This window comes from Sitophilus oryzae, unplaced genomic scaffold (assembly GCF_002938485.1).
Source record: "Sitophilus oryzae breed Bouriz unplaced genomic scaffold, Soryzae_2.0 scaffold_488_pilon_pilon, whole genome shotgun sequence".
Taxonomy (NCBI): domain Eukaryota; kingdom Metazoa; phylum Arthropoda; class Insecta; order Coleoptera; family Curculionidae; genus Sitophilus; species Sitophilus oryzae.
The window spans coordinates 427422-533184 of NW_022147071.1; the positions used below are offsets into that span (position 1 = coordinate 427422).

At 34.1% G+C, this 105763-nt stretch overlaps 2 protein-coding genes across 2 annotated transcripts; one reads left to right on the forward strand and one right to left on the reverse strand.

The window, feature by feature from the left end:
• The first annotated feature begins 31945 nt into the window (after positions 1–31945).
• LOC115886424 (protein Wnt-6) lies at positions 31946–79111 on the forward strand. Its single transcript, XM_030905559.1, has 5 exons — positions 31946–32091; positions 72524–72744; positions 76112–76226; positions 77492–77675; positions 78530–79111. The coding sequence occupies exons 1-5, from the start codon at positions 32030–32032 to the stop codon at positions 78989–78991; spliced, it is 1044 nt and encodes a 347-aa protein (XP_030761419.1). The 5' UTR covers positions 31946–32029; the 3' UTR covers positions 78992–79111.
• Positions 79112–102076: 22965 nt separating this feature from the next.
• Positions 102077–104302, reverse strand: LOC115886423 (phosphatidate cytidylyltransferase, photoreceptor-specific-like). Its single transcript, XM_030905558.1, has 2 exons — positions 103981–104302; positions 102077–103750 (listed from the first exon to the last, which is right to left on the reverse strand). Exon 2 carries the CDS (start codon positions 103728–103730, stop codon positions 102594–102596), a length of 1137 nt encoding a protein of 378 aa, XP_030761418.1. The 5' UTR covers positions 103731–103750; positions 103981–104302; the 3' UTR covers positions 102077–102593.
• Between the last annotated feature and the right edge of the window lie 1461 nt (positions 104303–105763).

Sequence of the window (105763 nt, forward strand, 5' to 3'; positions counted from 1 at the left end):
CTAATGTGGAACCGGTATTCCCATCACTAGTATCAATAGACCCGCACAAAAAACCTAAACAAACATTATCGATATAAAAAGCTACAAATATCGATCTTAAAACACCCATCCCTATCTCACCGACCGTGTGGTAGAAAACTAAAGAAGCCTTTAATTACGTATGTATTAATTCCGCTTTTAAACATAATTAATGTCCGATATTTAATTAAATATTGTTCGAAGGTTTTTAAAATTTATGTTGGCGCAACTTAATAACAAATTAGTTTTATTTCTTTTGTAAGCGTTGCCCGCATTAATTTATAGTGGTCTTTTGTAAATATTTTGTATGTTTTAACGCGGCTCTTGTGCAACGTCGAGCGTTGTTAAACATTATGGCATTTATCCAATTACGGAATACTTCAAATATAATTTCTTTGTATTTTGCTGCAAGTCAATAAATTTAATGTGTTTATGATCACCGGTGAACAAGATAAATACTGTTTTTTATGAATGTGTGAGAGAAGGAATGTTTGCATTGTACTATTCAATAAAAAAAGTTGCAGGTGTATTGTAAATGTTAAAATAATTCACACTTATGCACTATCATTAAGAAAAAAACGTGTCAGATGAAGAATGATGCAGATCATATCACATGGTAGTGGACATAATATGTTTTTTTAAACATTTTCAAGCATTGTAGTCAGCTTCGAAGCCTCCATTGATGCAAGTGATGCTCCTTTTCCAGCTAGATCGTTTACATTTTCATTACCTTCTATTATATATAATAAGTATCTAATAATGACTGATTAATACCTTTCTCACCTGGTAAATGATGATGATGATGATACAGAAAATGTGTTTCTTATAATTCTATTAATTTTTTATATAAGAATAACCAATTAATTTCTATTAATATAACTTTTTTTTAATTTTAATGGATCATTGTTTTGACTCCCTCTATACACCCATTCCCCTTCAATGTTCTATACACCGTCTGTTCCATCATCCCCTGGAGGTGCGAATGAACAGATCGGCACGGCAATTAGACGGTCCAGGACCGGACCACCCACACGATGGGCCCCTGGGGGGAGACTGCCACGATATAGATATCAGCCCATGAAGCGCGGACATCCTGCGGTGCGCCAATGACTCGCAGAATGAAACGATTTTGTTTTGTGGAACAGGAAGAAAATGACTTTATAATATCACAAAATAAACTCGCGCAAATAGTTACTGTTTGAATTAGTGTTTTATTATACGTTGACAGTAGATCAATATATGTTAATAATTTTTATTATAATTATAATTAACTAAAATTGTCTAAAAATATATTTCTAATAAAAATTAATTAATCATTTATGAAAAAGTAGTATTTCACCAGTAATGACAGATAAAAAGAGACACCTGGCAAGAAGGACGGACAGCATGGTACCTACGAGGAATTAAGAGACCTAGAGGAAACCAAGAGCTGATTCTACAAGGAAAAATAGAGGGACGGCGAGGTCCAGGAAGAAAACAACTTTCCTGGCTAAGAAACATACGTGATTGGTGTAACATCAGCGACGCAGCCACCATATTTCGAAGAGCCGAAAACGGCACGTATGAAGTACACACACTGTATGAAGAGTACAGACAATCGCCAACGTGCGGCTAAGCACAAGGCACAGGAAGAAGAACAAGAAGAAGAGATGATGTTAGGAAATTACGCATAGCCAAGAATAAACAACAATGAAAGAAAAAAATTCTTGAGTTCCGCTAAAGGTTGATTTTCACTATATCTTCCATATCAGCTCCTTTCTGTTTCCCTTCTGTTTACATAAAATATTATATCATGTAAATGAATAGGACAATGCACACTATCCGTTCCGTTTCCCTTCCGTTCCATATCCTTTCCTTCAATACATTTTTTTAGCAGACGGACTGAAGCGTATCGGAAACAGCGTTGTCAAGTTTTTATATTTGTACCAGCTCTATTAACATTTTGCTGATATTTATTTATTCTTTCACCTCGTAATTAAATCTATTACCTTTTTCAAAAGATACAAATTTTTAAAATAAAACTTTCGTAATGATGTGAATTGTATAATAAAAAGTATGAAACTGATACGGAACGGATATGGCATGGATATGGAATGGAAATGGAAGGTACAGTGAGAATCAACCTTTAAGTTGGTTTCTACTTGGGAAGCAGAACGGTCCTGGTCCAGTTAGTAGAGTGTTCGCTCCTTTTCTAGCTAGATCGTTTGCTAGGAAAAGAACCAACTAACCAACGTACTATAAACGGAGTAAACCTAACCAAGTTGCACAACGACGCAGTTAATCATAAAGCGTCAGCTTCAGGTTAGAACGTGCCTATTATTATTACGAATTTATTACAGCCAGTCAGTCCTTCGGCCGATCAATTTATTAAGCAAATGACTCTAACAAATCGATATAATTTCGCGTGAAATCGAAAATTGTCTATCGAGGTCACCTTAACGGATCGTACCTTCGTGGCAGTACCAGGTGATTACCTAGTCATTAGTTACTGGGTACTGTGTCATCTGGGATTTCTTCGAATGACATTATACATCGAAAAGTTAGTGTAGCCTTTAGGGTGTTAGGACATACTAATTAATGGAATTCATGGTGTTTATTTATTTTGCATGATTCCAGAATTTTACAAAATAATTTAAGGATGATTCACTGACCGTTATCAAGTGTGCGCTTGATGTTACAGTTCTCATTTATTCTTACTGATATTTTCATGCAAAGAACTTGAAATAATATCAACGAAATTCAAAAACGTAATGACTAACAACTCCTCAGACAAAATATTTTTTTTCTAAAGTAAACCGTGCCTGTCCATTTCAAGACGATTTTTCCTAGACTCTGTTTATTGATCTAGGATCTTTGATTATAATTTTTTAAATCGTGATTGATTCTCGGTATATAATGTGCCAAAGGAAAAAATATTTCATAATAAATCCAGGTGGCGCCGTATTAGTATGAACCACGTATAAACATTTTGATAGGTTGATGAGAAATCGATATTTGTTATAAACATCGAGACTGATATGGACGTGATTAATGTACGAAATGTTTTAATGTAATGATTCTAGTGCTGATTGATACAAGAATATAATCTAGAATAACCTTTAAGCACCGTTTACACATAGAGTTTTCATACGTCCGGAATTAGAAAAAAATTCCGGATTCAAAAAAAAAGATATCTAATTAAAACAGTTAACTTAACAACTTAGAGACTATGGACGTATACATACAGTCCTCTATTCCGGTCCTCTATTAAATTTGTTCTCTGAAACACACTCTCAAAGAATAAATAATACCTACTTAAAGATAATATCTCTATAACATATTATGTTATAGAGAGATTATGGAACAATTATGTTTGCATTAAAAAATCGCTAAAATTGAGATACAAATAATTATTATAATAAATGGAGATTGTATTTTCTAAGAGAGTTGGCTTTATATTTACAGAAACTACATATATATAATTAATATATGTAATACACTTACCATTAAATTATAAAAATGCACTGAGACTACGACCTCTTCAAAAAATTGCTTAAATTAAAATGTACTTCGTCGTTCATTGTTTCCTCTATGTCGATTACTTAATACGCATCAGCTTCACAAGACGTCACGTGATATGGCCTCATTTTTTACTAATTATTGCATTATGGTAAATTCACACAAGTTTTGTGAATACGCCTAGAAACATGGAATGTTACTACAAGATTGTAATAATGCTTTAAATTTAATTTTTAAACTCACAAAACTCAATGTGAAAATAATATCGTTTAGTAATAATCATTTAATATTAATAAACTGTTTTGCAGAATTACATTTTTTTGTGAAACTATACAAAAATATCTATTTTTACAAGTTTCTTTTTAAAAATGCTCTAATGTATCATGATTTAGTTAACATCCTTTTTCTATAGCAAAATGTTGATATTAAAATATATAAAAATTAAAAAAAAACGAGTTTCTAGAGGTATAAAAACGTCAAACATAATACGTAATTTATTTGACATTTAATTTGTGTGATGACGATATAATTTTATATCGACTATTAACGAAATTTACAATTTTTTGTCGTGCAAACGCTCGGCGATCGGAAATCATTCGCATTTTTCAAAAACGCAACTCCAGCTGGGTTATACAGGGTGTCCAAAATTCGGGGACGTCCACTGGGATCTCGGAAACAATAAAAAATACAAGATTTTAAATTTTATGACCAATAGAATGCCGTTGTGCAAATTATAAATATCCGAATAGTTCCCAAGTTAGTCGAAAAAAAAATACAAATATTGTGTAACTTAGACCGTTGGAGAATTCCCATTCCAGGTTACAGATGGTGTCTTCCAGATTCTTGAGTTCCGCTTTAAGTTGGTTTCCACTTGGGAAGCAGAACGATTCTGGTCCAGTTAGTTGAGTGTTCGCTCCTTTCCTAGGTAGATCGTTTGCTTTTCCATTGCCTTCTATCCCTTGGTGAGCTGGCGATCTATTCGAATAGAATATTAAAAAATTATAATAAAATAGCAAATAATCTTTTTTTTTACAAAAATCTTCGAAAGTATTCAGAATTTATAAACTATTCATGTGGCATTTTGATCAGCATCAAATTCTGACACTCCCCTATATCATCTAGTTTCGGAGATCTAAGTGATGAAACTCGAATTCGGGACACCCTGTACAGCAATAATTATCCTTCGATGTGAAATATTTGCGGTTTTAGAAGTCGACCAGACCAGGTGGCTTTCTACTAAGGTAGAATGCGAGGTATTCCGAAGATATCGCCGAGAAAGAGACACTATAAATATCGTTCCGTGTCATTGAAGTTGAACTGAATTAACGATAACGCAACGGCAGCAGCGAGAAAGAACCGAAAGCAAATATATGCGGCGAATAAATTGTTTTATACTTTAAACAGCCAATTACCCAAAGGAAAATAAAGTGTATATTTGAGCCGTTGGGATGCACACGCAAAAACGAACATAAATAAAGAAAAAGGCTGAAGAAATACCCTCAATCTAATCAGCCGGTGCGGCCCAAAAAATGATCCTATCTAAAACATCTAATGTAAAAAAAAATATTGTTATAAACTACTGTTATCTAATCAATTATCTATATCCACATTTATTGAAAAACTTTTGAGTGCCGCTTGTTTAGCTTTCGGGAAATTTGTTTATAGTGCTTTGAGAGAATGCAATGTTGCCACCTCCTACGTTTCCCCACTACGCTCTGTAGGTTTATAAGTTATAAGTTCACATTTTTATATTTCTACAAAGAAAATACTTAAATTAATTTTATTCATTGTAGATTTTTTAATCGTTGATTACTATTAGGTAACTAATATGTTAACTATTAGGTATAGTGCAACGTATTTATTTATTTTTATTATTTCGTATATAATACGAAATCGGACAGCAGTAAGAGATGCTGTGATATCTGTCTTACATCTTAAATGGAATTGGACAAGACATGTGGATAGGATGACAGATGGAGGGTGGACAAAGAGACTGGAATGGAGAGGCCTATAGAAGCAGAGGACGACCTCCTAGTCGATGGGCAGATGATATTAAGGGGCTGGTTGGAAACTGGATTCAAGTGGCACAAAATAGAAAGGAATGGTTAGAGTTAAGGGAGGCTTTTGTTCAGCAGTGAACGGTATAAGCTAAATGATGATGATGAAGAGGATGATAGTGCAACGTGTACTATATTTTACTTACTTTTTTACAGTTAATAATGAAACATCCAATTCATTTGAGATTTTAGTCAAAACAGCAAATCTCTGACAAAACTTTAAAAATACAAATTCATTATGTATTTTTAAATTTTTGTTGAATTCAAATGGAAATATCCATTATATTCACAAAAACAAAAGTGTTAGATAGAAAAACAAAGGAGTTGAAAATTCTCAAAAAATAATCATAAATAATTCAGATGGCGGTTTTAAGTAGAGTGATAAACGACTCTCTAACCTAATTACATCGATCTGCTATCTATCGGAGTCTCGGTTCCTAATTTTAAGTAAGTTTTTTACTTTTAATCCGAAATCAAGTCATTTTTAAATCATTCTAGTCGATGTGTCAACACTGGGCGTCGAACAAGCTGGGATTCTGCTAATTGCTTGGTATCTGTGGCTGATTATCGATTGCTGCCGGCGGCTCTCAAAATGTGGTCGGTATTTTTAAATTTTCAAAGTTAAATAAATCGGTTATTACCATATTATTTTAAAAATAATAAAGAGAAAATATGATTATTTTGGCTAATATGTTCAAGGTCAAATATATAGGTTAAAAATTGGAATGAATTTGCTCTAAATAATAAGAATATTATTGAAAATATCTTATTGTTTTTTCTGTGTAGGTACTGTTTTTTTTTCACGTTTGTTTTCGATAACGAATGACCAATAAGTATGATTAATTGCGACTGGTGGAAATCATCGCTATCTAAGAAATCGATTAATGCCACTTAGGCCACGAGACGCGCGCCATAAATAAAAACGGCCCGGAAAATAAACAGACCCAGTAGGATATATTTATTTTGCAAACGGCCGCTCTGTTTAACTCCCTAATGATTTGTATATGGATTTTGATGAAAATTCGCCTAGGTTATGTCGCATAAATTCTCCATTTTATATTAGACGGCGTGTTATTGTTTGAACATCGGGCCGCTCGTTAGCGAAACGGTATAGCGTCGTAGCTGATGCTGAATAAATAAGCACGGAGAGATTTGGTATAATGTGAGGTAAGTACAGGGTGTCCCATTTTAGTTGAAATCATACCGTATCTCCGTTATTCGTGAAGATAGAAGAGTGCGGTTTGTACAAACCTGGCCACTTTTTTGTCAAACAAAGGATGCCGTAAACAAAATTTTCATAGCCCTCTTCATTTCTGAGCTACAGGGTCTTTTTGAAAATGTTGCAATTGAGGTGAACGCACTTGAACCAATTTCGCCATGCTCTTGATATATACCAAATGCATGGGTCAATTGGGGTAATTTCAAGATGCATTTGGGATAAACGCTTTAGAATCGCTGGTTACAAAGACTACAGCCTTATCTTGAAAGCATTGTGATTTGCATGACTTCATACCAAAGTCTTCAAAGATCATTATCAAAACTCTGCGAATTTACGGCAGAAGCACTTTAACTTTGTTAGAAAGTACTGCAAATTTGCTATAAAAGCACTTCGAATTTGTTATAAACTGTGTATAAGTTTATTTCCAGAAATTTAAGCAAAACCTTTTACCACAATATCTTTGTTCATTCTACCCATTGTTTAGTTGTTTTTATATAAATCCTCTTAGGAAATCATGCATAAACAAAATCAAACAACGCCTTATTGTTTCTACGTACGTTGAAATGTTGATAGCAAATGTTCTAGGCCGCCACTTGGCTAAAAATTCTTCCACGCTGCTCATATTCCTCAACAAAACACGCACCACTTGCTGGTTGTTCTTATTTTCTTCAACAGTCAAACATAATAAAACAAAAGTAAATCACGATTTAAATAACCTAATAATGGTTACCTTTAAAAATCAATAATTAAAAACGATAAACATCTCGAAAATAAACGATACAGCAAAGGCGAACCAATATAATAATATTCCAGCAAATATTTTCTCTGTGGCGATATGCGATGGGACGCGGGGCCGGCCCCCATATCTCTTAATTGATACGTTCGGTATCGGATTTCAGCAAATTGCCCGTGCGTTCATAATAACAACCGGGCTGCGGTAAATTATGTAATTTAGTAATTAAAGGTGGGATAATGGTGGTGCAAAGGTGCCGTCGAAATTCTAGCCCTGCTCGCCGGAGCCGGTCTCGCGCTGCACGGGCGAGGACAAACAGCACCGACATTACAAGACATATAGAAACACTCAGTATCATAAAATATTACACAGGTCTACAATGATTTTGGTGCCGCCAAAACTAAAACTGATTTTAAGTATATTAGATAGAGGTGGTAGATACGAAATACTGCGTCTCATAATAGAGGGCAAAGTGCAGGGGAAAAGATCAGTAGGAAGACGCCAGAACTCATGGCTAAAAAATTTAAGGAGATCGTTTGAACCAGGCGGATGAAACTGCCATTTGAATTTTGGAAACACGGCGGAGTTTCTGCCAGTAGAGGGATAGATGGCGCTGCGTAGAAATTTTATCTAAAGTCCCTAGATATTCATCTAGGGACTTTAATTTCATCATGATTTTATCAAGTTATCCACAGAGTATTGTTTAATAAACGAATTCGTTTGATTCGCTGTGGAGTAATTGGAGTAGTTGGAGTAGTTGAAAAATAGAAATATTTATATAAAATGTTGATAATTTAATAGTGATGTGCTTTGTTACCTTATCAACAAATATTGGTATGAAGTTGCTTTCGCCAGAAACAATTATAATTTAGACTTAGTAGATTGAATTAGAATTTGAGAGCTCAGCATCTTGTTCCGGTTTTAAAAGCGACGTATATCAAAATAATTAAAATGCTAAATATTAAAAGAACATTCATAGATAAAAGACTTATACTATTAAATAGATAGGCAACTTATAATACATTTCAATTTTATTATACAAGGGCGCCTCTGGTAGACGGAGGAAGAAATACTAATGGAAGAGAGGGGAGCGGGGAAGGGGGTTGTTTTAGTTAATTATAATAAATTTAGACATACATGTAAGAACACTTTGTGTGCTTTTAATTAGGTCGAACATATTATAAACGATAAATCAACTGAATTAAAAGCATACAAAGTGTTCTTATATATCGGATATTAATTAAAAAATATATTAAAAATACTAGAAATAGTATAATATTAAGTTGTTACAGTTATAATTTAATCTTTGGCGGTTTTCAGCAAATAGCAGGCAGTTTTACAGAATTTTCCTCCCTTTGAAGTGAATTGGAAACGGCTATATAATTTTGGTGTAGGCAAGATTCCCAGTTTGTTTCCGTTTGGGACCTGAAATAATAAAAACAAATTAAATTAGATGTAATTATCTGCTGATCATGCTAATATAAAACGCGCGTCCTTAATTCCTTACATGCACCGTAAAAAAAATTAAATAACTGCTCTGCAAGTAGCATTTATTAGCAGTACTAATTTAAAAAATCTATAACTGTAAGTAGATATGTTTAATTTACTTACCATTGTATCCTTCCGGAAACCAGGTGTACAACAATTAAACTCCATGATAAAAAATAATTAAGAGTTATTACAAAACACAAATTGTCTCGCCATTTTTAAAAAACATTGTCTAAAACAGAATACTGGCAAAAAATCTGAAGGAATTTAATTTTACAATAATTCGACAAATCAAAACGAAATCAAACCGTAAAATCACAACAAAAGCGTCTCTGGAGTGACAGTTAAAAATCAAATTTTATTATTGTCAGATATTGACAGTTGCATTGTTAATATTGACAGTTTTAATATTTTGCGCCTCTGCATCTTGGAGGAAAAACTATTTTTAATGAACTGTCATTTCCATTTAAGTTTCCCAGCCATGAGAACATTGGAATTTAGAGTTATAGACGACTCATATCATTATTAGTTTGGAATATTAGTTATAGACGACTCATATCATATTTGGAGTAAAAATATGTATGTTTCGTGCAGACGGCCACTGTCAGTCCTAGTGTTTCTGCCCGAACTTGTCGGATTTTGTAGGACCTCACACGATCAGCCGGTAAATTGGCTTTTTTGGGGCCCGCCCGTCCCCCCAGCGCCTTTCATATTTATTTTAAATATTCCCCATTATACCTCTACCGAAACCGTATTAATTAATTCGGTTTTTATTAATTTTTTCAACATATTTATTACGCGACGACGCTTTTACAGGTTCGAAATTTTAAGAAGCCGCCGGCACGTAGGTAGAGAAGAATGTTAATTTTTCTCCAGTTTTATGCGTTCTCTTCTTGATTTGATGCCATAGTTGGGAGTCGTCGATGTCTCAATATCAGCCTGACGACGAGGCTAATAGAAATTAATGAGTTTGGGGTTTAATATCTCTTAAAATTTATATATTTGTCGAGTTACGATCTTCTGAAAAAATATTTTTTTATTAGACATGTAACTTATAATATGTATAATTAAAGTCTCTCCAAGAGATATCAAAAAAAAATTGTGTGCACAATGTGTTTCTTTTTCATAATCAAAATTGTCACTCTAAGTTTTACATAACCAAATTGTCACTCTAAATCGCTATCTTTTTTAGACAGATGTCACTTGTCTTGTCATTTGTCATTATTCAAGTCATTATTCGAATTCTCCTTTGAATAAGAAGACTAAAGCCGGAGTTTCATGCATCCGAAATCCGATGGTACGACATCCGAAATTTGAAGTTATCGTGTGAAATAAAAAAGGCCTGTCACATACATCCGAAAGTTCGTTCCGAAATTTGACAGTTTTAACATTTTTCTGCTGCGCTGAATAGAGATTCATGTCATGTTTTATTGGAGAAACACTTATAAAAATAACTTCCTCGCCAAATATCCCGAAATTGCCCACTTCCCACTAAACTTGTTTTTAAAAACCAATGTTTTCAAAAAAAGTGAGGTTAAAAAACACACGATATCGTACAAAAGTTAAACAAAATTTAACTTTATACGACGTCGGATGATTAGTTAAAATTATCGGATAAAAATTGTTGTCAAAATATTTCGACCAATAGGAGCACCGTCGGATCGTCGTGTCATCGGATTTCGGATGCATGAGACTCCGGCTTAAGGAAGGAGCATAATGCTATCCATGTATTCATGCATGGTGGGCGGAAAAGCCACCATAAAAGCTCTCTAGGGTGGGGATCCTTGACAGTTCTGTTTGACGATTCATTTGACACATTTGAATTTGATTTGAAATTTTGTGGATTTGTCAGTCTTTACGGAGCTTATTTTATGTTATTTATTATTTATTCTACTACTGATAGTTGTATAAAGGTAGTAAATCTAGATGGAAATTGTGGCAGAACTTAAATTAACAGTGACACTATCGCGATTTATCGAAAAAGACTCTAAAATAGTTGGTTGTGTAGCGTGGGGTAGATCTCGGCAAAAATTGAGTGAAATAATGGAACAACTTTTCGCTAGTAAGTAACTATATAATATACATACGTGTAGTAAACCGATCATTTATGAAATTCACTTAAATTAACTATATTATATATTTTTCTTGCATTTTAGCTTTTATTTATTACTTGTCAAAGATTAGATGTCAAAGAATTTAGATACGTTAATTTGACTTACCTGCTTCAGTAGCGTATCGGATGTTTGTGTTAATAAATACTTATTATAACTTATCTATTTTTATTAGAATTATATATTTTTATAACAATTTTAATAACTACCAACATTTATTCACAACGTAAAATAAAACAACAAATTATTGAGTCTACCCCACGTCTACCCTACATCATAGTTTTACATTTTTTAAATAAAATTAGAACGACACTGATAAACCGGAATTTAAGTCGGCCATATTTGAGGCCCATCGCGGTGTACCTAAGATTTTTGATATGCTCCTTCCTTAATCTTCTTATTCAAAGGAATTCTCAGAATGTTGTTACCAAAGTTTCAAATCAAATAAAATTTTAATCAATCACAATAATTGTTTTTCTCCAACATTTACCGGATTAATAATACAGAAATTACAGTTCAACAAACAATTCATTATTTATAATTTTATTAAACTATACGAATAGTCTAGATCAATATCAGAAGAGTTATATAAATAAAATATCTAGATACATTCGATTTTAATATTTTTCCACATTTTTTATGTTCAGACACAATATAGTAATTTAAAACAATATTTTTCCATATTCTATTGTTTTATTTTACCACACAGTAATATGCCTTAAATTAGACTATAGCGTTAAAAAAATGAGCGCTAATTATTCTTTAATCAGTACAAAATAATTAGCAAAATATTTGGAAAATTTTTGGTGGTATATAAGAACAGAGCCCCTGTTTGTTCGATATTCTATTTCTAGAAAAAATATTATTTAGTATATATTATGTTGCTTAAATGATTTCTATTTTAGTAACAAGAAAAGTTACTTAATTACATTAAAAGTACAAGTTTGACAGACTTTTTTTAAAGAATTATAGAGTTTTATCTATTGATATACCTATTTGTTTCTATTATATACAGGGTTGGTCTTAAATAAATGCAAATATTTTTTTTTCGGGGACAGAAACATGCCTATAAGGTTTTTTTCCAAACATTTTTTTTCGAAAATTTAGCTTCTTAGAAATTTTTATTAAAAAAAAATAATATCTACATAATATGGCAACATATAGATAGTAGATTAAATTTACAAGAAAGAAAACCCAGAAAAGGTCCAGTGGTTTTTAAAATTTAAGCAAAAAATCGTGTTATTTTTTTAGAGATCTACCAGCACTGAAAATATCTGCACTTATTTAACACTCACCCTATATACTGGTATAGGCGTAATTAAAACATTAATCAAAAATATAAATATCTCTTCAAGCAGCTAAGTTAAGAAAAATATGTCCCACGGCACTGTTTGGTGGTATGGTAACAGTTTGATCTCGCGTGTTATTAGTCCTTGTAGGTTGAAAAATACTTGAACATATATTCGCACTTATTTAGGACTCACCCTGTATATATTTTTCTTTTTTTTTGTAAATAACTGAAACATATTTAAAAAAAAAGAGATAATTATACTAATAAATATAATAAGCTTTGAATGTAAAACATATTTTTATAGAAGCAAGTCTAAATATCTTAATAATATCATTAAATCTGACTGGTCTTCGGCCATATCTGCTTCTCTCTTTTATAAAAAATTATGATTATGTGTTCAAGAATTCATTTCGATGCCGATACTATCTCTCGAGGAGTTATTACCACATTAACTGGTAGAGAGAAGAGTTGAAGAAGAAGAAACCAAGCCACAAAGAGAAGAACAACAACCGAATAAAAAAAGCAACGCTTTAGCGTAAATATCACTGGGATAAATGTAAGATTTGTAGGCGGATTTCGGAAGGTGAATACGGGTTTTAATCAAGTAAACCGGGGTTAGGTGTACAGGTATCTCTTTTTTTGTCGGAGGAGAAGCTAATTTAATCAGAAATTATTATCTGGGATCAGATAGAATTTCGGATTTTTTTGTTTAATCGATATATTAATATTTTTTCTGTCGTTTCTTGTTCAATTTTTTTAATTAATCTTTTTTTCTGTTTTCTTTTGGTTTGTGTCAGTAATGCCGGGTCCAGACCAAGGCGACATTTCGGTCTTGTCGTTGTTTTATCTGCTTGGTCTGGACCCGGCATCGGCATAAGGTTGAATATTATATTTCTTATTTTTAAACAAAACATGTACTTGTTATTAGTGATCAAGCCTGATAGAAATTTGCTGAAGAATTTATGTACTAGTAATGAGTGAGACTGGTCTTGGTCTTGGTCTTGCCCAAAAAGCTAGATCAACACTAGCATTTCATTTGCAAGACCAAGCACATCAGCATTCAAGATTCTTGCGGTCTTGCGTTGTTTTGTTCCATGTTTAAGAGTGTATTATGATAGTAGAGATAACAATAGGCTATATTTAGATAACAATAGGCGGTTGAAGCGTAGTGCTAGCCACATTAGCATCCTTGTAGGTATACTGAACGGTTCTAGCATGGCTAGCTGTACCTTGCTACTCCCAAGGCGTTAACGCTATATACGGGAGCTATTATTATTTATTATGTATATACATTGAAAAATAAAACATATTGTCAGACAAAATTACTGAAAATGCTATTTATTTAAAGGGTTTTTTATATAGAAAATGCTTCTAGTATAAATTTATTAAAAAAAATGTAAGACTTGCAAGAATGCAAGATTCTTAGGGCCAGAGATCAAGACCAAGACTACTTATTAACTGCAAGACCAAGACCAAGGGAGTCTTGGTCTTGATCTTGCTTTTGCTCATCACTATTGTTTATTAATTTCAAGTCTATGACCAATCGTTTTTGGAATATCTAGAGTTACTGAAAAATTGATAAAATATATTTTTGTTTCCTACAAAGAGGCATTAAATTTGGGTGAATTAATAAATTAACTTATTTTTAAGCTTCATTCAGAACCTCGCAAGAGATCCTGAACGTAGCTTTAAAGTTTATAAAATTTTTTAAGGTTCAGGAAAAAAAAAATAATTCAGGATACAACACTCTCTCTACATTGCAAAGAAAAAATAAGCGAAAGTTCTTTTTTGACGTACGTCTAGACGATTTTTCTTTTCCGTCCCAAACACATCACTTTAATTAGTCCCACGCACATCCATCGGAAGGACGAACGAACAGTCTAAAAGACAAAAAAGGAATTTCCTCGACAATGACTGAGCTTTTGACACCTTCCACGCCTCGACTATATGGCCTTATAAATCCATTAACACCGATCGAGAAAAAAAGATCCTTATCTCTTGTAATAACAAAGATTCTTGCAATTTCATTCCCCCGGCCTCGTGGGAACGCTGACCGAGCCCGGTCAAGTTCAGTGTCATTAGAACAGCCAAGAAGGACGATATAGGTGTATAGGAAATTGATTTTTGACAGTATAAGTATAAGGTGCGTTTTGAATATTTCCTCTCTTTGGACGATGGGCAACGTAGGATAGGCTAAAAGTATGAGGATTACTAATGTGGGAATATTTAGAGAGATTCTTTAATTTGTGTAATCTTTTAATCGTCATAGTTTTAATTCTGCGTGACCAATCATGACTTCAACGCTCTTGCAGCTACCTTTTTCAAGGACCGATATTATTCGTCTGATCTTTTCTGATGTTCCTTTCATAGTAACTGTCAAGAGAGACAAAGAGCCTCTTCATCAGGCTGACTTATACAATTATTATTCTATATAAACATGTTCGTATTCTTAAACTGTTCATGGAATATAAATTTTAATGCATTCAAATAGTATCCAGTTGAAACCGGATATTTTGTATATTTTGAATAGAATCGTTGCAAGAGCCACGTAAATTCGAAGTATCTCCAGGCGAAATTTTACCTGCTTATTTATCTAATAATTCGCGAGCTGGAAAAAAAACTATCGGTAATGACCGCACATCTGCACGGTGAATATTCCGATGGCTATTTTCAGAAACAGAATCGATCCACTAAAACACATCCCGTGTATTTATATACCAAACTGTGATTAAAATCTCTACCGAGTAAACACTATTTATTAGTTTAAGATTTACTAAGTGTTAACTATGGCGCGCCGGTAATTGTGTCTTGCAATTCTAGCTGTTTTCTATAAACTCTATCTAATAATATTTTATAAATTATTAAATATTGAGGATAGCTAATATATCTATTTACAATACTTCTTTTGAACCCATATGATCCAGTATTCCGATGAGCAAGCTCATCAATCTCATTCTTGAGGCTTATGTCTTTCCTATTAAGAGGTACGTTTTTTAATCTTCAATATACGACTCATCGTATTCACAAGGTACCTGTTAAGGTGCGTACTCACTAGAGCATTTTGCTCGGAACGAACCAAGAGCCGAGCGCGCAGAGCCGAATTCGGCAAGTGAATACGTGTTCGCGAGCAAAATTTCACCGAACTGAGCGCGCCAAACATTTTCGCCGGCTTCGTTACATTCAACTTGGAGGAACAAACTTCTACGTTAATTGAAACCATTAACGTATTCCACTAATTGCAAGGTTCCGAATGAAGCTTTAACATTTTCCACTAATTGAAAATTACTACCACTAATTTTAAATACGTTCTGAATGCTTTCATTGAAATTAGAAGAACAAACTTCTACCCTAATTGAAACCACTAATTTATTTCACTAATTTCGAGGTTCTTAATAAAACTTTCTTTACTACAACCACTAAGTGGCCTATTACAATATTGAGAACAGCGAGATCTTGCTTTTGTTCTTCTGCAACACCCGTACACCACGTCCGTGACTCAGGCTTACATTATTTCTATATAAATCACTCTCCTGCATCGACCAGTGAGTGGCATTCTTCTCCTATCCGTTGGCGATTTCCATACGCATTCCGGCCTATTCGCCCCGCACTTTGGCCCAACTGACACCATCGCGCGGCCACTTTATCCGCCAGATTTAATACCGTTTAACTTTTGTCTCGCCGCAAGATTTATCTTGTGAGAACAGTGCGGATACAATGCGGCCACATCGGCTTTTCACCGATGGTTGCTTTTTAAAGTGCGTGCAAAATGTAGCTTTGAACGTTTGTTGTGTGTGTTTTTTAGTGCTGTGAATCGAAAGGAGGGAAAATGTTTCGTACGTGTCGAACGCGGAACATGGATATTTTCGTTGGGTTGTTAAGCTTTTCGAGTTCTTTTTTAAGTTGATGATATTTTAATATAGGTGCATGGAGAAGTAATAAGCTGTTGGGGTCTTAAAAAATAATGAAATTGTTGATATATAGAGTGGTATTAGAGAGGGTGAAGTTAATCACCGCGACCTTATAGATCTATTGTGCCCCATTTTCTTGAGTTATAGCTCATCATACAGTCTCAGGGCTTCGATAAAAGCCAGTATATGAGACGGTTTTACAAAGGTTAGTTCTCCATCTCCGATATCAGTCGTACTAAAGTTTATGGCATGAATGGTTGTCGTCTCGGCGCACTAATTGATGAAGTGTCCTGGTATTTCCCCATTTTCCCCACAGAATCTGCATTCGCCGTTGTTTCTTAGCTTCAGTCCACTTAGTCGGTAACGATTACGGATGTTCGATTAGTGGAGTGTTCGCTCCATTTCTTTCTAGATCGTTTGCTATTTCACAGATCACCAGAGCAACGTATGTATTTTACCAGAAATATTTCTCTCTACTGTAGGAAACCGTCAGAGATTTATAAAACAAAAACAAATTGTATAAAATATTGAAAAAAAAACTTGCGGAAAATAAAATTAGAACCAACCTTTACTTTATAAAAATCAACAACAAAAAGCAGAACCATGAAACGTACAGAGGAATCTAGAATTCAGCGTCGTACCGCAACTTAAATATTCAAATTGTCCGCGATTTGCATTATCCCCGAGATCGGGCATATATCTTTCTCGCGACTGCCGGTCTTGTCTCGTTCTTGTCTCATGTGACATCTCCGAAGCCCAGTGACCTTTATAGAAGATGGGTGCTGCTGGTACCCAACGGGTGCCACTGGTTGCAGAGCTGGACGATTGAAATGCAGAGATCCTGCGAGATTCTTTTCATGAATGCGCTCATTTATTATTCTGGTGTACTGTTTTTGTAAATGAATCAGAATATATTGTAATAAGATCAAGAACAGTTATATTTAATGAAAAAATTGCTGTGATTACATGCAGTAGCAACACGTATTCAAAACTTTGGGTATGCAATATCTCACAAAAAATTGATTCTCAAAAGGCCACTGATTCTCAAAATTTAAGCAAAAAATCATTTTTTTAATATTCAAAGTATAATAACTCGGTTATTTTAGACTTATTTAGAAAAATGGTAAAGAGAAAATATGCCTTCTTTCATTGAGATCTACCAGCCCTAAAAATATTTGCACTTACTTAAGACTCACTCTGTATAGTTACATTTTTATATTTTACAAGATTAGATTAATCTTATTTTTTTTCATAGCAAATTAATTCAAACGAGCATTTCATTTAATGTAAGAATAAATTTTAATCAACCTTTTATTTTCTACAATTCTGTACTACAGCTCGTTACTGTTTGTTGATTAACATTTACATGTTAATTTCATGTTTTAGTGTGTAGTAATTATAAAACTGGTTTAAAAAACAACAACAAAGGTATAGTGAACTTTAAATTGTATAACAGGATTAAGTCTTTATGGAAATTATAGTGCAACAAATATTAAAATTATGAAATAAAGATAATAGTAAGTATTAAAATTATGTAATGAAGATAATACTTAGAGCAGCTACTCCGACATAGGCAGATCACAAGTTATTTAATAATTAATTTTTACCCCCCCCCAATCCAAGAATCGTACTTCTTCAGCTAATGGTAAACTGCTGATGGACACATGCCATCGAGTTCGAAAGGAGTCACTCCAGGAAAGTTTTCTCGTTATAATTCAGTTTTAATATATTCTTTTGGTGGTAATAATGTTATTTAATAATTAATTTTTAACCCCCAATCTAAGAATCGTACTTCTTCGGCTAATGGTAAACTGCTGATGGACACATGCCATCGAGTTCGAAAGGACCCACTCCAGGAAAGTTTTCTCGTTAGAATTCGGTTTTAATATATTCTTTTGGTGGTAATAATGTTATTTAATAATTAATTTTTAACCCCCAATCTAAGAATCGTACTTCTTCGGCTAATGGTAAACTGCTGATGGACACATGCCATCGAGTTCAAAAGGAGCCACTCCAGGAAAGTTTTCTCGTTATAATTCAGTTTTAATATATTCTGTTGGTGATAATAACGATACTTAATAATTAATTTTTACCCCCCAATCCAAGAATCGTACTTCTTCAGCTAATGGTAAACTGCTGATGGACACATGCCATCGAGTTCGAAACGACCCACTCCAGGAAAGTTTTCTCGTTATAATTCGGTTTTAATATATTCTTTTGGTGGTAATAATGTTATTTAATAATTAATTTTTAACCCCCAATCTAAGAATCGTACTTCTTCGGCTAATGGTAAACTGCTGATGGACACATGCCATCGAGTTCGAAAGGACCCACTCCAGGAAAGTTTTCTCGTTAGAATTCGGTTTTAATATATTCTTTTGGTGGTAATAATGTTATTTAATAATTAATTTTAACCCCAATCTAAGAATCGTACTTCTTCGGCTAATGGTAAACTGCTGATGGACACATGCCATCGAGTTCGAAAGGACCCACTCCAGGAAAGTTTTCTCGTTAGAATTCGGTTTTAATATATTCTTTTGGTGGTAATAATGTTATTTAATAATTAATTTTTAACCCCCAATCTAAGAATCGTACTTCTTCGGCTAATGGTAAACTGCTGATGGACACATGCCATCGAGTTCAAAAGGAGCCACTCCAGGAAAGTTTTCTCGTTATAATTCAGTTTTAATATATTCTGTTGGTGATAATAACGATACTTAATAATTAATTTTTACCCCCCAATCCAAGAATCGTACTTCTTCAGCTAATGGTAAACTGCTGATGGACACATGCCATCGAGTTCGAAACGACCCACTCCAGGAAAGTTTTCTCGTTATAATTCGGTTTTAATATATTCTTTTGGTGGTAATAATGTTATTTAATAATTAAATTTTACCCCCCAATCCAAGAATCGTACTTCTTCAGCTAATGGTAAACTGCTGATGGACACATGCCATCGAGTTCGAAAAGAGCCACTCCAGGAAAGTTTTCTCGTTATAATTCAGTTTTAATATATTCTGTTGGTGATAATAATGATATTTAATAATTAATTTTTACCCCCCAATCCAAGAATCGTACTTCTTCGGCTAATGGTAAACTGCTGATGGACACATGCCATCGAGTTCGAAAGGAGCCACTCCAGGAAAGTATTCTCGTTATAATTCAGTTTTAATATATTCTGTTGGTGATAATAATGATATTTAATAATTAATTTTTACCCCCCAATCCAAGAATCGTACTTCTTCAGCTAATGGTAAACTGCTGATGGACACATGCCATCGAGTTCGAAACGACCCACTCCAGGAACGTTTTCTCGTTATAATTCGGTTTTAATATATTCTTTTGGTGGTAATAATGTTATTTAATAATTAATTTTACCCCCAATCCAAGAATCGTACTTCTTCAGCTAATGGTAAACTGCTGATGGACACATGCCATCGAGTTCGAAAGGACCCACTCCAGGAAAGTTTTCTCGTTATAATTCGGTTTTAATATATTCTTTTGGTGGTAATAATGTTATTTAATAATTAATTTTACCCCCAATCCAAGAATCGTACTTCTTCAGCTAATGGTAAACTGCTGATGGACACATGCCATCGAGTTCGAAAGGACCCACTCCAGGAAAGTTTTCTCGTTATAATTCGGTTTTAATATATTCTTTTGGTGGTAATAATGTTATTTAATAATTAATTTTACCCCCAATCCAAGAATCGTACTTCTTCAGCTAATGGTAAACTGCTGATGGACACATGCCATCGAGTTCGAAAGGACCCACTCCAGGAAAGTTTTCTCGTTATAATTCGGTTTTAATATATTCTTTTGGTGGTAATAATGTTACTTAATAATTAATTTTTACCCCCCAATCCAAGAATCGTACTTCTTCAGCTAATGGTAAACTGCTGATGGACACATGCCATCGAGTTCGAAACGACCCACTCCAGGAACGTTTTCTCGTTATAATTCGGTTTTAATATATTCTTTTGGTGGTAATAATGTTATTTAATAATTAATTTTTACCCCCCAATCCAAGAATCGTACTTCTTCAGCTAATGGTAAACTGCTGATGGACACATGCCATCCAGTTCGAAAGGACCCACTCCAGGAAAGTTTTCTCGTTATAATTCGGTTTTAATATATTCTTTTGGTGGTAATAATGTTATTTAATAATTAATTTTACCCCCAATCCAAGAATCGTACTTCTTCAGCTAATGGTAAACTGCTGATGGACACATGCCATCGAGTTCGAAAGGACCCCCTCCAGGAAAGTTTTCTCGTTATAATTCGGTTTTAATATATTCTTTTGGTGATAATAATGTTATTGAATAATTAATTTTTACCCCCAATCCAAGAATCGTACTTCTTCAGCTAATGGTAAACTGCTGATGGACACATGCCATCGAGTTCGAAAGGACCCACTCCAGGAAAGTTTTCTCGTTATAATTCGGTTTTAATATATTCTTTTGGTGATAATAATGTTATTTAATAATTAATTTTTACCCCCCAATCCAAGAATCGTACTTCTTCAGCTAATGGTAAACTGCTGATGGACACATGCCATCGAGTTCGAAAGGAGCCACTCCAGGAAAGTTTTCTCGTTATAATTCAGTTTTAATATATTCTGTTGGTGATAATAATGATATTTAATAATTAATTTTTACCCCCCAATCCAAGAATCGTACTTCTTCAGCTAATGGTAAACTGCTGATGGACACATGCCATCGAGTTCGAAAGGACCCACTCCAGGAAAGTTTTCTCGTTATAATTCGGTTTTAATATATTCTTTTGGTGGTAATAATGTTATTTAATAATTAATTTTACCCCCAATCCAAGAATCGTACTTCTTCAGCTAATGGTAAACTGCTGATGGACACATGCCATCGAGTTCGAAAGGACCCACTCCAGGAAAGTTTTCTCGTTATAATTCGGTTTTAATATATTCTTTTGGTGGTAATAATGATATTTAATAATTAATTTTTACCCCCCAATCCAAGAATCGTACTTCTTCAGCTAATGGTAAACTGCCGATGAACACATGCCATCGAGTTCGAAAGATGCCACTCCAGGAAAGTTTTCTCGTTATAATTCAGTTTTAATATATTCTGTTGGTGATAATAATGATATTTAATAATTAATTTTTACCCCCCAATCCAAGAATCGTACTTCTTCAGCTAATGGTAAACTGCTGATGGACACATGCCATCGCGTTCGAAAGGACCCACTCCAGGAAAGTTTTCTCGTTATAATTCGGTTTTAATATATTCTTTTGGTGGTAATAATGTTATTTAATAATTAATTTTTACCCCCAATCCAAGAATCGTACTTCTTCAGCTAATGGTAAACTGCTGATGCACACATGCCATCGAGTTCGAAAGGGGTCACTCCAGGAAAGTTTTCTCGTTATAATTCAGTTTTAATATATTCTTTTGGTGATAATAATGTTATTTAATAATTAATTTTACCCCCAATCCAAGAATCGTACTTCTTCAGCTAATGGTAAACTGCTGATGGACACATGCCATCGAGTTCGAAAGGACCCACTCCAGGAAAGTTTTCTCGTTATAATTCGGTTTTACTATATTCTTTTGGTGGTAATAATGTTATTTAATAATTAATTTTTACCCCCCAATCCAAGAATCGTACTTCTTCAGCTAATGGTAAACTGCTGATGGACACATGCCATCTAGTTCAAAAGGACCCACTCCAGGAAAGTTTTCTCGTTAAAATTCAGTTTTAATATATTCTGTTGGTGATAATAATGATATTTAATAATTAATTTTTACCCCCCAATCCAAGAATCGTACTTCTTCAGCTAATGGTAAACTGCTGATGGACACATGCCATCGAGTTCGAAAGGAGCCACTCCAGGAAAGTTTTTCGTTATAATTTAGTTTTAATATATTCTTTTGGTGGTAATAATTTTATTTAATAATTAATTTTTAACCCCCAATCCAAGAATCGTACTTCTTCGGCTAATGGTGAATTGCTGATGGACACATGCCATCGAGTTCGAAAGGACCCACTCCAGGAAAGTTTTCTCGTTATAATTCGGTTTTAATTTATTCTTTTGGCGATAATAATGCTATTTAATAATGAATTTATACCCCCAACTCAAGATTTATACTTCTTCAGCTAATGGTAAACTGCTGATGGACACATGCCATCTAGTTCAAAAGGACCCACTCCAGGAAAGTTTTCTCGTTAAAATTCAGTTTTAATATATTCTGTTGGTGATAATAATGATATTTAATAATTAATTTTTACCCCCAATCCAAGAATCGTACTTCTTCAGCTAATGGTAAACTGCTGATGGACACATGCCATCGAGTTCGAAAGGAGCCACTCCAGGAAAGTTTTTTCGTTATAATTTAGTTTTAATATATTCTTTTGGTGGTAATAATTTTATTTAATAATTAATTTTTAACCCCCAATCCAAGAATCGTACTTCTTCGGCTAATGGTGAATTGCTGATGGACACATGCCATCGAGTTCGAAAGGACCCACTCCAGGAAAGTTTTCTCGTTATAATTCGGTTTTAATTTATTCTTTTGGCGATAATAATGCTATTTAATAATGAATTTATACCCCCCAACTCAAGATTTATACTTCTTCAGCTAATGGTAAACTGCTGATGGACACATGCCATCTAGTTCAAAAGGACCCACTCCAGGAAAGTTTTCTCGTTAAAATTCAGTTTTAATATATTCTGTTGGTGATAATAATGATATTTAATAATTAATTTTTACCCCCCAATCCAAGAATCGTACTTCTTCAGCTAATGGTAAACTGCTGATGGACACATGCCATCGAGTTCGAAAGGAGCCACTCCAGGAAAGTTTTTTCGTTATAATTTAGTTTTAATATATTCTTTTGGTGGTAATAATTTTATTTAATAATTAATTTTTAACCCCTAATCCAAGAATCGTACTTCTTCGGCTAATGGTGAATTGCTGATGGACACATGCCATCGAGTTCGAAAGGACCCACTCCAGGAAAGTTTTCTCGTTATAATTCGGTTTTAATTTATTCTTTTGGCGATAATAATGCTATTTAATAATGAATTTATACCCCCCAACTCAAGATTTATACTTCTTCAGCTAATGGTAAACTGCTGATGGACACATGCCATCCAGTTCAAAAGGACCCAGTCCAGGAAAGTTTTCTCGTTATAATTCGCTTTTAATATATTCCTTTCGTGATAATAATGTTATTTAATTATTAATTTTTAACCCCCAATCCAAGAAACGTACTTCTTCAGCTAATGGTAAACTGCTGATGGACACATGCCATCGAGTTCGAAAAGAGCCACTCCAGGAAAGTTTTCTCGTTATAATTCAGTTTTAATATATTCTGTTGGTGATAATAATGATATTTAATAATTAATTTTTACCCCCCAATCCAAGAATCGTACTTCTTCAGCTAATGGTAAACTGCTGATGGACACATGCCATCGAGTTCGAAAGGACCCACTCCAGGAAAGTTTTCTCGTTATAATTCGGTTTTAATATATTCTTTTGGTGGTAATAATGTTATTTAATAATTAATTTTTACCCCCCAATCCAAGAATCGTACTTCTTCAGCTAATGGTAAACTGCTGATGGACACATGCCATCGAGTTCGAAAGGACCCACTCCAGGAAAGTTTTCTCGTTATAATTCGGTTTTAATATATTCTTTTGGTGGTAGTAATGTTATTTAATAATTAATTTTTAGCCCCCAATCCAAGAATCGTACTTCTTCAGCTAATCGTAAACTGCTGACACATGCCATCGAGTTCAAAAGGACCAAGTTTTTTGCCCTTTACCAATCTCGACAGCGAAATGTGCTCTCGCTTCAACTCCTGTCGTACGAATTCCTGAGGCCGTTGCCTGCGAAACGTCCTGGGAACGGGGTATCGACGGGCGGTGGACTCACTGGGACGATCCGACGACCAACCCGGAAAAAAACCGAAAAGATTCGGGCTTTTTTTCGGCTTTTTTCGAGAGAGGTAATTGGTACCAGGGAGATATCTCCGGTACTGTCAGATAAATCGCCAGTCGTTGGTTGTGGTTGGGTTAATAGGCATTCCGAGCTGATGACGTTGTAGAGAAAGAAAATATGTATCGCCTTCTTTAGGGTTTCCATGCAAATTTTGGAAAGTTTGAACCTGTGAGATTTAAAATCCGGACCTTGTCGAAAATGAAGTATAATTAGTGGAAATGTGCAGTTTGTTAACTTTTTCTACTAATTGAAACATTTTGTTTAACATTTTCCACTAATTGAAAATTACAACCACTAATTTTTTTGTTCTGAATACTTACATTGAAATTAAAGGAACAAACTTCTACTTCTACTTCAAAGGTTCTGAATGAATCTTGAAGCTGCAGGCACAATCGCAAATTCAACCACTTGTATTAATATGTCCTTATATTACTATTGTTTCATTAGATGTCACAAATGTTAATTACAATTCGTTGCTGCTTTAAACCTACCGTAAAGAGAAGGACATTCCGACAAAATCCATGTGTTTCCAAGGTAAAACCTGTAAAAATAAACCGTTCTGATTGGTTGAAAAGTGCCGGTGTGAAATTTTCTCACGAATATAACAATCTACCCGGGGAAAAATCAGAACAGCTAGAGGTCTTACCGTTTCTTTTTAAGACGGACAGACATTCGAAAATGAACGGCCAATAAAAATACTCGCTTTCGAAAAACGTAGCGAAAATATTCGGACAAGCGTCCGCGATTCGGTCGCTCCGTCGTTCCCACAACACGTGAAAATGCCTCTCTCGCTCGAGAAAGCCATGGGAGAAGAGGGAAAAAATGCCTCGGGACGACGATTATCAGCGATTTCTTTTGTTTTACACTTAATTAAGAATTTTAATCGCGGGTTAAGCGACCAAGGTACCGATCTCGTATTAATTAAACGTTGTCGAGCTCGGATTGAGTCCTGGATACCTGGCAAGCTTCGCGCTTTTCTCTTCGATGTGAAAAAGTTGCTTTATTAGAGAAACAGGTTGAAATATTTCAGTGGGATTGTGTTGAGATTGTGACGGTATACTTAGGTAAAATAGTATTCTGTAAGTATTTATTTACTTTTGAACTAAAATTTTAATAAAGGTTTATATGAGACACAAGGTGGAGTGACCTCCCCCCTACTGTGGAGCTTGGTAGTGGATGAACTACTGGAAGAATTAACTCTAGCGGGAATACACTGCATAGGGTACGCAGATGACATAGTCATCATTGCACAGGGGAAACATGAAGGCACCCTGTGTGATATTATCCAAAGAGGATTCCGCATCGCTGAGAGATGGTGCAGGACTGTCGGGCTGAGTATTAACTCAGATAAAACCGCAGTAGTGCCATTCAACAGAAAGCGAAGTTTGAAAAACTTGAAAAGAATCCATCTAGATGGAAAGGAAATACTGCCATCACAGGAAGTGAAATATCTGGGAATAACCCCGGATAGTAAACTTCTCTGGAACAGGCATATTAAGAACATTACCAGCAAAGCCACAAAGGCTCTTATGATATGCACAATACTGGCGGGAAATAGGTGGGGCTGCGCCCCTAACATTTTGCGCTGGATGTATACCATGATAGTAAGACCCATGATTACTTATGGAGCAGTTGCTTGGTATACAAAACTAGAGCAACGTACAGCAAGGCCAGTCTTCCCTTCCTGGTTTGGTTATACCAGGAAGAACAAAAAGCAAAAATACAACATGTCAAAGTTTCTTAGTATTGAAAAAAAAAAGAAATACATCTAACTATTAATAAAAAAAATCGAAATTTCGACGGGTAATATTTAATCCTCACTTCACGACATCTAGGAAAATCAGAGCTTTCGGCGCCTATGCCTCCGCTCTCTATATTGCTCTGTGGCTGCCGCCGATGTTAATTCAGGGCAACGGTGAAATAGGGCTGGCAGCGATCGAATCCCCGCGATCTCGAACGGGTGCGATTTACGATTGACGACGGATATACCCCGTATCTTCTTCTTCCTTCTTCTTCTTCTTCTCCGCGATCTGATTTAATTATCGTCGTTTTATGCGGTTTTATGGGTGCCATGTCCGTTGCTCCGCTCCGGCTTTCAGATCTCGGCCTCTATATCTCGTTCTCGAGGATTTCTTTTCGGATGTCAATTATTTATCGGAAAGCGCACAAGGCAGAAAGGATTTTTTTACGAAAAACGGAAATACCGTAGTAAAAAAATGAACTGCTTACACACAAAGAGTTTTTTTTTATTGAGTGATAAAGATAATTTTAAAATAAGAGTTGTAAAAAATTTTAAAACTTATTCGCCTTATTATAGTTTTTGTAGAACAATCTTCAATAGTTTCTAAATAAACAACGGACGTGTTGAAACATATCCTAGATCTACAGCAGCCTCCATATAGGTATCAAAATTTAAACACTTTTTGTGCAGTTCTTGAAAGACCGCAGTATCAGATTTTACTCATTTTTTTGTTATGCTTAGTTACTTCATTTCTTTAATTTTAAGGCCCATTAGTATTTTTCAAAGTAGAAACAATACATTTATCAATAAAGTTGTTTGCGTTTAACTTTTTTGCCTTGGGTAACGAGTTACAGAGTTGGTTAAAGTGTTTCAATAATTATGATCTCCAAACATCCTCCACACTTAAATACTTTTGTTTTGTTTTCCTTTACTGCCATCTGGCATATCTAACTTCTTCTTCTTCCTGTGCCTTGTGCTTAGCCGCACGTTGGCGATTGTCTGTACTCTTCATACAATGTGTAGAGTGCCGTTTTCGGCTCTTCGAAATATGGTGGCTGCGTCGCTGATGTTACACCAATCCCGTATGTTTCTTAGCCAGGAATGTTGTTTTCTTCCTGGGCCTCGCCGTCCCTCTATTTTTCCTGGTATGAGACTTTCCTTTCTTTAACTATGTTAAGCATTTCTCGTTCATAGCCTGCAGTTCTTAAAACTTCTTCGTTGGTTGCATGTGCGGTCCATGGCACACGTAAGAGTCTCCGGAGAGTCCACATTTCGAAAGCCTCGATGCGGTTCAGGGTTCTAGCCTTGAGTGACCAGGTTTCTGCGCCGTATAGTAAGATGGGCCATATGTAGCATTTCACTACCCGCCGTAGTCTAAGTGTTAGTGGGAGACTGCGTGCTAATAGGAAGTTTTTAAGTTTAAAAAATGTTGACTTTGCATAATTCGTTTCATAAGTTTAACTTCCTCATCGCAGTCCCATCGTTCATTGATCATGGCACCCAGATATTTAAATCGTGGAACTCGCTCTATAATATTTCCATCCACGGTCAATGCGGTGTTGATTGTAGGCTGGCGTCCTATTACCATAAGTTTGGTCTTGGCAGCGTTGATTTTAAAACTGATAAGCTGGTTTCTGTTTGGATTTTAACGGAGAAACTTTCTGCAGTAAATATAAATTTATTTTCTGGATTTCTGTTACTGTTGAGGAGAAATATCCAGGGTATATCCATCAAAATCTTAAAAATAAAAAAGTTGTCTACAAATGTGCTACAATACGGATATAGTATAATCTTTTATCTTTAATTTCCTTCTTTATTTGTGTAAAAATACCTAGTCAGTTTTACATAAAACTTTAAATAAGCGTTAGGCTTATTTTGCTACTTTTTCGGACTAGTGAAATGTACTCTAAAATTGGTTGATTTGCACTAAGAAACGAAACTGTATTGAACAGTACCCAAGCAGCATTTGGACGTCGGGACAACGTTGTGTTACGCGACCAAACGTCGGGGCGCAACGTCGGCACAACCTCGTGCCAACCCTAGTCTGCACTAGTTTGGAGAATAATTTTTGGGTCGAAACGACGTTGGATACCGACGTTGGCTAGAAGCCTAATTTAGTACAAACTGCAACGTTGTTTAAAATCCTAATTCACAGAAATACAAAACTAATATGGCGTCTAAGTCGCGTTTTATCCTAAATTGGGATAATTATAGTAAACATATTATTTTTATGATTTAGTTAGATAATTTAGGATAAAACGCGACTTAGACGCCACATTATTATAGTTTTGTATTTCTGTGAATTAGGATTTTAAACAACGTTGCAGTTTGTACTAAATTAGGCTGCTAGCCAACGTAGGTATCCAAAGTCGTTTCGACCCAAAAATTATTCTCCAAACTAGTGTAGACTAGAGTTGGTACGAGGTTGTCCCGACGTTGCGCCCCGACGTCCGGAGTGCTGAAGAGAGATAACATCACGTATCGGGCTTTTTAGTTACAGAAAACCTCATGAAAGAAAACGCCTTGCGTGACCATCTTCTGATGCGTGTCAAATACTCCTCAGCGAGTAATGGCAGTATGTATGTAAAATGAGACTTACTTAAATATGCGTCCGTTAAAGAAGAATAAGGCTACGAGGTAATGTATTTAAAATGTATTCTTAACGTCGTGGAAACAAAATCGAAAGTCAATCGAGACCAAGCGAGCCCTCAACAAATCTGCGCATAAAGCGCCCGTCTCGCGGCCGCCGCTCGCATTATTCGCATCGTTCCCGCGACTGGTTTACGTCCGGCGCGCAGCATTGTCCCTTCAGGCCGCCATTTGCGTATCGTACTTTATTCCAAGTGGCAGGACAAAGTGCCACGAGCAATTGACGTCCGCCGTCGGAAAAAACGACGACGAAGAGGTAAGTCTTCGGTGTACTGCCTAATGGATGAGAACGCCACGCAGAACAGTAGAGCTGGCCGGCTCCGTCTGCCGTCTCCCGCCTGTCTCTTAAATCAGTCCGGCTGCCCATTAGGAGCGCTATCGAGATAGATTATCGGGGCCGAGTGGGAGCTAGCAGTCCGTCGTCGTCCTGCTGGCGTGTATGTAAAATTCCTTAGATCGTTTGGTGCTCTTGGACACCTTTCCTCGATCGATTTCGTGTAACCGGTATAAATTCCGGTGGATGAAGATCATGTAAGATCATCTTCATTAGAGGGAAATGTAATAATGAACATATAGAATGAAAGAAATATACGTTAGTCCTTCGCTTTACGCGGTGCGTTCCTTGAAAACATCGCGTATTAGTTAATTTAATAGTGTTGATTGAAGAAATAAGAAGATGCGCAATTTTATAGGCGATTTCGTGGCACAAAACCTGTCCGAGATGTAGCTGGCATTACCGTCAGCCTGTCCGAGATTTCCGAGATTTAGTTTAGCTTTGCACCGCTGCACGCTGATATATTATTTCGTATATTTTTCATTTTATTGATTTTATGAAAAGCACTGTTCATTAAAATGTTGTATCCTATGTTATAGGGCTTGTTTCTCTCTACAATTTCCTATCTCACAATATACCGTTTATGTCCAGGAAGGGTTCGTAGTTTCATAGATGTCGATTTTCGAAAGAAATCAGAACATGTATATTATTTCATATATTTTTCATTTTATTGATTTTATGGAAAGCACTGTTCATTAAAATGTTGTATCCTATGTTATAGGGCTTGTTTCTCTCTACAATTTCCTATCTCACAATGTACCGTTTGTGTCCAGGAAGGGTTCATAGTTTCATAGATGTCGATTTTCGAAAGAAATCAGAACATGTATATTATTTCGTATATTTTTCATTTTATTGATTTTATGGAATTATATTATTCAAATGGAAGGAGGGTGGCTCATTAGCATATTTGAAAAAAGTATTTTTTTACAAATAATTTGATACCACGCACTTGGTATTTCGAGTAAAATTTTTGTTACGTCAAGCCAATCGTTCTGTGCCGGTCAAGCTCAATCACGTGACTAAAAGTGTATTTGATATGAACTACTTGCTGCTTTTGCTTGCCTGCTTTTCTTGACGTCATTTTTAGAAAAATCTCGACTTCACACAGCTTCAAGATAACCTTACTAAAAAGCGCATCCACTTAGTAAACATATATGTATATGGCCTAAGGTAAATCCTTGGGCTGTTGCAGCCAGCGCTATTGATGCCCCTGTCTTCGGCGCCGTTGGCGAATTTGTCAGCGGTGTGACGCGGGCCGCATGCAGATTTCCGATGGAAGAGGACGATTGATCGATCGGATCGGTCGATAGGCAGATCGATGGACGGATTGACGGATGGATGAATGGACGGGAGCTGGTGAGGATGGTGACTGAAGGCCGTCGCTATTGTTAGATACAGGCGCGAGGTTGAGGAAGTGCAGGCAGATTCAGGCCACGTCGATTTTGTTATAGATTGTTGTTAAATTCAGCTGGCTAAAACGACTAAAGCCTCATTCAGAACCTCGAAATTAGTGGAATAAATTAGTGGTTTCAATTATGCTTTATACTTATGAGTTTACGATCATTCACAATGTCTAAAAAATACTATAATTAAAATTAATATAATATCCTAGGAACAGCTTGCGATAGATAGTAGAGAAATAATCATATACTCTTTTTTTTTCAGGTAAGATTTCGACAGACGATGACAGAAGAAATGCAGATGCCGTCCCATACCAATCTATTTATTTTATTAAAAAAAAGTTTCTAATATTTTTTAACTATGGATGGGTTTAAATATCAATCCGTCATGCTTCCTGTCTTGTTGTTTTTAACCAGTTTTATTGGTTTATTTCAAAATTGACAGATCGTATTTCAATTTTATTGGTTTGACGGAACGATGAACGACAAACGGACGCCGATGCGTATGAACTCGCCTTTAGATTTTTGAGGCTTGTCAAAGTCTTGCCAAATTATAGGTTATAATTTTGTGTCAACTTATGTCAAATACCCTGCGTTTTTGGAAGATGATGCATTTTGATTCCTGTTATTACGTGTATTTTATGTCTTTTAGAGTCAAGTGGAGGAAAAATCGAGTGAAAATTAACTCTAGACCCAGAGCACAGTTTATGGTTAATATTCGCTGCCCAGGCAGAAAGTCTTATACACCAATAAAGTTACCATCAATCAAGTTTGTATACCATCTCGTCGTAGATAAGTGCATCTCGTATATTGTAGAAGGATCATACTTAACACATACTAAAAACTGGAGTGGCTGTGAAATATCGACATCACACGATAGGTAAATAATGGATTTTAGTACTGCAGAAAAATAATGTTAATGGTTCAAAAAAATTAAGACTAAAGTTAATTAATCAGCTTTTTAAAGTTTAAAATTTGGTAAGTGTTATTATTAATAAAATAGTTTGTTTTATTTATTCCTGTGGAATATTACAAATTTGTATTTGTACAGAATTTATATTGATAAATATAATCATAAATGCGGGAAGTTTCATGAAGCTTGAAAGTAAGAAATAGTTCTTTTTTATATTTTTTGGTACGTGGTGTTTTGTTCTTGTTTGTTTTGTATTAACACATACCGTTTTTTGTTAAATACAATAACTCGATTACATTTTTTCAGTTTTATACATTTGATCACAATATTTTGAAGTAATCAGTTGTCAGTCAAATTTTAAATTTATTAATTAATTAATTTTTTTAATTAGGATCTCGTCGTTGGACACACGGTAGCTTATATGAAAGGTATAGTGAGAATCAACCTAAATTGTTACTCCCCAAACTTGAGGGTAGCCTTTAGTGCCACCAGAGCGTTCGCCTGCCAGCCCCCAAGCTTTCCCACCCTCTCCTGTCTCTATGTCCCCCCGCGGGCGCAGCGACGCACGCTTCGGCCGGCCGGCCCCGTCGGGTACTCCTCCGTCGGCGGCGGCACCGCCGCTATCTGTCTCTCGCGCCGTCGGTCGTACTACCGGTGCCGTAGCAGTGATGGGGCGCGCGGCCCAGTGATGCGATGCGCGCGGTGCTCGTGCCCGTCTGTCTCCTGCTCGTCTCGCCGATCTCCACGTTGTCCTGGTGAGTACCACTAGTCCTTAACGAAAAACTTGCTTAAACTACCCCTTAACCACCCTTTAGAGATATGTAGTTTTGAGTTTATATGTACTTAGAACCTCTCCAATAGGGAAGTTGGCCTTAAAAGAATACTGTAAAGTTCAAAAAATGTATAATCGTTCTTTAGTGATTCAAACAAGCCTACTGGTCCTAATCCTGAAAAACAAACATTTACTCAAAATAGAGCCCTTTAGATATATATGTTCAATATGAGAGCCTCTCCAAAAGAGAAGCTTAATACTCAATATCACGGGCTGTAGCTTTTTTAGAAATAATTTTATGCCATACATTTATAGGAACTTTTTCTTTTATTTTGATCTAGTAATATCATCCACGAAAGTTTGGTACAATATTTTATTTACAGTCTTTATAGAAAGTAAGTTTTTAAATCATATCTGGTATGTAACTTTATTGTTTACTGGCTCCATCCAAATTCCTACTGGTTACTTAACCTTTAAACGCAATTTTTTTTCTTGAAAACCGTTCATCGTTTTGAACTTAAAGTGAAAAAGTTCTAACTTTTTATGTCATCTGTTAAAATTACTGTATCTAATAGGATAAAAAGAGAACCAGCAGTAGTAATCTCTACCCTAATGGAAAGTACCATTCAGGTCTGTTACGGATTTTTACACTATAGTCTTTCGCTTTGTCATTAAAATGTGTGTAAGAGTAACCAAATTTCAAGAAAAATGGTTCACCAATGTTCTTAAAAATAAACAAAATATATTATTTTTATTTACCATTTCGGGGGCTTTAACTTTCTTTTATTTTTATTTATAGCATCATCCAGGGAACTATGCCATCCTGTATGCATTATAATTTAGTCTAGGCATATATGTGTGATACTAAAAGACTTAAAAGAATCATTCAATTTATGAAATTAATATTTCATTTACTAAAAGAATTATTCCTTGGATTCTTTCAATATTTCTCTTTTATAATAATCCTATAATAAAATACCTAATATGGCCACTGTTTTCTCAAACCAGCCAAGTCGAGCATAGCCGTACTTTTCTCGAAGCAACACAGAGCACATTTGACTCTTATGTAACTTGCTTGTGGATCAAGAAATAATCTTAACTTTTAGTGACCAAGGGGTTCATACTATAACTAGCTCTAATGTCAATATATCTAATAATTAACCCTTATAGTTTATGAATTATCGCTAGTCAAAGTTCTTTAATTTTAACACTGCATTAACATTATTATTATTATTATTATTTATGCATTAACATTTTTTCGGCAATTTTATTAACATTTGAAAATGTCACAACATAACACGCCCTCTAGTTCGGATTCTTTTTCACTTATTTTTTACTACACGAAACAGCGTTACATCACACCGAGGGGTGTCTCACTTGGGTAAAAAATGTACATGTACAGGGTGGGTCAAATTCGACGCTTTTAAATGAAAATATCCTTTTCTATAGGAAATGGACGAAAACTAATATCGGTGTCTGGAGCGCAATTTTCATCAAAAACATGATGGTGGAAACTGCACATCAATATCTGTTACCGTTTCGGAGTTACGGTGTGTTTTTCAAAAATGTGCAGTTTTAACAAATTGCTGTAACTTTTTTGCTATGGAAAATTTTGTATTCCTCTGAAAACACTTCCAAAGCACCTTTTTACGTAGAATTTAATGGTTTAAGTATAAGTTTTTTTAAATTAATAATTTGAGAGTTATCAGGTACAGAGAAATTGATTTATTTTTATTTTAATTTACCTTTCCAAAAATATAGCACACTTTATATTTTGTTATAATCCCCTTCGAAATACAGAATTTTTAAAAGTTCGCCACTTTTAACTAGTAAGCTTTGGACCCCTTATTGATGATATGCCCTTAATGGAACTCGAAAACATATTTTTCCAGCAAGACGACGCACCGCCTCTGAACAGCAAATTTTGCAGCCAATTTCAAAAATAATAATTGTATAGCTAACCAAGATCCCAGCCGTTGGCCGTCGAGGCCGCCTGACTTAGTGCCCATGGATCTAATCCTATGGATATATTTGCGGAAGAATAAAGATTCCTTATTCTTCCGTATAATCTAGACAAGAATTAGAAATACTTAGCAGTTATGAGAGGGTACCTTTCACCCCCACTGAGTTAATGAATTCCGCGATGAATGTTCAAAAACTGCCCCGTCTGTCCATAACAGAAAACGGTCGATATGTCGAACATCTGTAGCAAAATCTCATGTCTTGGTTTGCTATTTATTTTTATTGTTATTAGATATAGTTTAAATGTGTTGATGTTGGTTAAATATATTTTAAATTGTTATAAAATTCTGCATCTCTCATTGCAAATATTATTTTCGTTTTAATTGATGCTCACAGCTAGGATTTTTTTGCATTACAGCCGGTGCCGTTCAAAGCCTACTTATTTAAAGCCGGGCGAATTTTTATATACTCATATCTCAAAGAGGAATCGAGCAAAATGTCTAGTGTGTTATATTTTTGGAAAGGTAATTTTAAATTCTTTTCAATAAATTAAAAATATATCTGGTGTCCCATATAAAAAATCAAATTTTCTGTTGATAATTCTTAAATTATTAATTTTTAAAAAATTATATTTAAACCATTAAATTCTACGTAAAAAGATGCTTTGGAAATGTTTTCATAAAAATACAAAATTTTCCATAGCAAAAAAGTTACAGCGATTTGTTAAAAATGCATATTTTTCAAAAACACCCCGTAACTCCGATACGGTAACAGATATCGATATGCGGTTTTCATCATCATGTTTTTGACAAAAATTGAGCTCCAGACACCGATATTAGTTTTTGTCTATCTCCTATAGAAAAGGCTCTTTCAATTTAAAAGAATTTGATCCACCCTGTATTTTGTCGAATTTGACCCACCCTGTACTGCAAAAATATCGTTTTATTGCCTATGACTGCCATATATTTATTACAGGCGACTGCCATAAGACTGTTATTGACTGCCAGCGACTGCCAAGAAAATATACATGCAGTTCCAATAGTGAGACACCCCTTGCATCACAGAAACCGCATGCCTGTGTTTTATAGTTTCAATAACTTCCAATTTTGAATTTGATTTAGAGTTTAATCTACAAAGGAGGGGCAAAATGAGAAATCCTGAAATAATCTATGATTATTATTAAATCAAGCATCGGTAATTGACAAATTTTTGTATTTAGTAGAAGAACTTGACGAGCGTTAAAAACTTGACATTTATTTTAGGTTTTAAGAGTTCTTTTAGAATGAACGACAGTACTTTTAGAATGACTTTGAGTAAAGCATAAGCGTTTATAGGTGCAATTACAGCAAAGAAAAAATATGTTCGTGCGAAGCCTTCAATACCTTCTTCTCTTGCGATACGTAATAGGTGTGGAAATATGTAGTTTCACACTTTCGTCGTGTTTTTTAGTTAAGTCGTTAACTTCAACTTGATAACTATATTCTTCAAATCCAGCCTGTCAGGTTAATAATAACCTAAAATTAATGCGGAACATGCAACACTTATTTTGCAATATTGTTTCATCTTCGCAAAGAGAATTTACTTGCAGTTAGGAGCATGAGTGTCTTGAAAACAACTTAAGAGAAATATACTACGACATAGTAAAAAGTTAATTTATTTAGCAAATGATAATTACTAATAATTTGTTTGGTTGCTCATTCCTGTCACATTTATGTTTTTGTATTAAAGTCGTATAATGAATTTCAATCACATCCAGACAGAATTTTTTGCAATAAAAATGAAAAATTCTTTACGAGCGCCATACACGTTAAATATTTATAACAATGATAATTTTCAGATAAATTTATGTTTTTTTAAGATGCACACTTGATTACATACATATTGATGGTATTGATTCATTATAGATATATCATTATGATTCATACAAACAAAATTATAGTTTTTTCAATAGCAACTGTTAAAATTGCCTTATATCTATCAAAAATAGTAGATAAAATAGTACTTTAACCATAAGGGTAGATTAAATGATACTTTAACAGCGAGGATAGGTTAAAAACTTTATTTCTTCTCGCACGTTTTTTAATTGCTTCCATTTTTGAAAATGTTTGTATTCCTTTTCATAAGTTATTCGGGATTTAAATAAGAAGTAGAATAGGAATTTATTTTTTTATTTAAATAAGAAGTAGAATAGGAAGTAGTTTGGATATGGCGTTTGTCGCCTCAGCCTGAATATCTGTTGGCAATTTACTTATTTCCTTTTGAGCCATTTCTGCCTCCAATTCAATCAGCAATCGACACGAAAGAGAATTAAAAAATATTGACTCAAAACCTTAGACAAACAAAAAAAAATAGACTGACAAATATCATAGTAAAGAGTGGGAGCGCGTTCCAGAATAACAATTTTGAAACCAATTAGCAGGACCATGGCAACACGTACGCCTTTATTGCTATCTTTCTTTATTATGTGTGCTTTATATGAAAAAGAAAGAGATAGGTATAAAACGTATCGTAAGACATTACCGCACATTCTGGCTGGTGGGAAATTTGAATTAGCAATTATTAGTAGTATCCACAGTAGTATCGTAGTATTCTCTCATTCTGAAACTGAAAATTTTCACTTAAACTGATTTATTCCCTACACCACGTTCCCTTTACGTGGTATAGGGAATAAATCAGTTTAAGTGAAAATTTGCAGTTTCTTTCAGAACGAAATAATACTACTATTATAAGGGAAATTATAAAAAAAAACTAAAATTGTACTGTTTTATAAACATATTTATTTATACATAAAAATAAATAAAGTTTTTATAATATAATAACAAAAAATAACAGGGTTTATTCCACCCACCTACCAATTTTAAATGCAGAAGAACTGACTGTTGCAGGAAACGATCGGCCAATTTTTTTAAAGGGCATTAAAAATCTAATTTTCGAAAAAAACTGCCTAATTGCAATAACAAAGTGAATATCCAAGCAAAGAAGACTTTACGAGAATCATGATCTTGAACCATTTTCAAGTCCAGTTTTTATCCTAAAACAAAAGTAAAATAGGTATATTAATAAAGTTTCTGGTTACTATAAACCAGCTATAAACTACCTACCCAAAAAATGAAAAAAATTAATTGTATTAATTTGTTATGTTAAGAAAGGTTCGAAATATTTTTGACACTACTACTTCTACTTTTTTCTTAGTAAGATGATAAATATAACTACTTACTTTTATTTTACCGGGTGTCTTTAACATATCTATCAGAGAAAGGGGGTACCAATACATATAAAAAATAGATGATACTGCCTCCTGCAGGAAATAAAATAACAAATAGTAAAACCTAAAATTATAAGTAACAAAATATAAATACCTATCTGGAACAAAGGAATTTGTTCCCTATCCATATTCATAAGTCAATAAAATGGAGAGTTTAGAAAAAAAGGTAAATCATCAAAAAAAAAATCATAAAAAAATTAAAAAACATGACGAATTGTCATGATGTTGTCATCGTGGTTGTCATGATGACGAAAACGAAAGGCGATTGTTCTAATTTCTATTTAGAAATTACGTTTTATATGGCTGCTTCTTTCTCTCTTGTTATATTAGAATGAGATAGTGGGCCCAATAGACGCAATGCGCAGATCAACATAAATAGAACGAAATTTTGCGTTCTGAGTTGCGCCACGGGAACGTTGTCCCACTCTTTGCCATTTAATTTGCCAGTGTCTTTTTATTTGTTTGTCTATGCTCAAAACTGACAACTAAAGAGACAGCTTTATTTATTTGTCAAATTACATAGAAACCAACGCCAGCCCAGCACAATCTTTTTTCTACTCGTAATAAATTCCTTGAAATAATAATTTCTGAATATTTTTTAAAACGTAACTGGCTATGGAAAAAAATATTGTTTCATACACGACGATAAAATACCATTTTATCGTCTTGTATAAAAAATAACTATTATTTTTTTTTAATTGAAAATTTACTTCTTTTTTTGTATTAAATGACAGTTAAAACATTATATTGTTATTTTCCTTTTAGTGAGAGTTTCTTTTCGAGCCTATATACTGTGAAAAATTTTAGTTATTTCCTGTTGTAGGCATTTTCTATTTGAATATGATCCAATTACAGGTAAACAGGTACGGCTAAAATTACACTTAATTATTATTTATTGTCAACTTTAATTAATATGGGTTTTACGATAGAAGGAACTGCAATATGTCAGCATAATATGATTTATGAAACGAATCTATGTAATTTGAGCTACTGCACCACTCAGAGCATGAAAAAAATTATGGGAATATTTTTATATACTTTTATTTTTCTTTGCCATGTCGAGAACAGCCGTGCCATACTTTTTTCGAAACAACTTACAGCAATTCTGACCCTTTAATATATACCGTTTAAAAAAAACGGTATGTGTTAATACAAAACAAACAGATCTTCCTGGGTCTGAGTAAGAACAATCTTCGGATTGTCACGGGGTTTTTAACAGGACACTGTCTCCTCAATGAACACCTCAGTAGATTGAAACTAAGAAGAAACGGCGAATGCAGATTCTGTGGGGAAGATGGTGAAACACCAGTACACCTCATCACTGAGTGCGCCGAGACGACAACCATTCGTGCCATGAATTTTGGTACGACTGATATTGGAGATGGAGAACTACCCTCTATAAAACCGTCCCAGATACTGGCTTTTGTCAAAGCCCTGGGACTGTATGATGAGTTATGATTCAAGAAAGGGGGACACAATGGATCTGTAAGATCGAAGTGATTAACCCCCCTCCCACTCATTCTAAATTCTAAATTCTAATACAAAACAAACAAGAACAAAACGCCACATACCAAAAAAATATAAAAAAGAACTATTTCTTACTTTCAAGTTTCAAGAAACTTCCAACATATTTATCAATATAACTTATGTACAAATACAAATTTGTAATATTCCACAGGAATAAATAAAACAACATAAATAAAACAAACTATTTTATTAATAATAACACTTACCAAATTTTTTACCTTAAAGGTTGATTAATTAACTTTAATGTTAATTTTTTTAAACCAGTACCTTTTGATATTATTTTTCTGCAGTACTAAAATCCATTATTTACCTAGCGTGTGATGTCGATATTTTAGTGTATGTTTAGTACGATCCTTGTACCATATACGAGAGAAGATTTTTCCTCTACTTGACTTCAAAAGACACAAAACACACGTAATAACACGAATCAAAATGCATCATCTTCCAAAACGCAGATATTTGACATAAGGTGACACAACATTATAACCTATAATTTGGCCAGACTTTGACAAGCCTCAAAAATCTAAAGGCGAGTTCATACGCATCGGCGTCCGTTTGTCATTCATCGTTCCGTCAAACCAATAAAATTGAAATATGATCGGTCATTTTTGAAATAAACCAATAAAACTGGTTAAAAACAACAAGAGACGACGCCGACGCATGACGGATTTTTATTTAAACCCATCCATAGTTAACCTAAAAAATATTAGAAACTTTTTTTAGTAAATTAAATAGATTGGTATGGGACGTCATCTGCTTTTCTTCATTCTTATAGTCATGGCAAATAAATACAGTTGTCACTCTGAGTCATATTATATTTCATATAAAAAAAATTAAAATACACTTTTTTCTGCACCAAGCTGTTATGAAACGATATATGTAAAAACCTCGAAAGCGAATTATGTGGCTAATAAGAAATTAGATTTAATTGAAATAAAATAGATAGTGACTGAGTGACTTTGAGTCGGGCGCTGCAGGCCATAAATAAAAACTAGACAAACGGCCACCAGATGCAGAATTGAAACCGCAATAAATTATTCGATAATTCTCAAGCAGAAACACGTACAATTAATTACCATAAACAAACGTTTAATTAAATGATAATTAAATGTCGTTTTTATGGCCGGAATAAACGATTGTCAATCATTGGGAACTACATAAATTAGTCGCTTTACGGTCGCGGCTACGTTGTTAAGGAAACTTTGAAAAATGGCGAAACACGGCGGACTTTTCGCGTTTAGTTTTATGCACTAGATTGAAAAGTATTTAATTTTTTTCTCAATATTTGAAGGCGTCTTGTGCAGGAAACATTGCGTGGCATTAGGGAATTCCCGGTTCTTTGGAGACTCCAAAGAACCGGAACTCGAAATTATTAATTCCCTGTTCTTTCGGTACTTTCGGGACTCGGTAATAATAATTAAATCTCTTCTTAATAAGTAGTGATACTATCTTTTACTGTTCTGACTTCTGAAGTTATTGTAACGTTTTTAGTTCGTTACATGTTTTTTTTATATATAATATATGATGTCTGGCCTATCATCACCGGATTCCCTCTCGTTCAGGCCTGATAGTTTATTTGACGCGTAATTTTTACGTTCCCTAGTCGCCAACCCTGTTATCGTTCGACACAACCCTGTTACTATTCTGTGGAGGCGCGCGCTGTCAACGTCGCTTATGTCAACTCTCTCCGTGCTTAACCGCACTTTGTTTTGACGCTCTGTTGTATCCCAGCTTTTAGAAATGATGATTATTTAAATCTTGCTGTATAATTTGAATCAGCTGCTATTTCGAAGCAACAGGTAAAGATGAAATATTATCCTTTTAGATTCGATATTATTATTGAATATTTTTAGGGTAGAGTTACGGATGTCCCAACTTGTATTTGTATTTTACTGGCACGGTGGTGTCCCTTTTCTTTTGTCCTCCAGAATGTCACATGGAAGAAAGGACAGTTGTTTATTATTTATTGAGCCCTCGGAAGTATTTCGAGGTAGGTTTATTTTGTTTATTAGACCTTGTTTGGTTTTAAACAAGAGTTTCATATTTTTAGGGTCCAAGGTACGGACTGTGTCCAAGGTACGGACTGTGTCCAAGGTACGGATAGTGTCTTATGTACAGACATTATCTTATGTACAGATGTCCTGTGGACGAGTGTCCCCAGTAAGAATGATTTTTTTCCTACATATAAGTGCCACAACGTGGATGTAGCTTGAGTCCCATGCTGCTTCGTTCCCAGCTATAAGCTAGTTAGTTACGGGTGTATCAAGTCATGGTGTCCTCATTCTGGCCCCTTTGGTTGTGTTGGATGGCTGAGTACAGAGAAATGTGAGACCACCTCACGATGTTACTGTTTTAAGCAGGATTGCATAAAGAACAGCTAAGTGTAGATTTAAGTTATAGTTTTGCATTTAACATTTAAAACATTTACAGTCTTAAACAATAATGTACATCTTAAATAATATCGTATAGACTATGTTGAGTGGTTAGATTGTTAAGAACATTCATGTCGATTTAGTAGTTAAAATATAATTTAGATCTTAGGTTTCATTGCATTATGTCTTGTAATAGTATTACTTTTTTATAGATATTATTATTGCACTCTAACATCATATAAAATATATCAAATTAATAAAGTAATGCTACATTTCATACATTCTCTTAAACTTTACATTTCTTGTATTTTATCATAGTCGTTTTCATAGATATTTAGTACAACTCTTACCACCACTTTCTTTGACATATAACCACTACATATTCACTAGAACTCTACAATGTCATGTATCAGCAACGAACATCATGAATGAATATAGTCATTAGTTTTAAGTAATATACAACTGTGTTTTCTTTCTCTGTACATGCCTGGCGCCCAATATCTATTTTTTTGTTTATTGTTATTAATTAGTTTTCTTTCCAGTGAAATACCTTATCCACGACTGCTCTCCGATGAAAAGCTGCCGTTCGCAGTGGTGGTTGTTTAAAAAACGCTACATTATTTTGAAGTTTCTATAATGTTTATTAGCAAAGAAGAAAGTCAGTGGCGTACATGTTTTTTTTAGAAAAATATTCCAATGATAACCCATATGCACGTTCCTGGTGAATATGCCGACACTCTTTTAGCTTCAAAATATGTCACATTTATAGTAACTTTTACCCTCAAAATTTCATTCGAAACGCTAAAAGTACTTGGAAAAAAATTAAAACAAATCGGAAAAATATTAAGATTTTAACACCCTGTAGCTACAAAACAAACCAGAATCGGACCTATGTTGATATGAAAAATAAATCTTATTTTTACGTGAAGAATCTTCCTACAGGAGATGGCGTATATATTTTGAAACACCCTGTATGTCGCAGAGTCTGCAGCAAAGATTTCCTTAGTACAGGTTGATTGGTTGAAGTGGCAGAGTAGATGGTTATTATTAATTTTGATCAACATCATATTTTTTGCTGTTACGTATCAAAAGTATAAACGGGATTAACCATTTTAGGACAAGCAAATTTTTTTATTAAGAATACATTTTTCTTACAATGTCAATAATAAAAAAGTTTTTCCTCTTGTAAAGACAATCCGGGGACATACTGTATATTTTTGCATTATAGATAGGTGTAACTAACCCAACTTTGTTTTTTTTTTATTTATATCATTCCAATCTACTACAAAACGGTTCAAAACTAACTATTTTAAAACTGTGTGAGAATAACTTTCTTCTTAGCTAGTACTACAATCATAATAGATAATTTATTCAAAGCGTTGAGGAAACGAGATAGTGAAGAACCTAGTCTCCCGGGTTCATTTTCATTGTTTAGACCTAAAATAATGTAACGGTAGCTGCTAAGCGTTTGTTTGTTTGCCCGGCAAACAAGAACCCACTAACTGTATAGTTCTTACACGAAAATAAAGCAGACAGGCTGCTTCAATTAAAACGTCAACCTAAATTCTTTTACACCAAAATACGACAAGCCACACAGAACAAAGGTGTGAAACGCTTGATGAGAAAGAAAACTGAAAGTAAATTTGCTATAAAGGCCTCCATATACGTTCAGTTAAAAAAGTGCAGGTAGAAAGCACGGGCAAGCAACCTCCACAATCTTATTTACACTTATATATATACATTTTGATTACTCAGCGGTCATTTTTGTCGACCGCCCGCATCGAAAGCAATATATAAATAAAATAACTATGAAGTACAGGTACCACTGGCTAGAATCGTACGGTTAAAATATCTGGTGAGGACAGAAATTGAAGGAACAGACAAAACTGGACCGAACACACTAACATACATTGACGTTTTTAACTGAACAGTCTTGCCCGTTTCGTTAAAACTGTGCAGGATAAGTAGAAGTGTATGGGAAGCTTAAAATATTAATGTATTAATTGTCAGTAGGTAGAAAAATAAAAACAGAGTAGGTTTGGTCGTTATTCATTACTTTTGATCGACCTACCTTCAATAAACAATATTGTTCATTCTGAGATATTTTATTTAATTTGTCTTAACTAATACTCGCGTATTGGTGAGATTAAGGTAGTGTCATAAATCATTTTATCAATTGAATTTTTAAGGTACGGTATTTAATTTATTTTACTTATACAGGGTTGATCAAAAAATATAATCAACAAGTTTTAGAAAATAGTTTTTGAATATAATTTATAGATGAATTGCTCCATACTAGTGCTATTGTATTTGACTAAGAGTGGGTCCCATAGGGGACCCTCCACTGAGGCCGCGAGGGCCTATTGTGGCTCAGTTTATACAAGCTCTAATTTACAAGAGCGTCAAAGTTCATCCTCAAGACCCAGCCTCTTAATATAGGCCGTTATGTCTGAGGGCGATATGTCTCCTAGGTCTGATAGGTCTAGCATGGGTTTGCCAAACATCTCAAACCTGGTCCTGCTCCCAGCGGGGCAGGTACACATAACGTGCTTCATTGTTTCATCGTCTTCCATACAGAGTCGGCATTCGGCGTCTTCCACCAGTCCCGTCCTCTGTAGGTGAGATCTCAGCCGGCAGTGGCCCGTGTACACTGCAGTGAGCACACGCGTTCCATTCCTACCGGCCTTTAGGAGTTCTCCTGTTCTATGTTTGGATGGCCCTGCTAGGATTTTCTTGGCATGTTCCATTCCGGGACTGTCATTCCAGTCCCGGAATGTCGCACTCCTAACCCATTCACAGAGCCTGTCTCTTGCGAGATTTTTAGGAATGCTAAGTGTCGGTTCTGGGCCCACGAATGGCGAGCCTGCACCAATTTTGGCGAGGGAATCAGCACGTTCATTTCCCTCTAGGCCGACATGTCCCGGTATCCATATTAGCGACACTTTGTTCCTATCTTCCAGTATATTGAGTAGTTTCTTACATTGAAGAATCGTCATAGACGTGCTTTTCGTTACCTCAAGTGCTTTCAGCTTTGCTTGACTATCCGAAAATATGCATATTGTTTTCCCGGTGTATTGCTGTTCTACCAGCAGTTGCACACAGGTTTCAATAGCATATAGCTCAGCCTGGAAGAGCGTGGTGTGTTTTCCAAGACTGTGGTAGATCTCAGTCTTTGGACTGCTGCAGTAAATTCCTGCGCCAGATCCTTTTTCGTTTTTGGATCCGTCCGTGTACCAACACATTTCCGCATGTAATAAGCCGTTTCCCGGCTTATCCCACTCGTCCCTGTTCGGAAACAGGACGTTGTAGGTGCGCGTCAAGAGTTGGACTGGTGGTGTAAGATCCGAGATCATATATATATATATATATATACTAGTGCTAAGTCAAGCCCAATCGTACCATCCTTTCCTCAAAGCAACTCAGGGCACATTACGTGGCAGCTTTTTTAGAAATATACAGGATAAGTCTGAAATAAGTGCAAAGATTTATAGTGGTAGTATATTTTGACCCCAGAAACAAGATTATGAGCTTTTTTTCGAGAAAAAAATGAAAATTTTAAATTTTTTAAACATATTGTTTATTTTTTTAATTTTTTAGTTAAAATACGTGATTTCTTAATAATATGGCAACACAGGTAGTAGAGATTAAATATTAAATCGGATTAAATTTACAATTTTACAAGAAAAAAAAACAGAAATGATCCAGTGGTTTTCAAAATTTAAGCAAATAATATTTGTTTTCGGAAATTTCTAAAGTAAAATAACTTAGCTATTTTGGACTTATTTGAAAAATGGCAAGGAGAAAATATGTTTCTTTTATCGAGATCTACCAGCCCTGAATTTGCACATGTTTAATACTCACCCTGTATTGTATATCAATGGCAGAAATTACGGACAATGGCAGTCATGACATAATGTAACTTATTTTTTTTGGGCAATAAAAATACCTACATAATTTTAAAAATTCTTGTTTTTTATTGAAAAGTTAGCTATAAGTAAAGCTCTAACTGAAATGTAATAAAACATATACCTGTTGTATTGAATTAACATCTCAAAATAAAATCCTGACAATATTTACTAAAAAAACATTACAAAAACGATTTATGAACACCCTATACATTGCATCTTAGATCATAACCTCAGTATATATTTAAGTTGTTTTTTTTTCGTGTACATAGAGTGAAGGCACAATGTAAATACACTAGAGGCAACACACATATAGTTTATGTTTTGATAAAGGTAGTAAATCTAATGGGCAACGAGAAATAGCTGCTAGTTGTGAAAGAATTTTATTTGAATAACTACGTCGAGAGAAGATATTTTGACGTGGTATTATTAGTCATTACGTTTCGGGTTAAACGTAATATTTACGTAGAAAAAGGTGTTTATTTAGAGCAAAAATTAGGAATAATTGGATTCAGGTGTATAAGCAAATGAGTTTGTGGGAGAATGACGTACCTTTACATATATTTTGGATGAGGATTGGACGAGGAAACGATGATTGACGATTTTAGCTAGTTATTCCCCGTGGTTCTTCAATGATTTCCTTCAAAATAACAAAAATAGGATATAAAACTTAATACTCCGAATCAATGGGTACTTATCCCAGCATTTTTCAGACGCTATCGAAAGATGCGTACAATTTGTCTTAGATAGGAACTATCGAAAACAGGAAATAGACATTTTATCCGATAGTCAAGCAGTACTAAACGCGATCAACTCAGTAACCATCAATTCGAAGTTGGTCAAAGAATGCCTAGAGAAGCTGAACAAATTAAGCAAAGAAAATAAAGTAACATAAAGCACAACAAAAGGCAATGAAAAAGCAAATGATCTAGCTAGAAAAGGAGCGAACACTGCACTTTCCAATCGAAAACTAACTAAAAGCGGAACTGATGAACCTGGAAAACTACATCCAATCAATGGGTGTCATCCAACGATTTAAGACACTCGAAAAAGTTCCTCAGAACTTACGACAGAGAAAAATCAAAGATTTTCCTTGATTTAAGTAAAAACAATCTTCGGACGATCTTGTCACGGGGTTTCTAACAGGACAGTATCTCCTAAACGAACATCTCAGTAGGCTGAAACTGAGAAACAATGGAGAGTGTAGATTCTGTGAGGAAAATGGGAAAACACCAGAACACCTTATCCCTGAGTGCGCCGAGACGACGACCGTTCATGCCATGAACTTTGGTACAGCTGATGCCGAAGATGAAGAGCTGACCTCTGTGGAGCCGTCTCAGAGAATATATGATAATTTATAACTCGTAATAACTAAAAAAAGGGAATCTTCCCTTCTAAACATTCTACATTTGTGGTGAGGGTACTTAGCAGGGTGCAAAGTTTCTCTCCTTATGTTATTCTGAGTGAGTAAATCCCAAAATCCTCGCTTGTATGCCTGTGCTACAAAATATATCTATTATAAAAATCACTCACAAAAAAATACTTAATTTGAACATTTTCATAGTCATTTAACAATTTATTATATAACTACTATTTTGAAACCTTGAATACTTGATTAACCTTCGTTAAGTACCTTTTCCTATTTTAAGATTTTTTCTGTTTTTTTTTCGAATTGAAAGATACTTTTAAAAACGGAAAATTACTCTCAGTGTCAGTGTTTTAAATGCCTTCGCAGACAAACGCAGGTTAAAGACAAATGACTTATTTACGTAGCCTGGGCAGATGTAAACTATAACCGTTGGGTGTCTGAACGTACAAAAAATCGAGATATTCTGTTTAAAGAGGTGAAATAGATTAATATCGGTTAGATACTGAATCAACCGTGGTTGTTTTGACAGCTGACAGACATAGAAAAAAATTAAGTTTTTGCCGATTGAATGACAACACGTACTTAAAATTTTCCAGTTATCCATATTCATGTTCATTGTTGTCTTTTATACTAAGATGAAAAAAAAAATCGCAACAGAAATTTTTAGTCATATTTAAAGTGTTATATTTTTATTTTTAGCCCTATTTTTATGATTTTTTAAGCAAATTTTATATAATTATATCAACTTTAATTCGGTTTGTTTTTTTTACCCTAAGTTTAAAACACCCTGTGCAATAATGTCGTATGTGAATTTTCCTAAAATATAATTTTACGGTCAGAACCATGTCTCCTGAACATTTTGTTTTTTGGATCATGTCAATACATGCCTTGGTTAATTTTTAAGAGCGAAATGAACTTGCTACCAACAATTTGCAATTTTTTCAGTTAGGTATCATTTTTTTTTTCAAGCTATTTTTGAATGTGACAATGCGGCTTTGGTGTAAATATATTTTTTATAAGTCTGTCATTAGCAAAACAATTTCTAATTTCAAAACTCCCAATTCCTATTAAAAAAAAGTGGTCGGCCAAGGAAAACAACGAAAACAAAAGGATATGATAATTAAAAAAATCGCCTTAACTAATCCGAATAAACCGGCAAATCAAATTTTGAGGAAACTACCTGGTGTCAATATAAGCTCTAAGACCATCCAAAGAAGGCTAAGGGAAACAGGATTATTTAGCAGAAGAACAGCCAAAAAAACACTCATCAGTAAGAAGAACCAGAAGGCCCGACTTACTTTTGCAAAAAAAAATTGCACTGGTCGACGAATGACTGGAAAAAGGTCATGTTTTCAGATGAAAGCAAGTTAAATATATTTGGATCCGATGGCATATCGTGGATACATCGCCCAGAAGGGACAAGATTTGATCCAAAGTATACCAAGGTCACTGTAAAGCATGGTGGTGGATCTTGCATGGTGTGGGGATGCTTTTCGGGATAAACATGGGACCACTGCAAACTGCAAGTAATAGGAGGAATAAGAGATCGATTTATGTATTTGGACATCTTAAAGGAATTGATGATTCCATTTTCTGATGATAATTTGCCTTTAACCTGGATATTTCAGCAAGATAATGATCCAAAGCATAAATCGAAAGTCTTACAAGAATGGTTTTTGTCTGAACCAATTAGGTTTATGGACTTTCCTGCCAAAAGTCCAGACCTTAACCCCATTGAAAACCTGAGGGAGGAACTTGATCGGTGGGTAAGACGAAGTCGCATTAGCAATAAGAAAGATTCGATAAAAATTTTGAAAAGGCCTGGAATTTCATTGAACCAGATAACCATAAGAAAAGTATTGGACTCCATGCCAAAGCGATGTCGTGAAGTTCTATGTATTAACTATGTACTTAAACGTAATTTTTATATTAATTTTTAGTTTCGTATAAGTTTCATATAGTGTAAGTATTTATAACATCTGTACGAGGCCGCCTATACGCAATTCCTTCAGTTCGTTTGAGACGCTTGCTCTAAACTAAACTAGATGAGGTCTAATTAATCGGCAAAAACATCCTTCCAATTATCCGTTGCGTGGTCGTAAAGCGAATTAATGAACTTTGTTTTAGCGTTTGGAAATAAATCAGTTTTAATGCTTCCTTCCCACTGTTATGTAGGTCTGCATGCTCGGGCTTTATAGTGCGACTCGCCGAAACTTAACTATCGCTGCCACAGAACTGGATATTTTTGTCATTATCTCGATGGCAATTTGTTCCTCGATATAAAATCGTGGCTATAAAATCGATCGCATTAAGAAAACCCTGACTACTAGAGAAATTAAGAATATAAAATGAATTATTTGAGGAACACATACCTATAAAACGGAGAATATCCATTATCCATATACAGCAGAATTTAGACAAACCATTTAATACAGTTGACAGCATTTACGTTGTTTCAAGATCTAGAATCAGAAAAAGAGAATTAAATAAATAAATGTCTCTACGTCAAACGCAATTTTATTTATATAGGGTGACGCACCTTATTCTCCTCGGTTGATTATACGAAAATGGAAAGATGTAGAAACAAAATATTTTATGGGTGTATGTGTGAAAGCCATGTACAGGATGGGTCAAATTCGACGCTTTTAAATGGAAACGCCCTTTTCTATAGGAGATAGACAAAAACTAATATCAGTGTCTGGAGCTCAATTTTTGTCAAAAACATGATTGTGAAAATCGCATATCGATATCTGTTACCGTTTCGGAGTTACGGGGTGTTTTTCAAAAATAATCATTTTTAACAAATCGCTGTAACTTTTTTGCTATGGGAAATTTTGTATTTTTATGAAAACATTTCCAAAGCACCTTTTTATGTAGAATTTAATGGTTTAAGTATAATTTTTCTAAAATTAATAAGTTAAGAATTATCAACAGAAAATTTGATTTTTTACATGGGACACCCTGTATATTTTTAATTTATTGAAAAGAATTTAAAATTACCTTTCCAAAAATATAACACACTTGATATTTTGCTCGATTCCTCTTCGAGATATAGAGTATATAAAAATTCGCCCGCTTTAAATAAGTATATAGGCTTTGAACGGCACTGGCTGTAATGCAAAAAAATTCTAGCTGTGAGAATCAATTAAAACGAAAATAATATTTGCTGTGAGAGATGCAGAATTTTATAACAATTTAAAATATATTTAACCAACATCAACACATTTAAACTATATCTATTAACAATAAAAATAAATAGCAAACCAAGACATGAGATTTTGCCACAGTGTTCGACATATCGACCGTTTTCTGTTATGGACAGACGGGGCAGTTTTTGAACATTTTTCGCGGAATTCATTAACTCAGTGGGGATGAAAGATACCCTCTCATAACTGCTAAGTATTTCTAATTCTTGTCTAGATTATACAGAAGAATAAGGAACCTTTATTCTTCCGCAAATATATCCATGGGCACTAAGTCAGGCGACCTCGACGGCCAACGGCTGGGTTCTTGGTCAGCTATTCAATTATTCTTGAAATTGGCTGCAGAAATTTGCTGATAACTTCAGCGTTCAGAGGCGGTGCGTCGTCTTGCTGGAAAAATATGTTTTCGAGTTCCATTAAGGGCGTATCATCAATGAGGGGTCCAAAGCCTACTAGTTAAAAGTGGCGAACTTTTAAAAATTCTGTATTTCGGAGGGGATTATAACAAAATATCAAGTGTGCTATATTTTTGGAAAGGTAATTTTAAATTCTTTTCAGTTAATTAAAAATATACAGGGTGTCCCATATAAAAAATCAAATTTTCTGTTGATAATTCTTAAATTATTAATTTTTTTTTACTTAAACCATTAAATTCTACGTAAAAAGGTGCTTTGGAAATGTTTTCATTTGCGATTTGTTAAAAATGCATATTTTTGAAAAACTCCGAAACGGTAACAGATGTCAATGTGCGGTTTTCACCATTTTGTTTTTGATGAAAATTGAGCTCCAGACACCGATATTAGTTTTTGTCTATCTCCTATAGAAAAGGGTGTCTCCATTTAAAAGCCTCGAATTTGACCCACTCTGTACATACACAAATAATTTGATATTTTTTTTAGGAATTTACTCTTGGCTAATAATAGATTTGATAAAAAATCCTGTAATTATATTATACAAATAGTTTTATAGATATATTCAGTCATATAAAACTGTTATCTATATATTTATAACTGTAAATATAACGTATATAATATTTATTCTAAAAATAATTAGACTCAAATAAAGAATTACTAAATTTAACTACGTAAATACCAGTAAAACTTTAAATAGTTATTATTTTCATTTATTCCGCAACTAAAATTACATTCATTTGCTGAATAGGTTAGATTTTTGTTTTGTTAATTCCTGTTGACAGAAACAAACGTAAGTAGGTATCAGTTACAATGAATAAAATATGTACCCACTACCCACCTATATTTGATGAGTGCAACGCACAATTAAGTCATGTGAAGAAAATCGTGGTTTTCTCGGAAAAACTTATTTTATAGTACGTAACAGACAGCGTTTTGATAAGAACGGATTACCGTTAGTAAAATAATGTTAATCTACAGGGTGTGCCTACCTGTTTCTACATTTATTTGCTTTTAAGGCCATGACTTCATAAAAAGTGCCATTTTTTTAACTTTTCAGTGATATAAACTACAATATGTTTTTTTTTTTTGAAAAATTACGAGTTAACATCGTAGAAAACTCACCCTGTATAATTATAATAAACTTTACCCTTAGAATTACTTCTAGTAAAATTAATCTCCATTGGCATACTTTTCCATGACTCAACTTTTAATAATTATTGAACAAACTGTTTTATAAAAAAACTTATTTATTAATTAATTAAATTTAACAATACAAAATAGATGTTAACTGCTCGGGGGGGTCGACCCCCCCCCCCAGGTACTGCTGGGCACCCCCCAGTGGAATCCTAAATTATGACTCTTGGCTACGTATTAATTTTTATTTGCTTGTGATGCAGTAAAAATTACGATTTCTAGTTTTGTTTAGTTAATATTATTTTGTTGTGTTCAAAAAATGTGTTAATTTTTATTTTTTTAGAAAATTTGTAGGTATTTAAGTAATCTACGGGAACACGGTTTGATAACCAAGTCTATGAAATTTATTGATAGAGAAATTCATGTAAATGTTTTATTCAAAAAATGTGTTTTTTAAAATTATTTTTCATTTTTAAAAAATAAAAGCCCTAGGCCATCCATGGGCTCAACACCAGCCCCCCCCCCCCAGGCCCGCCCCAGGATAAATTTCTAGTTACGCTAATGGGCGCCACCCTGTATAGTGAATGCAAAATCGAATCTCCATCTATCTAAACGTTTGTTACTGGTACTTCAACTGCAACAATATAATTCACCGTACCGTTCACAGTAAATTCATTATTAAGTGTTCGCTCGTTAGGAGGTGTCGAAGCTTTCATAAAAAGAATTTTAAGTTGTTTTTCGTGTACGGAGCCTTAAATAAATACTTAGCGAAAACCGTACGTCGCGTCGTTAGGCCCTATCTCGACAAAATATCGCGTTTTCGCAAACGGCAATACCCCGATTTATTATCGTTGAGCGGATTCTACGTAAATGTCAACGAGGAATTTGATTTTTTTAATTTCAGTAAACTCTTCAGAATTGCTCTGTTTAATTCACATTCATTTTCTATATTTTAGTGACAATATTATGCCTATTTTTTTTGTTTTTTTTTGTATTTCTATGTAAAATACGGAATCTATTGAGAAATAATAGGAAGAAAGCAATAAATGAGTAATGAGTACATACAAAATACAAAAATTACGTCCGAAGAATGGGAAAGATGCTTCGAAAAGCTTTATAACTCATCGGAAACCCAGTCATTACCACAGCAAATACATAATGACAGCGAAAATGTTAACCAACCCCAAATTTGGACCACTCCTATGAAAAAAATACAGCAAATGGTAATTCTTTATTGCTCTATAATAAACAGTGACCTTTAATTTAGTTTGTGCTCTAAAAGCACCTTTGCTATAGATTACTTCTTCGTTTCATTTTCTTCTTCTTTTACAGGGCCAGCTGGCTCGATAGCGGCTGTTGTCGAGTTATCGAGATCGCGCTGGCGAAACGTCGTTTAAATCGCACGGCGCCATTGTGAGGCGAGCCTAACCGCATCCGCAGATTGCATGTCGGTGTTAAATTTCTTCATTAACAGTTTTAAATGTCTCTGTTTCGCGAGAACGCGTAGGTGCCAGGCAAAGGTCTAAGCCTGTTCGTCTCTATCGTTGCTTGGCAATTTTTTTCTAGCGAATAATTACTTTAGAGACAATGTACTTAATAGAAACAAGTTTGAGCGTGAGAATGGAAGGTGAGTTGTCGAAATTGACATTCATAATGACAGTACAAAATATGTCTCTACACAAATGAGCTAGGCTGTAACACTGAAGGTGTGCAACCAAAGTCCTGAAAACTTTCTCAACACCTTTATATATCCTATCGAGTTACCGCTATAAAACTGAAAAAGGGTATATAATAGTTATATAGTGGTGTTGAGAAGGTTCCCAGAGACTATACTTGTATTCATTTAAAACTTCCCAATATGGCGGACTGCAGTATGGGAGGCTTAAAAAACGAAAATCTCTAAACTGGAATCGACTGTACTTCAAATCGTTCAAATTGATAATCGGTGGTAAATCCAATTGAACTCTGACACTTGGCTGACATTGACGTTTACGGTTCCTTTTTCTAAATATTTTCATTATTATTTTAGTTTTTATTCACAAATTCTACTTGATTTTGTTCTTTTATTTAACCTGCAACCTGCAGTACTAATTATATAGTTATAAATAATCTTTTCACCGATCAAGAATTGACGAATAGGCTGGAAGATATTCGAAATGTGTAAAACGCTTAAAAACGTATTAGAAAACATTGACTCGTTCACAAATTCGTGAAAATAAATTAGTCCAGATGTTTGTAAAAAGGTCTCTAATTATTTTGAGAAGTTTCCTCGTATCAGTAGTTTTCAGGTTTGTAATATGTACTATTATGATAATAAATATATTAAAACTTATATTTCAGTTACTCACTAAAAGCACTTAAGGTTTGTAATAGATGTAGTTAGAATATCAAACACCAAACTAAACCAAAAATTATGTTTTATTTTACTGGTATTCCTCACATTTGAAGGGAAAGTCATTTCATAAATAAGCAGGACATTGTATAGTACACTCTATATTAATAATTGTTTTTTATCCTATACTTGTTAGTTAACGCATCACTTACTAGGTATAAAATTTAGTACTGATTAACCTATAGTTGTGGTTGTGATATATTCTGATGTGTTTCTGGCAATTTAAAATAAGTTAATATTTAAACAAACGTTTCTGGCTTTCCTGACAGGAGTGTGGACACAAATTTAATAAAGGTATAATGTGGAAAATGTTCTGATTATTACAGTTTGCATGGATGTTTTTGTATGTTGTTATTTTTAATAAAGTATATTTAATGAGTTTTTGAGTATTTCTTTTTCCTTCAGAGGATTGTGTTCTAATCTTTATATATTATAAATTTTCATAAATTATATATACAAAATTTATTACCTTATAATTTTTTGCTAAATACTTTGTAGTTGATACAGCTTAACAGTATATAAAAGAACTATTTAAATAAGATGTTTGAAAATATATAGCTGTTTCTGCACACATCAATTCAATTTGTGATTAACTGTACTGAAATAAAAACAAATTAAGAGAAATGGGGTGATCTATCAACTATAACATGAAAAGCATCATCCTATTTCCAAGTCTTCTATTAATTTCACTTATTAAACAACTATAATTATTCAATAATCTTGATAATTCTAGGAACTCTCAGATATCGTCAAAACATGAAAACAAAAATTTACTTCCTATAGTTCTTACGTCCCTTTGACTGGAATATAAGAAACAGGGGAGTTAATATTCTCACTGAGAAAGTTTATAAAATACCTTTAAGTAAAATCTCTTCGGATCTGCGGTAAAATACCTTTATTCTTATTAAATAATTTCAATAATCTATGTTTTTATTTATGACAACCACCTAATAACCTAACTTTAACGTCAACTTGACAATCCTGAAAAATATTATTGTTAACCAAAGAGTAAATCAATTTCTGAATTCGCTAACGCCAACTTATTTTTCATTAAAAAAAATTTACCAATTTTCGTAACTAGGTCGGCCATATTGAGGAACTTTTAAAAGAATAGTACTATACCTCCATAGAAATATCGCGCATGCGCGTTTTTTGAAAATATACTTGTTTCTTTCTGACTAACTACTTTAATATTTGCCTCTTTTTTTAACATAAAAAGCAGATATGATCTTATTGCTCCAAGTTGTCCTACGCAGATAATCCAGACCAGAAACAAAAGAGACAAAATGACGCCATCCCTGTCATAGCCTACAAAAGCGTTTGCGTTATTCAAATGACTTTATAGAAATTACTGGCTTAATAACATCTATTGTGCCTATCCAAAAAACACATGCGCCCCCAAAAGCAGAATTATTTAATAGATTTTTTTATAAACAAAAAAAATATGGTAAAATTTTTGTAATGAAAGTGAAATTTATTAATATAAATAATAGAACATACGACTTTTTTAATACATAGAAATAACTGGCAACTGGCCAAAATATAGTTTTGTACGAGTTTTTAACGTTATCTTAGAAATACTCATTGTAGCCAAAAATCAAGACATCAATAATAATGGCGTCCATTATATTTAAAGTGCTATATATTAATTTATGGTCTATAACATACTCATCAACCATTATATAAATTTGGTTACTTAAGGTTGCGTATGTGAGTTTGGGTTATTTAAAACGCCAATTTTAGTGTTTTATACAATTAAAGGTGATACAAATCACCATTATAAATGCCGGGGTGTTTATGGCTACTTTTAGTCACCCAGAAAACCTTTATGTAACAAGAGGTGTCGACTGTAGCGACTCCCTGCGAACGAAGTTTGACATTACAGCAATTTGACAGAAAATGTGCAGAAAACAAAACATAACTTCATAAAATTGAAATTATACTGTTTTGGTTCAATTTAATCTATATTTAAAGGGGTGGGAGTTTTCAAAAGAGTTTTAGGGTCCTTTGGTACTTTGGTAGAACAGTTATGAATGAATTGATTATAGAAAAAAGCTCTTTAAGTGCAGAATGTGTAATGTTAAAGCGCAAAGCTCATTCTCTCCTGTTCCTGATCGTTTTGGCAACTTTCTGTTGGAAATATATCAGGTTGATCCTGATCTCTGCTTGTGGATGATAAATTTGCTTGTTGGCTTTCAATATTGGTAGATGTAGTTTGAATGAGGTTTGGATTATTCCTATTTTTTTTAACTCTGAAGCACCTTTCTTTTGAACGTAGATGTATTTTTGTGTTTTGTCCAGTTTATTTTTTTATTATTTATTATAATACCGAATTGCTTTACTTGCTAATATATTATTTGTTTTGATTATATTAAAAATTTGGGGTTATGTCATTAGGTTTGATATTCGGCAACTACAGGTTATATAATTATTATTATATTGTTGATATATTGTTGAGGGAACAATTATATAACTTGTAGTGTTATTGGTTACATAATGGTTCTTAATAACACCTTTAATTATATAGTGTATATCTTGCGTACCTTTCTAACACCTAATACCAGAAGTTATATAAAATAGATGTGAACACCTTTATAAAACCTTACTATGAAACCTTTAGTAACAAGAACCTCTAGTTTTATAAGGAAATTGATAAACAACATTTTAAGGTTACTATTAGTGATAAGTAACCAACGCTACACGTATATAAATCAAAACACTGTCAGATACCAATGAGATATTTATTAAACCTTTATATAACTATCCTTGAGAATATATAACCTAAAGGAACTTAAAATGTTACTTGGAGTAAAACGTTAAATGCCGAACGCTTATTTTGCTGCTTTTTCGGACTTCTTAAGAAAAAGTATTTAATTCGAAATGACACGTAGACACATCAAAATAATTTGTATCTGCAGAGTATTTAAATTGAAATAGCTTAATCTCTTGCAATCGAGTACGAGTCAGGTAAATAAATTTCGCGTACTCGGTGATCATCCTCTTCTGAGCATTAAACCAACTATTTACAACTTTAGAAGTAATTAGCCTTCTATTAGCTGTATAAATATTTTATAGGCATTTTTTTGTTGTTATTTATCGCTATAATTTCATACGCAAGAGCTCTCTAAAACGGCTTACACGTATGCTAAATTGCTAATGTACTCTATAATCTCTTGCAATAAGTATCAAAGTACACAGGTGTTTATATTCAGCGTAATGGCTAATAAACGGTGTCCAAGTTTTTATACGGTTCCACTGTTTTTTGTTCGGGTTTTTTATGTGGTGCAGCTTATACGCGTAAACTTCTTCTTGTTACTGTTGGTTGTTTTGTTTCGGGCTTTAGTAACCGTAACTCGGTGGTATTTAGAGTATCTGGTGTAAGCCCTAGGATTAATAAATAATCAGTAATAAATTCAGTGATTTGATATGCAATAATTATAGTAATTACTGCTATAGTTTTTTTCGTACATTTCTTGAAACCAATAGGAATTAAAACTACAGGGTGATCTCTCTGACAACTCTTACTGTATAAAACGAAGATATCCAAGATATAAAAAACAGAGCAATTTCAAGAAGACAGAGATGGTAGATGGTAGAATGTAGAATTTATGGGAGGAGGTTAATCACCGCCACCTCACAGATCTATGGACAAAAAGTAAAGTAAAGGTTTCAGTTAACGTCTCCTTTTTGCTGCCAGGGCTAATCTGGACGGAGCCTACTTTGTTTACGCGGAATTCGAACCGCGGTCCTCGGCCATATCATGGTCAATGGCCTACCGACTTGTCAAGTGTCTAAATCGACTCTTACTCACGAGATATCCGATCACATCGGGCCTCGAACCGGCGTGAATGAGCAGTGTGTGTCAATAGATTTTACACTTTTGCCTTTTTTGGACAACAGCACGATACAGAGTTTCGAACCGGTCACCCGTCCATCCACTAGTATCGCCTTACGTCGCTCAACTTCGGTGTTCTAATCGGAACGTAGCTAGGCCGTTGCCCTAGATCTATTGACAGAGTTGACATATAATATGTCATTCTATTCGAAATGTAATGGTATATAAACGATTTTTTGCACACGAGTTCGACAGTTTGTTGGCTCGAGCCGCAGGCAAGAGCCACAACAAGTCGAACAGCAAGTCGAACAGCAAAGCAAACAGCAAGTCGAACGAGTGTACAAAGAAGTTTTCGAACGAGTTTTTTACGCTATTTTTTCTACGACTACAAATTAGCAGCAGATTCACTCAGTTTTTGCCAGTTTTGTGAAATAATTTGCGATGTAATAATGGCACTTTTCTGACGGTTGCGTTGCGTTTGGCATTTCAGCTAAACATTGGAGGTTAAAAATGTTAAAATTGGCACATGTCGCGTGCAAAATGACACATGTCGTGCGCTAAATCCTTAGGACACAACAGTTTGCAAAACGCCAATTTCAGATCGAGTTTTCCGTGTGTCAAACTGCATTTTCTAGGCTAGTCGTAGAAAAAATCTGTTTTTTTGTCTGAAAAAATAAAAAAAAATAGGCGTGTGCCATTTTTGAGAAACACCCGGTATATAACGATAGTAACAGAAAAAATACATACTACATGGTATCCACAAACGCAAAAAATACTAATGCATATCGACATTATAAGCAATGTTTGCTATTTCCCGAGAATACACAACTGTAAATCTCAATGCAACTGAACATTCCAACCTGCTTATAATGCCCCATTTGCTACGCCAGACTCTTTGACACTAACAAAGTTCTGATTTCCTCCTAATTAGCACACCTTGCCCAACATATATCAGCGGCTAATTGTTACAGCTGGATGTATACAGGACGAATACCTCTTCCTTTTCTTTGTCTATTGGTATGCTTTACATCGTGTGCTTCATTTACTGTATTATCTTGCAAATTCTTAGTGGTTTTTATAAAATCAGCGTCGATTCATGAAGAATGTATAAATAACTTTATGCTGAGTCTCTCGGTTCTCTTATTTCAATAAAATTCCTCAGTTGGGTACAAAGAAAAAAGTTGAATTTTTCAGAAAAATAGAATTACAGGAAGGTTTTTACTTATAAGATTGGAAAGGACTTTCAGTTTTCAGATTCAGTTCTTTTCAGATTTTGTAGGGTATAAATAGTCTTTTTGTGAAAGCGTTTCGAAATTGACAGTTTTTGATATTTATTTGAGATTCAAAATGACATTCTTTTAGGGACTAGTATTAGTAAGGGTAAAAGGGGAGAAAATCGACGATGAATAAAATACGACAAACCAAATATCATGTTAAAGATACAAAAATTTATTACTTATGCGTTATTATTTGCTGCAGCATTTCATCGGACAAGTTTACACAAACCGGTCACCTTTCACTATGATCCAACTCACTTGTCTCGCGGCAGGCTTGCGTCAAAAAATGGATAGAAAATGTCTTGCTCTCGTCTCGCACTCGTCTTGCTCTTGCCTCGCTCTTGCCTCGCTCTTGTCTCGCTCTTGTCTTGCTCTCGTCTCGCACTCGACTCCTCAGGTCTGGACGCACCATTACAGGACCTTAACACCAATGTCTTTGTAAAGTTATCCTTAGACCTTTTCACAGACAAGAAATAGGGAATAATTATTATAGTGCGCCGGAGGTTACAGCACCACTGGATGGAAATATGTAAAAAAAGATTATTACACTGGATGATATCACTGTGATTGACAAAAGTGATAGCTGTGTAAATCCCGCTCAATACATTATTTCATAAAAATAACATAAAATATAGTTTCATTAATATTAATATCAAAAATGCCAATTTTTTTCTCTTTCTCATTTTATAAACTTATCCAATAATTTTGCAGTCACACTAAAGCCTTATTTACATCATTAAATTTTCCTATATCAAGACAGGTGAATTTATGACTTTCCACTGTAATAATATCAATTATAGTGAAAGTGTTTATATCAATCTAATTTGAATAATTTTTAATATGTTGAATTTCTAGTAGCGGATAATTTTTCAGCTATGCTTTTTGTTAATATTATAATTTGTAACTACCTGAAGCATCAGATGTAGGAGTATATTAATATATTAAAAAGAATTTAACGATTCTATTTATATAGATTTTCGGAGAAAATACATACCTACTTGAAAGAGCAGATTCGTCATCATCATCATCATTTTCAGCTTATTCAACCATTTCCAATTATGGTGTAGCCTCTATGCGGGCCCTGGTTATCCCTGTTAATTTCGTAATATCATGGTCCCATCTCAGGTTTGGTCTTTTTCTAAGTCTCTTAATTCCTTGTTGGTACCATGCTGTAGAATAATGTCTAAATAGAATAATCTGCTGTTATTATTAGTCATATATACCGATCTGGTCATCGTAACTGGGTGGTCTCGATTTTAACGTGTAAGACAGTGATGTAGACAGCTTAATAAAAATCAGATTTTGCATCAAAATTTCAAACCGCCCAAGCAGGCCTGTACGAAAAATGTTCCATCTAGGATTGGAACTTATTATGGATATACTATCTTTATTTCAGCAATTACATGAAAGTTTATAAAATAGGTTATTTTTTTCGCACGTTTTCCTACACACGTAAAAACCGGCAATACTGAATGCCGCTTTTTATTTTGTCTCTCTGTCTATCAACCGGTCATGAAAAGTTACATGAAAATTGAACTTATATTTGTTTAATACGAGCTTTTACGAGAAAAGAAATACAAAAAAAATTCATCATTTTGTGCACTTTGTTTTTCATACATTTTTCAGTTTAGAAGCTTACGGGACCCTAGAGCGAATAGGGGTGCTGGGTGGGGCTAAACATCTTTCGGAGGAATAACAATTCTTGTAGAATAGATAATATATCTTATAACTTTACGTAAATAGGGCTGATTCAAGACAAAAAATCATTGGATCATGCAGTTTTCTTTTATATTTTAATAATTAACTGTGATTTTGCAAAAATATTAGATTGGTTAGCATTTGGGTTGCTTTGGTTAGCTTTTCTTTGAGGAGGGTGTTAAGCTGTGGCGTTTATATATTAATAATTAACTGTGATTTTGCAAAAATATTATTAGATTTGTTAGGATTTGGGTTGCTTTGGTTAGCTTTTCTTTGTGGGGGTGTTAAGCTGTGGTTTTTATATTTTAATAATTAAATGTGATTTTGTAAAAGTATTATTAGATTTATTATTAGATTGGTTAGCATTTTAGACACTTTTAAATGATTTTTTTTGGTTCAAAAGCGCTTCATCCACGGATTTTTTTCTTTTAAACTGTTCTATAAGCATAGGACTTCCTGCCAAAAAAAAATTGCTAAATTCGTGGGTACTTATACTTTACAAGACCCGATAATATAATAAGGAACAAATGGAAAATGAAAATCAAGCATTTCCGCAGGAAGTTTTTTATTTTCCTGAGTTTGTAAACGCCCCTAAAAGGCAAAAATATATTTATCTGTTATATAACTGATTTGACCTATTCTAAAGTCTATTAAATTTCCTCAGAAAATGGATAGAGTTTATTTCCGCAGGAAAATTTTTATTTTCCTCAATTCGTGAATGCTTCTAACAGGCAAAAATATATTTATTTTTTCTATAACTGATTTCAGCTATTCTAAAGTCTAATAAATTTCCTTAGGAAATGAAAACAGCGTATTTCCGCAGGAAAATTTTTGTGTTTATATTGTTCAGAAAAATATTAAAAATAAAACGCAAAATATATTTCTTTTATAGCAGATTTCAGTTATTTTAATGTCCGAAATTTGGAAATTACGCATTTCCGCAGGAAAATTTGTGTTTTCCGTGGTTCACAGTAGCTTTTTAAAGACAATTTTTTTTCTAATAACTGATTTCAACTAAACGAAACCCCAGTATGCCTTCTTGATCACTAAAACCTTATATTCTTGCTTTATTCACAACAAAGTTTTGAAAAAAAAGGGGATTAAAAGTGCCGTGAGTTGCTTCAAGAAAAAGATGGCTAAAATAAAAATGCGAGGATACTCAAAAACAAGCCAATATGACTGGCTGGTACCGAATAAGCTGTGCTTTTCCTATAAACTTACATATCACTATAATTTAATTGTTTACTATTACTATTTTGAGCCTTCCAGAAAATTACAAAAATAAAAAATGAAGGATGTCTGCCTACTATTTTAAAAATACCCTGTTTATGTATATTAGAGTCGCCGATGTCTTCAAAATTAAATAAAACAAAATCTAAACCTAATCAAACGTCACTCACTCGCTACCATCTATTTATATATCTTCCTGTTACAATATTTTAAGCTCGTCTTTGCTCTAAAGACACAATACTTACATAAAAATTTTCGTTAGGCATAATAAACAAGTCACAGGCCCGGCCTGTATCACGAGTGATCTCTTCACATCACGCCAAATAAAAAGTGAGTCAAATGCAACAAGGCACGGGGAGAACTGCTAAAATAAATAAATTATCTAGTGAAAAATATCACGCACTTACAAGTAAAATTAGAGACGCGGGTTTATTTAAAATTTTCGTGTTTTTTTCTGCTCTATTAAAAGATATTAAGTGGTGTAAATCAAGTGTAGATTAAATAGGGATGGGAAGGGTATATCGATATAAGTATCGATTATCGATGTACAGGACTGTCTCTCGTTTTAGGCGGAGGTTACGTTATTTTTGAAAACACGGTAGATATCGAAACCAAGTAATTGAAAACAATTTTTTATTACATACAGCGCACCTCATTCGCCTCGATCGATTCTACGAAAACGGAAAGGTATAGAAACAAAATATTTTAGGGGTATGTGTGGGGAGGCAATGCGCACAATTTAAAATTGTTTTGAAATATACAGGGTGTTTCAGAACTAAGATCCATACGAAAGTTATATTTTTTCTTATGGAACACCCGGTATTTTATTTCATTTTTGGATTCTTGGGCCCAAAAAAGGCATTTATTATAAAGATTAAATATGACTGACACTAGAAAATTGCCATGATGACAATAGCCCTCTAGGTTGCCATTTTATTGAAACATTGTTCTTTATTCAAAATCTGAGCTAGATAGGTATAGGAAACCCTAAAATAGTTTGAAAGAGCATTTGATGCACCGCACGATATTATTTCTAATGAAACATAACACTAGATTCACAATTTAAGTAAAGGAACATCGATACCGGTGCCCCTCTCTAAGGGCGGATAACTTCACGTGCACGATTGTTATTTATCTTTGGTGTGTCAGAGGCGCGTAACGCTGATTGATAAATTCGTGTTTTCACAGATACGTCAACAGGTGCTCGTGTTTGACAGAAGGTGTCAACCGCGCGATTAGTTCACGTAGAGCCTTGGCTGGGATAAAGTATGTGTTTAAATTATTATTCTGGCGAGTGAAATCGGTATGTTTTTTTCTTGTTCGGGAAAATTTGTGGAATTTTTTAACATCTTGTAATACTGTTATGTATTCTAATAAATTATATATTATATGTGAATATTTATTTTAATTAGTATTTAAATTATTTATGAAGTATACCGGGTGATGCATCGTCGAGCGGGACATAGGAAATCCCATGTAAATTTTAATGGGGTCAATGAAAAGGGGACATTCAAAAGAATAACTTTAGATATTTTTGATTAGCCCGTTTACCAGTTATCGCCGATTTCTTTTTAAATATTTCTCCTTTCTTATGGTCCTGTATTTACTTATGAGCACCAGTCAAGGTAAAAGATAAATGTCAAATGAAGTTGTCATTTCAGAAATTTATCTATTTAGTGCTTTATTATTATTATTAAAAACTCATACCTACATCGAAAATATTAGCCATGAATTACACTACCGAAGAAAAAGTATTGATGATTAAATGGTATTATCAAGGAAATAGTTATCATCAGGTGTCGGACATGTTTGCTGCTCTGTATCCGAATAGACCGATACCTGGAAAATCTACAATCGCAAGGAATATCCAGAGATATGAGACCAAAGGTACCCTAATAAATAACTGCAGATGTGAAGCAAGGCAGGAACAAAGAGAAGATGCAAGAAATGATACCGACTTGGAAGTTTTATTGTGCGTGGAAGAGAACGATGGAAATATCAGCACAAAGAAACTTGAGGATGAAATAGGAATATATCACACTACAGCATTTCGAATTTTGAAACAACATAAATACTATTCCTTCAAATATGAAAAACACCAAGGGCTACGAGATGGGGACGAAATACGTCGGCAGGCGTTTTGTTTTGATATGATGGAAAGAGCAAACACGGATAAGGAATTTTTAAAAAACATCACTGACGAATGCACGTTTACCTTAAATAATGAACCCAATGTTCAAAATTATCGATATTGGAACAAAGAAAACCAACACAGGTTTGTCGAAACAAGGACGCAATATCCAGAGAAAGTAAATGTTTGGGCAGGGATATTCGGACACAATATTATCGGGCCATTATTTCTTACGCGAAATTTAAATGCAGAATATTATTTGGAACTACTCGAAAATCATATTTTACCTGCTTTACATGATGCCGCATAGTACCCTGGCTGTTCGGGAATATTTAGACAATAGTTTTAACGGAAACGTTATTGGCCTAAATCATACAGTAAATTGGCCAGCAAGGTCTCCTGATATTTCGCCAAATGACTTCTTTCTCTGGGGCCATTTAAAAAACAGGATATACAAGGATAAAAAATACACAAATCTAGACGAGTTAAAAATGCTATTTCAGTTTACCAACTAGCGAATGTAAGAAGATAATTTTATGATCGCCTGGGTTATTGTCTAGCAGTCGATGGAGGAATATTTGAACATCTTCTTAAATGCAGATAAAAAAAAATCGTGGGTGTTTGGGAAGGCTTGAAAGGAAACAATGTTTTTGCGACGTTTCGCGACTTTATTGTCGCTTCTTCAGGCACCAAAACATATATTAATCCACATTATGCCTACAAACATTCATGGCGACTCCAACCGCCAACACAAAGACACCTACAGACGAATCGAACAGAAACTTGACAGGTATTGTTTGGCCCGATATACACCGATGCTCGGTTTGTGTCGTACTGACCAGTACGACCAGTCAGTACGACACAAACCGAGCATCGGTGTATATCGGGCCAAACAATACCTGTCAAGTTTCTGTTCGATTCGTCTGTATGTGTCCGTATGTAACCGAAACAGTCAAAAACGACAGCCAAAACAAGCAAACGAACAGACAAAAAATCTGCCAGTTTAAAAATAGTCGATATACCCTTCGTCGATCGTAAAAAATGGAAACATCGGCCAGACTGGATGGATTTTTGATGGCGCGATCGGATCCAATCCAGAATTGAAGCGGCGAAGGCGATATGTTTATAAACATTTTCAGTTTAATGCTCGTAACGTGCGATATGCTAATGAGCTCATTTTGGACGAATTTAGGTGAAACGCATCAGTCAGTGGCGTAACTGATTCCGTATTACGGCTGGTTACTTATCTATACTAATATACAGGGTGTTTGAAAACAAATGCGAAAAACTTTAGGGGGTGATTCCTTGTTCAAAATGAAGGGTAGTTTGCTTTATAAACGTTGGATCAAAAGTCAACCATTAGGGAGATATCGCGGTACAAAAATGGCGGAAAAATAATGTTTTTATTTTTTATCTTGAAAACGAAAAGAGATAGACTAATGAAATTTTATGGAAGCATTACTGTTATGAAAACACACTTTCGGGTAATTTTTTTACTTTTTTAAAATGAGTGGAAGGGGTTGAAATAAACTACCCCTATCATTCTTGTTAACGAAATTTAAAGAAAAATCTTATCAAACACATGCAAATGCTTTAATTTGGATAGTTTAGTTTGTTTAGAAACTTTTTACCTCTTGTGTTTTTTTGATAAAACTCACCGATTGGAAATTAAAAATAAAATGTAAAGCATTACATGTCAGGACAAAAAACATTTTAGATTAAGAATCTAGTGATAATAACGATAATAATAATCATCTAGATAATAACGTATTGCAGTAGAGTAATGTCAAATAAAATAATATTAGGAACATCCTAAAAAGTAACAGCGGCCGACTAGATTTTTCCTAAAAAATTATAGCAGCCCACTAGATTCTTTATCAGAAAATGTTTTTGTCCTGACATGTAATGCTTTACATTTTATTTTTAATTTCAAATTGGTGAGTTTTATCAAAAAATACAAGAGATAAAAAAGTTTCTAAACAAACTAAACTATCCAAATTATTTTTTTTGCATGTGTTTGATAAGATTTTCTTTAAATTTCGTTAACAAGAATGATAGGGCTAGTTTATTTCAACCCCTTCCACTCATTTAAAAAAGTGAAAAATTACCAGAAAGTGTGTTTTCATAACAGTAATGCTTCAATAAAATTTTATTAGTCTATCTCTTTTCGTTTTCAAGATAAAAAATAAAAACATTATTTTTCCGCCATCTTTGTACCGCAATATCTCCCTAATGGTTGACTTTTGACCCAACGTTTATGAAGCAAACTACCATTTATTTTGAACAAGGAATCACCCCCTGAAGTTTTTCGCATTTGTTTTGAAACACCCTGTATAAAATCCTTAACTGACTGACTTACTGATTAATCACGATCCTGCTCAAACCACTCAACGTAAGAAACTCAGTTTTGGCATACAGGTTGATTCTAGGGTGTAGAGGTTCGATAAGAAGGTATTTTTCGAAATTCCAGTTCCAAGGGGGTGAAACCATGCACCCCTCAAATATTACAATATTTTTTATTTAAAAAACGGTCAAGTTTCCGAAAAAAAACGCTAAAAACACGTATATTTTATTTTGTTTTTTTACATATTTTTTTACATTTTTACATTTTTTAAAAACATATACAGGATGTTTCGAAAAAGCTGGTCATTGATTAATCACGATCCTGCTTAAAGCGCTTGACGTAAAAAACTGATTTTTGGAAAACGGATTGTAGCGTATATACCCGCGACATCGTTCGCGTCGAATTAATCATAATATGTAAGATAGTAATGGTGATGATAAAGCAAAGCAAGAATTTCCATTAACATACAAACTGGATAAAATTTTCTCACATTTATGTCAGCATGAGAAAAAACAATATGGCGATATCATTATATAACTTGGTAATATTTGAGGGGTAGTTTCATCTCGTGGAATTTGACTTTCGAAAAAGCCGTTTAAAAAAAAACACTAATTTATTCCACTGATTTCGAGGTTCTGAATGAAGCTTTATAATTCAAGAAAGGTTGACTCAATAGATCTATAAGGTCGCGGTGATTAACTCCCCCCCCCCCCCCCATAGAATCTGCAATTTAGCCATTTAACCAGCACTGAATTGCTACATTTATCTCACTGTGAAAATATCGTGATTTTTTACTTATCTTTTACAGTATCACAACCTGAGCAAATTTGGTAAATAAATATTAATAGAAAGTTCCAAAAACAAAGATACAGACAGAACAAAATCTGGTGTTTTCGATGCAGGATCTCTGGCCAATGGTCGGCGCGGTCCGTTCTTATTGGTGGCGAAATCCCAATCTATACTTGACACCTTCGAGAGGGGTCTTTGACAAAGTGCGTCCGACCCACGCCCACGACCGCCAACCCGCCGACCGGCCACTTATTTGTCGAACGATCGCGATAGGAACAGGCAACAGACAGCTGTTCTGACGTAGAAATAGCGCTGACCCAAAATGATGATGGTCATTGACCAAAAACAACCGAAAATTGGTGCAGCGGCTGGGTTTAAGATAGTTACAATATACACGCAGATGCAAAAAAACGCAACAGAAAAATTTTTAGTCAAATTTAAAGTGTTATATTTTTGTTATTTTTAGCCCTATTTTCATGATTGTATATAATTATATCACCTTTTATTCGTAAACTCAGTTTTTAATAAACTTTAGTATTTGGCATATTATACAGCGTTAATCGAGGAGTTGTTTTTTACCTTAACTTTAAAACATCCTGTGCATTGATTTCGTGTGTAAATTTTCCTAAAATATAATTTACGGTCAGAACCATGTTTCCTGAGCATTTTGTTTTTTGGATCATGTCAATACATGCCTTGGTTAATTTTTAATAGCTGAATGAGCTTGCCACCAACAATTTACAATTTTTTCAATTGGCACTTCTTTTTTGAAGTAATTTTTCAATATGACAATGCGCCATTGGAGATTATTGTGAACTATAAACCACTATGAACTGTTCATCTGTTCGACGTTTGGGAAATGCTTGTCAGGAAGGTTAGAGGTCGCAAAGCACTACTAGCTTCAATAAATGAACTTGACTTGGTCCTTAAAGTATGAGAAAACATATCGCAATATGCAGCCTCAACGACAGTATGAACGGACGTATTCGGGCAGTTATAACAGCCAAGAGAGGCAATACCTGTATTAGGTTATTTTTTACAATTTTTTTTCTGTTTGTATACTTGATTATTACATGATGTTTTCTTTAATATCGTTAGTTCTGTTATCATTATTAATGTTTATTAAAACCAGGACTGTGTCTTTAGCATTTAACGTTTATTTTTAATTTAGTATACAGTATCCAATGCAGCGTAATATGACGTTATGACAATAGTTGATTTGGTTCCATCATATCGCCACATTAATGTCATATTAAAAAACTACTTAAAAAAATAATGCGTTATTTGCTGATTTTTTGCAAACGTCACAAATAATTTCTTAAACAATTTCAAGCATTGCAAATAATATAAAAAGATTTAAAAGTAATACCTTGTAGATAATTATATATATATCGAGAAACTATGGTTACGCTCGTTGAATTTGACACTTTATGTTAGTTTAATACATAGGTTTAATAACATATTTTCGTACTTTTGTGCTTAAGCGTAAAAGTGCTTCATTTTTATGCCTAGGCGTTGAAATGATGTTTTTATATTGTCAATCACGTCGCAAAAATTAATACTTTTGTGACGTTTGAAAAAAAAATATACCTACGTAAAATATTACATTTTGAAAATAATTTGAAACGTTAAATATGTGAACAACATTCCTGATTCACATGCATGATCGTTTTATCTTTTCGATTAATCAAGAAATTATATAAACAACTATTCAATCGCGCAATCGAGATTGTTTTTTTCCTCATTAACGAGCCACCTTTCATCATTAAGCACAAACAGCGATCATTAGTGTCGTTAGATGGTGTCATCAAATTAATGATCGCTACTATATAACGGCCCACACGCCTTACCATTGTATGAAAATCCTAAGGTCACGTCCGTCACTGTTGTCGATAGTCATCAATAGATTTTCTAAATACCTTTTCATTATTTACCTATTCGGAAAAAATAAAAAAGTGCATCAATGATTATTTATTGTGCATCATATTATTTATGAATGATGACAATTGCAAATATTCTTAAATTAAAATACTCTTTTTTTATTCCTAGTAGTGATGGGAATCCGGAAACCGGTGCCACATGAGTCACATCACTAATTCCTAGGCATAGATCAACAAGATCATCAAAAATCATCAATAAATAATTATACTTCCTAACACGGTTAGAATAATTAAATAAAGTTTTTGTGATAAAACATCAAAAATAGACACAAAAAAGTAAACAAAAAATCAAAAACAAACAACAGACACATTAAGAAAAATAGTAAGTACTCAGTGATTAGGAGTCCTGGTCCTGGTGTTTCTCCATTTTCCCTACAGAATCTACATTTACCGTGACAATCCGAAGATTCTTTCTTACTTAAATCAAGGAAAATCTTTGATTTTTCTCTATCATCTTCCGTTTTACCTGACGTGCAAAACTGGCAAGTAAAACGTGATGTGTAGACGTGGCTTTACATCATAAAACTGAATTATGTAACAGATATCGGAAGTTAGAATAAATAATGTTTTCGATGCCGTAAATTGTGTGCATTACGTTTGGAAACATTATAGTGCAAAGGCCATTAAATCGGTTTATGTAATAGTATCATTATGCGGCCGTGTAACATTTGAAACACTTTGAAACCATTACGGGAGATTTATGAGGAAAAGTACTATACTCGTACTAATACGAAATAAAAGCTAAAAATATGTTCTAGATGAAGCCATATTGTTTCATGTTTTTAATATGTGATGGTACAGACTGTTCGTACCATTTTGGTTGCAAATGAGGTTGCAAATGGTTGCAAATTGTTGTCCCTATTCATAATCATAATGTCTTGAGCTATCACAAAATATAAGTGATCCCTAGAATGTAGAATGAGTACATGTTTAGGAGGGGTGCTAATCACCGCGACTTTATAGATTTATTCCCCTTTCTTGAGTTATAACGAGTTATAACTCATCATACTGTCTTAGGGCTTTAAGAAAAGCCAGTATCTGAGACGGCTCCACAGAGGCCAGCTCTCTATCCTCGACATCAGACGTATCAAAGTTCATAGCACGAATGGTCGTCGTCTCGGTGCACTCAGTGATAGGGTGTTTTGGTGTTTCCCCATTTTCCCCACAGAATCTGCATTCGCTGTTGTTTCTCAGCTTCAGCCTACTGAGGTGTTCGTTGAGGAGACAGTGTCCTGTTAGAAACCCCGTGACCATCCGAAGATTGTTTTTACTTAAATCAAGGAAAACCATTGATTTTTCTCGGTCGTAAGTTCTGAGGAACTTTTTCCAAGTTACGGATGGAGTCTTCCAGATTCTTCAGTTCCGCTTTCAGTTGGTTCCCGTTTGGAAAACAGAACGGTTCTGGTCCAGTTAGTGGAGTGTTCGCTCCTTTCCTAGCTAGATCATTTGCTTTTTCATTGCCTTCTATCCCTTGGTGACCAGGCACCCAGAGGGGGTATAGGGTATAATAAAATACCTCTCTTATCCAAATTGAAATAAATACTAAAGATACACATAAGCTTACAGGTTAAAGTACAGTTTTTTTTTCTTTTTGTTGTACTGAAAAACGGGAAATGAACTACGAAGAGAATTAATAACAGGGAACTGTCATTAATGTCATTGCAAGTTTCGCCCGATCATACTTTACCGTCTTACAAGTTCTAGTGGGGCTTTCGGCTAAGTTTTCAAATAATTTAGTGGTAGTGTTTGCTCTCGAGAGAAGAGAGAGCCATATAAACCGGGAAATACAGTTAATCAAAGAGGAGGAACGCGCACATATACATCTGAAACGTTTCACTATATTTACTTTGGCTTTGCGTTTGACTTACGAACTGGTTCTTATTTAAACAGAGCGTATATACGCCGGCAATATTTAAGATATCGTTATAGAGAAACGAACACACACATGAAAATTCCTATTAAAATGGATTTTATTAATGCGGTCGAATTGCAGAGAGAAAGATATACAGAGTGTCTCGTCTTCTCTTACAGAATTAAGATCATCATAGCTTAGAATTAAGATCATCAATAGACTAGTTTATTTTGATAGGGATCACTTCAACTCCCAGTGGATGACATACCAAGAATTTACAACTTTGAGAAACACCTCACTGTAGTATTGAGTAATAAAAAGGATTGGGAAGAAACTGCTGATGCTTCCAAAACCAAAACAGGGACAGGGATAGGAGTATTTGGGCCGAAAACTAAATACTCCGAACCAATGGGCACCTACCCCAGTATCCTTGAGGCAGAAATTTACGCTATCGAAAGATGCGTACAAGTTATCTTAGATAGGAACTATCGAAAACAGGAAATTGTCATCCTATCCGATAGTCATGCAGCACTTAACGCTATCAACTCAGTAACCATCAATTCGAAGTTGGCCAGTATAATTTTTCATGCTCCTTTTGATGCTACAACTAGCTTGGTTCTATTTCTATTCGATGGTACAGAAATCCAGTGACAATACAGCAAATTTCCTTTTTTGTCAAATTTAATGCTCTAATGAAAAATCACATATTTCCAGTTATTTTTATTTTGCAGACACAACTACAAAACTGCACAAGAACAAGTGTAAAGTTAAGTTATTTTCGCGATAGCGTGTGCTAGTTAAGTAGTTAAGAAGACATGTTTGTGATACATAAGAACTTAGTTCGGGATCGCCCGATTCTGCTTGATTCGCGATAGCATGTGATAGATATGGGAATGCGGGCCGGGTTCCCCGATGGCCCGGGCCCGTGTGCTTCGCACACACGGCACATCGATAGTTACGCCACTGATTTAGCTTATAAAACAATAAATTTTTGATTTCTAACCACATTTTTTCTTGGCGTATCATAATCAAAGGCCAAAATAACATTCCTCGCAAATTTTGAAGTATAATTAATGGAAAAATTAAAAGTTTGTTAACTTTTTCCACTAATTGAAAATTCCTACCACTAATTTTCACGTTCTGAATGCTTACAATCAAATTAGAGGAACAAACTTCTACGCTAATTGAAACTACTAATTTTTTCCACTAATTGCGAGGTTCCGAATGTCTCTATGGATACAACAGACTACCGCAAGCTGTTGCTAGGATATTTTATTAATTTTAATTGTGTTTTTTTAGACATTGCGAATGATCGTAAACTAAAAAGTATAAAGTGTAATTGAAAATTGAACCCACCAATTTATTCCACTAATTGGGAGGTTCTGAATGAAGCTTAAGTCATCATACAGTCTCAGGACTTTGACTAAAGCCAGTATCTGAGATAGTTTTACAGAGGCTAGTTCTTCATTTCCAATATCAGTCGTACCAAAGTTTATGAGACAAATATGGTTGTCATCTAGGCGCACTCAGTGATGTTGAATTGTGTGTTCTGGTGTTTCCCCATTTTCCCCACAGAATCTGCATTCGCCGTTGTTTCTTAGCTTCAATCTATTGAGGTGTTCATTGAAGAGACAGTGTCCAGTCAGAAATAATAATAACACTTAATACAAAATTAATAAAAACTGAAATAAATCTCGATTTTTTGCAATTGGAAATAAACACAATTTTTTATTATAAACTTGATTAACACGTTTTGACTGACGGTTTGTTGTTTCAGGGCCTCCAGTGTCGATCTAGTTCTCAATATCAAGCAAATGTGCAAACCAGCGAAACGGTCTTCGTCGAGAATAGCGAAGATTTGCAACAACAGGCCCGGACTCCTGGAACAAATGGCCATAGGCGTCAACTTGGCACTCACCCAGTGCCAGTACCAGTTCAGGTACAGGAGGTGGAACTGTACCAACTCGAGTAGAAGCATCAAGAAAGTCATGTCTAAAGGTAAACATTTTTGAAATGATAATAGATATACCTACTGATTTGGTCATCGAAACTGTGTGGTCTAGATTTTAACGTGTAAGTCAGTGATGTAGTGATGCAGCTTAGTGGAAAATCAAATGTATTAAAAAAGAGATAAAAGCTGAGTTGATACATTTCTTTTATGCGGTATTGCCGGATTTTGCATCAAAATTTCAAACCGCACACATAGGCGTTTATGATAAATGTTGCAGCTAGGGTTGGAACTTTATCTTTCACAATTAGTTACTCATTTTACTACAGCTGTAATAGATTATATTTAGCTTAGATATATTATCTTCATGTCAGTAGGATACATGAAAGTTTTTAAAATAGTTTATTTATGTCTACCTTTGAATAAGAAGACTTAGGAAGGAGCATATCAAAAATCTTAGGTCCACCGCGATGGGCCTCAAATATGGCTGACTTAAATTCCGGTTTATCAATGCCGTTCTAATTGTATTTATAGCATTATGCTCCTTCCTCAAAAATGTCCACAGATATTTTCCTACAAACGTCTTCTACGTTTGTCTCTCTGTTTGTCAACCGGTCATTTATATTTATCTGTCACATGCATTATAATACAGACCCCGCAGATGAAGTGACTAGGGCTAGTATACCATAGGGTTGAAAAAAAGACGGAGTCAGAGTTGACTTAAAAGACGGAGTCAGAGTTGACTTGGAAATGAAGTTCGCTGTTATTTTATATGGAGAATTTTATATTATCCATTGATTACCAATTCCAAACCAGCTTGACACTTTATTATGTTTCGATTATATGGTACTCGTATATGATCATTTCATAAAATTATATCAACTAACGACCTCATTAGTGATCAACGAGACTGGTCTTCGTCTTGCGGTCTTGTAAGCCGAAAGTACCAACAAAAATTATTAATATCTGTTAATGATGCGGTAGTCAAATTAACGGATACTGGAAGTACAATTTACTCAAGACTGAGAAGGATTAGCGTTCCAAATCTGACAAAACGATTCCCCGAAGGACAGTGAGAGTGGCCATTGGACAACTCCACTTGCTTTAAAACCATATTACATCAGACGTAGCTCAGACAAAGAAACAACGTAATATCCAAGAGAGGTTGAATTAAGTGTATTATGCAGTGCTATATACCAACTTTATTAATATAAATGCAACACTTTTGAAACACTTAACAACAATATAGCTTAAGTAAATTTAAAGAATGCCTAGAGAAGCTGAACAAATTAGGCAAACAAAATAAAGTCCTCCTATTCTGGGTGCCAGACTACCAAGTCATAGGAGGTAATGAAAAAGCAAACGATATAGCTAGAAAAGGAAACGCGAACACTCCACTAACTGAACCAGAACCGTTCTGCTTCCCAAGTGGAAAACAAACTTAAAACGGAACTCAAGAATCTGGAAGACTCCATCCGTAACCTGGAATCACTATCACTCATCACTGACTGCGCTGAGGCAACAATCACTCGTGCCATAAACTTGATGCGACCGATTGTAAAACCGTCTCAGATACTGCATTTTGCCAAAGCCTTGAGACTGTATGACGAGTTATAACTCAAGAAAGGGGGGCACAATATACCAATCTTCTTTGTTTTAAATGCAACATTTAACACTTAACAACAATATAACAACAATTTCGTAATAATTCATCGCAAAAACATTAATTCCAACGGACAGTTAAAAAAATAGCGACGTATATCTCGGCCGCGCCGCTCGGTTCGCAGGCGATACCATCTCGGAAATCATATTTAATACCGCTCTTCAGAATTCAAGTGGCACCTCAACAACTTTATTTTCACCGTAATATCTCTGAAAAGCTTAATAACTGCCCGAATCCGGAGATATCTTTCTCTCTCGGTGTGCCGCGCGGTGACATGCGAACATTATCTCGCAGCATCTGCTACCTGCCGAGCTCGCGGCTCTTATCTGGGCCTTCGATCTCCGACCAGCCGAAGAAGAGAGTTAAGGCGATTCGGTCTTGTCATTTGGCTTAGATCTATCTACAGGTCGGTAAATGAATCCTAATGTAGTGATATTGCTGTGAACTCAGTCGTTTGAAATTAAATGAAATATTTCTAATACTAATTAATTATTTAGGAAATCGTTCTTATATTGTCCTCTCCTACTCTGGGTGCCAGCCCACGAATGAATAGAAGACAATGAAAAAGCAAACTCTCCACTAACTGGTCCATTCAGCTTCCCAAGTGGAAACCAACTTAAAAAACAACTCAAGAACTTGGAAGACTCCATCCTTAACCTGGAACACATACCTATTACATACTGCCATTACTCGCTGACGAGTATTTGACACGCATCAGAAGATGGTTACTTACGCAAGGCATTTTTTACCTTTCTTTCATGAGCTTTTCTATGACTGAAAAGCCCGATACGTGATGTTATCTCTCTTCCGCATTCCGGACATTCAAAAATATCGTAGCTTTGTTCCTTCTTTACTTTTTGGTTGTCGCTGTTTAAAATTCTTCTCCATTGCTGTCTATGTGCGCTGCTTCCCACACATTCTGCATGTTGATTTTGATTTCTGTTGTTGTGATTTTAGTGTTATCGATGTTCAGCTTAAGGCACAAAGCCTCGTATGCCCAGTATGTGTTCAACATTTTTAGTAATTGCTGTAGCGTTTTTGAAACTAGAGCGCAAAGTCATCAGCGTATTGAAGTTCTGTGTTGCATTTTGTACATGGTTTTGCCCTGAGCCTTAACCTGGAATGACAATCATTCAACGATCTAAGACACTCAAAGAAATTTCTCGAAGTTTTTTCTTGATTTAAGTAAGTAAAAACAATTTCGGGTTGTCACAGGGTTTTTGACAGGACACTGTGTCCTCAATGAATACCTCAGTAAGTTGAAGTTAAGAAACAACGATGAATACAGATTCTGTGGGAAAAATTGGGAAACACCGGAACAATTCATCACTGAGTGCACCCAGACAACAACTATTAGCAACTTTGGTACGTCTGATATCGCAGATGGAGAACTAACCTCTGTAAAACCGTCTCAGATACTGGCTTTCGTCAAAGACCTGAGACTCTATGATGAGTTATAACTGAAGAAAGGGGGGCACAATAAGCTCGTGGTGATTAACTTCTCCCTCTCATACTTTCTTTTTATCTATCTAAAAATAATTAAAATAGCAGAGAAGATATCAACTTCTTTAAACGCAAATGAACCATGCCATCAGCTTGCTTCGAAGTTTGCTTTTTCAGAGATCACAAAGACGACATTTTTTTCTAATCGTATGCTAACTAAAACTATCGAACTTAAATAATAATCTTAAGAGAATATTAAGCTACAAATTGCAAGGTTCGATAAATTGATTTATCCGTTTTTTCTGTTTCAGACACAAGAGAAACTGGTTTCGTAAACGCTATAATCGCCGCCGGCATCACTTATCAGGTGACCAGGGCATGTACAAAAGGTGAACAAATTGGCTGTTCGTGCAACAAAAGGAAAAAGTGAGTATGGCTTCTCGGGAGGAACGCCGCAATTAGGTATCTCTCGGCTCGACAAAATTTCACTTTCTCATATTTCACCTTTTTTTATTAATTGAGAGTTAAAAAAGATCCAGTAAAATAAATTAGTAAATAAATCTGCAATATTCAAGTAAAATTATGTGAAATTTTTTTAGTAGATTTTTTTTTAATTTTATTGTATATTTAAAAAAAATAGAGCTGCAGGTTCAACTGATTTTTTTATTATTTTCATTGTTTACTAAATTAATGCAACGTTGCATTCTTTCATTAATTATAGTCTTAGCAATACTTAATAAAAATTTGACTAAGATTGTATTCAGTTGCAAAACCAGGCGAACCAGACCGGTAAACTATGGTAAAGAGCTGTTCCTAAAAAACATCGGTTTGATACGGAAAGGTTTGTTAAAACACTGGAAACGTCAAATGTTGACGTTTTCTAAATTTCAATAAAATTTATCTTTTATGCATTTTTAATGTACCTATTCTCTGCTTTTACGTTTGCTTCTTCTCTTCAATGGAGTTTAATATTGAAAAGTACCTATATAATAAACTGTTAAACTTGTTAGACAGCTCAAGTGAAGATTTGCAGGTCCAATATTAAAACAGATCAATAATAAATAAACAAATCTAATCAAGTCTTGTTTTTCATGTTTTCTTTAAATGTTCCTGACTTTAAGAAACAATGGCTGCATGATAAGTTTAAATGGTCCTAAAAAGTCATTCTATTTAGTTAATGATATTTATTTACCCTTACTGCCTACCTCCATTGCTTTTGGATGTAAATACAAAATATTATTACAAATTTTAGAAATTAAATGAGAATTTCACTCGAACTTCCAATATTTACTTGATTTCTGTCACATAAATGACATTGATTGACAAACAAAACCAAAAAAACCAGCCTTCTTGCGCTGGCTAGTTGTTAAACTCTTTCATCTGGTTGTCAAGTGACTGAGAGAGTTCGACAATATATGACGTAACGTTGAATGATGGCTGAACATTCTATACAATAAATCCACAAAAAATCGAATTAAATTCAAATATGTCAAATGAATTGTCAAACGAAACTGTCAAGAAATGGCATTTGATGACGACGAATGCCTCTCTAATGCATGAATATAAAAATATCATTACAATCCATCCTTAGTATTTTTATTCATAATATTACTAGAACTAAAATGATAATAAGTATCTAGATGATAGGATATAGTATCGAAATTAAAGTTGAATATTTTTTATTGTTTCAGAAAAAATAAGAAGAAAAAACCGACAGAAGTATCGCCAGAAACCGACTTTAAATGGGACGGATGCGCTGAAAATATCGATTTTGGCATTAAGAGGTCCAAGGATTTTTTGGAGGGTCGACACAAGAAAAAAAGAAGCGACATGAACACTTTGGTTAAGTCACACAACTATGTAGCAGGTCGACTAGTAAGCATTTTATATATTTTTTGTTATATTTTTTAGTTTACAAACTTTACAAAATTTAATATACATTTAACACAGAATAAAAAGATCCAGGAAGTAACGTTTATTATCTATTTTTGTTATTAAGTAATTATAGTAACTTTATTTAACTATTTTTAATGAAATGTGCCTCACGTTGGGCACCAAAAATAAGTGTAACGTTTTTTTGTTATATCCTACGTCTGTTCTCCGGCAAAAAGTGGACGTTAATAGGGTTTAACAATAAAAAATGTTACAACTCTATTGAAACATCTAAGTCAAATTAACATAACCTAATTATTTTTGACAAGTAGTAAATAAATGCAAAAATGCAAGAACAAAAACGTAATTACAAGAAATATAGTGGTTTAAGCTTCATTCAGAACCTCGCAATTAGTGGAATAAATTAGTGGTTTCAATTACACTTTATACTTTTTAGTTTACGATCATTCACTATATTTAAAAAAAACAATTAAAATTAATAGAATATCCTAGCAACAACTTGCTTTAGTCATTTGTATCCACAGAGAAAGCCTAATATTTAGCTTATAAAACAATCAACTTTTGATTTCTAACCACAAGTTCTCTTGACGGAAGATAATCAAAGGCCAAAATGACATTTCTCGCAAATTTTGAAGTATAATTAGTTTAAAAGTTAAAAGTTTGATAACTTTTTCTACTGATTAAAAATGTCTACCACTAATTTTGATGTTCTGAACAAACTTCTACGGTAATTGAAACCACTAATTTATTCCACTAATTTCGAGTTTTTCAATGAGGCTTTATAGTATATTTTTGAATGAATATTCAACCTAAAAACGTATTGTCTTTGATTTCAGGCGATAAAGAACTACATGCGCAAAGAATGCAAATGCCACGGCCTCTCCGGATCCTGCGCACTGAGAACCTGCATCCGAAAAATGCCAGCCTTCAGGGAGGTAGGCGATCGACTTAAAGAACGTTTCGACGGCGCAGCCAAGGTCATCCCAGGCAACGACGGGCAAAGTTTCATCCCCGAGGGCGATACCATCAAACCCCCCACTCGTTTCGACCTGGTTTACTCAGAGGAATCCCCCAGTTTCTGCCTACCCGACAGTAGCGTGGGTAGTTTTGGAACACAGGGAAGAGAATGTAATGAGACATCTCCCGGGGAAGAAGGATGTGGGATCCTGTGCTGTGGTCGAGGTTTTCAAGTGCAAACCAAGGAGGTGGAGCACAGCTGCAACTGCGAGTTTGTCTACTGCTGCAACGTCACGTGCCAAGTGTGCAACGAGACGGTCAAGGTGGCCACCTGTCAGTGAGATCTTTTTGTGATGAAGGATTTTATATTTGTCTGTATATAGCTGTGTAATTATTTGTGTTGTCGATATATATGTGATCTTCTTTTTTTGGTTACTAATAAAAGCTTGTAAATATTGTATTAAAATTATTGTAGTTTTATTTAACTTGTCCTTAAGGTTCTGACTTCAAAAAGGTTTTGAAGCACCCAAAAAAGATTAAATGAATCATATTATATGATCAAGAAGAATATAAAATTTCATCAGTAATTATTTTTACCATGCCAAACATATTTGATGCAGAAGACGTAATGAGAAAATAAATATTTTGAAATTATTTGTTTGTAGTTTTATTTTCCTTTATATTTTACCGCATCAAACCACATAAGGTGTAAAAAAATTCCAAGTCTAGCAACGCACTTCTCACAAAAACTTGTGAGAGCTGATGTAAAACCAAGTCAGGTATTTTAGTGTCTATAGAAACAAATATTCAACAACTTTGTCATAAATTGTAATCTAGCCAATTAATTATTTAATATTTATAGTGAATGTATCAAAATAAGACATTTTTATTTCTATAATAATTATAATGACTTGGCAATTGTACCGTCAACATATTCTACTAATACAATACATTATTCTTAAGTGCACTGTTTAAATTTACTTAGTAATCGAAATAGAAGACAGTTAACGTGTATTTCTATTATTGTTTTTAAATAATTATAGTACCTTATTTAATTATATCAGTTTTTTAATAAAACATGCCCCACGTTGGGCCCCAAAAAATAAATGTGTTTCTTTTTTTACAATTTACGGCTGTTATACAGTTAACAATGAATGTCCGCAGGGTGTAACAAAAAATACAACGCTCTTGAAACAGCTAAATCAAACTGACGTAACTAAAAACGCCTTTTCTTCTATTTGTTTAGAGAAGTGGATGATCGACTCTAAAAACACTATAAATGTTGTTGAATAGGCATTAACTAAAATATCTAACTTTTTTCCATAAGTTCCCACAATTTTTGACTGGAAATTTGACATGAGACATTCAATTTTAAAATCAAGACATTCAATGCAATCGAACCACGCACCGTATATGACCTAAGATCTCCTTGAAAAGCAATACTATCTATTCAGATGCCTAGGACATAAGTGGAAACGATTTAAATTCTTGTAAAAATGTAGCAAAAATCTCTTTACGTCGTCGGAAGGAAAAAAATACAAAGAACCTTTGTTTGGAGGAAAAAAAAGGAAAACTATTTAAAATATCTAAATACAACTATTTTTTTTTTATAGTAGTTAGTTGACGTTCTGTTAAAATAAAAAAGTTCCCATAGGACCTTTTTTGGATAGATGAATCCAAAGATTTATTTTTCAGTTAGGTACTAAAACTAAATAGATTAAATAAGATACGTCTCTATCCGTAAATATTATCAATTTCGCGATGCTTTTAATCAAAACAAATAAAAACCGGCCATAAAAACAGACCACCGTGTCTCCGATCTACATTAAACCGTCTCATCAGTTTCCCATCACATCGTCACTAAACCGTTCCCTGCATCTATACCATGGTATCGAACCTTAGACCATAACTATCTTACCTAGATACGTTCTTTGAATTTGCAATCTCAATTTTCACTTCTTTTACAAAATCATTTGTTGATAATAGTCATAGTGATCATAATATCTGTGGTGATAAAATATACATGATAGAATAAATTACTAAAATTAGTGAATGTTAATGAAATTGGTAGTAAAAGCTCACTTTTGCCACGTCGTGTCGACTGGAGAGTCAGTTACTGTTAGCGGCCGATAGTGGTCTATAACATATAAACTAAAGCTTGATTTTCATGCTGCGGCGATCTGTTTGGTCATAGCGTTTTTTTCATCCGTAAATTTTTTACTCCGGTCCGTCAACGGATAACAGAGGTTTTAACACTTTTTTGACAAACTTAATCTAACCCTAATAAAAATATGCAAGAGCTAGCACCTTCGAGAAAACGAGAATTAAAAAAAAATGGTTCTTTAATATATCATTTGCTATGCTCTCCTGACCAAAGTGCGGGCCGTCTGGCTGCCGGTAGACTACTGCGCATCACATCTGTACAGGATATACCATTTTCGTGTGTTTTATGGGATTTCTCGTTTATGAGTAGAGACACAATGATGCGATTTTTACATTACTTTTCTACTTTTTTATGAAACTAAATATGCTACACATAAGTTTGTCCTAACCTCCTTAGTTCCTGAAATACAGGGCGAATTTGTGATGCGCAGTAGTGAACAGATGTTGCATACTGCTATGATGCGCAGTAATGAAAGCAACGTTTAACGGCAGCCAGACAGACGTTCCGCACTCTGTTCAAGGGAGCATAGCAAAAGATATATTAAAGAACCAGCTTTCTTAAAATTATCTCTCGAAAACTTTACTAGCTCTTAAACTATAAGTAAAACAGCAAAATCGTTATGAAAATAAAAATATAAAATGACACCAATCACAAGCAAATCGTATATCCGATGAACGGAGGCATGAAAATACAATAAATTTAAAAACTGCATAATTTTTTAACCATTCGTACTTTTTAAATTCAACCAATAATATCGTATCATCGTATCGTCGGACAACGGATGCATGAAAATCAGGCTTAAGACTGGTTTTTCATAATGGAGACCAATCGTGGAAACAAGGAGTTTCATTGAAGAACAGTGTCAAGGTAACTTGATGGTCTAATCCTCTATCTCTTCAGCAATGCCTGTCGTAAAAATGTCGACAAATCGCGCTCGGTTTTACCGTCTCGGGATCTGGGCGCATTAAAATTAATTTAATTTCGATTTTAGGTCGATCGCAGATATAAATTTCGATCTTTCAGATCCCGCCGAGCAGCGATGCGCTATAAATTCTAGATGGGGCCACCCTCGAACCAATAAATAATGAGAAAGAGTACTCAAGCAGTAATGTGTGTATTAAAAGTTATTTTCATCGAAGTTAACACATGTTTAAACACTATAGACCACTTTACTTACTACAGACCAGGAAAACCTAAATTTATCAGAAAATAATATAACTCGTAATATGCCTGTATATGATGTATAGACTTCTCTTAGATCAAAATAAATTTTAGTTGAGTCAATAATATTCGCTATTGGTTTAAGAAAAGTGTAAAAGTGTTTAAGGAAGTAAAACTTCTTTGCATATTCATTTTGGGTCAAGAGTGAAATACTTTGGACACATAGATTCTTCAATTCTCTCAAGTAATTTTTTAAAGCTTATGAAAAGATAGTTAATGCTTTGGGCAAAGAAACGTCGTTCTTGGCCCTATTGAATTGAAAAGCGCCAATTTTTTGGGTCAAAGTCATATTCGTTTCGCCTGAGAGATCCTTTTTTTCAGTGTGGCAGTCGCTGGCAGTCATTGGCAGTCTTCTTCGTAGTCATTGGCAGTTGCTTGGCAGTGAAAGATTATTTTGACAGTACGTACACCTCTTGGAGGGAGGTTACACCATAATTGGAAATGGTTGAATAAGCTCAAAATGATGATGATATCTATGTGGAAAATACAAGTCTTCAGAACGCATTTTAGCGAAACGTGCCTCCAATGCAAAAGTAAAGTGTTTTGGTGTGTTGTGACGAATTGGTATTTTATTGTTATAAAATTTTATTTTAAGTATTTTAAGTATTATAACACCAAATCTTCCAACTTCCAACTGAAAACTTAGAATTAGACAAATCTAAAAAGCATACACTCTTTGTTGCCAGTTGATATTGAGCAGTAGCAGTGGCGGATACAGGAGGGGGGCTCATGGGGCCCGCCCCCCCCCCCTAAAATCTGTCAATTGGGTTAAATATTAGGCTTTTGGATTAAAAATGGCGCCCTAAAAGGCATATTCGGCATTATTTTTTATTTGGGTCCCCCTAAAATAAATTTCTGTATCCGCCCCTGAGCAGTAGATAACAGTTCTCTAATTTGAGTATCCTGGAATTTAATTTACTGTACCTATAGGTATGCCTTTATTGCCTATCTTCTAAGCTTGATTCTAAATATTATTAGAAAGTCAAGTTAAAATTATGATACGTATAACAGCAGTGTTGAAACTTGGAAATGAAACATAAATTTTCAGCCTATCAATACAACTTTACGTTCTTCTGTTTTTGATTCTTTTTGCCGAGGGGCCACCCGCGATTTGCGCTGTTTTAATGGAGTATGCAGGTTGAGCTGTGGAAGCACGGAAGATATTAAAAACGCTATACAGTGTCGGTTTGAGCCAATAAAGTAGGGGTAACTAGAGCTCTTTGGACCAAGGATATTATATCCGCCTAAAACTAAATAAAAGTAAGTTTGTTTTTAATTTGTTTTTTTATTTTTTGTTTAATATATAAAAAAAAAATATATATATAAATAAAATTATTGCACAGGGTGTTTTTGAAAGTTAGGGTAAAAAAGAACCCTTTGATTAACCTGATTCAATTCAATTCACTAAAAAGAATCGTAATACCCATCACTACTCAGAAACAATTTTATTTTTGGTCTACGTTTGCACCAGCGTCCCCTGGTTTCAATCAAATGAAAAAAAAATGAAAAAAGACTTCCGCCGCAGTGTTGATTTAACTCGGTGCTCACCTCTTGCCGGGATAATATGGAGTTATTGAAATGCGCCCGATGATGATCGTAAATTTGTGCTTGGGATTCGACACGCCGCCATTTTACACGCTACGTTGATCTGTGTGGTGAAAAACTAAAAAACCCACACTACATCCTCCTATTTTACCGATTTTTTGCTTGTTTTATCGAGGATTTACTTGTCAAAGATGTGGTTAATCTAGGTCTGAAATACGATTGGTTGGTTTTAGATTAATGTCTTCATCCTGTCATTGGCAAACAAAAAAAAAACATTTTTTTGGTTAGATGAATGAAAAGAAGTAAGTAATCAACAAGAAACGGTAGTTATATACCAGGTGGTGCATCGTCGTTGGAAACAAGAAAATCGCACTTCGCTTGGGTAAAAACTGTACATGTACTGGCAAAACATCATTTTACTGCCAAGCAACTGCCAATGACTGCGAAGAGGACTGCCTATGACTAGTGATGGGATAACTCGAGCGAAAATTCGCTCGAGTTATCCCATCGAAAATTCGCTCGAGTACTCGATTAATGAAATAACCGACATCGCTCGATTATGAACGAGTGATGCAAGTGACGAGATGATCTCGTGACAAGTTACGAGCCACTAACGCAAGCGATCCTAGAATGAAATAAATTGAAATCCGATTTTAATGTGACATACTCGATAAAAAGCCGAGCGAATTTTCTACATATATACATTGAAGGTGGCAAATTTATACGACGTTTTCCGTGGCGTATCTGAGTGACAAAATTTTACTACCTACATCGACAATGCCTTGAAATAAACTAAATCGAGCAAGCGATCAAGCGAATCGCTCGTCGCTTGCTACTTTTCATTTATCACCGAAAGAATATGTGCTCTGCGCTCCCAACTTACTGCTTGGCGTTACGAGTACAAGTAACAAGCGACAAGCGACGGGCGACGGGCGAAAACAGTAGTTTTAAATACGAGCGATAATTTAAATTTCGCTCGATTCAATCATCGAGGACTCGATTATTGAAATTAATCGGTTTTTCCCATCACTACCTATGACTGCCATGTAATTACTAGTACAAGAATTAGTAGTCCCAGATAGAACTCCTGGTCTATAAGGATATCGGGAAGTATGGATATCGTCGTCACTATGAAAAGAATACAATTATGCCACCTAACTTTTAGGCGTTATCATAAATTTGGTAATAATTGGTAGGTATACGTGGCGAAATAAAAGTATAAAAAATTTACCTACCTTTTAAAAATGGGCAATTTTTCAAGTTTTAAAAATATGTCATCATCATCATCATCATTTAGCTTATACCGTCCACTGCTGAACAAAAGCCTCCCTTAACTCTAGCCATTTCCTTCTATTTTGTGCCACTTGAATCCAGTTTCCAGCCACCCTCTTAATGTCATCTGTCCATCGACTAGGAGGTCGTCCTCTGCTTCTATAGGCCTCGTGTCTCGGTCTCCATTCCACAAGTCTCTTTGTCCACCGTCCATCTGTCATCCTAGCCACATGTCCTGCCCAATTCCATTTTAAAATGTAAGACAGATATCACCGCATCTCTTACTCCTGTTCGATTTCGTATTGTATGATTGGGTATTTTATCTCTGAGTGTAACTCCCAACATAGACCTTTCCATTTTCCGTTGCATGACCTGTATTCTATGTATGTTCTTTTTGTCAAAGTAAGCGTTTCAGCTCCATACGTGAGGACAGGCAAGACACACTGGTTAAAGATCTTTCTTCTTAAACATATGGGAATATCAGATCTCAGTATATGCCTTAGTTTGCCAAATGCCGCCCACGACAAACCTATTCTTCGTAGAATTTCGTGGGTCTGATTATCCCTTCTAATACCGATCTCATGCCCTAAGTATTTATATATATGCACTTGTTCCAAAGGTATGCTATTAATGTTTAAATTTCCACTTAGTACTAGGTTTGTCATGTATTGTGTCTTTGACAAGTTAATTTTCAAACCGACTTTTTCCGAAGCATCATTCAGCATATCCAGCATATTCTGTGCCTCCTGTATGTTGTCTGTTATTAAAATAATGTCATCTGCAAAACAGAGATGATTTATCAATTTGCCATCGATGTTAATTCCTGTTAATTCCTGTTGAATCCCAGTTTATCATTTTTAGAAAATCCCAGTTTATCATTTTTAAAAATATGTACTTTGGGTAAATTACAAAAAATCCCTGAACGTGGGTGGTATACCTTAATTAATGATCGGAAAACGTCAAACGTCATATTCTCGATTCACCGAGACCGATGTCTCGCCTCTTTTTTGTGAATGTGTGTTAACCTTTACCTTTCGCTACCTTCCCGCATTAGTTATGGACAACACCAAAATGGGTTTTGTGCCGATGGCTGGCCCATTTTTCACAAACTGCCCGTTTCTCGCGACTCTTCTTCTTCATTGTGCCGTGGTATTTTTTTCTTCCTTCTTCTTCTTTTTCTGGTTCTTCCGCGTGTTAAAGCGTGCACGACACGTCCACGCCCCCTCACCCGAAATAATTAAATTGGCAACATCGTCTTCGGTGGTAAAGTTTCGCCTGTGAGTTATTTATGTGATGCCTGTGTGTGCCCTTTTTTTATTCTCTCATCTCTTGTATTTTTAAGACAGTGGAAGGTTTTTTAATTTGTTGAAGGTTTCTATTAAGTCGAAAGTTATACGGGTTTTTTCAAGATTTTTTCGATAATGAAGAATAGCAAGACCAAGACTCGCTTACATGTTTTAAACTGTTTTGAAGAGTACCAACTTTTCGGCTGTACATATATTACGCTGCTGAGAGAAAAAATCTACATTTCCGCCGTTTGTGCTATGAACAACGAAAGATATTTGAAGTCTAAATAATCAGTAAATTTTATCTTTTTAAATTAATCATATTTTATTCTAGAAAAAATCTATACTAATATACAGGGTGTTTCAAAACAAATGCGAAAAACTTCAGGGGGTGATTCCTTGTTCAAAATAAAGGGTAGTTTGCTTCATAAACGTTGGATCAAAAGTCAACCATTAGGGAGATATCGCGGTACAAAGATGGCGGAAAAATAATGTTCTTATTTTGTATCTTGAAAACGAAAAGAGATGGACTAATGAAATTTTATGGAAGCATTACTGTTATGAAAACACACTTTCTGGTAATTTTTTCACTTTGTTAAAATGAGTGGAAGGGGTTGAAATAAACTACCCCTATCATTCTTGTTAAGGAAATTTAAAGAAAAATCTTATCAAACACATGCAAAAAAATTAATTTGGATAGTTTAGTTTGTTTAGAAACTTTTTTATCTCTTGTGTTTTTTTCATAAAACTCACCGATTTGAAATTAAAAAATAAAATGTAAAGCATTACATGTCAGGACTAAAAATATTTTTAGATTAAGAAAATTTTTTTTTAAAATTTTAAAATTTTAAAATTATTTTTAGATTAAGAAAAACACATATTTCGAAAAAATATGTGTTTTTTATGTATAAAATTAGATGTGAGGGATAAGTAAATAAAAAGTTCGTTATCTTTTTAAATTACTATCTGTACAAAATGAAATGTAAATAGAAAATATAAAAGATGCAAGACCTCAAGAGTCTTGTATGTTGGTCTTGGTCTTGCACTGGCCAGTCTAAGTCTCGGTTTTGTAGAAAAACGCTATAGTCTTGGTCTTTTTGTGCAAATCCAAGACCAAGATAGTCTCGCTCATCACTAGTTCGGACTCAAATCCTTCTTCTTTTTGGTCTATTTCACTTCATCGCCGAGTTTGTCGACCGAAGAAGAAGATGCGTCCGAATAAAACCTATATAGATATATAAAAACGTAGACGTTAAAATCTTTATTAAAAGACGTGTAATTTGGTCGACGCGAAACCGATACTTTAAAAGTCAATTAAAGCGGGATTTCGTTATAAACGAACTAATGACGCTGATGGGCCGCGGTGGTAAGCAGTGTTTTGGAGGCGGATGCGCTGGGACAGAGAGGGATTGCATGAAAGGTGACAATTTCTAAAATAAATGAAATATCTACTTAAACTGACAAAAATATTTCAATTATAATTGTTATTGTCTATATCAATATTAGACATATATATTTCTATTACGTGGTAATTGCACGGCAACATATTCCCCTAATGTTCTTAATTCCACTGTTTATATTTACTTAGTAAATGAAATAGTAGATAGTTACAGCATATTTCTATTTTTGCTATTAAATAATTCCACTAACTTATTTAACTTGTTATAATAAAATATTGGGCCCCACGTTGGGCGCCAAAAATAAGTGTGTAACGATTTTTGTTACAATTTACGACTGTTCTCTGGCAAAAAATAGCCGTTTGAAGGGTATAACAAAAAAAACCTTTAAAACGCTATTGAAACAACAATTCTTTTTGAATTATGGTACCGTGCGAGTGCTAAGTCATTATATTATTATAGAAATAAAGATGTCTGATAATAATACGATCACTGTAAATACTGATAGGTAATTGATGAGATTACAATACATTATAAAGAAGTTAAGAGGTTTTTGTAGCGGAAAAATTGCGTTGCGAGACATTCGGTATATTTTTTGCATTTTATATTTTTGATGGGATCTCATTTCCTTTTCTAGGTTATCCTCTTTTTTTTCTCCAATAATCAAGACAAGTCAAAAATAAAACACAGGACCGTTCTCGTTTTTCTGCTGTTCTGACGAGTATTTGGACATTAATTCCTGTCCAATTCCTTATGTTTCTCACCCACTACATCTGTGTTCTGCCTGGACCTCGCTTTCCTACAATTTTACCTTCGATGGTAAGGTATACTAGATTGTATTTGTCTATAGTAAATATAGTAATAGCAAATATTAGACCAGTGTTTACAAGATCAAATTCGATTATCAAAATATGTCATTTACGGCGTAGAAAGCCTTGTCTAGTAAATAAGATATCAATGCTTTGCAAAATGAAGAAAATGATGTTATGGATTTGATTTCAAATGGCAGGTGATTGTGCATTTTTTTCGAGTTGTATAATATTGAACTTTTAACTAACTCTGAGCGTGGGGTAGGTAGATAAAGATCTTGCTCCGCGTTCCTGAGTGGATAATTGTGAGATGGCCTTTCTTGAGTAGCTGATACATGCCTACGTATTAGGCAAACGGATTCAAATATAAATAAGGAAGGAAGAGTTAATATTTTTAATTTTTTTAAAAAGTCCTGGCAATGAGTTCTGCTGTTTAGTACCAGTGAATATCGAACAGCTCTCTTCTTGGAGCTTGAAAGGCGGTCAAATTGAGTCCCACAACACGTACCCCAGAATGGAAGAGCATATCTGAGGTGCGACTCAAAAAGTACATAATAAACAGTTCTAGCCACTGACAAGTTAAGCTCAGGCAGAGCTTAATTTTTTCGACAAAGCATCGATATGCATGTCCCATTTTAATAATAATTGATAATAATAATGTAATTTACATAATTAATATTAATAATGTAATTTATATAATTAGTAGTAATCATTTAATTAATTATATAAATATTGGCAATATTGCAATAGAGATAATTATGTTTTGATCATTATACAGTGGTTAGATCAAAGAAATGGTTATATTATTTGTCTGATTTTTAATGTAAATAAAATGTATTTTTCGGTGCGCACATATCAAGCCACAGAGATGAAAGTCAACTTCTTCCCTGAAAAAATACCGAGTGTGCAGGTTGTTCGTGGCCCCAGCGTCGACCTGTGCGGCCTAATACGTGGCTGCAGGGCCGGCTCGCTGATTAGAGGGCCCCGCTCGGCCGGTCCGCCCCTTACCGACGCCTGACCTGGCTCGCGGCGACCACCGGCCACAATTTATGGCAATGGCAAAAAGGGGCGATGCGAGGGGAGTATTGGGGAAAAGATGTGGGAGGGGGACAAGGAGAAGAGTTTTTGCGGGTGGGTATTTACGGAAAATAAAAAAAGACGGGACTTGCTAGAAAGAATATTTATTCAGTACATCTTATTGCACTGACCGCATTGACTGTACACAGTTGTTCAACACATACGACACGGAGTATTGTAGCTAAACGATTAGATTTTTACAAATTGTAAGTTTTGGGTTCGTTGAAGGACAATTAGAGCTACAATTTAAAAATATTTTTACAAGATACAGAGTGTCCCAAATAAATAAAAAATATCAAAGTTGTATTTTTTCAAATGGAACACCCTGTATATTATTACATTTTTAGTTTCTACGATTAAAATAAAGGTAAATTTGATTAAGGTTTATTACACTTAAACCTTACCGTTTTTGAAATATTTTCAATTTTGTGAAATTGCAGTAAACATTTTAAGGCTTCATTTCTCCAAGGGTATCAAAGTTTTTAATACTAAATATTTACTGAAGTTTATTTATTGATCAGTTATTCTGTTGCAATAATAAAAATAATACTACCTCATACAGAGTGTCTAAGAATTTATTTTAAATAATTTCTAGCTTTAAACGGCAATAACTTGTTTAATTTAAATGGAACACCCTATATATTTTAAGAGAATCAGATGCACAACTTAATTGTCTATCAAATTGTATTACACCATTTTTTACCTATCCCTTCAAGTTTTCGTAGAAAATGCATTTTCTTATAATTTAGACCTCATTTATCAATATACCCATGGAATATTGACATTTTAGATTGTTTTTAAAACAACAAATGTACAAAATGTACAGACTAGTAATATTATCGTTTTTATCAAAACGATAATATTACTAGCCCATTTGTATACAAAAAGAAAACTATTTAAATCTTTATAAAAGTGTATAGCATTAATTAAATATACCACCATTATTTCCGCCCAAATACTAATTAATGACATACTTAATTGTGTTCGTTAATAAATGATTCTAAATAAATGTGGAATTGAATCAGAAATCAATATAATAATAAGTTGAAAATGTTGTTGTTATAAATAAGCATTTGTTAAAAAATTAAATATCATTTTTAAGGTGTTACTTTTTACCACACTGTCTAATACACATACAAAATTCAGTTTTTTAGTATTTGGAGCAATTATTATTAATCAACGCAAATAGTCAATTAATGTAGTTTGAATACTGGAATCATATTAATAGGTCCTCTTTAACAAATATTTAAACAATTTTTTTTATTTTTTAATGAAATAATCGAACTATATCGACAATATTAGTATCTGTAATCTTTAAAAATTTGGTACATCTTTAAAAATAATTTAAAATATCAGTATTCCACGGGTATATCGATAAATGCGAGTTCTAAATTACAATAAAATGCATTTTCTACGGAAACATGAAGAGATAGGTAGAAAATGGTATAATACATTTTGATAGACAATTAAATTGTGCATCTGATTTTCGTAAAATATACAGAGTGTTTCATTTAAATTAAACAAGTTATTGCCGTTTAAAGCTAATAATTATTTAAAATAAATTTTTAGACACTCTGTATAAGGTAGTATAACTTTTATTATTGCAACACGAAACTCAGTAAATAGAAATACTTCAGTACAATATTTGGTTTTAAAAACTTAAATACGCTTAGAGAAATGAAGCATTAAAATTATTACTGTATTTTGACAAAAACCTAAATATTTCAAAAATGGTAAGGTTTAACTGTGATAAACCTTAATCAAATTTACCTAATATCCAATAGTCAAATGTGGATAAAACGCAATGTTACCTGAATTTCATAACCTATTGTTGAGTTATGTCAACCTATTTTTCTATGGATACCGATGTCATTATTCTTATTATACGAGGGAATTATTGAAGACGCTTCTCAGCGCTTATAGCTGCCAAGTAGTAGTAAATTATCAATTACTTATTGGGGAATTTATAGAAGAAGAAGTAGTTTTCACTAAAGAGCAAGAGAACGCACAAAATCACAGTTTTTTCTATTTTTACTGACAGACAAGCAAACAATCCTCTAAGGTAGCCGAATTCAGGCCCTGGTATTTCACCTATGGCTAACCTATAACTAAACCTTTTCATCGAATTAACTTCGAAGGAAATAAAATCGAAAATTATGCGCTCAAATTAAAATTTCTAACAATTTCTATTAATCCATTCGCCTAATATCTTTCTGGTAGGTATTTCACCAATGGCGAAACCTTTTAACGCGAGCGAAGAAATCGAGACCGGGCCCAATCAAACCTGCTCCGGTGCATCGACTATCTGAGTCATTTTAAACGATATCCGCTAATAACATTGCTAATCCTGCGGCTAATTAGGCGCAGGTAGGATTCCGGCTAATTTCCAATGTCGGAATCGAGGAATTTGGAGTCGATAAGGTCGATATTTGCGAGGAGAAAGAGACTGAGAGGAAGAGTTTGGTGTATGTGGTGGAATTTCGAGCAATGTATAGTGTGAACATTACTCTTCAGATTTTTTGAAGATATCGATTTTTTTTGTATGTATATCAGGTTTGTTATAGCGTCCTTTATTGCCCTCCGACCTCCATGCGCCACCTCCGTCGGTTGTCCAAATTTCCTGGTAATAAGTTCCTATCCTACATGGCTCTGTCGATTCCTTGATTCGAGAAACATTTAGGTCGGCCTCGTTTACGTCTGTCTGTCAGATTTTTTAGGTTTGTCAGATTTTGTAGGTGGCTTTGCATATTTCTATGTACTGGTCCGTTAGCTGATATAATACGAGCCCTAACAACTATATGTTGGGACAAGGTCATATTTTGGAATTATTGCCCTGGTTTTTCAAAATGACTGAAAAATATATGTTTAATTTTTTAAATATAAACATAGCCATATATCCTAAACAACTTGACAATGTTTTTAAGAATTTGTAAATCAATCCATATTTACAGTAGCGGATTTTGTTCATAAAAGGACAAATTTGCCTGACAACTAAATGTTGGGACAAGTATTTTTAACTAATTAATATCATAGGCGGCTTTGCTATAAACGTCACAAATGTCGCAAACTGTTTACTTCAGCATTGACAGCTTGTAAGTGACTCAATACTTTGAGTAGTGAGACTTACCGTAAGTAATTCAAATTTTTTTAATTTTCAATTTTGTTAATTTAATCCAAAGTATTGGTCCGTGGAAAAGCTACAAATCAAAAACTACGCGAAATTCTCATTCGTCAATACAGTACGGGAAAAACAATTCGAAAAATTTCTGATGATTTAAGTATTCCAAAAACCACGGTCTTTAATATAATTTAAAAAAATACGGCGAATCTGCCAGTGTAGGCGTTAGAGGTAAAAGTTCGGGAAGGTCAAAAGTTGTATCTCAGAGAGATTTACGAAATTTAGTAAAAATTTGCAAGTCTGCGAGAAGAAGTACTCTTCGCGAAGTAACAGTTAAATGGAATACTGTAACTGGATTAAATATATCAAGAGAATGTTGCCGAAAATATATCCATAAATGCGGTCTGGGATTATGGGGTTTTACAAGGTAAACTTTATTTTGTGTGGATAATCAATTACCTGAAGATTATTGATACAAATTCTTATTTAGGCCAAAGAAAAACCGCTACTGACAGAAATTCAAAAGAAAAATCGCTACAATTGGGCAAAATCTAAATTATCGTGGACATAAAATGATTGGAATAAGGTCATATTTAGCGATGAGTCTAAATTTGATGTTTGCGTTGGAGATCATCGAAAAAGAATAATACGAAATAAAGCAGAAGCCTTTCATAAAGATTGCTTAAAGAGGGTTGTTAAATTTCCTAAGAGGATTATGGTTTGGGGTTGCATGTCAGCAAGAGGTTTGGGCAAATTAAATTTTACAGATTGCACTGTTAACGCCCAAAAATATCAACATATACTTGAGACCTCACTTTTGCCTAGTGCTAAAGAATTGTTTCCAAACGAAAACTATATTTTTCAACACGATGGAGCATCGTGCCATTCAGCAAAATCAACTAAAAATTGGTTCGGTAATAATAATATAAAAGTTCTATCCTATCCTGCAAGTAGTCCGGGCCTCAATGTTATAGAAACTGTGTGGCATCAAAATAAAGCAATATTTAAGAAACCACCCTCAACGAACAATTTTTGATTTGCAGACAACACTGCAGGAAATTTGGTATAATTTTTCACCCCAAATGTGCCAATCTTTGGTAAATACAATGCCATTAAGAGTTCAGACAGTTGTTAAGGCGAAAGGTGATGTAACTCCGTATTAAACAAATTTCTTGTGCTGTCCCAATATATAGTTGTTAGCAAATTTCGCCTGATTTTGGCAAAATAAGCTATTATCAAAAGTGATTTGTTTGCAAAGTTATAAAAATAGAGTAAAATTGTCTAAATCATATTGTAATATTTGAATTATTGGCTCGTAATTGGTAGAATCTCAACTTTAGCTAGATTCTAGATTAATAAAATAGTTTGTTTGGTTTTGTTTACTAATGTTTTGTTCTATTCCCATAGTCCGTATAGCGATAATAGATAAAATATAAAAAACTGCTAATGGTCAAGCTCTAAAAATGTTTCCTTTGTCCTTGAAAAATCTTTTGCGAGCTCTAAATTAGCGATGGGAACTATCGAATGAATTAGACTATCGAATGGTTACTGAATGAATGATTTCAACTATCGAATGGTTTTATTCGAATAAAATCATTCATTCATTTGTATACTAAAGCATATGTGACAACCTCGCCGTGCAACTAAATGGTTATCGTTGAGCCACGACTATCGAATGCTTTTAATAAATGAAATTTAGTATTCGTTTGATTTTTGTGTGCGTCAGGCGTCAGTGCATTATTAGTTCTTCCAAATTTTTATAACTTCGCCTTATAAATACTGTGCTATTTTTGCGTTTATTAAAATATTTAAAATACTAAAATAGTAGTTTTTTTAATTGGCGATTGTGTGCGTGTGCAGATGTCAAAATTTTTCCGAAAATTTGTGTAATTTTCCGTAGCCCGATCTTTCAATTATTTTATTTTATATGGTATATATGGTCTATATCTATAAATAAGCATTTGTTAAGGTAGCCGAATTCAGGCCCTGGTATTTCACCTATGGCTAACCTATAACTAAACCTTTTCATCGAATTAACTTCGAAGGAAATAAAATCGAAAATTATGCGCTCAAATTAAAATTTCTAACAATTTCTATTAATCCATTCGCCTAATATCTTTCTGGTAGGTATTTCACCAATGGCGAAACCTTTAACGCGAGCGAAGAAATCGAGACCGGGCCCAATCAAACCTGCTCCGGTGCATCGACTATCTGAGTCATTTTAAACGATATCCGCTAATAACATTGCTAATCCTGCGGCTAATTAGGCGCAGGTAGGATTCCGGCTAATTTCCAATGTCGGAATCGAGGAATTTGGAGTCGATAAGGTCGATATTTGCGAGGAGAAAGAGACTGAGAGGAAGAGTTTGGTGTATGTGGTGGAATTTCGAGCAATGTATAGTGTGAACATTACTCTTCAGATTTTTTGAAGATATCGATTTTTTTTGTATGTATATCAGGTTTGTTATAGCGTCCTTTATTGCCCTCCGACCTCCATGCGCCACCTCCGTCGGTTGTCCAAATTTCCTGGTAATAAGTGAATGAATTAGACTATCGAATGGTTACTGAATGAATGATTTCAACTATCGAATGGTTTTATTCGAATAAAATCATTCATTCATTTGTATACTAAAGCATATGTGACAACCTCGCCGTGCAACTAAATGGTTATCGTTGAGCCACGACTATCGAATGCTTTTAATAAATGAAATTTAGTATTCGTTTGATTTTTGTGTGCGTCAGGCGTCAGTGCATTATTAGTTCTTCCAAATTTTTATAACTTCGCCTTATAAATACTGTGCTATTTTTGCGTTTATTAAAATATTTAAAATACTAAAATAGTAGTTTTTTTAATTGGCGATTGTGTGCGTGTGCAGATGTCAAAATTTTTCCGAAAATTTGTGTAATTTTCCGTAGCCCGATCTTTCAATTATTTTATTTTATATGGTATATATGGTCTATTTTTTAATGGGAAATTTTGAGAAGTAGCAATTTTTAAGAGAGATGAGATGAACTTAGAATTAATTTTAAAAATACATATTTGTATTTTAGATGTTTTAATAATATGAATTAGTTGAACTTAATAATCATATTTAAGTAATGTGATTAAGTAAATGGTTATCGAACTCAAACTATGGGGTGAGAAAATTAAATTGAAAGTTTTACACGTGCCAATTTAAAAAAAAAATAACGATGTTTGTATTTTGTTTATGCTAATTCTCTTACATGTAGTTTTTTGCGAAGAAATATTTCATTTATTTTTTAAAGTAAATGCCAGTAAAAGTAAATATTATTTTTAAATAGTAATATAAGAGTACCTAATATAAATAATTTTGATTCCTAATTTTTTATTTATATTTTCCTTCCATTACACTGCATGCTTAGAAAATTAATAAATGTTTATATTTCATGATTTTAAAGTTTGTTGTTAATATAACAAATTAGTTCTGTAATTATTATTATTTAATAAACCAACGTTAAAAAAATTTAAAGACTATATTATTTTTAAATAGGATCTAATATAAATAATTTTGACATCTAATTTGTTGTTTATATTTTGCTACTACGTAAAAAAAAAATGTTTATATTAAATTATTTAAAATTTTGTTGTTAATAGGTATAACAAATTATTACTGTTATTATTATTTTATTATACCAGTCTTTGCTTAAAAACATTAAAAATCATTTTCCTACATCCAAAATAACAAGTCTTATTGCAGTATAACAACAGAATATTAATAAAAAAATGCAAAATATATAGACATACTATCCCTAACTAACTAAAGCCAAACAATAATATTCTTTGCTAATATCAACTAATACCAAAATATGGCAACAGCGCCCTTCATAATGTATTTTCTGTGTAAATACTAGCACCTCAATAAAAAAATAATGTGTCCTTATCTTTATATGACTCCGCAAAAAATCAAAGATGCCGGCTTCTTTCATAGCATTGCCACCGCTGTCGGGTTTCTCGGAAAGAAAGCTACGTCGCCGGGCGACAACTAAAATCCAGTTAATATTTTATTATAATCGATCCTGACGAATAAATGAATTTCATAAATGAATGAATTTTATAAATGAATGGTTTTTGCTGCCGAATTACTAGAATACAATATTTCAAGGCAGATGACGCATCTATTCGATAATTTTTATTCGAATAGTTTTCAACGAATGTTTTTTTACTAGCTATCGAATTATTCGAATGAATTGCAACTATCGAATGGTTCGATAGTATTCATTCGATAGTTCCCACTACTACTCTAAATGTTGGAACTCGAACTGCTAGGGCCCAGCGCGCTAATTTGAACATAATCGAAGCCATGCGTATTATTCCGATTGGATTCCGATGTTGGGACGACATTTGTGCAACTTTTTCTCCCGATTAGTAATCGGTTATTTATTGGGAGCCCATTCCGCACGGCACTGAATTATTTATGGATTTTCTCACTATCTGCTTAATTTTATGCAGAAAGGAACGAGATTCTCGCTCTTAATTGGTTTTGTTCGTGGAGAAGAATTAGCCTCTTAATATTTCTTCTTTTTTCAATTTACTATATAAAGTTATATTAATAACATTTAATTTTCAATGTAAAATTTACTTTGTTCAGTAGGTATACTATAACGTGGTATACTGATGCTTCGAAAACCAAAACAGGTACAGGGGTATTAGGGCCGAAAACTAAATACTTCGAACCAATAGGAACATTTCAAGCATTCTTCCTAACTACATACAACCAAACTTATATGAAATCACTCTTTATTTCTGGCTAAATTTCTTGTAAGGAAAAAAATTGGTATACAACTTTAAGATAAGGCTTTTGTTGTAAATAAACATGATAATAAAGAATACACGACTGCTGCGATTTATTCTCTTTTGAATTTTATGTTCAAGTAAAACCACGATTGTCCGGTAATTTTCATTCGATCCAAAAAAATAAAAAAATGTCTTGTTTTGGATTAACAGATGTTCAGAGGGGGAGAATTATTGCTCTCATTGAAGCAGAAAAGAATGTTACCCATGGTATTGTATCGAAAACATATGCAAGGAACTTAGGGACACACAAGAACAGACTCAGACAAAATCGTCAAAGAGTCACAACTGAACAACAACACCGCCTTGTGTGCTAAATTGCTAGAAGAAATCCCAATGTTTCTCATCCAGAGCTACAAAGACAACTTCTGGCAGCTACAGATGTGAACGTTTCAGTTGAAACCATAAGAAAAAGGCTTCGTGCTCGAGGGTTTTACAGCAGGAGAAACGAATCCCACAGTTATCTCGGCAAAATTAAATTGACCGGCTAAATTGATGCCTTCAGCACCAAAACTGGACAACTGAGAATTAGCAAAATGTTCTTTTTTCGGATGACACCAGAACTGGCCTAAGATGACCATTGAATTCGGGTTCTCAGAGTTCCAAAAAGAGGCTACGAAATCTGTACCAAGATATAAAGGACGAACTGTAATGTTCTGGGGAGATATTATGCTGGGAGCAAAAACTCCATCGTTACCACTTCAACAAACTCTAACGGATCGGAGGTATGTTGATTTAGTGCTAAAACCAATCGTTAGCCTTTGGAGAGCTTCAATTGGGGATAATTTTAACTTCACGCACGATTGTGCACCTCCCCATACCAGCAGAGTGACTAGAGAATGTTTTGAAACGGAAGGTGTCATAGTTTTGAACTGTGTCATAGGATTTTCGTTGATTTAAGTAAATGAAGAATGTGAAGAGTACAGGGGAAAAACTTGATAAGTGCCAATTTCTTAATTTTAGGATATTATACAATCTTATACTTAGTAGGTCTAAATAGTCCTATGATCTAAATCTATAATAATCTATGTGCTAAATCCTATGATATATGCCTAGTAAAAATCTAGAATACAAACCAGCCGCCCGGTGCTCTCCTGTAAAATCAGTGAAATGGCACTTATCACTTTCCCCTGGACTCTTCCTATACAATGTACTTTACTCAGTTCTACATTCTACATGTAGAAAAAGGGATACCTGTAGTTCATCAAAAATTAAAATTGCTTTCCCCCACCCTAAAATAAAAATGAAGAAAATCAGCCGGGGAAAAATTAAAATTAACTTTTTCCCATACCTAAATCTTCTGAAATAACTCAACTCGCTTATACAAAAAAAGCGGGGCGCAAGTAAGCCGATCCGGCTCCGAAAATATTCGGAAAGTTTTTAATAAAAATATGGCCCAAAATCGAAATATGTAAACAATGCGAGCGAGTTTTCATAAGGCGGGCGCGTTTTTTTCCCGAGCGCGCCCGAACGGTATGCTCGGAATGCCTCGCCGAACGCTGGAATCCTTTAACGAACTAATTTAATTTTTGTGATATTGCATTCCGCGTTCGGGCCCTCGAATATCTCACCCTTCGACCATAAGGATATGGACTAGAGGGACAATCAGCTATCCTTGCTTCAAAGAGACCTAAAACGGGTCCTGACCTGAGTGTTGCATTTCCACAAGTTCTCAAATCCAGTATATACTCTGTTTTTTTTTCTCAGGTAAGATTTCGAGAAGAAACGCAGATGACGTCCCATACCAATCTATTTATTTTACTAAAAAAAGTTTCTAATATTTTTAAGTTAACTATGGATGGGTTTAAATATAAATCCGTCATACGTCGTCTCTTGTTGTTTTTAACCAGTTTTATTGGTTTATTTCAAAAATGACAGATCATATTTCAATTTTATTGGTTTGACGGAACGATGGGCGACAAACGGACGCCGCCGCCGATGCGTATGAACTCGCCTTTAGATTTTTGAGGCTTGTCAAAGTCTTGCCAAATTATAGGTTATAATTTTGTGTCAACTTATGTCAAATATCTGCGGTTTGGAAGATGATGCATTTTTATTCGTGTTATTACGTGTGTTTTGTGTCTTTTGAAGTCAAGTGAAGGAAAAATCGAGGGAAAATTAACTATAGACCCAGAGCACAGTTTATAGTTAATACTCGCTGCCCAGGCAGAAAGGGCTCTGGTGCACAATAGGTCCCCACGCATGTAACACTTTTTTGGAATTTTTTGCAAGATTATCTTAAATTGAACATTTTTAAGCATAGAAATTGTTGGATGAATGTGTTTTATCTTTAAGAAACGGCAAAAAAACGTATTTTAGGTACAGGCGACGGACAGTAAATATGTAAAATTTTCTACACGGATTCAGTAAAAACGTCACGTATTAGCACTTTATTACCTTATATAGACGTGGAATGACCTAATTTAAGCACAAAAATGTAACGAATCTTCTTGGTAAGCATAAAAATTAAGAAAATATATTTATTTACATCATCTCAAGCCAGCAATTTTACGACTTTTTCGATTGACAGTTAATCGATCATCGGTATGTCATCTATGACCTTCGCATAGAATTTGCGACGTTGTCAATAAAATTATTTTATATGATTTTCTTCTGAAATAAAGTTGACGTTGTGGAGGGACTTAAAACGGTAAGTTATCACTTTAGTGCAACAAAAATTGAACGCTGTCTAGTAGCTTATTCGTTAGTGTGGATTATTTTAAAGCAATTTCTGAAATAAAATTTGCGGATTTTTCAGGTTCTAGGAAAATATAAGTTTTTTAAATATATACTATTTTTCGACGCGTAATCAATGAAGTTTTGTCATTAGGCACAATTAGGTTAGCCTGGTTATTTGAGGGGTGGTAATGCATTGGTTAGCCTGGTTATTTGGAGGGTTTTTATTGTTATTTGAACAAAGGTATTAAGGTAATTCATTTTTAGGATAGGTATACTATAGTTAAGTAGAATAATTTTTAAAATTCATTATGTGTTTTTATAGTTAGACGTAGATAAAATATTGTAAAATACACGCGAATTAACTCCATTAAGATACTTTTGTGCGTATCTTAATGATGCTGTTAACTCACTTGTATCTTAAATATCTATTCTAGTATCCAAAATTGAAAAGTCGTCGACATAGAAACCTAAAGAAAAATATTGAAACCAATTTATGTTGGCTATTGGTGTCTGTTCAATAAACCGGTGTCTATATATGGTATACTCTAAGATTTTCGATGGCCGTTTATATCTTTCTGAGGCATCGGCGTTTCCCTTCGCTCGAGAAATGCCTTAAAACGCCTGGAATTCTACAGATTATGAAAAGCGATATCAACGAAATTATCAACCACCGAGCCTCTCTGATTGATGTCCCAAGTCCAACTGAAAAATTCATTCCCGATCCTAGGGAATCAATCCTCTAACAAATTAAAAGGACCACTTTGGTTCGTGTGGAACTGACCATATTAAGAGAAAAAATGAAAAAAAAATTAGAATCAATACACTATTTTGAAAATAATCAGAATGGTTTCAAAGATAAAGTTGTAATGGGTCTACTAACAAAGCATTGTACGGATGAATTTCTGTCTCTGGAACTTTTATGGGATGATTTTCCATAATGTGCTTCTTAATATTCGTTCAAATCAATCAAGGATATACTTATTAAGAGAATGACTTTTTTTATAATCGCTATATCTAGCTAAATAAACTAATGTTATTTAAAAAAACTTAAGCTAAAGTAGATATACCGGGTGCGTAATATATGCGTGGCTCACCCTTATAACTTTTTTATATTTTTCAGTTAAAAAAACGAGATTTGGTATATGACATAAATTAGGATTGATTGACGTATTCAGTTATTTTCGGTCACTTCCTGTTTCACCGAAAATGACTACAAATTTTGATTTTTAAATGGCACCCTCGGTATTTTTTTTACTTTATTCGATATAAACTGACACTCTGAATAGAATGACATATCATATGTCAATTTTTGAAATTTCCGCATATGGTTTATTTGAAATTAAAACTTGCGGTTCGTAACGAAAATTTGACTTGAAATACCAAGTGTGTGGTATCAACTTATTCGTAAAAAAATGCTTTTTCCAAATATGCTAATGAGCCACCCTCGTTCCATTTGAAAAAATAGAGATATGATTTAAAATACGATTTGAGCATTTTCCAACTGGCCAGGACAAGGCACTAAAAACATTAGACGATAAAATCTATTTTTCGAAGGCTCCTTGATTAAGAATTAGTGTTTTTAACATAACCATGGCACTCTAGATTGAATTTTAAAAAACGATTTTGTTTTAAGCGAAAAAGTCAAAAATTTACATATTAGAGGTATGTCATTCTATTCAGAATGTCATTTTCTATCGAATAAAGTAAAAAAATACCGAGGGTGCCATTTAAAAATCAAAAGTTGTAGTAATTTCGGGTGAAACAGGAAGTGACTAAAAGCAATTGAATACGTCAATCAAGCCTAATTTACGTCATATACTAACATACCAAAACTCGTTTTTTTATCTGAAAAAATAAAAAAGTTATAGGGGCGAGCCACTTTTGAAACGCACTCGGTATAGACTTGCAAAAGTCTTGCAGCAAGGCCAAGACCAAGACTACTTATTAACTGCAAGACCAAGACCAAGAGAATATTGGTCTTAGTCTTACATTTTCTCATCACTAGTCAAGTGATATTCTAAAATTCTAAAATTATACTATATGTGTCTTATTTGTAACAATATCATTTTAATAAAATTGTTTACAAAACAACAAAAATTTACAAAATAATAACAAATGCATATAAATATTCAAACAAATCAACAACAACATTAACACAATTAAACATATTAACATTAATTTACAAATACCTTAAAGTAAGTAAAAGCTTATTTAATACCTACTAAAATACTAAAATGTCTTAATAAAGCAATAATAATTATTCCGTCAATTATTTTTTAACTAGAATTGATGTTTTTATATTTTTTCTTCTTTATAATTAAACTAATAAATATTACATTCATACTAAGGGCGTTATAAAAAATGTGACATTTAAAAATAATAAGTTAGTTTAGTATTCTAGAAGCTTCATTAACTCACAGTCCTAACCTAACCTAACCTAATTTATTCCACTACCTGCGAGATTCTGAATGACGCTTAAACATGTTAAAAATATAAATCAGTCTCAATACTAATTACAAATACATATACATAATTTTATAGCTATTCACTAACTAAAATTAGTTAATCGATCAGGCCTTGCAACTTTAAATTATCCTCCAATAAATTATAGAACTCTAACTGACCGGCATCATTCAAACTCAACACTTTGGCAAATATTTTTTCAACAGTGAAACTCCTTATAAAACTAATAATATAAACATTGACAAATGTTGCCATAAGATACTGACAGTCAAATCTATCCATCACACCTCCGTGTCCAGGGATACTATCACCAAAATCCTTCATATTGAAGGCTCTTTTAAATCCCGAAGCACAAAAACCCCCAAACGGAGCTATTAGAGAAGCAAAAAGTGCCAAGAATTGTACATGAAGCAAAAATGGATAAAAGCATACTGAAAAAAACTTAAAATCTATAGTAATAGGCTGAAAAATATCACTTGGGGTGCATTTGGTAATCATGTTTATACTATTTCCTATATCTACAAACTTCGTTGGGCATAGCAAGTATTCGAAATGGCACAAAATATAAGCCAGGAGAGTTCCTAAAATTACAGTACTGGCAACACCTCCGAAAAACCCTTCCAAGGTTTTCTTAGGCGATAATTTGATTAAAGGAGTTTTTCCGTAGAGTTTTCCAAAAATATAAGAGAATATATCGTTCAAAAATACCAAAGAGATTGGCAGAACCAACCAAATTATTCCTTCGAACATGTTTTGAACAACCATATAACTTTGAAGTACTATAATTATGCCTAGAAAATGAGTCCAAGCTAGTAGGGTGAATTGCTGTCTAATAACCTTCTTTCTGAGCAAGTTAAGAAACCAAATTAGACCTACCATATATAAACAAAACGTCAGAAACCTGTGGTAAGCAAAAAAGCTTTCTAGTATATGATATTTCTTGATGTATGTGTCCAAGTACTGCGAGAAAGCTTCTCCAAAAAAGAAATAATTAAGAACAAACAAAAAATACCAGTTTAGTGTTCTGAATAACGGTATTTCAGGAAGCTTTTTGTAGTTATATGCTATGGTGATGATTTCTTGGAAACATTTCACTTGGATGGCTAGTGTAGCAACTAGTAAAGCTGGTACCCCGATATATATTACTACTATGAATCCTAGTATGAGCACTGTGGCTGTTACAGTACGCTGGACCCAGTTTTTCTTGATTACAGCTTCTGGTTTTGATGAGGTCATGATGATCGTGAATGTGTTGTCTAAAAAATAAATTTGAGAAAAATTAAAATGTTTTTTGTAGTAAAAAATTACAATTTTAGAAGTGTTGGCTTTAGTACTACGATATTGAAAAATTATGCCAACTAGCAATAAAAGGTCTAAATATAATAATTTTGTGAAGCACAAGATTAGAAATGAATAATCTATTAGCAAATAAATAAATAAGCACACATATAAATACCTAAAAATATATTAACTGCAAAAAACTCACCTTATTTTACCAACTGACTAGTAGTGCTAGTGACATTTTTGACAAAACCCACATTTCCTGTGACACTTTCAAAATAGTACTGGTCTATTTTCTAGCTCATTCCGTTCTCAACGCATTGTTAAATCTGATGTATTAACCTTATTAACACGGTTACGTATCCACGACGAATTCAAGGGCGACGTAGGAGTATTCCTACACTGTGTTTTGTTTGTAAATAAACAGCGACAACAAACAAATTACACTGTTTCTAATGTGTTTTACCTGTTCAGGTGCATAAATACAAGCTGATTATATGCGCTAAGGAACTATTTGTGGCACTTGGCTGACGAGGGAATAGATAAGGCAATATTAAGATTAGTTTTTTTTATATAACTATGTGGTTAAATAAAGATAACATTTAGGACATCATTTTGAAATTAAAGTGATGATTCAGATACTAATTAAACACCAAATAATGTTTTCATCTTAAAGTTGCTTGTAATTTTAAGTTAGCAACACACTTACGGTTTTTCTTCAAGGCAAAACTGCGAAGTTCGGGCTTCTTTCTATCTACCGACGATTATCCTTTGGTGATAATTGATTGGTTTGTCATCAGCTGATGCTCTAGACTTCAGTCTTTGAATTACTTATTGTATTTTTTGTAGGAACTTCTCAGGTCATTTATTTTTTTAATGACAGCATCTTTTTTAGCATTAGGTTCAATCTTGTATCTGGTATCTTTTTTCCTGTCTGCATTCCTTTCACTCTCTGTGCCAAAAGCAAGGCTTACTTTTGAATCTTTTTATGAAGTCTTTTCCACAAATTGACTTGTTTCGTTTTGTGGCGAACAGTTCTAAACAGCTACGCTCAATAGTGTCTCGAATAGGACCATCAAGGTCTTGTACACTACAGTTCTTCAAGGTACTGTTCAACATGCATGTTGAAGAATATCCCACAGCTTGAACTGAGCAATGTGTGGCTAACCTTTAGATATATTTTCTAGTACATCGCTAATAAAACTGTAATTATCTAATGCAATAAAAATTATATTTATTGCACGATATAGTTCGTCCAACGTTACTTGAATATTTTCTATCTAGAACAAAAAAAAGTATTCTTTGTTATAGCACCATAGAAAGATTCTGGACCTATAAATAATACAAAGATAAACCTTCTTTGCCAGACTTAAGCATGATTTTTATGCATCCGTTGTCCGACGATACTATCTACTATTTTATCTACTATTTTTGATAGATATAAGGCAATTTTAAAATAAACAAATTTAAAATTCGTTTTTAGTGCGGACCTGTCCTAAAAAACGATCTTCCCAGGTATTCGTACCGAAGGATTCAACGGCCCGGTTCCTTTTTGTACTTTTTCTAATAACTCCCCAGAGCAGCAAAAATTACAATGTTGGCATGCCTGAGTGGATGTCAATAATGACGAAAGACGGAATGCAGAGGGCGGGATGATGCACCTTTGGGCGGATGTTCAGAACGGACTCCTACGATTTGAGGGGGGTTTTGGTGGGGGGAAGAATTGACTGACTCTCTTCTTTCGGACTGTGAGAAAGAGGCAGGAGTTAAAAATATGAAGAGAACTTATGTGAAGGGTAATAAGCAATTATAAGCGGCCGGTGTAGGATTTTACGAGTCTGGTGGGAGTCACACTACATAGTCTGCGGGTAATTTATTTTCTATAGTTAATAACTAAAATATATCTATTTCGAAGAATGATGTAGTATTTTGTTATAAATTGGACCTTTAAATTTGAAAAATTTGTTCGTTTTGTTTTACGTTGTCCA

Coding starts and splice junctions, on each gene's coding strand:
- LOC115886424 (XM_030905559.1), top strand. CDS start 32,030: ATGCGCGCGGTGCTCGTGCCCGTCTGTCTCCTGCTCGTCTCGCCGATC. Junction 32,092..72,523: donor CCGATCTCCACGTTGTCCTG/GTGAGTACCACT, acceptor TTGTTGTTTCAG/GGCCTCCAGTGTCGATCTAG. Junction 72,745..76,111: donor CAAGAAAGTCATGTCTAAAG/GTAAACATTTTT, acceptor TTTCTGTTTCAG/ACACAAGAGAAACTGGTTTC.
- LOC115886423 (XM_030905558.1), bottom strand. CDS start 103,730: ATGACCTCATCAAAACCAGAAGCTGTAATCAAGAAAAACTGGGTCCAG.